Source organism: Cupressus sempervirens, chromosome 11, assembly GCF_028749045.1.
Source record: "Cupressus sempervirens isolate cs-2001-9-10 chromosome 11, ASM2874904v1, whole genome shotgun sequence".
NCBI lineage: Eukaryota > Viridiplantae > Streptophyta > Pinopsida > Cupressales > Cupressaceae > Cupressus > Cupressus sempervirens.
In genome coordinates, this window is record NC_143128.1 from 640,329,797 (window position 1) to 640,473,975 (window position 144,179).

General features: G+C 33.9%; 1 protein-coding gene across 1 annotated transcript; it reads left to right on the plus strand.

Moving 5' to 3' along the window:
• Positions 1 to 84,639: 84,639 nt before the first annotated feature.
• On the plus strand, positions 84,640 to 86,448 carry LOC149531391 (B3 domain-containing protein Os03g0120900-like). The gene has a single exon (XM_089811072.1). The coding sequence runs from the start codon at positions 84,801 to 84,803 to the stop codon at positions 86,043 to 86,045; it is 1,245 nt and encodes a 414-aa protein (XP_089667198.1). The 5' UTR covers positions 84,640 to 84,800; the 3' UTR covers positions 86,046 to 86,448.
• The last annotated feature ends 57,731 nt before the right edge of the window (positions 86,449 to 144,179 follow it).

Here is a 144,179-nt window from a genome sequence, read left to right on the forward strand (position 1 = left end):
AGGGAGATTGTTGGAAACTTACAATTGGAACAATTTTTGTTTTATCATTGATGTCAAATCTACTGATAAAACATATTGCTACCTGATCTAAATGTCATATCTATTTGATTGATGAAAATGATTTGAGAAATTGCTCATAACAATAGCACCTAGAGGAAAGGTTGAGTTATGGAAAGGAAGCTACAATGGACATTTGATTAGTTAGACTTTGATAAGAAAAAATAATTTTTTGTATAAAATATGTAAAGCTAAGTCAAGCAATAGAGTAAAAGATTAAGGAACGCTGAGTGATGCTAGTGTCAACCGAGCCATAACAAGTGCCAAGAAAATATAGCATTAAGTGAGCATTAGTATTGATTGAGCAAGATAATTGATGTTGAGCCAAAAGTTTTACAATGACCAAGTGATTAAATGATGACCGAGTGTCAAAATGTAGTGATTTCCAAGTAATAGTGTTTTGAATAAATTTGAGAAAATTGTGATTTCTAGCCGACTTAGTTGATTTCTTGTGATATGTAAACTATGTTGAAGATAAGATTGATGAGTTAGATCATTAAATTCAAGGAGATAATTAGGTATAATACCTATGATCTAATTTGATGGATGAGAAGATTCTAGAAAAGAAGGAAAATGAAATGATATAATGAACTCGATGAATCAAATTGTAAACCCTAAGATCTACGATGATCATGGAAAACATCATAGAAAGAATTACCTATTTAAGTAGGTATAGACCCTAACTTAGAGAGTATGAAAATAGAGAAAGGTGGAATAGAGATGCACAAGGGTGAACACAAATGTGTAAGAGTGAAAGTGAATAAAAAGTAGATTGCTTGCACAGATGCTACTGATATTGATAAGTGAATCAGAGTAGATGGCTTAAGTTTTGTTGAAAGGAGAGGATTGATTACTTGAAGGGTTGCCAAGAAAATCAAGAATAGAGTTGAAAATGGGGATCTTATTAGTGAATTAGCACATGAACCAAATGGTGATCTAAACCTTCAAAATGAGTTGTAATCATATAGATCAAAACTATACTACTTTCTTTCTAATAATTGTAAATAATTTGTATTGAAATCCTTTTAACAGAGCTTGACCTAACAGTCATTTGAAGGACTTAATAGTCTATGTAAATCCTATAGCAAGGTGACATTCTAAATGGAATGATCAAAGTCCTTTGATGAGGCCACTCCTAACAGGGTGTTTAAATCCTCTAACTAGATCACATTTAACAATGTGTATTGTAACCTTTAAGAGGGTTGGCTCCTAACAGAGCTCATTTCAAAAGAGTGAAAAATTGATGACACATTGCCAAATTGGGTTTCCATGTAAAATCCTAGTGTCAAACTTGTGTTGAATGCTTTATATTTTTTACATTTGGTAATGTTTACATTCAATAAAGTATGTTATGTTTAGGGTAGTAATTTGATTTATTAGTACAATAGTGACCAATCAATAATAGGAAAAGTAGAACAGTGAATGTTTTGATGTTTAATTATTCAAATGATACCTATGGAACTTGAGTAATTAATTAATCCCTCCTCTCATTTATTCTAAATATTTCTAACACAAGTTTGTTAAATTCAGAAATCATGATGGAGGTATTGTTAAAGTTGATAAGAATGTGTCCTATCCCATCACATGGATATGATCAATTACTCTTGATGGAAAGACTAATGCTTATAATGTTTAATTTGTTAAAGGTTTAAAGAATAATTGATATTTACTAATGTTGTTTGCAAAGAAGGTATCTAGGCTAAGAAGAAGAAGGTATCATTTCCCAACAAGAAGTTTATTACTACAAAGAAGTTGGAGATTGTTCATACAAATTTGAGTGACTCTACTAGGACAAGAGGATTTATGGAGAAAGGTACTTTATGATTTTTTTTGATGATTTCACTAGAATGATGTGGGTAACATTTCTTAAATAAAAATTTGAAGCATTTGAAAAGTTCAAGATGTTTAAGAATAGAGTTGAGAATGAATTTAGTGTTAAGAATAAATGTTTAAGATTAGATAGAGGTGGAGAATTTACTTCTAGAGGGTTTAACATGTTTTTTGAAATAAACGGAATTAAGAGAAAATTATCATCACCCAAGATACTTGAGCAAAATGGGATAACAGAAAGGAGAAACAAATTAGTATCAAGGTAGCAAGAGAAATGATGTATCCAAGAATTTTTGGAGAGAAGCAGTAAATACAACAATATACACCATGAATAGAGTACAAATCATAAAAGTTATGAATAAGAATCCTTATGAATTATAGTTTGGTCATACACCTTGAGTAAAGTATTTTAGAATTTTTGGAAGCAAGTGTTACATAAAAAGAGATGATGATATTGGTAAGTTTGATCCAAGAAGCGATGACATAATCTTCCTTGGTTACTCATTGAAAAGAAAATCTTAAAAATGTTTTAATCTTAGAACTAAGACAATGGTTGAGTGTGCAAATGTGAAAGTTGATGAAAAGTTTGGAATTAAGGAGAAAATGATGGATTTTGATTTTGATGAGGAAGAAAAAAATCCTAGAATTATTAGAGAAAATCTGGAAGTTTCATTTGAGACTAACAATGACTTGCAAAATGATGTACAAATTGTTGAGCAAAGAGGAGAACAAAGATTTGAACCAAGAGATGAGAGTTGAGCTATAAATTCCTACACCTAGCAAGAATTTGACAAAGAATCACCCTTCAAAGTAGATCATTGGAAGCAAAGAAAAAGGAGTAATGAAAAGAAACATAGTGAATGAGGAAATGTGTCTGATTTCTTAGGTTGAACCTAAAAGTGCAGATGAGGCATGTAAAGAGGATCATTGATTCAAGAAATGAAGGAAGAACTAGATCAAATTATAAAGAATGAAACATGCAAATTAGTTCCTATCCCTAAAGACAAGAGTGTTATAGGAACTAAATGGGTATTCAAAAACAAGACGAATAAACAAGGTGAAGTTGTGAGAAACAAAGCTAGACTAGTATGCAAAGGTTATTCACAACAAGAAGGAATAGATTATGAGGAAACACATACCCATATAGCTAGAATGGAAACAGTGAGAATTTTTTTGGTCTATGTAGCAAATAAAAAGTTCATAGTGTATCAAATGGATGTCAAATCAACCTTTTTGAATGGAGAACTCGAAGAAGAAGTATACATTGATCAACCTAAAGGATTTCCTTTGATAGAAGACAAGGATATGGTATGTAGATTGAAGAAAACTCTATATGGTCAAAAGTAAGTACCTAGAATCTGGTATTCAAGGTTGGATAAGTACTTGAAAAAGCTTGGATTTGCTAAAGATATGATAGATAGTAACATGTATTTAAGGGAAATTGAAAATTATTTGTTGATACTAGAATATTTTTTGATGATATAATATTTGGAGGTAATGATAGGCAAATGATAAGTTTGTTGAAGAAATGAAGAATGAGTTTGAGATGAGCATGATTGATTGAGATGAAGTTTTTCCTAGGTTTGCATATTATGCAAAACAATGATGGAATTTTCATATTACAAGCTAAGTATTTGAAAGAGTTTTTGAGAATATTTGGCTTGCAAATTTGTAAGCTTGTTGGTACACCAATGGTAATTGGTTACAAGTTATCTATCAAAGATGAGACACCTGTGGTTTGGTAGAAGAAGTACATATCAATGATTGGAGGTTTGCAATATCTGACTCACACTAGACTAGCTATAGAAAATGCAACTGGGATTGTAACTAGATTTCAAGCTAATCTTAAGGAGTATCATTATGAAAAAGTAAAGAGGATATTCATATAGTGTTGGTCAAATAAATAGTATTAAAAAATGAGTGTCAACACACTTAACCATTTCATCATATATGCCCAGTACACAATAGATGCTGTGCCAAGAATTTTAATAGGTTCCAAGTCATAGTTAGTGCCGAGTAGATCATAGTGTAGTATGTGCCAAGCAATACAAAATTGTTCATGTGCCAAGTAACAGAATCATTTAGATGCCAAGAAATTTAGAACAACATATGCTAAGCAATACAGGATATAATACGTGCTGAGCAAACCAGAAAATGTAGTTGATGCCGAGCAATCTAGAAATAGTATGTGCCAAGCATCAATAATACTTCATCTGCCAAGCATCATAGGATCTACATAAGAGTTTGTATTTGAAAAAACTAAGATGTGAACCATTTTTGGAGCCAAATTAGACAAAATTCCAAAGAAGAAAAAGGATAAGGACAAATCATTTACATTCCCTATGCAATCTGCATGCAACCAATCAGAAAATGGTGAAGGCATGCAACCAATAAGAAAAATGTAAAGTATGAGTGGGAATTTGAGATTCAATATGGATCATAGATCCATAACTAACCCTAAATCTTCACATTCTTTATAAGGAGAATGAATGCACCATTGTATGTGTGGATGAGAACAACATAAGGGGAGATTATAGCGAAATTTCAATGTGAAGAGAAAAGACTTAGTGGAATGGACAACATTTATACATCTAGTTGATTAGAATAGAACAAGGGACACATTTAGAGATTAGATCTAGTAGAGATTAGAAGAGGAAGAGCAGATCAAGTGCCTAAATCAAGAAATTTGAGATTGCATTCAATCAGGTCAAATGTTCTAATACTCTCTCACAATTGTATTAGAGGTTGAAATCCTATACTGATAGGTTAGCTTAACAACTAGGTAGGAGAACCTTTGGAGAAGGTTATGAAAATCCTATGTATTAGGTGGGTTTAACAACCTATTGTAAATCCTTTAACAGGGTGACACTTCATGTAAGTGTTTGTAAATCTGCTAACCAGGTCACTATTGACACAATGCAAAGCATTTAACAGGGCAAACCATCAAAAGTGGTTGAACTCATTGCCACAGTAATTTTTGTGGGTGTCATCCCCACCCTAGTTTTACCTTCTTATTCTTGAAGGGTTTCTGGGTCACCAAAACCTCTTGTGTTATGTGTTGATGCATTCTTTCATTTCATGTTTGATTTTATGTTTACATGCATATACATTACTTTCAGTTATGAGTTAATAAGGGTTTAAAAGGAAATAAGTTGGGTACTTTTGATTCACACACCCCCCCCCCTTAGAAGTACTCTTCCCATTTAAAAATTCCAACATATAGTTGAAGGGAATATCTAATTATGGGACATGGTATGATAGATCAAGTGATTTCAATTTATGTGCTTATATTAATGTAGATTGGGAAGGTAGTATGGATGATAGAAAAAAAATACTAGCGGTGGAGCATTTTTCTTAGGAGGAAGATTGGTTTCTTGGTTGAACAAGAAATAAGATTGTATTTCATAGAGTACAACTAAAGCAAAGGATGTAAAAGTAGAAAATAATTGCAATCAGGTCATGTGGATGAAGTTGATGCTGAAGGACATTGGGATATAATTTTTAGATCTTGTTATCATACCTTATGATAATACAAGTGCAATGAGTACATCTAAGAATCATGAATTACATTCTAAGACTAAGCATATAGCTATTTAATATCATGTTTTGAGAGAGAAAGTTATAGAAAAAGAAATCAGATTGGAGTATGTCAGTACTAAAGATCAGATTGCAGGCATCTTTATGAAGCCCTTTCCTAAAGATACATTTGAGTACTTGATAGGTATGCATGGGGTTATGCCCTTGCCTACTTCTGAGTAGATGATGTAGAGATTGCATCAATCCAGTGGTACATAGTACTATTGTTTGACTGGACTGAATGCTAGTGTTTCCTAAATGGGGGATCATTTGAGTTGAGAAGAATCATTTAGGAATCTTGGTAATTTTTCTTGAATAGTGTCTTTAGACACTTGAGCTGGTTGAAGACTTGAGCAGATGATTTGTTAGAGTAAATAATCATTATTTATCCTTTTTCTTAAGTTTACTTAGTTAATGCATTTATTTATTAGTTGTAGTCTAGGAGTTGTTGACAACACAGGAGTTTGTTCCTATCTAAGTCATACTTATCCTCCCACCTTGATCAAGGATATCCCACCTTTTGTGGACATATGCTTAGTTGTCATTCTTATCTCCTAGCACTTTCTAGCACTTTCTAAGCTTGTTCTAAAAGCTTCCTAGAGGCCTTTATAAACAAGCTCCCCCTTTGCATTTTTGTACAATAATTTCATTTTCTCATTGTTGCAATATAATTTCTCTTTGTTGCTTCAAGTTCTTGTTCCTTCCTTCTTCGGTTTCTCTTCAACAGGTTATTTGCATGTAGGTGATCTTGGTGCACTGTGAAGTTGGATTTCATCAACTTCTACATGGTATTAGAGCCTCCCTACTACTTCCTGGCTGAAGGATTTTTGAAGCTGTGATTCTAAGACACAAACCCTAGTTTGTTTGTGATTTTTTCTTCAATCGGGAGGACGAGCATTTTTTTTGGAGCACTTTAGGCCTAAACGGACATTGCCATTGAGTTTGGAAGGCCCATTACAGTCTTTTTTTTCCACGATGGCTATCAAGCTATCAAATTTAAGACAGTAAAATGCTGACATCAGCCTTGCATCAGCACACTTGCAAGCTCTCTAGGTCCCTTTTTGACCTACTCATAGTTTTTTGGCCATAACTTGAGCATACAGAGGTATTTTTTCGATCTGAAAGAAGTGCCAAAAATTTGGTTTCAAGATAGAGACATTGGTGTAGGTATTTTATGTTTTTGATACAGTTTTGTTGCCTATTTTTTTAGTCAAAGTTAGATGTTCTATTTTTCACTTCGGTGAGCTTATCTTGTGCATCCCATCTCCATTTTTGGAAAATGTTATATTTTTGGAAAGCTGGTTCTATCTACTTCTTAGAAATGCTATAATTTCCTTCATATTCTACCCCATACTCTTTCTATCATTTTTTTGACATTTTTTCTCTATGGTGGATATCTTGGGTGTTCCAAGTTTGAGGATCATTTTCATCGCATAGGATCTTTTATTTTGGGCTGTACTATCTTTTGTATCAACTTTTTTCCCTTTCTAATAATTGTTGATATCATTTGTAAGAATCTTTATGCAAACACATTAAGATAAAGTGCCACTCTTGCATTTTGGGTTCATGAATGTTGTTTTGAGATAGTTGTACTTGCACTATTTTATAAAGCACCATGGGGGGGGGGGGGGGGGGTTAGTTGTTGCCATTTTTGTGCCCTCTTCCTTTGTCAAGTGAGTGTCCCTTCTATGAAATTAGCCCCATGATGTGTTGGTGACACATGCCTTTATAGGTGTTTGTACCTCTTCCTCTCTCTAGCTATTCTTGGTTCTTTTTGTAAAGGATTTTGACCCACTTTCTCAATTTCCTGTCACCTCACCCTGTCTACACTAGGGGAGGGGGAGGGGTTATTCTATTGTTTCTAATGCTTCCTTGGTTTAATGGTTCCATAGTGTGAGCTATGTATTCAATATTTGATCCTATATACTAGGTGATTGCAGTAGCTGGCTACCTATGCATTTCAGTGAGATGGATCATCTAACATACAGACACTCTTGGTTCATGCCTTCTATTTCTGTGGATGTTCTTCAGATCAACATTTTATTTCTGATAGAGTTTGTGGCTTCTTCATGCTTAGTGATGCTCTTCATGATCTTCTCTTTGTTTCTATTTTCTAGGACATTCCTCTAGTTGGAGGTTTCTTCAGCCCTTCACTAGATTTTCAGCTATCTCTTTTTGGAGAGGGGTTTTTCCCACTGGGTTTTCGCCTTTTTCTCTAGTTTACAAAGATTTCATTGCATTTGTACATGGGTACCGAACATGGCCTTGTTGTTGGGACCCATTTTACATTTCATCTTAGTTGTTGTGAGCTTAAGTGCATTCCCCTAAGTTGCACTTAAGGGGGGTGTTAGAGTAAATAATTATTATTTACCCTTTTACTTAATTTTACTTAGTTAATGCATTTATTTGTTAGCTATAGTCTAGGAGTTGTTGACAACACAATATTTTGTTCCTATCTAAGTCATACTTATCCTCTCACCTTGATCGAGGATATCCCACCTTTTGTGGATGTATGCTTAGTTGTCATTCTTATCTCCTAACACTTTCTAAGCTTGTTCTACAAGCTTCCTAGAGGCCTTTATAAATATGCTCTCCCTTTGCATTTTGTAGAACAATTTTATTTTCTCATTGTTGCAATATAATTTCTCTTTGTTGCTTGAAACTCTTGTTCCTTCCTTCAGTTTCTCTTCAGTAGGTTATTTGCATGCAGGTGATCTTAGCGCACTATGAAGTTGGCTTTCATCAACTTCTACATGATTTACATAATGAAGCCTTTTTCATTGATGTCAATGGGGGATCGAATAATGCATGAAAAACATTTCCTTTGTATTATAAGGAAGAGATTGCATAGAGAAGAACCATGTATGGGGGAGAAGATCCTCTAGTGAGAAAATATTGGTGTATGAGGGAGAGATTAAGATCTCCTATGTATAAGAGAAAGAACTGTTGTTATCAATGGGAGTAACATCGTATAAGGGAGAAGCTAAGAGTTGTTTAGTGTGTGAACAACTGATGCCAATCCTAAAAGTTTCTAAATGAAGCAGTGTTCTAGAGGATTTCAGATTTGATTGATGAAGAGGATTTAAAAAGAAGAGAACAACAACATGAGTAGAGTGTTGCTTTGTATTCTTGGAACTTAGATGTTTTTCATCTATGTTTCCATCAATGCCAGAGGGGGAGATTGTTAGCATGAATGTTGATGGTATGATGGTATTATTTATGGGAGTATCCTAAGCATTGGTGAACATGTGGCATGATTGACATGTTGGATTCATGACTATGTCTGTCATTGATGACACCATAGTATGGTTTATGTGAAGAGTGGCAGAGTAGAAGATAGAGATCATGGTCATATGGACAAAAGTTTTATGTTGAGGTGAAGTGCAGTTAAGGTCATGTTCTACACTATGTCCTGATAATAAGATTAAATACATGTTGTCGACACCTATCATCCTAATCATCCTAAACTACTTATTAGGTACTATGTCTCTCTATGGCTCTCTACAACTCAAAAATATCTTCTACATGTCTTTGACTTATGTAACACATGTAGACACCTAAATCTGATTACACTACTATGTAATCTTATTTAGTCATATTCTAGGATATTATTGATTAAATATTTTATATTTAATTAATTAATCATTATCTTCTATTTAATTAATTAATTTAATTAACTATAGTCCAATTGATAAAATTAAATGATAACCCAAAATCAATTTATCAATTAAATCCTCATTCCTCTATTAAATAAAATAAATGTAAAAATATATTTTATTTGATCCCACATCGCCCTTTTATTAAATAAAACATTTAATAAATCCTCCGAAACCCCTAAACCATCCCTAAACCCTATCATTACCCCTAAACCCTATCAATAAAAATCGTGGACAAACACTTCAAATTTTGGAGCTTAAAATAAACTTCATGTGATCTTGAGTGCCTTAAAGTAAAATCTCTCTTATTTCTATCATTTCCAAAGCTTTTCATTCAATCAATTTCTTATGTTGACTCAAGTTATTTTGTAGACCACCACTGTCAAGTTGGAAAGAACATTTTATGCTAAACATAAGTGTCTTCAAGAGTAGACTACAAAACTTAAAGCTCCATTGGGAAAGAACAAAGTCTCTTTTAAACCCAAGGTAACTTACGTATTCTCTCCTCTTGTACCCTTGGGTGAACTTGAGTGTGTAATAAATAAGTGGTCTTGACATTTTATCTTTTTAGGAGGCCTTCTTGGGGATTTCATCACCTCAGGGGATGACCTCAACTCTCGTGTTCTAATAGAGTATAAATAACAGGAGGTGAATCTAAAGACACCTCTCTTGGAAGTAAAATCTTGTCACTCTTGGCTAAGCCCCAAAGAAATTTGTACCTTTGGAATGTGAAGGTGGAGATTTGGTTACTGTCTCCTCCCGACTGTGTGGCATTATTCTCTTTCATCTATGGATTTGGGCCTCACATACCTTGTGTATATCAAGGACACCCCTAGCTAACTTTTTATATCCTAGTCAAAATCTTATAAGATTGTTGGTGTATTTGATGTTCTTGAAGTGTCTTTATTATTGTTAGCCATGTGAAAAACATTTGTTGAACATACATATGTTTCAAAGTCAGCTATCAATGTCCTTTTTCCAAAAAGAGATCCATTAATTTTCTATATCAAAAATATTTTGTCCTTTGAAGAATTTGTTGTCCACTTCATCCAAAGAAATTTTTTCAAAGTCAAAATAGGGCATACTTAGCGTAGTCACTACCTCATCAGAGATTCATCCAAACTTCCACAACATTATCATCCTAGTCACATCCTTTCTTACATCATTTTCTATCTTCCATCAAGCCTTTCTTATCCTAAGCTAGCTAAGTCTTCTTAGTAATTCCCTACCCCATTTCCATATCCTTTGGAGTCAGTCTTTCCTCCTATCACAGGCTTAATCCAAATCCAAATCCAAATCTAAGCTTCCCTACTTATCCTAATTTGCATTTTCGTATTCATCCTTCATCCCCAAAACATAATGTCACAATTTTATTATGATGAGTTTGGTCATCCCACCTTTTCTCCCACTCTATCCTATTCCAATGATGATGAAGATCTGGTTAGCTATGATGGGTATATTAAAAGCCTTAGACCTTCAAACTACTCCATCATGCTTCCATGTATACCCACTAGTACTCCTTTTATACCTTTGACAAGGGAAATCCATTATTTTCTTCATCCATAACACCTTCCTATATTGTGCCCACATATTCCTCTTATAAATTAGTCATGTCTCTATCTTCCTCCACCTACATATCCCAGTCTCCACCATTTCAGAACAATGCTAACTTAGCTACATCCGTAGTCCAAACCCACCTTCTCATTATCTTCCAAAACCCTTTCCAAATCCTCCAACCAATCCTATTTATACAATGTATCACCCTAATCCTCTTACTCTTCCCAATCCCACATGTGCATCTCCAAGGAGTTTTATAAGGAAACCCAAAGAAAACCCATCTCCCACACCCATCATTCCTCTTCCATCATCCCATCACTGCCATCCCTATGTCATCCACCTCATTGATCAATCCCCTTCTATCTCCTATGTCCTATCCATCAAATCCACTTATTTTGTATTGTGAATGCTTTGTTAATCTCAATATTCCATTTTACAACTACTAAAATAGGTGATACATATTGTCCCATTGGGCGTGGAAAAATGTATTGCCTATTTTTGTAGTTGAAAAATTGAATATTAAGATTAACAAAGCATTCACAATAAAAAAATAAATTAAAACTTACGATAAGGTGAAGGGAAACATTATGGAGGAAAATAGACCAAGAATGGTAAGCTCCTCAGATGTGTATCCTATGATAATGTTGATATGTCCAAATGGATAGGGGATGTGTTATGATGTGTTCAAGATTCAAATGGTAGATGATCAAGCATGGAGATGGATGAAATATTTAGAGATGGGTGTGTGGATGGGATTTAACATGGTAAGGGTGTAAAATGGTTGTGCTATAGTGGTCAATATGGCATTATAAGTTTGCATTAAGTAATGATATGAATTGTGAGGGGAGGGAGTTTTATTTATAGGCCAAGGGGTAGTGAGATGGAGGGCCAGGATGTAAGGATGGAAGAATGGTGAGAGAGGGCTAGGATGCTTTGAAAAGGAAGCACACATATTGTTCTTGTTTGGAGCCAATCAGGGAGCGATACTTGTCACAAGAAGCATGAGTGTGAGGGGATGAGAAAAATGGATGGTGAAAGGGAGTTATGAGGGAGGAGGGATGTGTAAGAGGGATGTAAGAGGCATTTAAGGGCATTTATGGCATGTAAACTCCATTAACGCTCTTAGATAGGAATGGTAGAGGACAAGGGAGACCATTGAATTTAGCTTGGGTTAGCAAGTCTTAACCCTTGCTTAAAGTTGTGCACATGTTTAGGAGGGGGATTAGCTTAGCTTAGAAAGGAGGTTAGCAGGTAAGTGGCTTAGCTTTGATGGGATGGGTGGGTTAGTTGGCTAAGTGAGTTTAGTATGGGTGAATGGGTTGGATTAGGGGTAATGATAGGGTTTAGGGATTTGGGAGGATTTATTAAATGATTTATTTAATAAAAGGGGGATGTGGGATCAAATAAAATATTTTTTTACATTTACTTAATTTAATAGAGGAATAGGGATTTAATTGATAAATTGATTTTGGTTTATCATTTGATTTTATCAATTGGACAATAGTTCATTAAATTAATTAATTAACTAGGGGATAATGATTAATTAATTAAATATAAAATATTTAATCAATAATGTCCTAGAAGATGAATAAATAAGATTACATAGTGGTGTAATCAGATTTAGGTGTCTACACATGTGGCGTAAGTCGAAGACATGTAGAAGATATTTTTGATTTGTAGAGAGCCATACAAAGATATAGTACCTAATAAGTAGTTTATGATGATAGGATTGTATCTCCTAATAGAGATAAAATTGGGATATCCAAAGTTATACAGTGACAAAGGATAGTTTGATGATGATGTCAATGAGTGTGCAAGGTTTGGAGTCGAACGTGTGAGAAGTTGTTAAGATTGTGAGCTAACAATGTTATGTGATTGTAAAATAATTAATTATCTTATTATGGTCCTATTATAATAAATTGAGATAGCCTCAAGGAATTATCTTGAGGCCTTAAGGTCAACTCAAAGAATTATCTTGAAGACATGGTATAAAGGAATTTTTTTTTCCTTGTTTGTAAATGTGAAAGCAAGTAGAAGAGTGTGAACATGAGAAAAGTATTTGGTAAATACAAGTAATTGATCCAAGGGATTATTGGATGAAAAGTTGGTGATCTGGTATTGAGATTAGAAGAAGTAGAGCAGTCCAATTGATTGGATAGAGGAAGATGAAGTACAAGTATAGTTCAATTCTATTATTTTGCAAGGAATAATACATAGATCATTTGGACAGTGGGTCCATCTTCCTTCTACAACTCCTAATAGGGATTCAAAGTCTCTTAATAAGGATTGATATATACTGAATGTATTTCATTGACTCCTAACATGGTCCATTCTCTAGCAAGGAATATTTATATCAATACATCATTTTGTGGACACCATCCCCATCAGGGTTTTTCCTCTGATCAAGGGTTTCCCTAGTTAACATATATGGTGTTATTGTGTAAGAGTATCTTTTTATGGGTGCTGATTATATTTCTCATATGGTTAATGATTAATAAAGTTGATATTTGTGATAATAGTTGGATAACTGATTCATACCCCACTCTCATTTATATTAGTGAAATTTATATTCTAACAACACAATTGTTTGATACAGTCTACATAAATGTGCGCACATATTTGCAGACATTGGATGTCTATATAAATGAGTTGAGGAGTTGTTTGGAAGAACAAAAGAAGTTATATGGATAATGTGTTATGTCCTATAACTATTTGAAAGATATTAATGATGAATTCTTTGTATGAATGAATGTTCTCCAAACACCCATGACCAAATTGCAAAAACATGATACAAAACATTGAGAATCTTGAGGATGAGATATCAAGAGTTCATGATGCTATCAAAATCAATGAACTAAACAAGGAAAGGGTAACCAAAAGGTTCTTGTTGGAAGCATGAATGCTGATGATATTTCTATGGGGGAGTATTGTAGAAACATGATTAGATCATTATCATGATGATATGTTACATTCATGACTGTGTTTGTCATTGATGTCAACATAATAGTTTTCTGTGGTATCTGATAGAAGAACAATGGAAAGATCAAGTTGGTACAGATAGACCATTGAGTATTTTCACTAGCAAGGTTAAAAGGAGATATTACTAAGTGTCTAGTATATGTAGCTAACCTCAAAAGCATAATATATTATGTTTAGAAGAAGTTATACAAGTTTCAGTGAAGACTATTCTAGGATAAAGTTTATAGAAGCATGTTTTGGTAAACTTATTACATCTCTTAGTAGAGTTGTTATTCTGAGAAGCCAAATTTAAAGATGTGAAGAAGACATTCTAGACATGACATAGCTAAGCTTGCTCATCATAATGTTATATATACAAAAAATTATTCGAGTTACAAGGTGACAGATTAATGTTATCACTAAGTGTAACATGTTCTTAATAAGGTCTTATAATAATTAATTGAGAAGGTGTAATAGCCAACTTAGGGAATTGTTTTATGGATTTAGTATAAAGGAGGGAAATTTTCCTTTATCATGGAGAAGAAAGAGAAATGATTGTAAGTAGAACAAAGAGTAGAATGTGAAGATAAGCAGAGAAGAGAAAAGGTGAACAAAACTTTGTTGCTGAGATTTTATTGTGTGATTTGAAGTTTGATATTTGGATCTGAGGTTCATGACCTGGTCTACAAGGTCTGACAGTGATTGGTCTAGTTGACAGGATATAGGAAAGAAGTTAAAGTATAGTACAAGCAATTATTTTGCAAGGAATATTTGAGAGATCAGTTGGATAGTGAGTTTAGTGGTGTTACCCCATAAGCTATTTGGATAGTGGGTCCTTCTGTCTTCCACAAACTCCTAATAGGGTTGGCACAACTCCTAATAGGGTTGGAATCTCTTAACAAGGATTCAAAGTCTCCTAATAGGGTCCATCCTCTAACAAGGAATATTTATATTAGTACATCATCTTGTGGGCATCATTCCCACTAAGGTTTTCCCTTTGATTAAGGGTTTTCCTAGTTAACATATCTGGTGTAATTGTATATGTGCATATTATTATGGTTTCTGTTTACTTTGGTTGAATTGTTAAGATTATTTAAGGTTCATAAATGTTTTAATTATTGGATAGCTGATTCATCCCCCTCTCTCAGTTATCTTGGTGGACTATTGTTTCTAACAATTGGTATCAAAGCTTTAGATCCTTGAAGATAAAGTTTAATTTACATTATAACAAGTCTAGCCAAATGTACATCACAACCATAATTGATTAATTTACAAATGAAAGAAGGAAACTTATCTACATTGCATCTATTTTTTATTATTAAAGGTTAAAATAGTTTTTTTACAAGGAACCTATAAGCCCAATAGTTAACACAAAATACAAGTCATTAAAGTCCCAACATGAAACAATGTTGTGAGAAATTGACACCCCTAATTTATAAAAGACTAACAAAAATAGCAATTAGCTAAACAACTACAAGAAAAAAAACTAAAAAAGGATAGACAACAAAAATATAGGACACCAAAAATCTATAAGAACCTACACAATAGGCATTACACTAGATCCAATACCAACTCCTCCTTCATATCCTTAATTTTGTCAATGGCCAATTTGATATCATCTATTTTTAGCTCCATGCTCTTTGTCTTTAATTTCCTTGTGCTTGCCCTAGTCCTTTAATTTCATATTCCATGGGGAGTCTTCTACATACTTTGGGTCCTCTAAATCAAGAACCAAGAGTTTGTCTTCATTATGGTCTACATTACCCACAAGTTTGTTTAGGTATTCAATATTGGCCTCCATAATCCCTTGGTAGATTCTAGTCATGTCATTAATAATATTTTCCATTTTCTATATTCTCTCTATCCAACTCAAAATGACATCATCCTTATCATTACGCTCTTCTATTTTTTTCTTTATTAGTACCATCTTGCAATTTATTGAAAATTTCTTCCACCTTTGCATTCAGGGCTATGTAGTTAATGATTGTAACTTTAATAGCACTGGGGACTACTTTTCCATCTAAAATGCATACAAATAGATGGAATTCAGAGTTTTCAAAATACCAAGGATAAGTTTGACACCCAATTCCTTAAGATCATTTTCTAGCAACTTTACATTGACCTCATCCACATCCATAATATTGGTCATGGGAAGATTCTTTTTGTTGTTTTCCTTTTGATGACTGTAAACATCTTCAATCATCTCTATTTGGGCTGAGACATAATGAGAAATTTGCACATCATGTTCTATCATTTCAAAAAAGTCATCAAGGTGGGGATCTTCTTTATCTGATTCCTCAACATTCTCCTCTTTATTTACCTCTTTTTCCTCCTCATAGTTATCATTCTATGAGAGGCCTCTCTTCTTCTTTGAGTGAATTAAAATAGGGGACATAAAATTATTGAGGCCTATACATTTTCTTCACTAGGCTAGATGAATAATTACTTTGCCCTTCTTCTTCCATCTCCAAACTCTTTCCTTCCTCCTCACTCTCTCCTTTAGACTCCATTTCCATCTCCTTGTAATTCACATTTTCTTCTTCCTCTTAATCGATTTTGTCTCAACTTTACCCAATTTATAAATTATGTGTTTACCCTTCCCTCTGCCACTTCCTAGACTCTTAAGGCTATTTTCCTTTTTGATTATTATAGTCCTTTGGAAGGACTCTTTCATATTATCCACCATAAATTCAAAGATTAAACACATCAACCCTTCATTTAGAATGGTTTTATGTATGGATTGTCTCTACATGCCTTGATACTATGAGTCAAGGAACAAATAAAATAGAAGGGAAAGTACACACTTTTCTTATATGTAAAGTGATTGAGAAGGAATAAATGATAGTTATGATCTTTATCATAATGCCCATCTAGATTAATATATATTGAATCACAACCTTACAAACTTTTTTCCAAAAGGTTTTAATCTACGAAGTCGCATACCCCCCCCTCCCAACCACTAAAACCCCATAATACTTTTTAGGAAATCATTTAATAGCTTCTTCAAAAATTTATTTATTAAGGTAAATATGCATATCTTTAGTTTTAAGACCAGCGATTATTGTCATAATTGTAATGTTCAACTTCAAACATCTTTCTGCAAATTTAACTATCCCTGGCTCCTAGACATGAATAAATTCTTCATAATTTATGACTTAAAATTCTTCATTCTCTAAATAAATGACACGAGACCTCAATTTTCAAGTTTCTACTAGACCTTTGTTTCCTTTCTCCACTTCTCACAATTCCTTGGTTCTCTCCTCTTCAAAGCACCACCTATGATTTCAACATTGAAAATAGCCCTTTATAGAGTACCAATTAACACAAAAAATGCACCACATAGGAGAAAGGAAAAAAAAAGTAGTTGCAAATAAAATACCCTCAAAGTGTGGTAATATATCTAATTCTTGGGCTTCATTCTTACAAAAGTACCACAACGATTAAAATTCATGTCCCTTATACCACCTTTCACAATAAGAAAGATTTGGAGCATGAATAACTTTACTAAGTTTCTAGTCATGATTAATGACCACTTTTAGATTTTTGAACCCTTCCATGCCATCATTCCAATGAATGGAAGAGACATTAAAAACTACCATGTTCACTAACACATTGACAAACCCATTGGATTCTCTATACAGGTGTTAGATATAGACCTTTTCAAGATTAATAATAGTATTTTTTCGCTCTTGAATAGTTTTGTCCAAAGTACATGATAGAATAGCCTTATTGGTAATACAATTGAAAATATTATGGGAATATGCCTCAATCCATAATCATCTAGCACTATATTTCTTTGTTAGTCTTAAACCCTAGAGTAAATTCATTGCATCATCCAAATGGTTCATATGGATCCCAACCCCAGAGTAAATCCATTGCATCATACAAATGGTTCATATTGATCCCAAGAGGGAGAACAATGGCTTTAGTTAGATCAAATTTTTCATTTCTGACAATTGCACCACAACCAACCATACTAAGGTTCCCCTTGGTTTCCTTGTCCAAATTCATGCCGATCCATGGGTAGTTCTATATTTCATTATCCCATTTCTCTTTAGTTAACTCTATTGTTGATGCATAGATACATAGTTAACTAGTAATCTATAACATTTTTTTAAAAGCAATAAAAATCAATGATATATTTGTGAATGTGAAAATTTAAGGTAATTAAATTATACATCTGCAATATGTGAGTAGTGATCCTTAGTAGACTATGAGTTATATACCACTAATGTGTAAAAGAATTGTGCTTGGACACAAGAGACACTTGATTTAATAAAGCTCCTACAATGATGAAACTACATATCCTAATATGATTTAATGAAAGACAAACTATTGTTACAATGCTATAATAGTCTTAGTAGTTTACATAAATTAATTTTGAATCAAATCTGCTATAGTATCTCACATTAGTCAACAAGGAATCTCTATTGTGTGGAAGTTTATCCATATTAGTTCAACACAAATTCTAATCCAAAGGTTAAAGAAAAATCATTAGTAGATCTTTCTCTTAACCTAATATAAAAGTGTATTTAAATTATATGTGCAACACTAAGATTATAAAAAAATATCACAACACAAAGTTTACAAAACCAAAACACTATGAATCATTCAGAAATAACATTAAATAAAACCACAACCATATTGAAGTAAATAAAAGCTCAAACTAATTAAAGCTATCAAACTCCCAAAAGATCTCAAATTAATAAAATTGCAAAATAACATTTGGAGAAGATAATTTTCCCCTGGCTAGACAAGTATATGTAATGACACAAGAAGTCTAAGAATCACAATAAAACTATATTTTATGTCTAGTTTTAAAAATATTCCAAAATTCTCACTTCTTTAATATTTGTATAATATGTCTGGCCATAATCTAGAATATATGCACACAAGGACATGCTAATCAACCATTTCCAAAGATTCAATCCTATTTAGTTTAAAAAAGAGGATTTCATTTAGTATTTATGTTGAATAATTGAGTGAGACAACACAAAAATAACTATGAGGAATTATGTACCATTATTTACAGTTATTTACTTGGGTCAAAATTATTTTTCAAAATGTAGCAATTTACAATTTCCACCATTTTAAAAATCTGAATCACAATATTCAATGTGTACATATCAAACATTTAGGTATAAAATTTATTATTGAGAGGGGGGGTGCGAGGGGTGGTGGGGGGTGGGGGGTGGGGGGGGGGGGGGGGGGGGGGGGGTGGGGTTAATTAGTAATCAATAATTTAAAAATATGAACAACTTCTAAACAAATTTCAGTATTGTTACTGACAAGATTTAGTTCTACCTATGACAACATTATTGGTTAAGTGTGTATAAACATTCAATAAAAATAATTAAACATAAATACAAAATGTCAAATCCTATATTTATCTTGTGGAAATTTGATTTGGGTGCAAACCATGGTGTGAGATCTGTGCTCACAAATGTTTGTACTCTTCTGAAATATGCCATGTTAGGAGCTTGCCTAGTTAAGGGTTACAAAAACATTTTTAGATGTACCATGTTAAAAGATTTTCCTCTAGACCTATTATAGTCTTTACTTTTTTGAGAGTAACCTTGCAAAAGGATTTCAACACTCTAATCTAAGAATGCTACCATATTAAAGGGCTTACAATAGACCGATTAAGCTCACCCATTTAAGGGATTTCAACTGCCACAATAATAAGAAAGTAACAAAAATGCAAAAAATGATATGTAGTTTGCATTGAATTACTATATCATATTTGTTAAAGTTCAATAACACAATTACATACCATTATCTCTCCTCTATTATCAACTATGATCGTAACCCACTTTACCATTGCTATGCTCTAATAGCTCTGTCCACTACTTCTACTCCCCATCCTTCTCTTCCATACTTCCTTTAGTTACAACACCTAAATCATTTTCTTTCTTTCCTTAAGTATATCATCAAATCAAGAAAACTATAAACATAATCCAACGATGACAATTTCATTCTTTCATCCTTTTATTATCGTTGTAACATTGCCTTGCATTGTCTCATGTAGAAAATTTGTGAACAATTTTCTTTTTCTTAATATCCTCATATCATCTTGATATTCTTTCCAAACAATAACATATACCTTGAGTTTCCATTCCTTGTTCTAGGTCACTTTGATAAGGTATTCATTATTCTAATAAAGAGTCTGATATCTTCCACTTATAAAACATAAAGTCTCCAATATTCTGATAAGCAATCTAATCACTAAAATTGATTCCCATTTTTTGTTCAAACTATTACCCAATAAGTCTCTTACTACTATTCCATTGTTCCATGCTCTACTTGTATAGTATGCTTTCTAATGATATGGTAACAAGTTAAAACAATATACGAAATAATTTTGACATCAATGAAAAATAGTACAAATGATTATCACATGATCCATAAGTTCCTCTCTTCATCAACAACATGCATGATTAGTTATGCTAACAATCTCCCCCTTTGGCATTGATGGAAAACCATAAAGAAAAGATAAATAATATATTTTTCCAAAACTTATCTCCCCCATACAATATGATCTTTATGATTCCTTCCTCTTGTTCATTCATTTTTATTTTATCACATGCATTCTCTCCCATGTTTATCTTTATCTCATACATTTTCTCCCCTTTTTATCTCATACATTTTCTCCTCGTTTGACAACAATGAAAAATGTGTCAAACGTGTAATAAGTTATCCTCATATTATTTCTTATTCCACAATCCTATACTCATGTGGTAGACTACTCCTCCATAAGGATCTCACTCATTCTTTAGTCCATGCAAATGATTTTTCATGAAATTCTTCATGAACTGATGTCACATGCATATCTTCTAGTTGATTTACGATAGGGGTAGGACCCCTAACCTATTTATCAAGTACTCAAAATTTTCCTTTGGTGATGGTTTTGTAAATATATAGAAACATGTTCCTTCGTAGGGATATACTCCAATTTGACCTCTTTATTTTATACCTATAGTGATTGCTATATGTTTTTTCTTAATGCATTACTAGATTCTTTGATATATTGATAGAACTATTATTTTTACAATGTTTAACAAAAGGTTCTACAACTATTTATCATATTCCTTCTAGTATCTTCTTTATCCATATAACTTTTTGAAAATTGATTACCACTACAACATATTCAACTTCTGTAGTTGATTGTGAAGTACAATTTTGTTTCTTACTAGTCCATGACACCAATCTATATCCTAAGAAAAATGCTCTCCTACTTGTAGTTTTTATGTCATCAATATTTCCTTCCTAATCTTCAATTGTATACACTTTAAGATCAAAATATCCTTTTCTTTTATACCAAAAACCATATGCTTTTTATTGCTGTCATATGTGACTCTTAAGATTTAGATAAAAATTGCACCACAATTGCCACTACATGAGTTATATTCGGTCTACTATGATCAACACACTACAAATTTCTAATCATTGATCTATATAATGTTTCATTCACTTCCTTAGATTCATCTTGTTTGGATAACTTCAAACTAGTAACCATCGGTGTACCAATAATCCTAGATACTTCCATTCCAAATGTCTTCAATATTTCTTTTATATATTTTTATTAGGTTATGCAAATTCCATGCTTCAGCTTTTGTACTTGGAGACCAATGATTTTTTTATCTCTCCAATCATAGACATCTCAAATTCATTCCTTATTTCTTTATCAAATGACTTACTCAATGCATCATCTCCTCCAAATATTTTATCATCCACAAAGATTTCAAAAATTAACTATAGTTTTAAGATACAAATTGCAGTTATCACTAGTTCTTACAAATCTTATTTTGATTAAGAGTGCAATATTTCATACCATGCTCTCAGAGCTTGTTTCAAACCATATAATCCTTTGTGTAACTTGAAAACTAGATATTTGTCTTGTTCAAAAATAAAACCTTTAGGCTATTCAATATATACTTCCTCTTCTAGTATTCCATTCATAAATACTTATTTTACATCCATTTGATAAACTTTAAAACCTTTGTAAGATACACATGCTAGTTGCATTCTATCTCCTTCCAACCTAGCAACCAGTGCAAATATTTATCTATAGTCTATTCCTTCCTTCTATGCATAACCTTTACAAACTAATCTAGCTTGTTTCTTATAACTTATGGATACTTTCATTTAGCTTGTTTCTAAACACCCACTTTGTTCCTATAACATTTTCATCTTTAAACCTAGAAATTAATGACCAAGTCTTGTTTCTCTCAATTTGTTCCAGTTCTTCCTTTAGTGCTCATTTCTAGTCTTTGTTTCTTAATGCATCTTTTACCATCTTTGGCTCCATCTTACTAGACATTGTGTATTCCTTGCTCTAAATTGACTTCTAGTTAATGCTCCTTCACTTTTGTCTCCAATTATGTTTGATAGGATTTAATTGATTTGTAAATGTCTTGGTGTAACAAGTTCCATATTCTAATTTTGCTCCTTGTTTTTTACTAGTTGTGATGTTGTCAGTTGACATTCTGGTCTTGGCTGAGTGTTACCAATTCCTAATATGGTCTATTCAAATTCTATCTTCTCAAGTTCAAAATATATTAAGTCATTGTATTCTTTAGGTTTCTTACTGCTGTTTTCTTCATTCAATTAAGAGAACTCATCTATCTTCACATTAGTGCTTTTAACCATCTTATTGGTCTTCAAATTAAAAAATTTGTACGCTTTTCTTCTACTTGAGTAACATAGAAATATTCTTTAGCTCTTTTATTATCAAACTTTCCACTTCCCTCTTGGTATAGAATTTTCTTCTAAAGATCCCATAATAACTAACATTAGGTGTTTGTCCATACTAGATTTCAAAAGTTATCTTATTTATTTATTAATGAGTTGTACTCGGTTAAGCATATAAACTATTGTAATGATGGTTTCTCTCAAAAACTTGTGTGATACTTTATTATAACTTAATAATGTTCTTACACATTCTAGTATTGAATTGCTTCTTCTTTCTACAATACCATTATGTTGGGGTGTTCTTGGGTATGTGTAGGATCATGGTGTGCCAAAAAGTGGTGATCTGAAAAATATGTAGTTCTGAAGTGCCTCGAAGCATTTCAAAATCTATTCCAACCTTTTCCCCACCCATCCTGATAATAAATGAAAACAATTAATACCTTTATAATTCCTATTATATCTTTTGATACCAACCCTATATGGTCAACTTTAAAACATCCCAAAAATGTGTTTTTGGACTATTCTTATGTATTTTTTACTTCAAACATGTAGTTGATGACTTTTTATCCCCAAAATTTGATGAAATTAAAAGGGTTTCTTAAGAATTTTCTTAGCTTTCTATAAATGTAAGGTTTATCAAATTACAAGTTTAGTAAGTAATTATTACTTATTTTTTAATGGAGTTACATATAAAGTGTTGATTGACACACTGCTTGAAAAACAATTATAACTTTCAAACGGTACAACATTTTTGAAATCCAAAAGATGCATCACATTCTATGCTTCTTCTACTATAAGGAAAAAAAGAAAAATTAAATTTTGTAGAGTTTTGAATTTGTTAAGTGGGTTAGACACTAGAGTTTTTTAATTCCAAAAATACTAAAGTAGAAAATTAATAATTAATTATTTATTTAGAATAAAAACACCCCAAAATAATAAAATAAAAAATAGTTGCAAAAATGATGAAAAAAGCAAGAATTTCAAGATTAGCAAATAAAATAGGAAGTTACAAAAATGAAACTCAAGCAAGTACAAAAGATACCCTCAAAAAGAGAACCCCTACTAAAGCATCCATTTAGATTCCATGGAACCAAACAACAAGACTAAGAGGAAGATAGATGATCCCCTGTATTTTGATCAACAATAGATTTGATGTACTTGCAAAGGAAAAATTGAAGAGAAACACTTTTGGTGCCATGGTCAAATTACATGAAGAAAGAGATAGGAAGATCACTACACAGTACAAAAATAAATGTCTAAACACCAAAGAAGATGATGGCTAGCAAAAAGTACTATCATACAAAAAGAGAAAGAAAAATTCAGCCTAGAATGTGATAAACAAAAGAATGTAGATGAAAGAACACATTAATAGGAAAAAGAATCTATTTGAAAAAATAAGATATATAAAGGACAAGCATGAAAGTTAGATTTGATATTGTTGTCACTGAGGTTTGCACCCTTGTCCAAAGCCTATGCATGAGGACAACCTAGTGAAACATGGAAACAACCTCCAAGCTGTGAGACTTGAACTATCAGGTTGAGTCTCTGGAGAAGGCCGACTTCCTCTTACTATCAAGGCACACCTAACTATTCTTAGAAAGGAAAAGGGAGAAGGAATGCATGGAAAGCAAATCTACCTATTCTAATCTAGGAAGGCAATGCAAAAAAATAGAGTGTTCAGACGAAACTCTGCCCATATATGCACTATTGAACTAGAATGAAACTAAGGATATACACATTTAGACTTGCTTTAATCTAATAATCACATGTAGATCAGAAAACCAAGATGAATGACACAAGGAAAGAGAGATTCACTTATATTATCATTCATAGGCCAAGGAGATACAATCATGCAGATCATATATCTCTACAAAACATTAGTAAAAGGCAAAGAGTTCTTGCACTTTCATACCAATGGCTGAAAGAGATAAGGTAGAAAATCATGTAGTTCAGAGGCACAGGGGAATTTACACTGAGAATCTATAGAGCAATAACAGAGAAAATAGAGAAAGGTCGATCCCCACAAAATTTTACAAAATTTTCCTTTATAGTTCAGGCATAACTGAGATGTCCTCTCCTTGCAATTACTCCTGTGTTGAAGTCCCATAGAGAGTGATCAAGGAGAAAGTTTGATTTGGGTACAGATCCAGACACAATGATATCTGATCCTCTGTGTCAAATAATACCTTGAGAAGATAGAAATGGCACCATTAAGCCACTCTGACCAGGTAGATGGATTGGATCGGAGGTGGAGTGTTCTTCCTTGTCTTGCATTCATTTTGGGTTGGTTGGGATTGATTACAGAGATCAGATTCGCAAGATAATCCTGGTTTTCCATCATTTTGGCTCATGAATCAACAAGTCAATGATTCAAATTGAAATTGCATGTAGGATGAACCACGTGGGCCAATAATTTATTTCCTTTCTACTACCTTGCAAGGTCTTCCCAAGTTGACCACCTCTTTCATCACTAACCATGCCATCTTTTAAAAAAAATCTTGATCGCAATGTTATACTAATCACCGACCACTAACCTTCAATGCCTTAACTAATACCCTGGCTAGACCTCGTGATCCTAACTGGAACCAACCGATAGTTTCATAACACTCAGCTCCACCTTGCCACATGTCACTGAGGTGCTATGTCACTATGGGTAATATCCTCACAGCTTTCCATAGCGAGATAGCACCCACCATTGATTTTCTAAGATCTGGCGATGAGCAAGATGGATCCAACCTATTAGTATACCAACCAATAAGAAATTAGCCACGTGCCAACCTGTCTGACAAGACCTCATAGTTTCATCTTACGGGAAAGCGCCGATCATTGATCTCCATGAGATCAATGATTATGGAAGATCCTCATAATACTGTGCTTGCCTCCTCAAAATTTTGGGCCCATGAAACACTTGGCAACCACCTGGCACAACTTGGCATCTTCATCTTGGCGTGACCTGGCCCCACTGATCCACATGGCACAATGGTGCTATGTTGCTATGGGTAATATCCTTGTAGCTTTCCATAGCGAGATAACGCCCACCGTGGATTTTCCTTAGATTTATGGTGATAAAAAAATTACACGACTACACACCGAGTTGGCTGAGTGGACCAACGAAATACCACTATTGTACTATGACCCACTTGACAAATGCCATCAAGGATGAGCCATTATATTACTTTGGAGAAGGGTAGGCTCATGATGTCATCTGTGCCACACATTGTCGAGGTGCTATGTCACTATGGGTAACCTCCAAGCAATTTCCCATAGTGAGATGGTGCCCACCATGGATCCAAACTGATCTAACGATTGTGAAGACTCGCTATATTATTGCGCGTTGCCCTTAAAACTTCCGGGCCCACAAACCAACTCAACACACTCAACATTTGACTTAGCCCAAACTGGTACCATCCCTGTAGTTTCATAACACTTGGCCCCACCTTGCCACATGTCATCGAGGTGCTATGTCGCTATGGGTAATATCCTCGCAGCTTTCCATAGCGAGATAGCGCCCACCATTGATCTAGATTGATCCAAGGGTGAGGAAATCTTCGTGCATTTGAAAGGGGTGTGGGTCTAGGATGATGCTGACATCAAAAGATCTGCATAGCTGGAGACGAATCAAAATCTTCCTTCAATCACAGTCACTTTCCCACATTTCCTGAGGTCCCACCATGTTCTTTTACTAGCCGGGCGCTATGTCGCTAATGGCGAGAAGAAAAAATTTCTTGATAGTGCCATAGCGCCCTCCGATGTTGTCAGTTTTCTACCCTCGTGATAACCTTGGTCTTGCAAATTGTAGACCCACCTCCCACATGGCAAAAAGGTGCACTTCCCATAGCGAGATAGTGCCAATCGTAGATATCTTTTGATCTGATGATGGGGAAGCTGCGAGCTTGCAAAAATAAACCTAGGAAATAAGAAATATCATAGGGTTCAATCATTTAATTTTTTTGATATTCCTGAGATGTTTAAAATAACATTAAATCGAGAAGTGACCGTTGGGAAGACAAGTATTTAAAATTCAAATATTTGGTGGGGGGCACAATATGTAAAATTTTTGGCGACTCATAGGGGATGCTAGCCTGCTATGCGTAAGACCAGTGGCCTGAAGAATCTATTGGGCTACAGAGTCATAAAAAAAAATGTAGATTCTAAGCACTGTGAAACACTAACCCTACCTCTGAGAGGAAAACCCTGAAACCCTTGTCTTCGCAATTGGAACCAGAGACAAAACCTTCTTTCTGCAACCACAAAACTTTGAGAAAACTGGCCATCTCATAGAGAGATAGCTATGCTCGTACACTTCCTGGAAAATAGGGAACTAACAGGATACAAAAATACTCTAACTACGCACAGAACCTCAACCCCTATTAGAAACATGGCTTGAGATAGATCCCATTGACTGGGATGGGCAAAATTTCACCACCAGGCTTACTTAATTGGAAAGCATTGGCCTTCTTGCAACTGGCAATCAGATAGGGACCACTCCATAATGCATCAAACTTTGAGTGTCTTCCTGGTTTTGCCCTATCTACATCCCATTTCAGAACCAAATCTCCCTCTCGGAAGATTTTGACCCTAGCCTTCTTGTCAAAACTCTTTTTTACTTGCTGCTGGTGTGTCTCTAGGGTCTTCATGGCTTTACTTCTCTTCTCTTCCAGCTCCATCAGCTCTGCCATTCTTACTATCATGGAATCATTTTCAATCAATTTCAGCTGATGAGCTAGCTCTAGGGATGGGAACTCCAATGAAATTGGAAGCCTTGCTTCTCTTCCATAGACTAACACAAATGGTGAATTCCCTATTGACCTTTTAGGCATTATTGTGTCAGCCCACAATGCAGTCTTTAGTTTTTTATGCCAACACCTCTGGTTATCTTCTATTGTCCTTTTCATGATCCTGATCAGGTTCTTGTTGGAGGACTCAGCCAAACCATTACCCTAAGGATAGTAATTTGAGGATGTGCTCAAATAGGTATTATGATCCACTTCCCATGCACAAATTTGAGCTCCAACAAAAGACTTTGCATTATCTGAAAGAATGGTTGAAGGGGCACCAAACCTAGTCACAATTCCATCAAGGAACTCAACAACTGAAGATTCAGTGGCATCCTTCAATGCAACTACCTTTGTTCATCTGGTGAAGTAATCTATAGTAGCTAAAATCCATTTGTGACCTGAATTAGAAGGAGGATTGATAGGGCCTATGAAATCCAATCCCCATTGGGAAAAAGGCTGGTCCACCTAAATGGGATGAAGGAAAAGAGCTGCAAGCTTCTGTTTACCCGAGAAGAAAGAACATTTCTCACACTTCCTCACATACCTATGATAATCATGAAATAGGGACAACTAATAATAACCAGCCCTCATGATCTTCATTGCAGTTGTCCTTGCTGATAAATGACCACCATCAGGACCATCATGAAGTTCTTTGATCATTCTTTCAGCCTAGTCTGTATCAAGGCATCTTAATAGGGCTCCATTAAAATCTTTTCTAAAGAGGAGACCATCAACTATGACATAAGGAATTGACTGTAATCTATACTGTCTCCTTTTAGTTCTATCTAATCCTTGAGGGTGTCCATTGCCTAATAAGAAATTCATCATATCATCCATCCAACTCCTTGGGTCACTATTTCTTACCTCTGGTTGCTTTGTTAGTATCATAGCAGCTTCCTCATCAGGTTCTTGAGATGATAACATCTGTTTACACAACCCCCTCCTTCTTACTAGCTTGGTAATTTGAATGTCAATATCATATTCCATCACTTTAGTAATCCAGCTAGCTCTTTTCCCACTAATATCTTTTCTCAAAAGGAAATCCTTCACACTGGCATGGGGTACTAGCAAATGAATCTTATTATGAGATAGGAGGTGTCTAAATTTGTTTAAAGCTCTGATGACTGCAAGGGCTTGCTTCTCTACATAGCTATATTTATCTTCATATTCTTTAAGCCCTTCACTAAAGAAAGCTATGGGCTACTCGTCACCTTTATCATTTCTTTGAGTTAGGACAGTAGAAATGCTTGACTCACCACCTAGGGTATAAAGGATGAAATATTTCTCAAAGTTTGGACTCATGAGAGTAGGGGCTGAGGCTATGGCTGTCTTGATCTCTTCAAAACTTTCCTTCCCTTCCTTAGTCCATGTAAAGACCATACCTTTCTTGAGCATAGCTGTAAGAGGTTTCACCATGGTAGCAAGATTAGGGATAAATCTTCTCACAAAATTTATCCTACCTAAGAAACTTTGCAGCCCTTTCTTGTGTTTAGGAAGAGGAAGGGCAAGTATTACTTTTGTTCTCTTTGGATCAATGGTTAAGCCATCCTTAGATACAATATGCCCTTATGATTTTCCTTGGTTAGTAGCAAAGACACACTTGCTTGGGTTAAGGGAAACCCCAAACTCTCTGCATCTTAAGAATACCTATCTTAGATGATCAAAATGATCTTCTACATCCTTTGAATACATAGTGATATCAACAAGGTAAACTAAGACAAACTTGTCAATCAATCCTTTGAAGGCCATCTCCATTGCCTTCTGAAATGTAGCACCTGCATTGGTTAGCCCAAATGGCATCTTACAATAAGCATAGGTACCCCATTTAGTGGTAAATGTAGTCTTGTATCTATCAAACTCTTTAACTAGCACTTGATTGTAGCCAGAAAATCCATCAAGAAATGAAAATCTCTTTGAACCACTGACCTTGGACAAAATCTACTCCATAGAAGGGAGAGGATGGTGATCTTTAAGGGAAGCTTGGTTAAGGTCCCTAAAGTCCACACACAATCTAATTTCTCTATTCTTCTTCCTAATAGGGACGAGGTTTTCTACTCATGATGAGTGTTTGATGGGAAAAATTATATTGGCCTCAATCAACTTGGATAGCTCTTTTCTCATTAGGGGTTCAATCTTGGGATTCACTAGCCTTTGCTTTTGTCTTACTAGTTTTTCATTATCAACTAAATCTATAGTATGCTGAAATAACCTTGGGTGAAAACCCTTTAAATCATCATATGTCCAGGCCAATATATCATTATATTCTTGACATAGATGAATAAAACTCTCCTGCTCAATTTTAGAACATACCTTACCCATGTTCAAGGATTTTCCATTAGCAACCATGACTGGAATATGATCATCTTCATCAATAGCTAGGTTCATGTCTCTGCCTCTTGCTTGGTCATCAGGATTGAAAACACTCTCTAAGGTAATGAGACCCTTAGTCAATTTGTTAGAACTGAGATTAATGATCTAATCACCATACTGATCCTACAGTCTTAACTAGTTTTTACCGAAAAATTCTACTTCATTCTACAAGAAGTTGACAATTTGCTCATTAGATTAAAACACCTACCAATAGATTTTGTTATCAAGGATAACAGGCCTTACTACCACTCTGATTTGTTGCTTCTTCTTTTCCTCAAGATTCCCTGGCACATCATAAGATGCACCTATTGCTGCAAGTCTATCAGCATATTTGTTTTTCTTTCTAGGGATGCTTTGAATATTAAATGCATTGAAACCTTCAAGCAAATCCCATACCCTATGTTTATTAGACTTGAGAAAACCATTCTTGGTGATATTATGATTTCTCACTTGATTGGACACCAACTCACTATCTCCATAAACTCTTAAAGCATGAATTCCTCTTTTTTGAGAAAGTAGGAGACCTTGAATGAAGGATTCGTACTCAGCCACATTATTAGTGCAACTGAACTGGAGCCTAAAGGAGAAATAGTACCTTACTTGTGCAGGAAAAATTAACATCACACCAGCCCCTGATCCATTTTTATTCCTTGATCCATCAAAGTACATACTCCATATCCCACTCATATCTTCTTTAGTCTCCACAAGATTGGGAACTAGAGCATCTTTCTCCAATATACAATATGTATTGAGACTTGTCTCAAGGGTTTCTGGCATAAGATCAAATTGATATGTATTAGCCCACTCATCTAAGAAAAAATTAGGTATCTCTGCTAGGGAAGTGGTGGGCTCATTTGCTATGTCATTCTCATCCATCTCTAGGATAAGGTAATTAATGTTGATAGAATTAGGGGTGTAAGATTCAGTATGATGGACAGCTTGAGGCTCTGCTCTGATTGAAGCGTTGGCTCCATATCTCATCTTGAAAGACATATATGACCAATCAGAAGATATGAAACCACCTATTTGGGTAGTGAAGTCTCTTGACAGACAGATGGCAAAATATGGCTTGACCTCAGCAATAGAGATATCTTGGGTTACAGTACAACTAGGGCATGCATGTAAGGCCATCTCCTCATTCTTAAGGATCCCTACAGTCTTAATAGTAATACCATCCAATTTTAATACATCCCTAATAATTATCAAACTTTCCACTTCCCTCTTGGTATAGAACTTGCTTCTAAAGATCCCATAATAACTAACATTAGGTGTTCATCCATACTAGATTTCAAAATTTATCTTATTTATTCATTAATGAGTTGTACTCGGTTAAGCATATAAACTATTGTAATGATGGTTTCTCTCAAAAACTTGTGTGATACTTTATTATAACTTAATAATGTTCTTACACATTCTAGTATGGAATTGATTCTTCTTTCTACAATACCTTTATGTTGGGGTGTTCTTGGGTATGTGTAGGATCATGGTGTGCCAAAAAGTGGTGATCTAAAAAATATTTAGTTCTGAAGTGCCTCAAAGCATTTCAAAATCTATTCCAACTTTTTCCCCACCCATCCTGATAATAAATGAAAACAATTAATACCTTTATAATTCCTATTATATCTTTTTATACCAACCCTATATGGTCAACTTTAAAACATCCCAAAAATGTGTTTTTGGACTATTCTTATGTATTTTTTACTTCAAACATGTAGTTGATGACTTTTTTTCACCAAAATTTGATGAAATTACAAGGGTTTCTTAAGAGTGTTCTTAGCTTTCTATAAATGTAAGGTTTATCAAATTACAAGTTTAGTAAGTAATTATTACTTATTTTTTAATGGAGTTACATATAAAGTGTTGATTGACACACTGCTTGAAAAACAATTATAACTTTCAAACAGTACAACATTTTTGAAATCCAAAAGATGCATCACATTCTATGCTTCTTCTACTATAAGGAAAAAAAGAAAAATTAAATTTTGTAGAGTTTTGAATTTGTTAAGTGGGTTAGACATGTGAGTTTTTTTATTCCAAAAATACTAAAGTAGAAAATTAATAATTAATAATTTATTTAGAATAAAAACACCCCAAAATAATAAAATAAAAAATAGCTGCAAAAATGATGAAAAAAGCAAGAATTTCAAGATTAGCAAATAAAATAGGAAGTTACAAAAATGAAACTCAAGCAAGTACAAAAGATACCCTCAAAAAGAGAACCCCTACTAAAGCATTCATTTAGATTCCATGGAACCAAACGAAAAGACTAAGAGGAAGATAGATGATCCCCTGTATTTTGATCAACAATAGATTTGATGTACTTGCAAAGGAAAAATTGAAGAGAAACACTTTTGGTGCCATGGTCAAATTACATGAAGAAAGAGATAGGAAGATCACTACACAGTACAAAAATAAATGTCTGAACACCAAAGAAGATGATGGTTGGCAAAAAGTACTATCATACAAAAAGAGAAAGAAAAATTCAACCCAAAATGTGATAAACAAAAGAATGTAGATGAAAGAAGACATTAATAGGCAAAAGCATCTATTTGAAAAAATAAGATATACAAAGGAAAATCATGAAAGTTAGATTTGATATTGTTGTCACTGAGGTTTGCACCTTTGTCCAAAGCCTATGCATGAGGACAACCTAGTGAAACATGGAAACAACCTCCAAGCTGTGGAACTTGAACTGTTAGGTTGAGTTTTCGAAGAAGACTAGATTCCTCTTACTATCAGGGTGTACCTAACTATTATTAGAAAGGAAAAGGGAGAAGGAATGCATGGAAAGCAAATCTACCTATTCTAATCTAGGGAGGTGATGCACTGAAATAGAGTGTTCAGATGAAACTCTACCCATATATGCACTATTGAACCAAAATGAAACTAAGGATATACACATTCCAACTTGCTTTAATCTAATAATCACATGTATATCAAAAAACCAAGATGAATGACATAAGGAAAGAGAGATTCACTTATATTATCATTCATAGGCCAAGGAGATACAGTCATGCAGATCATAGATCTCAACAAAACATCAGTAAGAGCCAAAGAGTTCTTGCACTTCCATACCAATGGCTGAAAGAGAAGAGGCAAAAAATCATTTAGTTCAGAGGCACAGGGGAATTTACACTGAGAATCTATAGAGCAATAATAGAGAAAATAGAGAAAGGTCGATCCTCACAAAATTTTACAAAATTTTCCTTTATAGTTTAGGCATAACTGAGATGTCCTCTCCTTGCAATTACTCCACAACCACTATATTGAGGTCCCATAGAGAGTGATGAAGGAGAAAGTCTGATTTGGGTACAGATCCAGACGTAATGATATCTAATCCTCTATGTCAAATAATGCCTTGAGAAGACAGAAATGATGCCATTAAGCCACTTTGACTAGGTAGATGGATTGGATCAGAGGTGGAGTGTTCTTCCTTGTCTCACATTCATTCTGGGTTGTTTGGGATTGATTACAAAGATCAGAATCACAAAATAATCCTAGTTTTCCATCATTTTTGCTCGTGAATTAGCAAGTCCATGAGTCAAACTAAAATTGCAAGCAGGATGAGCCACGTGGACCAATAATTTCTTTCCTTTCTACCACCTCGCAAGGTCTTCCTGAGTCGACCACCTCTTTCATCACTAATCATGCCATCTTTAAAAAATCTTGATTGCAATGTTATACTAACCGCCGGTCACTAACTGTCAATGCCTTAACTACTCATACCCTGGCCAGACCCCGTAATCCTAACTAGCACCAACCTATTTTTTCATAACACTCAGCCCCACCCTGCCATGTGTCATTGAGGTGCTATGTCGATATGGGTAATATCCTCGCAGCTTTCCATAGCAAGACAATGCCCACCATTGATTTTTTGAGATCTGGTGGTGAGCAAGATGGATCCGACCTATCAGTATACCAAGCAATAAGAAATTGGTCATGTGCCAACCTATCTGACAAGTCCTTGTAGTTTCATCTTATGGGAAAATGCCAATCGTTGATCTCCACGAGATCAACAATCATGGAAGATTCTCATAATACTACGCTTGTGTCCTCAAAATTTCAGGCCCACGAAACACTTGGCAACCACTTGGCAAAACCTGGCATCTTCATCTTGGTGTGACCTAGCCCCACTGATCCACATGGCACAATGGCGCTATGTTGCTATGGGTAATAACCTTGCAGCTTTCCATAGCGAGATAGTGCCCACCGTGAATTTTCCTTAGATCTATGGTGATCAAAAAATAATGCGACTGCACACCGAGTTGGCTGAGTGGACCAATGAAATACCACTATTGTACTATGACCCACCAGACAACTACCACTAAGGATGAGCCGTAATATTACTTTGGAGAATGACGAGCTCATGATGTCATCTGTGCCATGTGTTGCTGAGGCGCTATGTCACTATGGGCAACCTTTGAGAAATTTCCCATAGTGAGATAGTGCCCACCGTGGATCCAGACTAATTTGACGATCATGAAGACTTGTCATATTACTGCACTTTGCCCTTAAAACTTCTGGGCCCATGAACCAACTCAACACACCTGGCATTCGACTCGGCCCAAACTGGTACCATCCCTATGGTTTCATAACACTCGACCCCACCCTACCATGTGTCGTCGAGGTGCTATGTCACTATGGGTAATATCCTTGTAGCTTTCCATAGCGAGATAGTGCCCATCATTGATCCAGATTGATCCAAGGGCGAGGAAATCTTCATGCATTTGAAAGGGGCATGGGTCTAGGTTGATGGTGACATCAAAAGATCTGCATAGCTAGCGATGAATCAAAATCCCCCTTCAATAGTAGTCACTTTCCCACATTGCCTGAGGTTCCACCATGTTCTTTTACCAGCCGAGTGCTATGTCGCTAACGACAAGAAGAACAAATTTCTTGATAGTTCCATAGTGCTCTCTGGTGTCATCACTTTTCCGCTCTCACAATAACCTCGATCTTGCAAATTGTAGACCCACCTGCCACGTGGTGAAAAGGTGCTATGTTGCTATGGCAAAGGATCGTGCAACTTCTCATAGTGAGATAGTGCCAACCATAGATATCTTTTGATCTGATGATGGGGAAGCTACGAGCCTGCAAAAATAAACCTAGGAAATAAGGAATATCATAAGGTTCAATCATTTTATTTTTTTGATATTCTTGGGATGTTTAAAATAACATTAAACTGGGAAGTGACCGTTGGGTGGGCAAGTATTTAAAATTCAAATATTTGGCGGGGGGCACAATATGTAACAAATATCTTCAACAATAATAATTAGCAAGGATTGCATCCACGAGATACCTAAACCTATCAAAATATCATAAGCTAATTGCATTCCACTAGGGAAAAATCAAAAGCAAGAACCAGTAGGAAATGAAGCTAGGGTTTCCAAGAAAAACCAAAAACTTTACTATTACCACAAAAAAGAATAAAAGAAAAAACAAAGAAAATAGTAAAAGGATTGTCTCCTAAGATGATCCTACATAAAGAAAATTACGTGAGGAAAGACATAGATACAAATTCATTGACATCCAAGGTAACAAAAATTGATTGCAATGATTTTTGCAATATTCTAATTATTAGCAATAGGTACATAGAAGAAAAGTGGGAGGAATGTTTATAACTCAAAATATATGTGTGCTAGAGTAGGCCAAGTAAGTATTTAGTAAATCTAATAAAGAAATTAGAGAAGATATACAAGCAACAGGTAAGTATCATAACATCCTCAAAGTCAACAATTTATTTACATTTCAAAAATAGAGAAATAAGGAATAAAATAGTTTCAATATCAAACTATTTTTATAAAGGATATGTAGTTAAATTCCAAGCTTGGGTGCCTAACTGGAATGAGGAAAATGAACTTTTAACACCTCCTTGGTTTGAATGCAAAAAATCTACCAGTAGAGATTAAACATTTATATACTCTTGTGAAACTAAAAAAATCACTTGGTAAACTGATAGGCATCATATTTAGATTATGATAATAGGTTAGTGGTGTTGAATTTTGAATAGATGTAGAATCAGATCTAAAGAAACTGAAATAAAAAAAGATCATTACAAATAGATCCATCTATGATTTAGAATTCACAAGATATGAAGGAAATATTAAAGATATTATTAAACCCAACCTAAGCATAGATTCCAACATTTTGAATTTAAAAGAAACAATAAAAAGGATCAACACCAAGGAAAATAAGAAGGAAGAAGAAAAAGTAAGGAAAAATGTCATAGGACAATATACTCAACTAGCAAGGAAAACATCAGAAGGGCAGAGCATAGAACAAGAGAGATAGGAATGTTTGACTAAATAATAAAATAGAGATAAAGAGATACATAAGGGTTTATCAACAATAATAGCTCTAAAGGAATGCAAAATATGTCAAAAGGAAAATAATATATTGAAAGAAACAAAAAGAAGCATTCAAGAATGACACAAAATGAATCATGACATTAATCTTGTATAGACAGATATCAAAGACCAGATTACATTAGGAGAATAATACCATTTGGAACATGAATCTAGGGAACTACAAGCAAATCAAGATGGAAAAGAAGAGGAGTGTAATAGTAAAGAAATAGATAATGTAGAGAATTTGGATAACTACTTGAAAAATAACTTAGGGGCAGAAAGATCAAGAGAGATCAGTAGTTAGAATTTTAGGGATGGAAAGAATAATGTAAATAATGGAAATATCAATAATCAATCAAAAACGACAATTGAGATCATAGAGAAGGAACTTATGAAATTAGAAGAAATACTAGTGGAAGGAGAAATATTACTCCCCGCATCAGATTTAGAACATTGGAGCAATATAACAATAAAAAATAAAGAAAAGAAAAGAAGCTATAAATTTTGGTAGACACCAATAGGTGGGAAAGACATATTTAGCATAAAAACTAATGAAGATTCAAATAAACTAGAGGGATATTTGGTACCTCTAGAAGTAGAATCTCTCCTAGAAGATTAGGAAAAAAGAAAAAAATTAGAAGATCACATAGAAATAGAGCAGAATGGTGATATGTAGAATTGGGAAGAGTTTGGTTTATTAAATGTAATACCCATAACATAGGAAAATGATAGCATGGAGAATGAAATTGAGATAGATGCAGAAGATTTTGAAGTAGTAGAATAGATTTTCAAAGATTTAATAAATGAGGTTGCAGATAGAAAATAGATTACAATAGAGATCAATGATCAAACAATCATAAACAATCTTGGTATTTCCATTAATTAGGAAGGTTTCAGAACTCCAAAATGTGCAAAAGAAAATCAAAGAGAGGAAGAAAATAATTAAAGGAACTAAGATAAGTACATGGTCAAGCTAAGCAATTGATAAAAGATATTTGAAGTTCTCAAAATCGGGAAGGAGAAGATCCTTCCCAATGATCAATGAGGATGATTGCTTGGAATGCTAGGGGCTTGAATGCCCCTAGAAAATAATGGTTGCTAAAATGAAACCTTAGCCTATTTGAATCAGACATAAGTTTGATACCATAAACCAAGATAAATATTGAAGAAGAGGATAAATTAAAGAAAAAACTAGGCAAATGGAAAGTAGAAATGAAAGAATTAGATGAAGCATTAAGAGGTATGAAAAGCATATGGATTACATGAACAATATACATCAAATTAGTAGCGTCCAATAGTAATTGGATGGGGAGCAAGGTATCCATCAATAAACATAACCTCCAACTCATACTTATTAATGCATACAAACCAATCCAAACAATAGATAAGCATAAAGTATGGGATGAAATCACTATATTCATGAGATTGTATCCTAACACTAACATGGTCATAGGTGGTGAATTCAATGCAATACTAGACCTCAAAGAAAATTTTGGAGGATCTCAAACAATTTCTAGGTCAATAATAGAATTCAGGGAATGGGTCAGAGTCAATAAATTGTTAGAAATACCTACCAACAATGGAATGTTTACATGGAATAATAGAAGGAAAGATTTCAGTTATATAGAAGAAAAACTAGATAGGTTCTTCTTTAAAGGAGAATTAGCAGAATTGGAGTTATCAATCACAACCACTATACAACTAGTAGCATGATCAAACCATTATCTAGTAAAAATTGAGTTTATTGAACCTAAGAAACCTAATATGAATCTATTTAAATGTGAAAAAATGTGGTTCTTAGACAAAACATTCATGGACAACATCAAACAATGATGAGAAGAAGGTAAGTTCATAGGATTTAAGATGTACTATTTAGTTTCAAAATGTAAAATGATAAAAGAAAAAATATTAAAATGGAAGAAAATACATTACAACAATATATTCAAAGGAATGCTGGATAATGAAGAAGAACTCAAAAATTTAAATTATGAAGTAATCAAATATGATATGGACAATAAGAAATTTAATAAAGAAAAAGACTTGCAAGCCAAACAAGAGGATATTTTAGCAAAAGAAGAGGTCTTTTAGAGGTAAAAATCTAGGGAGAAATGGCTTGTAGAGGGAGACATAAACACAAAATTATTTCATAATAGCACTATTCATAATAGAGTTGTAAATAATATTACTCAAATTAAAGATAGGGATGGTAATGTGACTAATAATCCAACAAACATAACTGAAACCTTTGTTACATATTATGAAAACCTACTAAATAACTATGACTTCTCTAATTTAACTGCACAAGAGAAAGTATTAGAAAATATACCTAAAGTAGTCACAGAAGTTGATAACACAAATCTTAATAAACCTTTTGCTAAAGAAGAAATCAAATTAGCACTCTTCAAACTTAGTCTAGAAAAATCCCTAGGGCCATATGGTTTTCAAGCCTTTTTCTTTCAAAAATGTTGGGATATCCTAGGGGAAGAATTATGGAGGGCAATTGAGCTAGCTAGGAATGGTGGATCAATTTTGATGGAAATCAATCACACTTTTCTAGCCTTAATTCCAAAAAAATCAACAGCTGAATAACCCTCCAACTTTTATCCCATAGTATTATGTAAAACAATATATAAATTTACTGAAAGGCATTAGCAAACTGGATCCAAATTTTACTCCCAAGGATTATCTCTAAGGTTTGTACCAGGAAGATCAATCTTGGATGGGAATTTCATTATACATGAATCTATTCATTTAGCCATTAGCAATAAGGAAGCCTATATGTTTATGAAACTGGACATACAACAAGCTTATGATGTAGTGGATTGGAGGTTCTTATGCAAATGTTTAGAAGCATTCAAATTTTCCTGACAATGGATAAACAAAATCTTTAATTGTATATCTACCCCAAAAATATCTCTATTAATAAATGGAACCCTAGAAGGATTCTTCAATATAACTAGGGAAATTTGATAAGAAGACCCCATCTCACCCTTTCTATTCATTATTATGGCAAAAGCCTTTGGTAGATCAATCCAAAAAGCTCAAATTGAAGGCACAATTAAAGGAATTATGGTAGTAGAAATGTATCAAACATTACCCATCAATAGTTTACTGATGATACTATTCTCATTGGATTAAGCACTAAGGAAGAAACTAAAGCTTTAAAAAAAATTATATCGGATTATACTACAACACGAGGTCAAAAAGTGAATGTAACAAGTCAAAAATTGTCTTTATTAATACATCAAGAGATATGGAAGAATATATCAACAACCAAATGAGATACAAGAAAAGTAACTTCCCATGTAAATATTTAGGGATCTATCTAGAGAAATGGGTTAGAAATAAAAAATATGAGATAACATTCTTGAAAGAATTGATAAACAAATAGAGACATGGAAGGGAAAATGGATGACCAAAGCTGGAAGAGTAACTCAAATAAAATCCATTCTTACAACTATCCCCACTTACCCTCTCTCTTGCTTCCCTCTACCCAAAGTGATTAATAAAAAGTTGGAAGGAAAATTTAGAAATTTCTTATAGAGTGGAACAAAAGAAAAAAAGAAACAAGCACTAATAAAATGGGATAGGATGTGCTGACCAAAGAATCAAGGTGGTTTGGGCATAAAAAACCTTAATTGGCAAAATGAGGCACCAAGAGCAAAACTAGTATGGTGTATGTATAATGAAAAAGATAAGAAATGGGAAAAAAAATTATACAACAAATATTTAAATCTGGAAGACCCTTCCTCTCTTTTTAGAGTCCGTAAGCCCCCAATTGGTTTATAAATATGGAATTTTATGATGAGGTGGTGGCCTTTAATTAGTGAGTACCTTACCTAGGATCTAGGTAGAAGAGAAGAGGCAATTTTCTGGGAAGATTCTTGGGATGGTCTATCTCTAATCAACAACTTAGGAATATCTAAAAACAACATAAATGATTTAACCAACTTATGGGGTGTGAAGGTATCAAACTTTAAAACTTTGGTAAGGATTAATGGGGAAGAATTATGGGCCTGGAAATCAATAGATAATGAAAATATACCTTCAGGAGAAAAAACCATTCTTCAAAACATATTCAAAGAGAGAATAGTGAATAATAAAAACTGAGTAGATAAAATCATATGGGGAGCATCCAAAGATGAACAATACAAAGTAAAGTTAGGATACAATCTCATCATTAATTCGTAGAGATGGGAAAACATGAATACCCCCTTGCATTCTTGTTGGGATGTGGCTTGTTTGCCTACGGTAGGAATTTTCCTTTGGGAAGCAATCCAAAATTGGATCTTAACAACTAATAGATTTACCAAAATGGGATTTGAAGGTTCCTCCAAATGTAGCCTTTGCAAGGCCAACTCTAAAACCATGGAGCATATTCTCTTTAGTTGCCCCTTTGCACAAGAATGCTGGTATTGGAGCAAGAATAAATTGGACTAGACTTCTCCACTTCTCTTGGAATTATAGGGCCACATATGGGGATGACCAACTAAGAATAAACTTAATATCTATGATAAAATCTAGAATATAACACCAAAAATCCTTATGTGGGAGATATAGAAGGAAAGAAATAGGCGTATATTCCAAAACATAGAATCCAGCATGTCATCCTTTATAAATAAAGTAGAAGCATCAATCGCTGAAGTTATGAATTGTCACCTTCAGAAAACATTAAAAATAGAAGGGACCTTCTCGGAATGGGATGGGATTATGAAGAACAATTGGCAACACTTGATTAGTCCCCCCTTCATATATGCTAAAAATGATAGTTTAGCCAAGAAAGATTGCAAATGGGTAGCACTCCTAAAAGGATGGAAGACTTTAAAATTTGATGAAGCTTCTAGAGGGAATCCAAGGAAAGCAAGAATAGGATGTATAGTGAAATTGGAAACTGGAGATTGGATAATAAAAATAGCCAAACCATTGGGCACTGTAACAAATAATATAGTAGAACTAGAAGTACTAGTGGAAGGTTTAAAACTAAGTTAAAAAAACAAGATCACTAAATTAATAATTAAAGGAGATTCAAAAATTATTTTTAATGTAATTAGAAAATGTCAGACTCCAAACTAGGTGATGAATGTGAAACTTGAGAATGTTTTTTGTCTAATAGATCAATTTGAAGAAATTAAAATCCAATACATTTATTGTGAAGGAAATGTAGAAGCAGATAAGCTAGCTAATAAAGGAGGAGAGGGTGAAGAATTTACGCTTATAACACCTTAGAATAACAAAGTTAGGATAAGAAGTATATATTAAACTACTGATACAAGGAGAAAGGCTTAGATTGAAAGAAGGATTGCATGTTAGCCTGATACTTTTATTAGGAACCATTATTACAATTACTCTTAGTTAGAAAAGTACATTTAATATCATTAAGTAGTATGGTTCATATGTAAAGCCATTTCCAAAAATGTTGAATCATGATTATTTTTAAAGTTAGTGAGTTGGTATTAATCATTATTTAATACCTTGATGCAACCATCGCTTATTTAAGGATTTTCATTCTTTACATCTTTAAGGTTTTTTTAGTATTTTGTTAGTCGATCAATTAGGATGGAGTTTTCGTGAGGACTATGCCATTTAGAGGTTCAATAAAAGAAGAGAGGTGGAATAGGATCTTAAACCCAGTAGATGATGTATCTAGGTTTGTTATCTCTTGGGCAATTGGGGAAAATGTGTTGAAATATGACTACACTTGGCGTACAAATAGTTCTGTCATTGAATCCTTCATATGTTGCATGGCTAGGGCCAGTATAGTGGAATGGGAAGTTATTAGGTTATGTTATAACAACTTCAATCCAACCTGGCTTGTGGGTTTGGAGAACACAATACTTAGCATGGATGAGAAGCTACGTATCCCACTTCTTGAGGTGTATACGGCCAGGAGAAATTATGAAAGTTAATGCTGCTAGGAGACCTTTAATGTATATTAGGGATAATATTTAGTTCTATAACACACGATGTAAAATGGAGGCTTGTATTAATTTATTTATTAGATGGCGAGTAATTAGAGAGGATCCCAACAAGGAGTAGCTCATAAATTTTTTGCAAGCATTCGAAGCTTATGTTGAGCCAGATATCAATTTCAAGGACCTGGATAAGTTGGATTTCATTCTTCCCAATTACATAAAATCCAACAAAGATCTCTCAACCTATGTATTTCCACCATGTTCACAAGTTGATGATGTGGACAAAGCTAGTGACATTTTGATGGTATGTTGGAAGAAGGAAATGGATGTTGAGTGCTAAACTCTATTATTTTATGTTTTAGGTTTTCTTGGGCCTACTTTGCCCTTTTCTAGTCTTTAGCAGGTTTGAGATACATCATGTAAATAGCCTACTGGCTGTAGTGTTGTATGGCTGGCTCCTACCTTAAAAATGACCATTTTGTTTCCTTTTTGGGTTTATTAGGAGGTGGCCCCTCAATGTAGTGTAGTAACAATTATGTACATATTTCATATATTAATAGAATCTTGTTAAAAATGCTTTGATAACATGGAAATCTTGGTTGGATGATCTACTGGTTAAGCTTTAAACTTGTATTTACCAAATTTATTCTACTAAGGGAGAGCTATAGGAAGGAAGCTGTATGCATTTGGAGAAGCATCATTTGGTTTTCAGTTTGCACATATTTACAATTTTTTAATATCTTTGCAACTAAATTTGGGAAAATGGACATTTGCAATCAATAGCTGACAACACTATTAATTAACATATGTCCCAAAGAGGAGATATTGTAGATAATTTTAGTCACCTATAATATTATCCCCCTAAAAACTTATGATAATCCAATAATCTAATCTTTTAAGCCCTAAATAAACCAGTAGAAGTGTAGTGCCTACCCTAGTTCAAATTTTTGCTATCATTGTCAAACTCTTTTAGGGCTAGTTTTATGTTGATGATTATTAGTAACATTATTTTGAGATTACTAGATATTGTTTCAAATTTAGTTGATATATGATGAGATTACTTGGTACTTTATATTTCATGTTTGCATGATAATTATTTAGTGTTTTCAGATATTGATGATGAATAGATAGATGGTTTATTATCATATGTGTTTTCTTATGGATACTTACCCCATACTGCATGTGTATGGTGTGCATGTTTTTTTTCTTTATGTATGGCATTTTTGATGTGGTTAAGGAAGGGAGTCGTAGTCACCTACTAGTTGGGATCTACATGATGCACCAGTTCCTACCATTGCCTGTTTAGCTTATAATATATTGTATATGTACATGCATGGATTTTATGTAGGTACCGGATATCGACTTCCCTGAATTGCTAGGATGAGCGTACCCTATCCCATTATCTCAATGGTAAGAGAGGGGAGATAAATTCTCAAGTCCAAATTCGAAACCTTTAAGCCATTTTTCCTAATTGAAAATCAGGACAAGTATCTGAGTCGAGTTCCCTCTGAATGTGTCAAATGATGTAATTTGTGATATTAACCCTTTTTTTTGAGTTGGTATGTGTTTTTCTATGATGGGTTTTCATATTTTACTTTGGAGGTCTTTGATGAATTTTCTATTAATTAAGTCTAATTAAAAGATTTAATTAATGAGATAATTTAATGGAAAATTAATATGATATTTTAATATTTTATTTTATTTAATTAATTGGGAAAATTAATATGATATTATGATATTTTAATTTTATTTAATGGGAAATTAATTAAATAAATAGAATTAAAAAAAGAAATTAAAAAAAAAGAGAGAAATTAAAAATAAAAGTCATAAGTCTACCTAGGAGTATGTGCACCTCTTTTATGCATGTGTGTCTACAAAACAAGAGTTAGTGCACAAATTAAGCACATGGTGTCTACAACTTTATCATTCTTGTGCTCATCTAGAAGGTTGGAAAAGGCTTGTGCTTAGTTGTCAATGCTTATGTTATCTTCTGGTTGTTTCTAGAGACATTCTAGGTGCTTCTTGAGAGGTCCTTATATACAAGCACTCCTTGTAGCTTGGTGTGCATTTTGGTGGAACCACAAACGTTGGAGAAGGAAGTGACTTTTCTTTGCAGATTCTGAGGAGTAGCGAATTAGCATCAATGTCCAGGTAGACACTCGTGATTTTTGCATATTTTATTTCGCTTCTTTTACTTCCTGTCTTCATCATGTCTTCTGAATGCTTTCCGAGGAATTCTTGAGATGAATGTATTCAGTTGTATGCATTCCTGTTGTGAATATTTAGTTTTCTATTTGGAAAAAAACCACAACATGTGTATAGCCCTCTTCAGTAGATTAAGGAAATAAAAGGCCAATTGGGAAGGGTTTAAATGTTTATGGCAAATTATAAATAAAATAATTTATATTCTTTCAAAGGAAATGATCATCATATAAAAAATGTTTATATCAAAAAACATTTGTATTAAAAAAAATGTTTAAAGAATTAAAAAAATAAAAAAATAAAAAATTAGTGGGGTGGGGAGGGATGAACCCATACCCCCACCCCTTTTCATTAGTATGAAGTCGGTGGCTCTGCTTCCGTAGGCACTGCGACTGCAAGCTTGCACGCCATTGCCATATAAAACAATGACGACTATATTGTGCGGACTGTGGGTGCAAAGTATATTATACTTTGTTTATTTTATATTGATGTTGGTAAAAGTATATGTTATGAAACAAATTTTATAATTTTATTTTTATATAATGTTATTATAATTTATTAATATTAAATAGTAATAATTTTTAAATATTAATTATTATATATATTATATTAATGAAATTTTATTCAATTAATTATTCAAGTTAATAAAATTATAAATAAATGATATAGTTTTATATTTAGAAAAATTAGTTTAATTAAGGTTAATGAGAATGTTATAATTGAAATATTTAAGTTATCCAATTATTTTTGGTTTCTCGAAGTTGTAAATTGAGTTATTTGAAAGCGATATATGATTTAAAAGAATAATCCTTCCTAGAGTATTATAGAAAAAAATGATTTTAAAATATGGAAAGGGGAAGGAGGGGGGGGGTTCATATTCAAAATAGTGTATATGTAAAATATTCTTTGAACACTTTAGAAAATTGTTTCAAAAAATGTTGTGGGGGCAAAACTTTGATCTATTGAAACAAATACATGTGCTAGTTAAAATGAAAATGGACAATGTCCCTTCACTTGATGTCTAACTCTGAAATGGAAACTAAAACCCCACTTTAAACTCTACTATGTGATTTTAACAAACCAAAACACGTGCTTGCATTATGTATTTTATTTATGCTATCTATTTTGGGCTTTTTGGGTTGGCTAGATTGTTGACTAGTTATAGGACGTCTACTAGAGGCTTAGGGGTTATGAGATGTGATGTCATGCTGATGTTATTTGATCTTGATCTTTTTAAACCCAACCATGGTAAACGATGGCATGCTTTATGATGTGTGTGGTTTACTGATTGTTATTGCTTCCAGTCTTCCTATGTAAGCTGTGATATATGTATGTGTACTTGACTTAACCACTTTTGAGTCACCGATCAATTATATTTGGATTACTTTCCATTTTCCTTGATGGGACTGAAGTGCTTGTTTGATCTTGATGATGTCATGTTGTGACATGTTTGACTTGACCATTTTGGAAGTCTTTGATCAATATTATTTTGGGATACTTTTCGGTTACTTATTGAGAATCGATGGGTATTGTGATTTACTTTGAGATATTTTTCGGTTGCTCGTTGAGAACCAATGGATATTGTGATTTATCATATGATGCTTTCCAATCGCTTGTATAGGACTGAGGTGATTATGAGATTTTGTGATTTCATGAGCTTAGGGTAGGTTATCTATATGTAGTGTCGAGAAGTGGCTTGCAATGGGGGCCGGGGCCCTAAGTGGTTGCCAGGGTAACTCATTGTAAGTTATTTAATAAGTGAAAAAATTACACTAAATATTGACTTAAATGAACCTAATAAGAGTTAATTGTATGTTCTCACCCATGCCTTGAGTGCTAGTACAGACTAGGATGGGAGTAGAGAGAATGCTTGGTTGCAACCTTGCATTCCGTAGTATGCCTTATCAGTACGAGAGGATACTAGTGGCCGCATAGGGATCACTAGGGGGCCAAGGTCTATTGAGAGGCTTCCAGGGTAACTCTAACATGATTCGTGTGATGAGACTTTCTTGCTTACATAGTAGGTTTCCTACATGTCTTGTGTGCCTCTAGGTATAGATGTCGGTCTATGTTGGAACCTTTGAGCTAGTATACTTTTAGGATTTCTTAGACTTAGAGAGTACTTGTGTTATGTGATTTGATAACTTGTTTGGGACTTGAGACTATCTACTCAATGTGGTGGGAGTGGGCCATTTAGGTCCCATATAGTTGGGTGGTAGTGCTTTTTCACTCTTATTGTCTGAGATCCGTCTGACACACCATGGCTGGAGCATTCTTTGTTGGTATATACCTTCATTCTATTCTTGGATCATTATGATGGATGTTATTTATTGACACGTATCCTTATATTGATGATTAATATGTGATATATGATGTTATCTACTTGTAGGATCATCTTATGCTTTATTCTTGCATGTTAGATTTCTTTATGCATATGATGTAGCATGTTAGATTTCTTTATGCATATGTAGTAGCATGTTTTAGGAGTGACATTCCTACTATGATAATATTGATGATCTCTTCAGTGACTTGGGATGTTATGCGTAGAGGGATGGCTAGGGTCCATGATGGTCTAATGATGCTATTGATGGTTGGGAGGAACCACACACTTAGCTAATTATGTTTTATAATGTATGGTTATCTTTTATGATGATGGATGTCTCATGTATGGTATATGGTTTCATTTACTTTATTGCACTTGCATCATGGATTAGAATAGGATGATGTACTTTATTTTCACATATGTATATTCTTTTAAGCCTTTCATACCCTATGACATGTATAGTGGATGATTGAGCATTCTAAAAATTAATTTGCTAAGAGACATTTGGAACAAATGTATATTGCTTTAAGGACATTGGACTTTTCATTATTCTTTCATATTGATGTGGTATTTGATAGACTTAGTATTAGTTAATTTAAATGTGATTCAACATCATAGGATCCTTAAGGAATGTAACTTGTTATGTATGTTTATGTATACTTTCAGTTGAACGATGTTATTGCTTCCACTACTATGTGTTTGATGTGAATGGTTTAACTTTCATGTTTCAAAAAAAAAATGCTACCAAACTTAGTGAAACTTTAGGTTAATTCTTTTGGATCCCTTGGCAGGGTATTACAAGAAGAACTAACATTAATGATTATTCAGAATAGGCATAGAAGAAGATATGTTACCATGAATTAGATTTAGAGGTAGCTAAGAATCGAGAAATTAGTAAGATTTTCATTTACTTTCAATATTAACTAAATAGTCTTGAAAATGTTTCTCTTCTATCTTGATATTATAACTAACCCAAATATAAGTTGGTTAGAATATTTGCATTAAAAAATAAAATAATTTTAGGGCTTAAATAAATATTAACTTGAGTTAAGAAGCAATAAATATGGATAAAAAGATGCGATTCTAATATCTAAACATTTTTAGATCTACATATGTAGTTCTTACAAAGTTGGTTAGTTAATGAATGTCTAGTTATATTTACTAATTACTCAATCTCCCTTTTTATGTTTTAACTAATACCCAAAGGGAAGTGCCGAGTTTTGTCATGTAGATCATCAAACCTAACCCAAATTGGATTATTTGAAGTTTGGAGTTGAAAGAATCCTGTATTAGCTTGAACAATCAGTCTCACTTTCCTGCTTAAGAAAGTATAATGATGTTAAACATGTATAAACACTGAAAGATAAGCTTACAAAGATTTGTACTTGGGTATGCTCCTTTTAAATTGTATAATATAAGACTTCAGTCCTAGGCAAGGTTGGAGGTTTTCTTACTTCGTTCTTTCCTACTAGTGCCCATTTGAACAAAGAAACTTGAAATGATTTTATTCTTTTACTCCTTTATATAATGCAAAGGCTTCAACGGTTTATTGATAAAAAAAACAAAAAAACCCCAAACTATGTGTCACATCCAGGCATGAGTCTAATTCTTCTATCTAGAATATTATTTAAAAATATTATCATTTGATTTTGATTAAGGTGGTCAGACATACATCTACTTATTTTTTTCCTAAATTTTTGTACTATTGCATTAAAATTCAAATTTTTTACCAATCAATTTTTACTTTTTTTAGATAAGGCCTAGTATTTTAGAACCTAAATTCAATTTCCTAGAGATTATCTTGTCTCAAATTTTTGATATAAAGTTTATAACAAGTAGAAAATTGCACGTCAAGTTGACATAACCCTGATTTGCTAATTTTTTATTGCCACTTAAGAGCATAGTTTGGTTGACCATGATCTTGCACATACCCTCTTGGTGTTGTCATTTTCCTTTTAAATTCATTTTCTCAGGGTATTCATTGAAGTATTTAGATATGAATTCACATCCTATATTTGATCTAAGATACTTTAAATGTTCTTCCTATTTTTGTCTCCATTCTTGCCTTATATATCCTGTACATGTCAAATACTTATATTTTTGCCTTTAGTAAAGTTATTTCATCCTTGAATAATCAACATCGAATAATATAAATTATTTGTCTTCATGATACCTTTTAGGGCCTATGGGTTCACAAAGATATGAGTGTACTAAATCCGAAATATGCTAGGTTGAATATTCTTTACTTGAAAAAATTGAAGTCATCTTTCCAAACTGACACTCTTTACTTACAACATTTTCTGGTTTGTTTACTATTAACATTCCTCTTACACTCTTCTTTTTGCTTACTTTCTCTAGATTATCAAAATTTACATGCCACAATCTCTTATTCCATAACTATCTTTCTTCAATTTTAGCAATTAAGAATGACCTAGTGTGGTATAAACTTGAAAAATTTCCTTTTTTTCTTCTACTGGTAGTGACTAGTTTTCTATTCTTTTCCAATAGTTTACACTTTTGATTTCTAAAATTAAATTTAAAAATATTTTTTTTCTATTGAGAGACATTTAAAATATTATACTTATAACCATTTACCCAATACAATGTTAGAATTACAAGTAGGAAAGGTAAATTCTGCGGGGGGGGGGGGGGGGGGGGGGTGGGGGTGGTGGTGAATCAATAGTTAAAACATGAACCCATAAAACTTTTCACCACTCATCCATCTCATTCATTCAATAGATAAACTAAAATATTATGTAAATCACATACATCTAAATCATGTAAACATATAATCAATCACACATTTGACACAAAATATGATTACCCAGATACACTCCAAAAAGAAGGTAAAACTGGGGTGGGGATGACACCCAAAATTCTTCACTACAATAGCAACAAAGTGTAGCCAATTAAGGTTACAATGGTTTTACCATGAATCATGATCTGCCTTGTGAAAGGCCTTCCCTATTAAAGGCTTACAAGGACTGTTAAGTCCCACCTTGTTAGAGGATTTCAACACCCTGTTAGAAGTGTTCTTAGTTAGAGAACTTCTGAGCATTCACTTGGAGTTTCACCCTATTAAAGGATTTACAACAGTCTGTTAGCACTACTTCACTTAGGAGATTTAACTAAAATCACCTATTAGGATGTTTCAGTAGAGATCTTGCGATTGGCTCTAGTTTCATGATTAAAGATCAAATCCATACAATGTTATACTCAATCCTTCCTAATTTGATGTGCCAATTGTTGTATCCTTCTGTTCATGTTCTCCTCCAACTAATTCTGCAATTCACTCTCTATAACTTCTAAGTCTCCATGAATGCTCTATTTTTGCATGCAAACTTCTCTATTCTTCTCCTTCAATCCCTTAGACACTCATATGAAGTTTAGGGTTTCATCCTCCTCAAAAAGACTAGAAGACTTAGGGTTAGGTATGAATCTACAATTGAAATTCATCCTTTTTTCCACTTAATCCTTCCTATTTTCTAATTGGCTGCATGTAATTACATAGGGAATTTGCATACAGATTCATCCTTATCTTCAAAAGATCATTTTCTTTCTTTTGGTTGGCTGAAAAATGGTTTACATAGTTGTTTGTGCAATCACAAACAAGTACAGTCCAATTTGTGTTACTTGACACTTGAAGTTACTGATGCTCAGTACATACTATAATTCTGATTCTAACTCAGCACCTAAAATGCTCGACATCTACTATTTACTTGGCACTCGAATCACTTGGCATGGTCTATTTGCTCAACATTTGAGTGACTCAGCACGAGTGACCCGACACTGATGGCAACTCGACATGGTCTTGTATTTACATATTATACGTGGCATGTATTACTAGTTTGACATGAACTTAGTAAATGACTTAAGTGTGTTGACACTCAATTGTCAAAATCAATCTGAGATCAACAATCTCCCCCTTTGACATGAGTGTCAAAAACACTTAATGGTACATAATTATCTAATCTTCTTGAGTTTAATATATTCACAACTTGACTTATATACAAAACTTCAAAATTGCAAAATTTTGTAATAGACTATATACCTCAGAATTTTTGTAACTCCCCTTGACTTAATATGCTTGCTTTGTATCCAAAATCTATTCTCCTTTTTGAGTAGATTTGTCTCTTGCTGATACTCTTTGACTTCAAATGTGTTGATACTCTTTATCTGATATGCTCTATTTCTATTCTTTCTTTGTTTATTCTATTTGCCCCCTCTTCCATTATTCTACTTATTCTTCCCTTTTCTTCTTATTTCTGCTCTCGTACTCTCCCCCTTTGGTTTATCTCCTCCTTACTCTTTTCTTTCTTTTATCTCCCCCTTTTTGACACTTATGTCAAAGGTTCTATATAATTATGGTGTATTTGTCCAAAAAATATATATGGACTTCCATGATTATTTTCAGAGAAACATCCTAATTGTCACATGCAACATCCAATGACTTTATTTGGATTGCTATCTCTGTTGCAAGGTGAACTAGTCCATCTGATGTAGAAAGATTAGGATCTTTCTTCAACAAAGTTTATGAATATCCTAGTTCTTTATGGAGTATCTCCATATGGGGGGTAAGGGAGGCTTGGATATTAGTCAACTTGGCTCTTATATTAGCCTCTTCTACTGTTAACACAGCTAGTTGACTTTGTGATTAAAGCAATGAGTGAAAATGCTTCTCACTTTGAGTTGGGTTTTGAGGTAGTTGCATACCTGATACTTTTAAATTTCTCTCTAGACTCATAATTCTATGGCTTGTTTCTTGAGTGAAGAGTGTGGGATCACATAGTTTGGTAACAATGAGAATATGTTCTCAAGTACCTTCTTCACTTTCTCAATTTTTGTAGCCAATTTAACTTGTGTCAGTGCTATGTCACTAGATATATTTTCATTTTCTTTCCCTTGAAATTTCCGTTTGGACCATTCCAAAAGTTTGGCATTAGTGTCCTAGTCTTCATTGTTTACATGTTCCACAATTTTTGATAACTGTTCCAATAGTGGCTTTGATTCTTTAGGTGTCAGCAAGCTAAATGCATCTACAAAGATGCCTTTGATTTCTTGTAATGCTTTCCTTTGTCTATACTCATTTCTAAATATTTCCTAATTCTTCTTCTTTTCCAAGGCTTGTTGCATTATGCCTATGTATTGTAATGTTATGGTTGCATAATCATACTTAGGTATCACTATTTCTTCATCTAGAGTTACATATCCATAGTGAATTACCTTAGCAACCTTGGAGGAACTTGAGCCTGGTGGTAAGATCTATAGTGGTACAACTTTAGTGCTCAGCTTCTAAAGGACTTTTGTAGGGGTGCTTGATGTTGGTAATGTTACCAATGCTTGAATTTCCTCATGTTCCTTTTCCTTTGGTATGTCCTTACTTTCTTCAGATCTGCTATGATCAATTACAATGATTTGAGTTGCACCTTGTGGTTGTGCTATAGGTATAGATGTGTCTTTTTTCCTATTTTATCTATTGTGGTTTCCTTTTCCTCTTCTTTTGTAGTCTATTGATGTTCAAGAAAATCAACTTATCCCTTGTAATGTTAGCTATTTCCTTCTGAAGTTCATCAATGCTAACAAATACTAGATTTTCACACAATTTGACTTGTAGTGTGGATTGGTCAAGAATCTTCTTTAGGTCTTCTGTAGTTAAAGGATTGATGTTCTGAGTAGAGACATCAAAGACATCCTTAATATTTATAGTTTCTATAGGCATGCTCGTGTCATGTGGAGGGCTATATTAGGCATTTGTGTGTCTTACACACTCTATTCTTCTTGCTGCTTTTCAGCTATAGCCATGTCATCTTTTTCCTTTTGTGTCTCCTCCACAACAATATAATTGTATTTTTAAGTTTCTTCCTCCTTGTCCCCATCTTCATCTCCATTATTTCTGCCTTCAAATGGATCTTTTTCTTGTTCTTTAATAGTTGTCAACCCATAGATCAATTTCCACATTTAAGTGGATTACTTGACAACATCTTCAATATTGTTTTGAAGGATGCTAAATGCCCTATATTTTGGTGCAAGCTATCCACCATATTTCTTATTTTCTTTGATAATTTGTCCTTTTGTTAATTCTAGCATCACCTGGGCTAGTGTGGATTCTCTAATTTGTTTCTCTAGGTTTAAAAAATAATGCCACTTATTTTCAACAATAGTATACAAATCCTTAGGCATTGTATTATCTAATTCAAGTGGAGTGTTCTTGAATTTAGACATCATTGCATATATTGATTCTTCAATCAAATTTTGTTCTTCTCTACCAAGTTTCCCAAAATCAATATTTTTCAAACTTGTCAAATTTTCATTATTCTTAACATTCTCATAGATATTTTCAAGTTCAGATTTTAGTGTGTGACTTACCACTATAAACTGGCTTGTATCTTCAAATTTTGTCCTTTTGTCATCAGTCTCTGGCTGTGCAATGTATTTTCTTTATTGTTTCTTCCATACTCGGCCCTTTTGTTTAGTAGCCTTTGTCTTTTCTTTGGCTTGCTCTTTGGCCTGTTGTGTAGTGGCCCTTGTGCTTGCCTTGGTTTTTGGTGCTGTTGGCTTTGCTGGGCTAGGCTTAGCAATCTTCTTTTCCTTTGTATTTGCCACAGGCTATGTCTTTGCCTTTCTTTTCTTAGGTTCTATTTGAATTGGCGCTTCTTTGGTTTGCTCTTCCTTGGCACCTTCCTCTTCAATGTCCTCATCCATGCCTTGGATCAAAGAAAGAGGTTCTTGGTCTTGTTCTTATTCTTCCTCTTCCATATTCTTCTTCCTCTTCACCTGCACCTTCTCTAGATTTGGCCTTTAATTTTCTCACCAATTTTTCTTTCTTCTTCATTGTGGAAGCTATCTTTAATTCCATTTTAACTTTGGATTTCATAACATCATAATTACCAAATATCTTGGCACTTTTATCAATCTCTTTTGCTAGGAGTGTAGTGATGGTAGCTGAGGCTTCATCAACATTGATCTCATATCCTAAGGGTCTTAGCCATCCTAGGTACATCAACATGTATGTATGTGTAATCAATATCTAGAAGAAAACATATGTCATTTTAGTATTGTTCAACTAAAGAGATAGGTATCCTCATCCTCTACTTCATAGACTTCTTGAAATCTTCAAAATAGATTGTCATAACTATTTCAAAGTTCTCACCCATCTGCTCAATAGATTCATTGATTTGTACAACCACTAATTTGTTAGTCTTCCAACCTATTTTACCAAAATATGGGAATTCATTTTGTACATAGACAAATATGCACACAAGTATTGATCCAAATTTGCATTGTGCACTTTTTTTCTTCCTAACTGCTGCAAGATTTTCCATTATTTGTTGTAATTGAAGCTCTACAAGATCATAAGTATGAGCTTTCTTGACACTTTTGTAGCCAACATCAACTATAATGTAGGATACACTATTTATCCTACTTGACTAATAAAAATTATGAGAAATAACCCTAATTACAAAGTCAAGTAGTGGGTCTATGATGGTTTCTATTGTCATTCCACATTTATTCCATTTTGCACCTGTGTTCTTCTCAATTACCTCTTTTGAGTCACTTCGTAGGGTCTTTGGTTGATCTAGGGTTGGAAAATCAGTCACCTTATGAACAATTATTTTTGAAATCTTAATTGGTCTTCCTTCCAACCATAGACATCCATCATGTATCCTGCTTAATCGTATCTTGATCCATTCCATTTTGTACACTGTGAAAATCTAGGGGACGAGTCAAACCCTTTCTTTCAAAAATCTTAAATTCTTCCTTCAAAACACCATTTTCACACAACTTATCATAAGCTTACTTTATTTTTGTATCACCTGTACCTCCTACTTTGCAGTTGTAACATTTTCTTACATCTTGGACCATTATGACCTTAGGTGGAATCATGGATAACGTGCTTGATAGGTCTTGTTTATAAGAAATGTCTAGGATGGCTTTAAAATTTACTTGTTTGACCTCACTACTGACTAATTGGACATCAAAAACTTCTTTCTCCTTCACATTCTTTAAACTGGAAGCTATTTTGTCAAACTAGGGTTTAACAAGTTTTAAACTACATAGCTCAGCTTATGAAGAATACCTCAAAAATTTGATTAACTAGTGCTTGATCATCGCAAGGACCTTTGCAAAAACTTTGAAGTGGATTGTGAATCACTTCTTCACTCTACTTGGTCTTTCTTGAATTTGTAATGACAAAAAATAGGTGAAAATTGACAATATATCCTTCAAAACTTCACATTTAATGGTTGGTGCTTGTACAACTATGAACTTGACATCAATACGATTTCTATTCACTAGGCATCTATAGAGATTTCCCTTACTCGGTAGTTGCTACAGACTCAGCTCTAACTGTCTTTGACTAGCAGCTTGACACTCACTAGTATTTTACTTGACATTCATTGAAATCTTTCCATGCTCAACAACAACAGGAAAACTTAAAGATATAACCTTGAACTTTTCACGACATCTTGCATCTTTATTCATGCTAATATAATCTTTTTAGTGCTATTTTATTTTTGGAACTGATGTATGATATAGTACTTAAATATTAGTCCCACTTACCTCTTGTTTGCTTAATTTGATGAGGTGTGACCACTTGACCCTTTGGGTGAAGTGATCCCTTCTCCATTTGATGTACTGCCACCATCTTTCTTCTTCCATGTCTTGTTTATCTCATTCCTAATGTGTTCTATATTTGCCTTGCCTTTACCTTTATCAAATTCACAACTTGGTGCCTTGGACCTAGTTGGACAATGTTTACCAATGTGACTAGTTTTCAAAATAGTTGAAACATGTAGTTTGACTCAACCACCTCTTGTAATTACCACTAAAGTGAGTCTTAATGTAGTTTTTAGGTACATGTCCATATTCCTAACAATAGTGACAGCTATATCTTGTATTGTAATCCCAATTATAAGAGTTTTCATACCTTCTTACCTTTGCTGGTTTGTTTGATGACCACATGGACTTGGATCTGCATTCAAATGCTCCATGTCCATACTTCTGACAATTGTAGTAGTATCCTTCAAATTTTGGTGCATGCATGGTTTTAGTTTTGTATTCATGTGCTTGATGACCTTTTTTGTTGCACTTATGATAGTAGACTATGTCCTCAGGCTTAGCATTCTGATTTGTATTCTTGCTCTTGCACACATTAGCAGTATGTCCTTTCTTACTACAACTATTCAAAGTAGGTTTGGAGTTCTTACCTTTATTATTTCTTTCTTCAACAGCTTTTGATGGGGTCAAGCCAAATAATAGAATGGACAAAATAGGAAAGGGGAAAATTTTATTAACTATGTAAATATGCTAATACATTCAGTACAGAGAAAATAGACTTCAAAACATGCCCTAAGGGCTTACAATACTATAAATCTAGAGATAATTTCTCTTTTTAGTACCTCCTCTCAAACTCCACTCCGAACTGCCTTTTACAATGCTAGAAATATTCTTAAATAGACCTCGAAGAGTTAAGGATTAGGAATAAATTCTAGAAAGTGCTAGTTGGCATCCACTGACCAAATAGAAGGCTCCAGAAGTCGCATTAGAAGTCGGCACAAAATTAGAAGAATCCAAAAATGGTAACCGAACTTTCGAGAGGCATAACGTTTGAACCGTAGCTCTGATTGACGAACCGTTTATATTTCCAGAAAGCTCTCAAAGCGCTCTATAGTCTTATGGACTAGCTTCGCTTATGCCCCATTTTTTGGCCCTGTTCAAGGTCATTTAATGCCCCTAACCTAACTTTGAAGCATTCTTAGGAGGTCTCTAGAAATTGAAAAACTGCGATAACTTTCAAACTGTGGGGCCTTTTGACCTGATTCTTTTTTTGGAATGCTCTAAATTACAATGAAAATAATCTGACCAATTTAATCCTTATATTTCACCAAAATGATGGCTCAATTATATACTCCTATTTTTTAGCATTTACACGTATCCCAAGGTGATTAACAACTCTAACCCAGAACATTAATAGTAGAACTGTGAGAGTTGGAACCTTTATTTGACCCAAATGGGTATCCAGAAATGAAAACACATAAAATAGAAACTAAGTCTAAGTAATTTTTTTTTTTGGTGACACAGGATTGCCCTTATACCTCTGGATGCTCCTGCATCAAACACCCAGGGTAGATTGAAAAGTGACCCTGTCACTTTATGAATGGTAGAGGAAATTCCAAATGGGAAACCTTAGTTGTTGATATCCAAGTTGAGTCCTCTATCGGCCATCCTTTCCACTTGACCAGATACTCTTCATACTACCTATTTCTGGTACTCCTACCACATGACTATCCAGAATCTCCTCTATCTCCTCCTTCTTAGAAGTAGGAATTGGACATGACTCTAACATCAGCTCCTCATCTGCACCATCATCATGATACGCTGTTAAGTCTGCAATGTTGAAAATAGGAGAAATGTGAATTCCATCTGGCAACTCTACTTCATATGCATTTCCTGAGTCATGTTTCTTCAAAATTTTGTAGGGCCCAAATTTCTTCATCTTCAGCTTGTTGTAAGTATCGGCTAGAAATATCTCCTTTCTTAAGTGTACCATGACTAGATCCCCTACTTGGAATTTTTAATGTCTTCTCCTTTGATCAGCCCTAGCTTTATACTCTTGATTCATCTTGGTAATGTGTGCCTGGACCTTCTCATGTAGATGCTTGACATGTTCAACAAATTCTTCAGCTTCAACACTTGTCCTCTCCCCTTGCTCTATCTTCCTCAATTTTGGTGTAGTCCTTGGGCTACTTCCATATACAATTTGGAATGGTGATCTACCAATACTCTTGTTTATAGAGTTATTGTAAGCAAACTCTGCTTGTGGTAGAATCAAATCCCACCCCTTGGGCTTATCTCCAATTGAACATCTCAGTAAATTGCTCAAACTTCTATTTATCACTGCAGTCTATCCATCAGTCTGTGGGTGATATATAGAACTGAACTTCAAGTCTATTCTCAACTTCTTCCACAATGTTCTCCAGAAATACCCCACAAATTTAGTGTCTCTATCAGAAACTATACTCTTTGGGAGACCATGTAGTCTTACCACCTCTCTGAAAAACAATTCTGCAATATGGATAGCATCATGAGTTTCATGGCATGGAATAAAATGTGCCATTTTGGAGAACCTATCAACCACCACAAATACTGAGTCATTACCCCTTTGTGTCCTCGGCAATCCAAGAACAAAATCCATACTTATATCCTCCCATGGCTTTGATGGAACATGCAATGGCTGATATAGTCCAGTATTGTGACTAAATCTTTTGGCCACTTGAAAAATCCTTTAGCCACTTGACAAACATGGCAATTCTGTACAAACTTCTTCACATCCTATAACATTTGAGGCCAAAAATAATGTTCTTTGAGAATGGCAATGGTCTTATCTCGACCAAAATGTCCTGCCATCCCTCCACTTTGTTTCTCCTTAATTAGATTTTCCCTTATGGAACTCCTTGGAATACACAATTGACTACCCTTGAACAACATACCATCTTGAATCAGATAGTCTAACCACTTAGTTCTGTCTATAGCAACAGGCTCTTTACAAGCTTTCCACACTTCAGCAAAATCAGGATCCTTAGGGTACATATTCTTGAGTTCACAAACCCAACTACTTCAACCTGCATTACTGTAAGAAACAACTGTCTCCTACTTAGTGCATCTACAACCCTATTAGATTTTCCACTTCTATGCTTCAACACAAATGTATAGCTCTGCAAGAACTCTACCCACTTCATATGCCTTTGATTCAATTTACCTTGGCTATTTAGGTACTGTAATGCCTAATGATTAGTATACAAAACAAATTCCTTTGGCAATAAATAATGCCTCCATTTCTTTAAGGCCTAAACTATTGCATAGAACTCTTGATCATAAACAGAATACTTCTTTTTTGCATCATTCAATTTTTCACCAAAATATGCAATAGGCTTACCTTCTTGGCTCAATATAGCTCCAATAACACTACCACTAGCATCACAATCCACCTGGAACACCTTTCTAAAATTTGGAAGTGCCAACACAGGTTGTTCTGTCACCTTCTTCTTTAGCAATTCAAAACTTCTCGTAGCTGCCACTGTCCATTTGAACTCTTTTCTATCCCCTGTTATTGTGTTAGTTAGGGGTGCACATATGCCACTAAAATTCTTAATGAACTTTCTATAAGAACTAACCAGACCATGAAATGATCTTACCTCAGTAGAAAATCTTGGAGTAGGCCATTCCAATATGGCTTTTACCTTCTTTGGATCCATTTTAAGACCTTTAGGTGATATAAAAAACCCCAAGTAGACTAATTCCTTTTTAGCAAAGGTATACTTCTTCAGATTAATTAACAATTTCTCTTCCCTCAACCTCTCAAGAACACTACGAATATGCAATAAATGTTCTTCCAAAGTCTTGCTGAAAATTAAAATATCATCCAAATAAACAATAACAAATTTTCCCAAGAACTTCTTAAGTACCTCATTCATAAGCTACATGAAGGTGCTTGGGGCATTTGTCAATCCGAAGGGCATGACTAACCTCTCATAAAGACCCTCCTTGGTCTTGAAGGTGGTTTTCCATTCATCTCCTTCTCGTATCCATATCTGGTGATAGCCACTCTTGAGATCTATCTTTGTGAAGTATTGAGATCCACTCAAGTAGTCCATAAGATCATCCATTCTTGGCAAAGGAAACTGATACTTGATGGTTATCCTATTTATAGCTTGAGAGTCTGTACACATCCTCCACTCTCCATCCTTCTTTGGTACTAGTACTGCAGGTACTGCACATGGACTCAGGCTCTCTCAGATCAACCCCTTCCTCAATAGCTCCTAAACCTGTCAATTAGCTCCTCAGTTTCAGTAGGAGTCATCCTGTGAGCAACCTTGTTAGGAAAACTAGCTCTTGGGATTCAATCTATCTGATGACTGATTTGCCTTATCGGTGGAAATCCTTCTAGAACATTATCAGAGATGATATCTCCAAACCCACCTAGTAAATTTGAAACTTCAAGTGGTATTTCACTACTACCTTCTTTATCTTTCCTAGGAATCAAAGCATAGCACATACGCTGATGTTTCATGCCATCTAAAAACTTCCTTCCATCAACAAGAAAAATCCTAGCACTACTACATACATTTTTGCCTTCCTTTTTCATGGGCTTCAATGTGAACTCCATCCTTTGTTAGAGAGTATGTGTTTGCATGACCATCATGTATTGCATGCCTATCAAATTGCCATGGTCTACCCAACAATAGATGGCAAACATCCATTGGAATAACATCATAGAGAACTTCATCATGGTAACTCTCAATTTTGAACTTCACTAAACATTGTTCACTTACCAGGACCTTATGATCATCTTTCACCCAAGCAATCCGATAGGGCTGGGGGTGTTTCTCCCTCTTGAGCTTCAACTTAGAGACCATCTCCTCTGATATCAAGTTATTAGTGCTACCACCATCAATGATCACATCACAACATTTATCCTCACAATTTCACTTGGTATAGAGTAAACTCCTCCTTTGTCCTGGTTCAATCTCACCACTTAGTAGGACCCTTTCATTTACTAAAGTCTCTCCTCTTTTTGCATCCTCTGAATGTGATGATTGTGCATCCTCATCCACATGAGCAACCCTAGCTTGACCCTTAGTTCTTCTATTTGTCCTTCCTTATTGAGGGCATTCAAAGGCATGATGACCTTCTTCATTGCAATGGAAATAGGTACCACAGAAACCTCCTCTTCTTGAACCTTTTCCACTTCCTCTACCTCTTCCTCTCTGATCTCCAAAGTTTTGATCACAGGAGCAGTTGAAATCCTTGTTCCTTTGGTTCCGGCTAGTACCCACATCTTCATTTTTCCTTTGGGTCTCATTTTGACCTCCAGATGACCTACCACTACCCCTTCCTCCTTGACCATGCCCTCTTTGTCTCCCTTCAGACCTTTTATTTAGCTTCTCTTCAACTTGTAGGGAAAACTGGTATGCCTCCTCAACACTGGTCATTCTTACCAGACATAATTCCTCCTAGATGCTAGGTCGCAACCCACTGATATAACGAGAAACCTTCTCCTTATTTGCTTCTGCATGCCCTGCTCTAATCAAAAGTTAATAAAACTCCTCTATATATTCTTAGACTAATTTTCCTGCTTTCTTTAACCCGTGCATCTTTTTAAACAAATCAAGCTTGTAGTCAACAAGAATGAATTGCTTCTTTACTTTGTCCACCATGCGATCCCACCTTGCGATCTTCTCCTTTCCTCTTCTATTTCTTTCCAATTGAACCTCTTGCCACTAGATTTTGGCATGTCCTTTCAGTTTGACCTTTGCAAACTTAACCCTATTTGGATCCTTGATATCCTCATACTCAAAGTACTCTTCTAGTTCATTGATCCAGTCAATCAACTCATCTGGTTTCAGATTTCCTAAAAATACACTCACATCAATTGTAGGTCTTTTCCCAAACTTAGTAATGGCCCTAAAAAGCCTCTCCTCTGCCTGATTCAGAGCTTCCTTGTCAACTTCCCCTTCTGGTCCAATTTCTTCTTCTTCATTGTCATCCTCATTTTCGTCACCTGCAGTAACATTTGTTCCTCTACGGAGCTCCTCCTGAAATGCTTGTACCTACCTTTGGAGGGCTCTAACCTCCTCAAGATTAATAGCTTTGGCCCTTCCACCATTCTCTCTTCATGGAGGCATCTTCTTAATTCAAACCCACAACCACACAGTCCTAGTGCAAACTACCTCACAGTCAGCGCTCTGTCTACACACTCAGGAAAACCTGCTCTGATACCACTTGATGGGATTAAGCCAAATAACAGAATGGACACAATAGGAAAGGGGAAATTTTTATTAACTATGTAAATATGCTAATATATTCAGTACAGAGAAAATAGATTTCAAAACATGCCCTAAGGGCTTACAATAGTATAAATCTAGAGATAATTTCTCTTTTTAGTACCTCCTCTCAAACTCCACTCCAAACTACCTTTTACAATGCCATAAATGTTCTTAAATAGACCCCGAAGGGTTAAGGATTAGGAATACATTCCAGAAAGTGCTAGTTTGCATCCACCAACCAAATAGAAGGCTCCATTAGTTGCATTAGAAGTTGGTACAAAATTAGAAGAATCCAGAAACGGTAACCAAACTTCTGGGAGGCATAACATTTGAATCATAGCTCTGATTGACGAACCATTTACATTTTTGGAAAGCTCTCAAAGTGCTCTATAGCCCTTTGGACCAGCTTCACTCATCCCCCATTTTTTGGCCCTATTTGAGGTCATTTAATGCCCCTAACCTGACTTTGAAGCATTCTTAGGAGGTCTGCAAAAACTGAAAAACTGTGACAACTTTCAAACCGTGAGGCCTTTTGACCTGATTCTTTTTCTAGAATACTCTAAATTACAATGAAAATCATCCGACCAATTTACACCTTCTAGTCCACCAAAATGATGGCTCAATTACATACTCCTATTTTTTCAGCTTTTATACGTATCCCAAGGTGATTAAAAACTCTAACCTAGAACACTAATAGTGGAACTGTGATATTTGGAACCTTTATTTGACCTATCCAGAAATGAAATCACATGAAACTGAAACTAAGTCTAAGTACATTTTTTTTTGGTAACACAGGATTGCCCTTATACCTTTGGATGCTCCTGCATCAGACACCGAGGGTAGATTGAAAAGTGACCTTGTCACTTTATGAATGGTAGAGGAAATCCCAAATGGGAAACCTTAGCTGCTGATATCCAAGTTGAGTCCTCTATTGGCTTTGAATGATTCTCCTTCTTCAATGCTTGTGTATCCTAATCCTACTACATCATTGTTGGATCTAGGGGATTTTAGCAATTGCTTAAAGTACTTGATGGCTTCATTTGGCTTGTTGAAACTTTTAGCAATTTCTCTCTCTCTCTCTCTCTCTCTCTCTCTCTCTCTCTCTCTCTCTCTCTCAGAAATTGTTCAAAGTACTTGATGGCTTCATTTGGATTGTTAAAACTTTTAGAAATCTCTCTCTCTCTCTCTCTCTCTCTCTCTCTCTCTCTTTAGATCATTTTTTAATTTTTCATTCTGCAACTTTAATGTAGTTATCTCAATGTCCTTGACATTCAACTCATGCTAAGCATTCATCATTTGACTCAAGGTATCCATTTGCATGTTTGAGATAGCTCTATTGACTTTTCTTCCAATCTGTTTGCCAAAATTCTTTTATCTTCTTCAATCACGGCCTTGTCTTCTATAACTTTCTTCTTCTTTTCAGTCACTTCACATAGCGGTATAGCTTGTGATTCTTGCTCCAACTTGAGATTTTCAATTTCTTCGTCTTGTGCTCTATTCTTTTCCATTAGATCTACAATTGCTGCATCAAATTCACTAGAGTTACCATATGCAAATAACTTTTTAGTGTTGATCTCTTTGTATTGTGTGTCATTTTCTGCTATAGCAATCTCTTTCCTTCTCTTCAAGGAACTCTTCAAGCATCTCTAGCTTTATTTAGTTGATGTAGTATGAGATGTAATCAATCTCCTGGTTCTCAATGGTCTTTCCCAACTTGTAAACTTCCATTTCAAGATCTTTCCTATAAGCTATAAATCTTCTCCTTTTGAGAACTATGTTCTAATACCAATTGTTGGAATTACAAGTAGGAAAGGTAAACTTCTTTGGGGGGGGGGGTGTGAATCAACAATTAAAACATCATCCATCTCATGCATTCAATAGATAACCATAAATATCATGTAAAGCACATACATCTAAATCATGTAAAGATATAAGAAATCACACATTTGACACCAGATATGATTTCCCAGAAACCCTCCAAAGAGAAGGTAAAACTAGGGTGGGGATGACACCCACAATTCTTGACTACTGCAACAACAAAGTGTAGCCAATTAAGGTTAAAATGTTTGACCATGAATCATGATCTACTCTATAAAATGTTTGCCCTATTAAAGGCTTACAAGGACTGTTAAGTCCCACCTTGTTAAAGGATTTCAACACCTTATTAGAAGTGTGCCTGGTTAGAGGACTTCTAAACATTCACTTGGAATGTTACCCTGTTAAAGGATTTACAATAGTATATTAGGACTACTCCACCTAGGAGATTTAACTAAAATCACCTGTTAGGATGTTTCAACATAGATCTTGTGATTGGCTCTGGTTGCTTGATTAAAGATCAAATCTATACAATGTTCTTCTTGATCCTTCCTGATGTGATGTGACAATTTCTGTATCCTTCTATTCTTGTTCTCCTTCAACCAATTATGCAATTCACTCTATATAACTTCTAAGTCTCCATGAATGCTCTATTTTCACATGCAAACTTCTCTATTCTTCTCCTTCAATCCCTTACACACTCATATGATGTTTAGGGTTTCATCCTCCTTAAGAAGACTAGAAGACTTAGGGTTAGGTATGAATCTACGACTGAGATTCATCCTTTTTTCTGCTTAATCCTTCCTATTTTTTGATTGACTACATGTAATTACATAGGGAATCCACAAATAGATTCATCCTTATCTTCAAAAGATCATTTTCTTTCCTTTGGTTGACTGAAAAATGGTTTAAATAGTTGTTTGTGCAATCATAAACAAGTATGTCAAATCTATGTTACTCAGCACTTGAAGTTAGTGATGCTCAACACATACTATAATTTTGATTCTGATTTGGTATCTGAACTTCTCAACATCTACTATTTAGTTGGCACTTGAATCAATCGACATGGTCTATCTGCTCAACACTTGAGTGACTCAGCACATGAGTCACTCAACACTCATTGCAACTTGGCATGGTCTTGTATTTACATATTATACTCAACATGTATTATTAGTTTGGTATGAACTTAGTAAATTAATTAAGTGTGTTGACACTCAATTGTCAAAACCAATATGAGATCAACATAAAATTCATCACTAGTAATGTCATTGGTTAGATTAATTGTACCTTTTCCTTTGATTAGGAAAGGTGATCTATTTCCAAACCTAACTGAACCTCCATCACACTACTCCCTTATCAAGAATTATCCTTATCTCTCATCATATGGTGAGAGAAACTATTACCAATGGTCCAATTTCTATTTCTATTTATACTTGAGATTAATGCCTTATAATCTTTGATATAATTTTTGTCTATAGTAGGCTCTTCTTTTATGACAACAAAGATTATTTCCTCATCATTTTTATCTCCATCCATATCATATCATTCTCTCTGTCCTTAGCTATGTAACATGCTTTCTTGACTTTGTGTCCAAAGTGTTTTTACATTTTGTATTTCTTTACCTTGTCTTCATTTTGCTCTTTCCTTGGTTTTTTGGGGCACCTATATGCAAAATGATTGATTTTCCTACAATTCCAACATGCAAGAGGAAGACTTTTTGCAATCAAAGCTTCTAGCTCATCTTTCAATTCTTTTTCTTTTGATACTAGGCCTTCATACTCATAATTATCAATAGATTTACCTTTCTTGTGTTTTCCATCACTTAATGAAGCTTGAAAAGAAATTTCACTAGTTGGTTGGCTATTGTCATAATTAATTAGCTAAAAAACTATTAGTCTATATTGATAAGAGAATCAATAGTAATCTTGCTATTTTCAATTGATCTTAACTCTTGTATAGAAAAAAAAAACTAACTGCATATTTGTTAGGCAAGGTTCTCAATATAATACTTACAACTTCACTTTATTCAATTTTTCCTTTTGCTCCTTTGATAGCTGCATTGATCTCTTTAACTTTTTTTCCATACTCAACAATGGTCTCGTTATCATGCATCTTCATGGCATCTAACTTTCCTTTTAGTCCTTCCACTTTTTCTTATAGAACTTGTTCATCTCCACCATGCACTTTTAATAGTTTTTCCCACATCCACTTGGTTATTGGTAAATTCCAAATATCAACATACTTAGAGTTCTTCAAAGAACTAGCAAGCTCTATCATTATAGTTCTTTGGATGATATTCTCCTTTTTTTGTGCCCCATCAAGTGGACCAATCAGCTCCACATATTCTATGGTAAGGTAGTCTTCTGCACTTTCTAAAATTCCTAATAAGTTTAGTTTCATTCTTCTTGCCTTGATTCCAAATTCATCCTCATACTTAATAAACTTTGATTCATCCCTCCTATACATCTTGAGATCTTTTCCTAAGAAGTTAAGATTCCAAGTTAAGGAACTAAGATTTTATACCAATTGTAGGTATAGGATTGATTATTGGGTGTGGGGAATAAGTAATTTCCAATTTAAACAACTTAATAACTTTCAATATTTTTATCAAGATAAGATTTAGTCCTATGTATAAAAAAATTATCAGTTAATTTGTATAAATACATTCATTCACAATAATAAAACATTCATACAATGTCAAATCTACTATTTATCTCATAGAAAATTTATTTGGATGAAAACCACATGGTGTGAGATCATTGCTGACAAATATTTATACTCTTATGAAATGTACTCTATTAGGAGATTTCCAGGTCAAGGGTTATGAAAACACAGTTAGGTATACCTTGTTAAAGGATTTTTTTGTAGAGATGTTAGAGTCTTTACTCTTTTGAGAGTAACCTTGTTTAAGGATTTCAACAAGTTCTAATCTAAAAATACTACACTGTTAAAGGATTTACAATTGACCAATTTAGGTAACCCTTTTAAGGGATTTTAGCTACCATAATGGTAAGAAAGTAACAAAAAAAAAATAAAATTTAGTTTGTATTGACTTTCTATATATGATCCTTTAAATTTATATAACACAACTACATATCATTATCTCTCCTCTGTTATCAATTATGATTGTAACCCACTTTACTACTACTATGCTTTGATAGCTCTATCCTCTACTTCTACTCTTCATCATTCTCTACCATACTTCCTTCAGTCATGATACCTAAATTCTCTTCTTTATTTCCTTATTTAGACCATCTAATCATGAAAGCCCTAAACCTAGATCTGATAATCACAATTCCATCATTTCATCCTTTTATTGTTGGTTTAATGATATCTTGTGTTCTCTCATTTAACTTTTTAAAAAATAATCTTATTGTTCTTAATATCCTCATTCCGTCCCAATTTTCTTTCCAAACACTAATGAGTATGTGCAAGATCATGGTCAACCAAACTATACCCTTAAGTGGCAATGAAAAATTAGAAAATCAGGGTTATGTCAATTTGATGTGAAATTTTCAACTTGTTATGAACTTTATATAAAAAATTTGAGAGAAAAGGATCTCTAGGAAATTCGATTTAGTTTCTAAACTACTAGGCCTTATTTGAAAAATTTAAAAATGATTGGTTAAACATTTTAATTTTAATGCAATAGTACCAAATGTTTAGGATAAAAATAAGAAGTAGATGTATGTTTGATCACCTTAATCAAAATAAAATGACAATATTTTTTAATAATATTCTATAGATAAGAAGAAGACTCATGCCTGAATGTGACACCTATTTTTGTGTATTTTTATTCTAAATAAATAATTAATTATGATTGTTCTACGATAGTATTTTTAGAATAAAAAAATATCGTGTCTGGCCACCTTAACTAATTCAAAACTCTATAAAATTTAATTTTTCTTTTTTTCCTTATATTAAAAGAAGCATAGAATGTGATACATCTTTTGGATTTGAAAAATGTTATATTGTTTGAAAGTTATAGTTATTTTTCAATCAGTGTGTCAATCAACACTTTATACATAACTCCATTAGAAAATAAGTAATAACTACTTAGAGAATTCATAATTTGACAAAAATTACATTTATGGAAAGCTAACAACATTCTTAAGTGACCCTTTTCATTTCATCAAATTTGGGTGGAAAAAAAGTTGTCAGATACATGTTTGAAGTAAAAAATACACATGAATAGGTCAAAAACACGTTTTTTAGGATGTTTTTAAAGTTGACCATGCAGGGTTGGTATCAAAAGATATACCAGGCTTTATAAAGGTATTAATTTTTTGGTTTGGTATTAGGATGGGTGGGAAAAAGTTTGAATAAACTTGGAGGTTTTTCATAACTATGTCTTTTAGATAGCCACTTTTTGGCACACCAAGCCCTAACATAGAACTTGACTCTCCATTCCTTGTTCCACATACTTCAATAAGATATTCATTATTCTGATAAGGTCTCTAAACTCTTCCACTAATATATCATAAAGTCTCTGATATTTTGATAAGCGATCCAATCACTAAAGCTACTTCACATTGTTTGTTCAAACTATAACTTGTTAAGTCTCTTACTATCATTCCAATGTGCCCTTCTCTAATTCCTTGTATAATATTCTCTCTAATTTCAAGACAACAAAATGGGTTTGTTCTAGGCAAGTATATTTTGGATTCTATCATTATGATACATGAAAATATCCATTCCCTTGCAAATTCCAAGAAAGAGGGGTTCTTATTAAAGCTTGATTTATCCAAATCTTTCGATAGGGTAGATTGGGAGTTTTTGACATATGGGTTGGAAGCTTTTGGGTTTAATACAAGATTTTTGAAATTGGTCCTTATGTTAGTTTCCTCTGTTAGTTTTTCTGTTCTTGTCAATGGTTCTCTGACCCCTTTCTTTCAGGCTTCTTGTGGCTTAATACAAGGGGACCCGCTATCTCCTATCCTATTCATTCTCATAGCTAAATGTTTAGGTAGATATGTGGAAATAATGGTTCTGAAGGGGGACTTTGTGGGTCTAAGACCTTCTTCTATGAATTTAACTTGCTCTCATTAGCAGTTTGTTGATGACTCACTTGTGATCGGAGAAGCCTCTATCAAAAATGATAGAAACATCAAGAAGGCTCTTGAAGATTATGGGTAGGCTATTGGGAAAATTATTAACTGGAACAAAAGCTTGATTTACTTTATTAATGTTAATGAGAATAGACAAAACAAAATCAAAAGAATCATTGGTTGTGAGGTTGGCAGCCTTCTAAGATCTTACCTTGGTTTTCCTCTTTGTCTTGATCCTCTTGAGTCCTTCTAGAGTTCATTGATGAAAAAAATCCACTCAAAGTTAGCTAGTTTGAAAGGTTACCTCCTTAGCCATGCTATTAAGATTACTATTCTCAAATCCACTTTACAGAATATGCCTCTGTATGCTTTGAGTGTTTTCAAGATTCCTAGGAAATATGCTTTGGAGATAAAAAAAATTCAAAAACATTTCTTATGGACGGGTATGGAAAATAATAAAATAATGGCTTTGATTGCTTGGGATAAAGTTTGCATGCCAATAAAAAAAGGAGGACTTGGACTAGGAAATATCAAGAATATGAATGATTCTTTACATTCCAAGCTAATATAGAGAAGGTATAATGAGGAGGGTGAATGGAAAGATATATGGAATGATAAATATAATAGGGAGGATCAAGGGTTTAGTCTCTTCTTGTGTAGTGAGGTCACTTAAGGAGGATATGTGATTTGGAAGCATGCTTAGAAAAACAAGCAGTTGATCAAAAAAGGGGTTAGATGGAAGGTTGGTAACATTAAGACTATTCATTTTTGGGAGGACATTTGGATTCTTGATCATTCCTTGAATTTTGATCATAGGTGGAATGGGTATATGGATCAATGCAAGAAGTTTTTTGGTAATTCTATTGCTGATTATTGGGAAGAGCATAAATGGGTGAACCTTAACAGAGTGGATGAGAACCTTAATGGACTTAACAAAATTTTGAATGTTGTCTTTTTATTTCAAGAGGAGGATACTTTAAGATGGAAGTATAATCCTAATGGTTTGTTCTTTGTTTCCTCTCTGTATGGCAATGCTTTCAAACACTATTAGGTTCCTTGTTGCGCTAAAGCTTGGTTTAAAGGCTTGACCCCTAAAGTTATTATTTTACAGGATAGAATTCTCACCACTAACAATTTAATGATGAAAGATATGTGTCTTGTCAATAGGTGTTAACTTTTTAAGGAAGAGGAAGAGTTAGTTAACCATTTGACTATTCACTACTCTTATACTAGAAGGTTATGGGAAAGTTTCTATGGTATGCTAGATTTGGACTAGGTTTTTCCCCTCAATATTCAAGATTTTTTCCTAGCTTGGAAGTCTCCTTCCCATAATAGTTTGATTATGAAGTTATGGGAGTTCATCCTCCCATTTGTTTATTGGGGTTTGTGGAAGGAAATAATAGATAGGGTGTTAAGAGGTAAGGAGACTAATTCTATTTAGTTATTTCATAAGATTAAGCATTTGGTGATTGAGAATATTTTGATTTTAGAGAAAGGTCATGAACCTCATAATGAATGAGAAGGTAAAGTGATTCATAATTGGAATTTGGAAGGGTTAAGCATCTCTCAGAATGCTATTAATCTTAGGAATTTGGCTAGGTAGGACTGTCCACCATAGGACTGGTGTAAGATTAATTTTGATGGGGCCTCAAAGGGTAACCCAGGGATTGCAGGTTGTGGTGTCATTATCAAAAATATGAATGGGGATACTTTCCAGGTATTATGGCTATTCCTATTGGGGAACAAACCAACCTTGTTACAGAAGCTAGTGTAGCTCTCCATGGTCTTAGTTTTTCCAAGAGTTTGAATTTGATGAAAATTTGGATTGAGGGGGACTCCCTTAATATTATTAATTATCTTAATAAAATTAATAATCCCTCTTGGACCTTCCATAATATTATATGCAAGGCTCTTAATCTTACTAATTCTTTTGAGGATTGTGTTATCACTCACAACTATAGAGAAATGAACCAAGTTGCTGATTGGGCTACGAATGTGACATGCAAAAGTCATGCAAAGATAATTTGGAATCATGGTGACAACATCCCTATCAATGAGTTAGCCTTGATAGAATATGAAAAGGTTAGAAGTTTGCAAAAAATCTTTAATAATGATGAACACGACATTTAGGAATAATTTTGACTTGGGCAGGAATGGAGAGTTGCGGGATATGATTAGTTTTGAAGTGACTATTCATTCATTGCCACATGGTTTGTGGGTCTTTATACATGACAAAAACCTTTGTTTTGATATTGACACCAAGTTTTCCTTATTGACTATTTCTGCAACAACTCGGAGAATCTGTTATAGTTTGAGGAAAATGGGAGGTAGAAGAAAGAGGATCAAGCCTGCAACCTGCAAGGAATGGAATAAGAAGATGGATATTTGGGATATTTTGGAATAGGGGAATTTCATGGGCTTCATGGAGAAGTTAAAGGGTAGGAATCCTTCCATTAATCACCAATTTATTAAGACTTGGAAGGATGGTAGTATTCTGGTGGGTAATTAGCAAATGGATGTCATAGAGGACATTATAGTGGAAGCTATTGGTCTTGATATGGAGGGTATCAATTTTTATAGGGATAGGAAACTATTAGATAGTGATGTTGAAGAATTCGCAAAGATAACTAAGGAGTGTAATAGGTTGGTTTAAATTGCCAATGGCTATTTTAGCCTTGGCTCCATTTCTCGTCCTTGGAGGTTTATCATGTTTGTATTGATTTAATACTTAACCTTGGATGGACATTTTACTAAGGTTTTTGGGCATGATTTTATGTTGTTTAACCATTTTAGGCATAGGGTTAGACGTAATCTCCCTTCTACCTAACATAGTCATTGGGTAACACCATTTTGGCTACATAGAACAATCCTAAGGGTGACCATGTCTATCATGAAGGCTTGATGGTTCTGATTATAAATCTCCTAAAAGCCAAGAAAGTGGATAGACCCCATTTTAGTAAGAAAATTTTGGAGTGTGAAACTGAGGGGAGTGAAGAAGATGAGGGCAACGATGAGGAAATAGAGGAGGAAGATGATGAGATGGAGGTTAAGAAGAGGAATAAGCTTTCTCCCAAGAGATCATCTATGAAGAAAATGAAAACTAAGGAGGTGGATTTTGAGATGGACACAAAATCTGATCAGGAGGAGTTAGAGGAGTGTACAGGGAAGAAAACCACTGGTAATTATGGTATTGCTACCAGAAATAAAGGGAAGAAAAATAATACAGTCTCAAACATTCCTTATAATGATGAACCTTTGATCAAGAGGATGGAATGGAAATGTAAGAATCTACTTTCTCAAGGGAGGGCTAATGACAAAACTTTTAAGGAGGCAAATTCTCAAAGAGACAATATGGAAAGGGATGAGGATTACTGAGCTCATAATAAGGACTATGAGGAACAGGGGTATTGGAAGGGTATGATTGGTAGTCTAGGATTGATAAAAAGGGATATTAGTAGGATGCAAGACATTAGGAGAGAGTTTGATCAGTTAAGCAGGACTAGAGGTGAGAGAACTCTCGATCAACATCTTGATAGATTTTTTGAACTGATTGGCAATGCAGAAGAGGTTAAGAATTTGATGAAGACAATCCCACCCTTGGAAGCCAATAACAGAGCTATGGAACAAAAGATGAAGGATTTGCAAAAAAGGCTAGATGGTATCCAGATAACATAGTGGTCAACACTAAGAAGGTGGTTAAGAAACTTGCTGATTAGAGTTGCTCCATCTTGAAGACTATGGCAGACAAAATTAACACTCTGTTGGACAAAATGGAACTGGGGAGAATCCAAGGTTTAAAGGACTTGAAAGAGGAACATGGCCCCAACAAATGTACCAGGGCTAATTCCAAGAAGACTGAGGTCATGGAAGCCAAATAAATGGATGATCTGAAGGCCTCAGTGGTTAACATGAATATCCTTGTAGATTAGGCTACTGCTATACTGAAGACCCTATAATGATCTTTTTGTTGGATTTTTGCTTTCTTTTTGCCGTCTTTTGCTATTTTTTTATTAAGACTTATGGTCTTGGTTAGTTCTATTTTTTGGTGTTGATGCATAGTACTTCTAGGCTTCTTTGATCTTGTTGTTAGCTACTTTGTAAAAGGTTTTGAGTCCTCTAAAACCTATTTTTACTTAATCAAAACAAATTAAAAGAATATGCCAAATAACTTTGACATCAATGAAAAACAATATAACTAATTATCATGCAATCCATAGGTTCCTCTATTCACCAATAACTTGTATGATCAATTATGCCAAAAAAACATAGAACTTGTTATTAAATAAAGTTATTCCACATCTAATCCATTCTTCCAAGTATGCAAGTGTAGCTCCTTCTCTCTAGCTTCTACAATTCCTCCTGTCTAGGATGGTCCCCAAAACCCATTTCAGGTTTTTTTTTTCTTATAATATTTCTCTAGCTTTGTTGTACAAAGGAGGTGATTATATTTTCTTCTTCCAAGATAATGAAGGCACATTTCTTTCATGTTGCTCCCTTAGGGTTTAGTTTACTCTCCCTTTTAAAACCACTCCTCTTGCCCTTATCTTCAATATTTGCACCAATTTTAAACAATAGTAAATAAATAAATGAAAGACTTCCTTCTCTTTTCCCCAAGTTATTTTGAAGAACACCTAAAGATCACATATTTCATTTTGAGATGCTAATATGAATTAAATTAATTAAGAACATTAAATATCATTGGTTTGTTCCAAAAGTAGTAAGAACATAAACTCTTTAACATCTCTTGTTATCTGCCACACAATAGATAATATTAATTGCAATAATGTTTATTTTGTTTCTTCTATTAGTTACTCAAGGTCATTCATCATAAACACATGGTCCATTAACTAATTGATCTTACAAGACAAATTATTTCAATAATACATAATATCAAATTGATTCATACATTCATAAATTGAAGTATTGAAATCACTATTAGAGATAAAGCTCATAAATCTATTATGAAATACAACTAATTTGTGTGTTCTTATCCATATCATCTATACCCACAATTGCCAAGGAGTTAGCCTACTCTACCTTAATTACACCCTCACCTTCAATCCTGCAACCACTCAATCACACTCAACATCATAGAAATAGACCACTACTCATTTATAACCATAATCAGTGAAACTAACATATCACATCCTATTACACCATAACCATTATATATGCACATAATTTCAAGTAAAAATCATTAGATGATGTCATAATTCAACAATAGTAGAAGGCATCATCAACTTATTGTCGATTTACTCATCTAGCATATAATAATCATTATGCATATACACTCTTGCAATAGTCATCATCAATATACAAAATACTAGGATGCATCATTAAAGCATTAAATACTCAAAGTCACATATGTGATCAATACATCGACTAGACAAGGTCTAAATAAAAAGAAAGCCCATGAAGACCAAAGAACCAAAATCTCATAGTCGAACAACATATCGACTCAAAGTCTGGGTCAAACAACATATTGACCAAAGGTCTAAGTTGATCAACATATTAACTCAACATCTAGTTCATGTAGACCAATTCGCATATGATGCTAGTCAAGGCCCACTAACCAAGTCGACAAGGTCTAAAGTACTAAAGACTTCCTACAAAATAGAAGTTGCACAAGGTGAGTCGTGACATATTCTTAGACTAGTTGAAATCTAAATGTTAATGTTTTTATACCTACTATGAAAATGAAGCAATCCTGATTGTAGTAAGTCTACCTAATCATTTTATTAGATATTATCATTTAAACCTGACTTTAATAAATCTCGTTTAGTTTCTTCACCTTATTATTATTAGTAATTGACTCTACATAGAGTTTTACCAAATGCCTTCCACTACTTCGTCGATAGTACTTTGATTCTCCATCTTTTAATATATAAGAAAATAAGAAACCATTATTCATCAAAGACTAATATACATTTCTATCGTTATCAAGAATGTTTAATTGTATTTTCTTTAATGAAACATTAGTCAAAAGATTGACGAAAAACAATGTAGTTTGAATATTTTTAAAACGTCACATTGTATCAAATCAAAGAGAGACGTTTTGGAATTGGTTTCATCTTTGGATTTCTAAGTTCCACTGCAATATTTTTTTGTCATAATTTTATAGAGAACATGAAACGTCACAATTAGTTACAAAATGGTTGACGAGTGATGCAAAGTTCAGCACATGCAGGATACATTTGGTAAATGAGTTTGACGCAAGAGATGAAAAATCAATACTCGTTTGGTTTACATGGCGTTCGTTCAATACTGATGGCGTTGCTTAGACGTGAAAATATTTCAAAATCATTGTCATTGAACGTGAGGTTGATTTATGAACATTTTCCATGAAACAGATATTTTAATATGACACATGGATTCAAAATTAAGTGCTGACTGACGTGTTGTGATAAGAATATGCTTTCCATGCATTTAAAAGGGCAACAAACATATATAAGGCTTATAATGGACAAGTATTGATGTAATGGGGTGTTGCCATTTGATCATGAACATACGATGGTGAAATCTACATTTCAATAAGTGTATTGGTTCAATATTATAAGGGATTATATTCTTAGCTACAAAATAGATAAGTTTTAGTCTTTATATTTAGTCAAAAGGTCAATTCTTAGAGATGAGGTCACATTTGTATCTTAAATATACATGGTAGATCTTTGTAAGTGAAGAAGTTCTAAAATTATAAGAGATAGAGGTCAAGCTCCTGCTATTTACAAATTTGACAAGGAAAATGTTTATAATTCTTAAGGTTCAATCAATAAATCTTTTATTTGTACTCTAAATAACTAATCTATAAATATAAAATAGGAAATTATATGAAAGTCAAAAGTTAATTTATTTGAAACATGTCTCTAACGTTTCCCTATTACAATTTCATTATTATATCATTAAGTATCAATAAAATAAATGAGTCAACTTTCATTTATTCATTTAGTCACAAGGTCAAAAAAATAGTACAATTAGATAGTCACGAGCCTACTGTAGAGCACATACATGGCTTGAATTAAGGTGGGAGACAACCAAGAAAATCTAGAGCACATATTTAAACAAGCAATCCAAGGTAGATAATGGAAATATTGAGTCAATTCCAAGAAATAATTGACCCAAATCTCTAGTTGACCACCTTGAAGATTCCAAAGGTGGTAACACCCAAATGAGATATTACAAGTTAATACATTACAACTAAATATGATTAAAACAAAAGTGATCTAAAAAATATAAGCTATGTTTTCTCACTAGTCATCTAGAAAAGGAAGACAAGAAAGAACAAAAGGGCAATACAAAACTTTAGAATTTAAATTATTTGATAATATAGTGGATGGATTTTAAAATTGGATATCAAATCCAAACCATCATTTTTTTTTTCTTAAAAGGGGAAGAAGTTTTAATAAATTCTTATTGTAAAATAAGAATATAACAATTTAGGGATTGAAACTAAAAAAGTTGGATAGAAGAATATGTGTCATTTATATCTAAGTTCAGTGAACATGCACAACTTGTATAACACTCAAGATGTGTTTGTACAATTGTGCTACATCTAAGCATGTATATAGTTTATATTCAATTTAAACCTCACATTTCTACCATTCTTGAGGTATATTATTCCTCAACTTTATACATTAATTTGGTACAAATATAACTTAGACAATTTATCTAGCATAATGTCTCATCAAATGGTTCATATATATGTTCACACTAATCATATTTTTCTAGATAATTTTATGGAGACAAACCCTTGTCTTAAAGAAATTTTAGTTAATTTTTTATTAAAGATTCTACTACATGTGGTTTATCTAAAAAGAGGCTCATTTGATATGTGATTCATTTGTTAGAAAAACGAGAATTTCCAGATACTTGTATCTATCCCTATTTAATAGTAAACCACACTTTTCATCAACCATTTAGTTATAGAGTTTCTTCATCATACCCAAAAACTAAATTTAGATCCTCTTCCTCCTCCATCATTAATCACATGATACATTTTAAATTATTGTTATATTTGTAGATTTTTTTTTTTGGATTGGTAAACAACCAAAGTATAGATTAATTATTATTTTTCGTAATTAATTATTTATGTGTTAAGAGAATTCAAACCCAAGACCTCCCACATGAGAGGCTCACAAGTTACTGTTGTGTTGGAGGCTCTTGCCTTATATTTGTATATTATAATTAAAAAAAGGAAAGAATTACTTATCTCTACTCTAGAGTTTACATAATTTTCTCCTTATTGTGCTACTAAAATGTAGATCATAATAAGGATATGTACATTAAAATAGACATCATCAATCCAAAATAGACTATGTGTACACTATAATAATTGAGGGCACAAATGAATAAAATAATGCAAAACTATACAATAGAATTATAACACTATATTTTTGAGATGTGCTCCTAGATGAGAAGTTGTAATGATAAAAAACCATGTTGGTTTCCTATCTTGGAAAATTTATTTATTGAACTATATTTTTGTATGTACAAATATTTTTAAATTTTATTTAGATGAGGATGTTTATATAGGTTTACTTCAATCAGAATGGAGAATGGAGTATTGATATTGTATCATGAGATGAATTATTATTATTTCTTTTCCTGTGGGAGTAAATTCATTTGAGGTAAGTGTAAAAATAGGAAATGATAAAGTTGATAAGTAAGGTCATTTGAGGTAAGTGTAAAAGTAAGAAATGATAAAGTTGATAACAAGATGGTGTGTTCTTAAATTGCATGAAGATGTGTGATATGTGCTAGTAGATATTTAAGTAAGAATAAGTACATGGATAAGATCAAATGATAACATATGTAGGTTAAAATAAATTTATATTTCATATAGTTGGTATGATCCACACTAGTTAAGGTTTAAATTGAGGACAAATACATGAGAAGGCACATGAGCTTAAATGGATAGTTGTGATATTATCAAATCTGAATGAATGTTGGACATAAAAATTGTAATTTTAAATTGGATTTCAATAATGAAGTAAAAATATTATTTTACTATATCAAAATGAGCAAAAATAAGATGTGATTGCACTAACAAGATTAATTGTTTAGAAAGTTTAACTAATATATTTAGTAACTAATGATGAGAGCTATTTTTGTTGACTAAATACTATTTAATTAATTAAATAAATTCTAATTAATTAATTAGTTTTAAACTATCACATGAGAAATAATATAAAATAGATTTGATACATGAGAAATAAATTAAAATAAATTTAATATGTGTATACTTTATTATTTCCTTGAGATGGAATCAATACCACAAGAACTATTATAATATTCTAAAGAAACCCAAAATCAGATAACAAGTGCTCAAAATTTTTGATCTCTAGTTAATTTAATGAGGTATAATGCTTGGAATATTACAAAATAGAAATGCAACATGTATGTTGCAAATCTAAAAGTAGGTGTTCTTAATTTGGCATCTACCATTAAGAGATCTGGTCGATTTCTATCGATAAATACAAAATTAATTAAACTACAATATTGCTTCACATAAATTACAGTTTATGTGGAGAAAATGTTTTGGCAAGAAATCTATTAAAAGCATAGAATTTTTTTCTTAATATTGAAATTATGATTATCATACAATTTTCCTGTTATTCTCCAATAGAACTTCAAATTGGAAACACCTAAGTGTCCAAAACAAAAAACTTATTACATCTAATTTTGTATCATATTCTTATAAATTTATTTTATATTTCTATCTTTTAGCACCAATTTATAGTGACCAAACCAAAGAGAAAACCTAAAACTTCTCTTCTCTCTCTCTCTCTCACACACACACGTATATATATATATATATATATATATATATATATATATATATATATATATATATATATATATATATATATAGCATGAAATCTATTAAAAATATTGAATTCTTTTCTTAGGATTGAAAATTAAGATTATAATATAATTTTCTTATTATTCTCCTATTGAATTTCAAATTGGATTAACCTATGTGTACATAAGAAAAAACTCAATTTATGTAATTTTGTATCATATTTATATATTTATTTATATATTTCTATCTTTTAGCACCAAATTATAGAAGATCAAACCAAAGAGGAAACCAAAGAGGAAAGCTTTTTGTTCTCATTTTTGAAATACATCTATCTATCCATCTATCTATCTACACACACACACACACACACACACACACACACACACACACACACACACACACACACACTTGAAAATAATTTCCAATAACATCCTAGGTGAGCTTGGATACATTTAAAATAGTATAGGATATAAAATACAGATGAAACATAAATCATAGTAATTTTCCACTTGACTTTATGCATCATAAATGCATCCATAAGAGTGACCAATGAGGAAAAATTGAATCTATTACATAAGAATTACAAGAAAAATAATATCATTGGAGTGTTATGCTAGGGTTTCAGTAGTAGACAGTGAAGGAGAGGGATATATTGGTGGAGATGATGCTAATGGGGAGCTATTTGGGCTTCTTATTTGCTTATTTTAGGTGAAGTAGTGTTCTTGTTTGCTAGATTTAGGGGCTTTCTTGGTTTTCCTTTTCTTTTGGTTCTTAGGGCATGTGCTCTATTTCCTTTAGAGTGGTCTCAAAAATATTTCTTTGTTCTTTGGGCCTTCTGTCTAGTTTGTGGTTCAAGGGTTTTGGGTTGTTTCTATGTGCCTTATTGTTGTTGTTATGGAGAGTGTTGAGAGTGGCTCCTCTGCTTTTTATAGTAGTATTTTGGAGAATTTTTATTTCTTTGGTGTGGTAGGTGTCTCTTATCTACAAACCCTTGTGCTTTTTGATCTTCTTCTCTTGCCCCTAGTGGTGTGTGGCGTTCTCTCCACTTTAGCTACCCCTTTGTGGTAGGGATTTCCCTCCATGCCTCAGTGGTGGTTGAGGTTATTATTTCTCTATTTCTCATTTTTTCTACTTCTTCTTTAGTTGGAAGCCCCTTTTGAGGTGGAGGCACAAGTTATGGAGGTGGTTCATTATTAGTGGAAAGATGTATTTAATGGCTATATGAGGTCCTCTTTCTCTTTTGTTTGTGTGTTGAGAGGCTGGACTAGGTTTCCTTTTTCCTAAGTTGTTTTGGCCTCATTTGGCTTTGTTCTCTAGCTCAATGTTCTCTTGGGTGATTTTGGTTCCTCATCTTCATGACTTGGGGTTTTGGCCTTTCTCTAGATCCTCTTCTAATTCTTCTACCCTCTTAGGTTATGCGAATCTTGGTGTGCTAGTGTTTCCCAACTCTTTTACCATTGGTAGTTTTGGTTCTTGATGCTTTTAGCTATGGTGTTGGTCTTGCATTGGATTCTCCACCTTCTTCTCGACACTTCTTCATTTTCATGTCTAATGGATTAGTTTCTCCATTGTTGTCCTATTTATGGCTTCTTTGTTCCTTTGAATCCTTGTCTTTGTGTTAGGCATTCATAGGTCCTTCTCTTATTATATTGTGCTTTTCCTTTCTATGTTTTGGGTTTTTGGGTCTCTACATATATGTTGTGTGTGTGAGCACCCGCTTGCACATGTGTGCACACACATGTGTGTGTGTAGTTTTTTGGTGGTTTTCTTTCTAGGTATCCCGATGTCAAATCTCCTTCCACTTCTTCATGTTATGATGTATTATTTACTATTTCTCCCATCTTTTCCAGTATTTCTTCCCTCTCATGTGGTGTGTTGGTTTGATCCATGGATGTTTCATGTTCTGGCTTGAGGTTTTTGGGTGCCTTCTCTTCCCAAAAATACTTTTGTGATTTTCATTGGTTCCTTCTTCCTCCAATACTCTTTCATCTCTTTTCTTAGTGGTTTCTTTTTTCTTAGCTCATTTTTTAAGGAGGTTTTCTTAGCTTGGTGGAGTTGTGGTTCCATTTAAAATCTTTTTGTTTTCACTTCTTGTGAATTCCTCTCCACTTTTATTTTCTAAGATGTGATGTTATTTTCTTGATGAGTTCAAGCCCTCTTCCACTCTACCTAATCATATTTAACAAGGAAAATATCATACTAAAGATCCAATTAAGGTTCAAAGTTATGGAATCAAATATTAAGTTATAGGGAGGCATCTAATGTAGTTTCAAAGCATTGGAATATATTGATAACTAGCTTTTATCCTTTAACCCTTTTCTAGAAAATAAGAGGACAATGTTGAGATTATTAATCTTTTAACAATAAAATATTTTCTTTATTTTCAAATAATCAATAGAGAAAAATCCATAATATAAATTTCATTGAATTGGTCATTGCCTAAAATGGGTTGCATCATAAAATATCAAATTTGTGGTTTATATTATTATACTACTTGCAACTGAGAAATTTCTTAATGTGGTCTTTGTATAATATAATATGATTCTATTATATTTAGAATAATTTAGCTCATCCATTAGTGAAAGTTAATGAAGGTTTCATATGATTGTATTCTTAAGTTGTAATATTCTAGATATTGTAGGTTGAAAATATTTAAATATAGATTATATCCTCAATTTATGAAAAAAATTGGTGATAGTTTGTTGTTCTTATGTAATTTTTATTGGCCATCCATTAAATATACCAAATTTTATTTTCCTTGTAAACCATTGTAATTCTCACCAGTTAGGTCACAAGAGATGAAATAAGTTGTACAACTACAATGTGTAGAGAAAATAACCTACTCAATTATTTGACATCAACACAACTAGATTATAGTTTTCCAACCAATTATTTGACATCTTTCTTTTAGCACCATCTAGTGTCTAGTCTAACCATCATGTCATTTTTCTCACTATCAAACTTTTTGTTTTGTTTCATAGATGTTATCTAATGTAGCCTTTGATATATAGAACAATATGAAGGAGGTCTAAGGTAGTCCTAAAGCAACATAATGAGAAAATGTGAGAAATGTTGAAGATCTATTTTTTGATATTTTTATATAATATAGTCATTTGAGTTTTTGGAGGCTTTAAAAGTGAAATTTGGGTTCAAAACTATCATATATTTCTTAACTCAATTCATCATAGGAATGGTTCTATAGGATTTAAAGTAGATCTTTTGAGGACCTTTCTTATAGTATAAGCAGTTTCAAATTCCAACAAATGTGAAAAATGTTATGCTGAGAACCCAAGTTGGGATCACTAAGTGCCAAAGTGGCATGATTTAACTAGATTCACAAGCTCTTGAACACTTCAAGAATTTGACTTTTAAAGAGTGCTCACTTTGGCAAGTGCCACATGCTAACACTATAAAGTTTCTAAAGGCTAAATGAAAATAAAAAATAAAATAGAACTTTTTAATGTGCCATAAGTCATTAGTGTATACCTTCAACCAATCTTTAAGTGAAGCACATCCAAAATCTCCAAATAGTGTGCTACATGTAAAACTTGTTGTTCTGTTGATTAATGAAACAATGATTCCTACATCCTTCAGTCCAAAGAACCACTTTTTTCTAGAGTATCTCAAGATATATTCAACCTATTAAGCATTTTGGACCAATATAAGCACCAAAGAGGACTAGTATTCTAAGTGGGCTTAGAAATTTAACCCATCATGATGGAAAGAAAGTTGAAAGACACACATTTTATGGCTTCAGAAGTAGAGTAACAATTTCAATAAATTCATGAAAAATAAATTATAATAACTATCATGATGCTACTTACATATAATACAAATTTAAAGGCCTTTTAATTGCACTTTTTCTAGATTGGAAACTTTCTTGATTATATATAATGTTTCAACAATGCACCAACATCCCTCATGGGGTTCATGACATGGATTATCCACCTTCATGTGGATTCTATAAGTGTAGTGGTTGTATTGATAATTAAAAGTTTGATCTTTTATGGCACAACACCAATCACACTTGTAATAAGTGGTATTAGAGCCTTTCCATAGGTTTAAATCTCCTCTGTGAGTGGCAAGAGCTTGTAATGAATGACACTAAGGGTTTTTTTGACAATCTGACAGTATCACTCATGGGTTTCACGATATAGTTTAACCACCTCCTAGAATCTATAAGTATAGTGGTTTTATTATGCATTGGCAGGTTGATCTCTTGGTACAATGAAAATCACACTCATAACATATAAGCCTAAAGAGGAGAGATGAGGCCAAAAAAAACTCCATTTTTTGGTAGTTTTTTATGTTATAGAAATTTTTATTTCGAAGGCCCACATAGTAGAATTTTTGTTTTAATCTATCATATATCCCTTATCTCAATTTTTTGATTAGATAGTGTTAAAGATTTAAGTCAAATCTCTTGAATTAATTTTGAATGATGGAAGATGTTTGGAATTTTGAGTGATGATCATTAAGTTATATACCCCTTCCAAGTTGGGATTACTAAGTTCTAAAGTGGTGGAATTTCTACTAGATTCATAAACTCTTTTCTTCAATGATTTTACTTTCAAATAGTTATCATAGTTGTAGATGCCACATTCTAACACTACGAAGGTTATAAAGGTTTACTAAACATCAAAATTTAATAATATTGCTAGTGTACCACATGTCAATATTGTGCATCTCGACCCAACTTTAATAAAAAGGATGCTCTAGAATACCCCACTAGTGTGTCATGTGTCCAATCTATGGTCATTTTGGTGAATGAATCTACTAGGTCCACATTCTTTAAGAGAAAAGAAACTAGTTTTAGAAAATAATATTAATGAAAATATAACATAACTACTTTTTCCTACCTCAAAGGACCAATCATTATGAATGGGGCTAGAAATTAATTTTTTGAAGATGGTGAGGAAGTTAAAAAAATGCATAGGTGACACCCATGTTGTGCACATGGAAGGAAAGTAATGATATCGAGGTTGACATGATTTGTAACAACTATATGATGATGCTTCTACATGGTACAAATACAACTTGACCTTTCAATTAAAGTAACACCCTACTAGGAAACCTAAGAGAAATTAACCTAAATGTAACACTAAGTTTACTGAATTTTTTTCTTCTTAAAAGTTATATGCAATATTATTGAATATCAATGTTGAATAAATATATTGTAATACATCACACACACATAAATAAATATAATTATAGTTTGCATGTCTCAATGGTTCCTTAAAATTTGAATGACATTTATGAAAGTTTTGATAATTAGATTTAATCTTAAATACAATGTCAATAACCATAATGAATCTCATATACATGATCTCATAAACAAATACATAAGCACAACTGATACAATGAAGTATATTCAAATACGCAACATCAACTGCACATGTTGTAGGGTATTTAATGGTAAATCAAATACAATACATTATAATACATTGTCCTATATGTATCTGAAGATAAAAATACATAATATATGAAAATATAGGTACATAGATTGAATAGAAAGACTTGAAGAGATACGAATAAGAATAGTACAACTACAGTAATGGAATGCCTAACACCAGTACAAGTCTATGTGGATCCCAATGGCACAAGAGTCACTAACTCCCAACCTCGTGGAAATCTAATTGGAACCATTCCGAATGTGTTGGGGAGATAATGTAAAATTCATACATGGATCTCAAACCACAAAAATAATTCCTAGGCAAGAGATCCTAAAAGCTCTCTACCTCAAGAGCACCACAAACTACGAATAAGAAAAGATAACAAATGTTAAATAACAACAATCTACTAATACCAACACTAAATACCAAAATCAACAACTACCAATAAAGAGTGACCATTGAATCAATACCAACTTCCAAATCAAATACCAATAAGGACTAGAACAACAACCAACAAATAAATAACAAACACCAATAAACACCAAACACCAAAAATAAATAACATCCACTAAACACCAAACACCAAAAATAAATAACATCCACTAGAAAAAAAAAAATGCAAAATCTATAAATTTTTTTTTTTCACAAACTTAAATAATAATAATTTAAAAACATACTACAAACATTTCCTAACAAAGTTGGTCATTTAGAATTTCATTTTAACCAATAATTAGAATTCATAACTAAAAATTACAACTACTCTTAACAATCCACCATAAAATCTACTACAAAATCATCTATTATTATATAATAACGTGCCAAATGACCTTGCATTAGGAATCCAATACTTCATTTAGATTGTCAACATAACAATATTAAACTAATAATAATAGACTATATTTAATAGATAATTGTCACCACCAATCTTTGAGAATATAATACAACATTGCTCCAACATTGAATCTAAATAAGTTATCTATACTCTCCTTCACTAACTAATAATAAAAAGTATTGGAATGAACAATTTGTGCTAGAAACATTCACGTTCATAGAATTAAACTAATAGAAATGGATATGCCATAATGGCACTTCAAATTTGTATATTCCTTTTCAAAGGAAAATAATACTAGCTATAATCTTATACATAAGATTTTTAAATCGACAGATGCATCAGGACAACATCTGTATCTGCCTTTAAAGCATAATAATAATAATAATAAAATTCTTCAATATTCAGAAAACAAATGACAATGAAGAGCCGGCTAAATAATTCCAAAAGGCAGTTGACAAAAACAAATAAAACGCTTGCTTGCATAGCAGGCTTTGTGGTGAGGAAGTGGATAAGGTGGAAAAGTCCACGAACAGAGCATAGAATTTAGGCCAACACAGTGGTTGGTGACAAGACGCATGGGAGACCCTATAAAATCTAGGCGGGGTAATCAATCCAAGAGTTGGCCAAACAGTTTTAAGCACTTCCAAATGATGCTTAATAAACAAAAACATAATGCCTTCAGTCTTAATCCGCTGAGTAAGTCAGTCGGGCCTTCTCGATTTCAACCACAGCCGCCTGCCTTGACCGGAAATTAACATAAACGTGCTCCAAAATCTCATTTTCAAGAATATTTTCAGCGAAATAAAAGCAGGTGAGCTCAGGCATTTAATCATGATCATCAGCTTCATGCAAGAACTAACAAAAGAAATGCTTATGCAGAACTATGACCAACGACACCTCATTTCTCCAACCCCGCCGACGATGGGTTTCAATGATATCGCTAGAGCAAACACCGTTGAGAATAACACGAGATCCACAGCTACAGGAGAGGAGAAATCCCTGTGCTCTCCTGTAGCGGGGAGATTTCTGTGGTTTCCTGTCGTTACAGGGGAGAGGAAATTCTTGTCTTCTCCTAACACTATGGGAGAGGGGGAATCCCTGCATTCTCCTGGCGTTACAGGAGAGAGGGAATCCCTCCACTCTCCTAGCGTTACAGGAGAGAGGAAATTTTTGTCCTCTTCTGACACTACAAGAGAGAAGGAATCTCTAAGCTCTCCTAATATTACAGAAGAGAGAAAATTCTTATCCTCTCCTGATATTACAGGAGAGAGGGAATTCCTAAGCTCTCCTGAAATTACAGGAGAGAGGGAATCCCTAGGCTCTCCTGGAGTTACAGGAGAGAGGGAATCCCTCTCCTCTCCTGGCGCTACAGGAGAGGGGAAATCGAGGAGATTACATATGTTTGATAAGGTGGTCACTCCTAGCGATGTGGGGAAGCTGAATCGGCTTGTGATTCCAAAACATCACGCACAGAAATACTTTCCGCTCGATGAGAATGAAAAGGACAGAGGATTGCTGCTGACGTTCGAAGACAAGAGGGGAAAAGAATGGCGGTTTCGTTACTCGTATTGGACCAGCAGCCAGAGCTACGTGTTCACCAAGGGATGGAATGGCTTCGTTCGTGAAATGGGTCTCCATGCAGGGGACGTCGTTTCTTTTCATACAACCGCCGACTCCCCAAACATGCAACGGCATTTTTACATCAGCTGGCAGCGGCGCGGCTCAAAAGCGCCGCTTTTGTGCGGTGGCCAAGCTCAGATCTTCCGTCCCTCTCCTTTCTTGATGTCTTCTTTGCAGAACAATGACGGCGCCGCCGTATTTTCTATGCCGACTAATGGCGGCGCCGCCGTGTCGTCTTTGTTTGCCAATGGCGGCGCCGCCATGTCTTCTTACGCGTCTTTCCGGCTGGAGCAAACTCAGGGCCTGTTACCCTCAGTAGCTGGTCATCCAGCAGCTGGTGGAGAGCGTAACACAGCGTTTGTACAAGTTAAGCCCGGTCAACGACCGGCAGGCGATGAGTCATATCCCGCACAGAAAATGAGTAAAAGAGTGAGGCTCTTTGGTGTCACTCTGTGAATTTTGGAAAAGAAATGCAGAGATAGCGCGTGAGATAATAGTTCACCAATGGGTTGTAATTTCTACCTCAGTTTTTATTTTCTATAAAAGTTTCATTTGTTTGATAGAAAAAAAGATTGTGGGAAAGTTGTGGGATCGGATTTTAAGAGATCTCACCCTTGGTTCTGCTTGTAGGATAATCTAGTTTGCTTTTCCCTGGTTCAATAGCTTGGTCTATATTCACAGGGGCAATTTCATTATATTATTCACATAATTTTACTGCCCTTGGAATCTTCAATCTTCTCATTTGGGGCTGGTTTTGATCTCTTTTGAATTAGCATCTGTATTGAAATTAGGTTGGATTAAGAAATATTTTGTAGGCTTAAGCAACTATTCCTTTGTAAATTGATAAGACTTTCTTCAATTGCTCACTTCTTCTCTAAGTTCTTATCATCTCTTGCTTCGACAAATTCTTGAAATTTTAGATATCTTCCATCATCTCTTGTTTCTACAAATTCTTGAAATTATAGATCTTTCTTGAATCAGCTATAATACCAAATATGAGAAAAATACAATATTGTAAGACCAAACTAATTACTCTACTAATTGAAGAGATTCCAAGAGCTTCCAAAAGCCTTTTGATCAAATAATCAAGGATCAAATTAATAGATAATTAATCAATTACCACTGCCTCATTATATAAAGATTTTAGATACAACTAGCTTTATCCTGCAAATCTTGCACTATCAATTTTATAATAAAAACTTATATCTTGTAAATTTAATATCAAATTTAAAATACAAATATTATATAGATAACTTATAATAGGCAAAGTACATAGTGACTACATTGGATTCTTCTTTAGCTTCTTTTTACAATAGTTGTAAGCAAACCTTTTGATCTATTTTTATTTTCAAATCTTCAGTCTCTCAACTTGAAGGTTGTTTTCCCCCTTTTTGACAAATGAGGTGACGTTTGTATTCACATTTGGTTGGATTAAATAATACTTTGTCCATTCAACATGGGCAGCTTCCTCTTTGCAAACTGAAAAGACTTTTTTTAGTGCACTTATTGACACCTAACATTCTTGTATACATAAAACTTTTTTGGACCTACTTCAACACCAAATGAAAGAAATAAAATATTGTAAAATAACGAAATCATTCTATTGTATCAAAACATTACAAGAACTTCTTCATCAAGAATCAAACTAAACTATAATGAATCAATTATAACTACTTCGTTATATCATTTTTTTTATATGTCTACTTTTATCAAAAAAAATCTTACATTATTAGTTTTTGATTAAAAAATTAAAACTTTGAAAAAGCTAATATTAAAACTAGAAACCAAAATTCCAACAATTAGCGGGATCTAATTTTAATATTCCTAACCCTTAATCCTGCTTATGTGATACTATAGATTTGTTTGATTTGTTTTCTTTTTTAAGTTTGATTGTTTCATTTCTCCTCAATCTATTCCATAGTTACTAGTGAAGTACATAGTGACTACATTGGATTCTTGAAATATCTATCTATAATATCTGCTTTGACACTTTCTACACTATTAAAACATCATCGACTGCTAGAAAAATTGAAGTTATTAACCCATATTGTTTCCTGCATAGCTTCTTTTCATCAATGTTTCCATCACTAGAAGGATAGAAATATATAAATTATTGTTTGGTTAAATAAAAAAGCTTCAACAATATTTCTCATACATTAATTTTAGTGTGAAGTCTTTCCTATACCACATATATGATCGAAGGCAAGACAACCCTATAGATTAGAGGGGAGTTTAGTTCAAACCATCCTACAGACCAACCCGCTGCACTTGCATTTAGTACAAGATCATCTATTGGGGATAAGGGTACACTAGGACTGACAAGCAAATAGCATATGAGGACCAACTCCAGTTGGGCTCAAGCATACCACGTATATGAGTTTTGCAAGAGTAGTTTTGTATCTTGGAGTTCAGATATTTATAAAAGGCATATGGTTGCAAAAATTGTAGAGCTCTACAAGCTCTTGTGATCATAGAAGCCTAGTACATTTCTCCTAGTTTTTCTTCTCTTTGACTTTTCTTTTTTATTTGGTTGAATCAACAAAAGGTAGTTAAACAAAATTAGAATAGTCGTACAATTGAACAAATTGCAAATTTACATTATACATAGACTAATATTATAATAATAGGACTCAAAGGTGTTTTTAAATAGTAATAGTATGCATATGTATTTTTTTTCAATTGGTAGATGTATACAAATATCAAAATTGTAATATTTAAATGTATTCAATATTTAGTTTAGTGATTGAACTCTATACTTTATTTAGATGTTATTATTAGTTTTAGTTTTCTTATAGAATATCTTAGTCTTATAGGGAAATGTTATCTTATATAAGTAGTTTATTATATTAATATAAAACATATAAATACATAGAAAGTTATAGTTGGTGGTATACAGAGATTTAATTACTGTTAGTTTGTATCATTCTTTGCAGTTTCTCTAATGAGAAGAGATTCTCATTGTCAACCAAACAAGAATTGAGATCTTCCACATTTGGCTTCAAGATCCCACTCTTAAAAAATAAACAAGCCCTTATACATAGTACGTATTCTATCCAAACTATCATCCCTACAATTTATAGCTTTGTATCTGCTCCATGTGTGAAGCTCATCAAATCGATCTATCTTCATGTGCAACATTTTTCTTATTATTATTTGCTCAATTTTCTTCATCAACCATTAACAAACTTAACACTTACTTTTATTGACCTTTCCCTATCATAACATTTCCATTAATGAAAACTCCTATCAAATTACCTCATCGACCTTTCCAACAATCTACCCCTTTTGCGTTGATGGTAACATTGTGAAAAAATGGTTAAGTATAAGATCTCCAAAACTTCAAAACTTTAAACATTTAAAAACTGGACAATCAAAACATTTGTGGAATATAATGATCCACATAATATCAATACATACAATTCATAAAATATTATGTACCTCACTAACATTGTACCCCCCCTTTGACTATATTGTGTATATACGCATGGTCTCACTTACAGTATAACTACTGTTCAAAAAACCATTTTTCATTGACTTCTCTCCCCCTATGACATCAATGAAAAAGGTGAGGCACAATTATTTTATGTATGTCAAAATTTTGGTTCACAAGCTCTTCTCCTCATGGTAAAAAATGGGTACAATATGAGAAATTTCTTCTTAGAGTTTATGACTCCACATTCCAAGTCTTTTTCACAGAGTATACTACATGAATGATTGTATATATACCATATGCAACTACTTCTTCTCCATTAAAATCTATTAGTACAAAGTTTTCATATGATCTCTTTGCATCTAATAATGTATTCAATTGTTTGAAGCATGTCAATCTTGGTCATCAAGTTATCTTTAATTAAATTAATCTTGCCAAGATTTTGCTCCCATCTATCTCCAAAATATCCAAGGTGTTAAAGGTTTCTCTTACTCTTTTTTCAACCTCCATGATATTCAAATCTTGCTGTTTTGATTCTCCATCAATCTATTCTAACTTTGATTCATCCTCTTTAATACATTATGTTACATCATCAACAAATTGATGTACCCTTGTGCATAGAACATATAATTTATTTTCTTTTGCTATGCATTCTCTTATGTCCTTTGTGCATGTATCTATAACTTGCAAATCATTTCTATTATTGTCACATATTTGATGGAATAATCTAGTGTAATGTCCCCAATTTCGATCGTCCATATCGAAGACAACTCTTCACACTTATATTATATCTCCTTAATTGTTCTCTTAGGATTTTGGAACCATTTACTTAAAACTTTTATTTGAATTTTTTTTTTCCCTTTTAAAAGCTTGATATTGATTAATAAATTTGAATGTCTCTAATAAGAGTACATAGATATTTTGGTATGGTTCTAGATGTTACAACTATTAAAAAAAAGAAATTTCAATGAAACAAAGGTGGCTTTGAATATATTTTCTTTTCTTAAGCTAGTTTAGATAATGGTTGATGTAAATTAGAGTCGATCTAATAAGGATGATGTTGATCTCTATATTGATCACAATGCAGTGAGAAATGGTCTTATTAGACAACTATGTTTCATATATTTCTTTGTTTAATAGTCTAAGACTCAACCTATATTGGAAATCAATAGAAAAGTCCTTGATCAAATATTGGATTATTGACTAGCTTGTTGATTATAACTCTTCACCTGACAGAACTTATTATAGATGATTATCTAGTTCTTAAGTCACAGTTAAAGCTGCAAGTAATTCAATTCCATTGTGCCTTATTACCATTCTCTATTAACTCCTTGTGATATAGTCTATGATTGTTGGCTGGGCCATTTCTGATTTCTAGTTTGTTTAATATGTAGATGCTAGATATCTTATTGATGTCTAATTATATTTATCTAAACTCCTCTTGTATATAAACTTCTATATACTTTGTACAACATATTTGTCGACTGTAATGCTACATAGGTATTAAATGTATATGTTGTCTATTTTTTATTCTATGTCACTTGTTGATTGCAATGATCTATTTCTCTAAGTTTGATGCTTTCTATCTTTATCTAGATGACTAAGGTTTGATTATTAGACTAAAAATATTAAATAGTCAAAATTAACTTATTTTTCCTTAATTTCTTTCATCTTTACCTTCTTCTATCTCATATACTCAACATTTAATATTATATCTATTCCCTTACTATCTATTTCTTCCCAAACTGTTAGTGATCTTTTCTAGAATGTTGATTGATTCTTTGCTCCTTCTCCTTAATTCTTTATTATTCCTTAGAAAAGAGATGGTGTTATCTAATATGAATGCTTCAACTGATGGGGGAAAATTGATATATATATTTAGCAATATGATGGGGATGAAGATCTCAAACTACTAAGAGGATACTGATTGAAGCTTCTACATTAGTTCTACATCTTTGTGTTGTCTTTCTTAGTTGTTAATGATTATTGTTGTAAATAAATAAGAAAGAAAAGATAAGTTTTTTGAATGATCTTTGGTGAAGATAGATTGAATACCCTCTTATACTTGTAAATGTACACGATGCATCCAAGAGACATATCCACTATAACCGTTCTAATCAAGATGCACCCTTCCATAACTTATTCATTTGTTTATGCAAATCACATTCTTTATTGTTTAGTAATTGCCTTTCCCTTATCTGATAACGACTATTGGCATTTTGCAGGTTCTTTATTTCCTTATGCTACCACCATTGTTATGTAAAGGGCAACCTTATTTGTAAGCCACGTCGTAGACTAGGTATGGCTTAGCATCTTTTCAACTATCCATTAATATAATATATTAGGATTCATGTGCTGCTCTATTCAATGAACTCGGTGTATGAGTTGTATATAGTCATTCTTTCTCTTTCAAAACTTCATAATTTATATTATTTCAATTGCATTATATATCATATTGTAATATAATAATATTATATTATAATTAAATCATAAATTGCTATTATAATTAAATAATTGACATGTGATATTATATCAATAATTAACTAAAAATTATTATTATTTTAATTTATATATTTACTATTTATTAATTATATTTTCTTTTATTATTATTATTATTTAAATTATCAAATTCTATTTTTCAAAGTCTATCAGTGCCTTCAATTTTGTTGCTTATTCAAGAGTTGTAAATTGATCATCAAATTCAATAATGACTCTTTCCAAGTTCCCTATCATGTCAGTTCCTTGTAACTGAATAAGTCTAGGTAAGACTTTCTACAATCTATCCAAAGTCTTCTAAAGTAATACCTTGTGTTTTCCTAACTTTTAAAAAATTTTCTCTTTTGCCTTGGCATGAGAAAATAATGATAATTACATGATGCTATCCCCATCCTTGTCATCCTTTATCAACTCAGTGATGTTTTCTAGTATACAATAACTTGCCAACAATGTTTGTATTGATGGTGTAGGTGTAGTTGCAATATTTTTCCCTTTGTCCAGTTGTCCTATGCTCAACTATAAAAGTCTAAATTGTCTCTTGTGTTTGATGGGACTCAAAATTGCATTCAAGTTTTGAGTACCATTCCAAAATTTTGAGTCATTTTGAGCCCTGTAAACACATTTTCATGCTTGTGTACCCAATTGTCGTTTTGAGGCCTAAAAGGTGTTTTATGTTTCTAACACCTTGTATTTAGTATGGCTATGCATCCACTAATGATAAACTACCCTTGCGAGTCATTCTGTGAAGTTTCATTTTGAGTAGTGTTCAATTCAACATTTTTGCCTAAGTGTCAAACATTGGTAGAAAGCCTAGTTTGCATTTGACTACTTTGCACCCGGTAATGTTTCATGACTCATTTCTTTGAGAGTATTTAGTATGCATATCAGAGAACCTATGTTTCAATTTTCAAGTCATTTTGATATGTTTTGAATATATTTTAAATCTCCCAAATTTGGTTACTCATCTTTGTCATGATGATGCATATTTCTCAGAATTCTGGGAGATCCTGTTTGATTGATTATAACTTTGACCTAGTTGACCGAATCAAAAAATTCTTTTTGAATAGTATTCTAGAGGTCATTCACTTGCTACATTCTAGATTTGAGCTTATGAAAAATCCATTCAATGAGTTTTCAAACGCGATTCCAAATGCAACTTGTAAAATTTTACTGGTGTCAAAGAATGCAGATTGATCAGTACCCCTGTTCAAGATGCCATAAATCTGAACCCATGATAGATGAGATTGAATAGATTGTACCACTTCATTCTACTCCAAAAAATACTTTAAGTGTGCCAGTTTTTAAGTCCTGACGAATCCACTTGCACACTTTCCTAGGTCCATTCCATTTGCGAAAACCACAGTTCTACTGATGTTTCTAGTTTTGCAATTCTGAGTACCTCACTTTGCATGCTTTCTGAATGTGCCCTATTATGAGCTCAGATCACAGATTTATATTCCCTTCATGATTGTGAACTAATGCCCCAGTTTTCAAGCCCTTAAGTTTGTATTTGACTTGGTTTTGAAATCAAAACCAAATGCACTTTTCTATTTTTTGATATGTTGTTTGTAGATAGTTTTAAAGTTATGCTACTTCGATGGTCAATATCTTTTAACCCCAAAATTTTCATGAGACGAGATCTGACATCATACAAGAATGCAAAACAAAGTATCAACATGTTAGTTTTCAATGTTCGGTTACCTGTTTCAGTCAGTTCTTAAAGCCAACCGACATGCCCTCTTATCAGAAAATCATAGTTTGTGAAAATAGGGTAAGTGAGTTTTAAATGGTGATTCAATGCTCAAATTTGAATCTAGTCAGTGCCAAAGTCTAAGTGGATCAATTCGAGGTGTCAGTTGTTTTAGTTCAATTTTTTTTAGCCGGACCCACTTGGGGGTCTCGCTGACTTCGCTAGACTAATTTTTTTTGAGGGAACACAATATTCTTAAAGAGCTTTAATGTTTTAAATCTTTTAAAACTTTTTCAATGTATGTATGACATGATTTGAAAGGGCAACATTAAGAAATCAAAACATAATGAATAAAAGGGGAAAATGCATCTCGAAGCAATAAATCAAATGGTGCCAATGAGGAATCTCCTAGGCATCATGTTGTACTACAATTGGTTATAATAAAAATATAGTAGTGGAGAAGTCTTCTCCAATCTCTTTGGAGTGATCTAATGCATGTGCCTAGACAAATGGCGGAAGGGGAACCTTTCGAGGTGCATAAAGACGTTTGTAACTAAGGAGGAGTGGTGTTGGGAAGAACAATAGTCTACGGCTGAGGAAGAATGTAGAGATCCACATTGGAAGGAAGATGGATATGCCACAAATTAGAACCATGCTTAATGATTTAGTTTTTAGTTCTGTTTCATCATTTCTAGAATCCTCTTTTCCACTACAAATTGTGTTGAAGCCAAGGGATTTCTCAATGTCTAGTAACTCTTTTTTAAGAGATATTTATTAACGCTCTATATATTATCCACACATCTGAGCTACATGTGCATCACACAAGAATTACTTAGCTATCGGTATTAACATTTCAGCTTTATAACTTCATTGAATTTTAACGCAATGAAGAAGAATAATGCTTTGAATCACATCGGAGTATTGTTTGTAGTGCTCTTGTTCTTAGAACCTTGTGTGGGTAGTGCATTTACTATGTGGTCAGGGCCTGGATGTCATGACAAGGGTGCCCGTTTCAGCAATTATGGGTATTTGTAATGAGGAAATGACATTGCCACACTTTATCCCACATCAACTGGGAAGTGAAATATTTATTATTTTTTATGCACAAACACACTATTGGTGAAATGCCTTAAAGGACACTTACCTTTTGAATGAAAAGCTCATCTGGAGGGGCCTGCCATGGCTAGGTTAGCAGTAGGGTCAATGTTGTTTTGACCAACCGAGAGCAAGCAAGTTCCATGTGGCATCTTTGGGAGTCCATTGTATGATCGAAGGAGGAAAAGGTACGAGCTACGATGTTACGAAGTTGCTGTAAGACCGGGGAGACAAACAAAGAGGCATACGATGTTACGATAATCTACCTTGATCGTGAGATCGGAGATGCTATGAAATATACTTCTGACAATAAGATTGGTGTAAGATCAGGAAGGCTAAAATTTGATGCTGAGATGTTACGATATAAGGTAATTTTCAAAGCTACGATAATAAGACATTGTTGTGAGTTTGGGGGATGAAATATTGGGCCTTGAGATGCTACGAGGCATATGATCGTAAGAAGATAAATTTAAGGTTGAGATGCTACGATTTGATGTAACATCGCGACATCGTATGATCAGAACATAAATTTTTTGAATTTCAAGTGTTGCATATGAAGATGTGGAGCCTGCTTGGGTGGGATGGAAAATGGAAAGTTGACACATGGTGCCTGGGGGTTGGAGAGGTAAAATAGAAATAAAATGAAATGTTAAAAATATAATAAATATGATATTCCTAGCTGAGCTCGCATTCAAGAGTTGAAAGGTTTAAATTAAATCTGAGATGTTATATAGTTCAACTATATAGTATTTTGGTTTTTCAAATTTAATGTCTTAGTTCATGCCTTGGGGCTTGGTTTTTCAACTGCACTCTAGAGGCATTGTTTTTATCCAAAATATAGAGTATTAAATACCGACAGAACTAGGAGAATCCAAATTTCTCATTTTTGCATTTAGATTTTGCATAGAGCTTCATTGGCAGGATCTATTGGAAGATTTATGATTTTGGGGCATCCTCAATTTTTATGAAGATTTGATGTTTCAGAGGGGAATAAGATCAGATTTTTATTAGATTTGCATGAGATCAAATTCACTAAGAAACTATAAAGAAAGACTTGAATGATTTATGGGCAGTTGTAAGTGATATGTTTTGTCGGTAGAGGCAGTTGTATTTTCATGGAAAGGGTAGAAAAAGACAAAGAAAAATTAAATTGAGAGCTCATGCATCTTATTTGATATCAATTATTTCTTTAGAGGATGTTTTTCTCATTTCTTTAAATAGATATATCATATATTCTGAAGGCAACATTAATGAGATTTTGATTGTCGGTAGATGGAGAAGAGACAACTTCAATAGAAATAGGATGATGAGTCTTAGGTGGACACATGTCAATATCAAAATATGATCTAGGAGCTTTCTTCTTCTCTATAAATCTCTCTTCATTTCTCATTGTAAGGGTTCCAATTTTTACTGTGAGACCACAAGGGTTCCGGTTCCATTTTCTAAAACTGAGAAACCACAAGGTTGGTTCCAGTTCTAGTCTAGTTATTGTGAGACCATATTTTCAGTATTTTCTCGATTCTAAACAATATGTTCTAGTTTCTTTTGAAGTATCCATAAGATACAATCATTCATTGCATATTCTCTGAGTTTTGACATATAGATGATATATTGGCTTCAATGAGATTAATACAAAAGCTTCACTTTCTTAGTTTCAATCTAATTCTCATCTCCTTCCTTTGTTGTTTGCAATGTTTTGTGTTTAAGAACAAAGAGCTTAGACCCTTTTGCAATCCCTTAAGGTTGTATGTTTGGATAGATTTTCCATTGGAACAAAGAGCCATCTAAATGCTTATTTACATTGACAGGGTTGCAGGTTTCACCAGGAGGATATTCAATAAGTATGAGAGTTCTTATGAAAATAGATGTATATTTGCAAGGTAGATAGATAGATCAGATATCTTAGTATTTTAGGTATCCATGTGTATGTTTTGATTTAGTTTATGTGCAATGGATAAGGGACTGACCGGCTTGGAGATTACATGTTCTTGTTGTTGCATACCTGGGTTATGTTGATTCAACCATTAATCAAATATCTTTTCCATGTATGTGTAAGAACTAAAAAGAAGTTTCCCTCAGTTTATCAGATTCACATGTCGTGTTATTAGCTATTTCATGTTCATGAATGTTTGCATAAACATAGAAGATTTAAGGGTTTTATCTATTATATAGATTCAATTATATGTCTTTACATTGGTACCATATAAAGAATCTAAGGTCCAACAATCTAGGTTTTGTAGAGCCCGAAGAAGAAGAAGGAGAGTATAGCCTTATAGTTGGCCCTAATGTCTGAATAGGTGCATTGACCATGGGAATTAGCTACCCCTAGGTGTATGTGTTCTTATCATTGGATTATTCAAAAACTGTTAATTCAGAAGCCAACAATGTTGTCAGTTTTGTCCTCTATTTAGTTTGAGGATTCTTCTCTACACTTATAGTTAAGTCAACTTATGTTGGAAATGAAGACCACTCTTCATTTTTCACAAATAATATTGTGTCCATAATTGTTTCATTCTCTAATTGAATATTCTACTCATTTTGATCTAGTTCCATCTTAGTATCATCTTCTTAGCGTTGACATTTTTGTTCATCTTTTTCCTCATCCTTATAATTGTCATCATTGTTGATATCTATTGAGCTATAGTTTTGCATGATGTTGAACGAAAGAGATCCTTTTGAATCTCTGTCTTGAAAAGTTGATCAATGACGAACTCCATGGTTCCAAATGACTATTTTTCAACCTATTGGGTAACTCAATTGAAGATAAATGTGTATGTTCATGAGGCCTTTTTTGGTTCCAACCAATTTGCACACCTGTTGTCAAAATGTAACCACAAAGAGATATATTTTTTGTATTTTTTATTTTGTGACGAATGTAATTTATCAATGTAACTATATGAATTCCTATTTTAACTAAGTGTTTAAAAAGAAAATAACAAAGATGAAGAAACAAGAGATTTTAAGCAAATTTCTGAAAGGGAAATTCGTAATCGACATAAGCCAAAGTAACAACAAGAAAATGAATTGAATTATCAAAAACATTTGGTAGGAAACCAATAAAATTAGGGGCAGTGCTTCCTTAATTCCACTAATACAATTGTTGATGGGAACTTCAATAATAACCAAAGGATGTTTCATGTTTCATCAAATCGCGAGGCTCCGAAAAGTGCGCTCACACAAGACAAAATGTTATGTAATAATAGATGATCCTTTCTCCAATTTGTCATAATACATAATTCATTAACACAAAGTAAACACCACAACTAAAAGATTACACAATAATAACAACCTGATGAAGGTGTTAATCTCATTATGGTTTTGACAAGGTGGTGACAAAACACTTAGTCATTATCTAGCAAAGAATAGTGCAAGATGAGTGCATAGTGTATGCCAAGCATAAGCCTCCAGACAATACATACTAAGTAATATGACAGTTAGTGCTAAGCACTAGTAAGTTCTAAGTAGTTAGTGTGTGTCAAGTCACTCAAGTGTCAAGCAAACAAAAGGAGCCAAGAAAAAAATGTGTGCTAAGTGATTCAAGTGCTGAGCAAGAGTAAGTGATGAGCCATTTAGAAGCCGAGTATCAACATAAAGAGCATAGTGAAGGCCGAGCATCAGAGTCTATTGATGCTAAGTTATCAATATTTGACATGGATGTTTGTTATGGCACAAACTTCTATGTAAACCATTTTTGGCTGACATGAACATAAAATTTTGATATGAAGAGATATAGATAAAGTCATGTCATGCATCCCTATGCAATAGATGCAACCAATCAGAAAAAGAGAAGCATTAGGCATCAATAAAAATCAATTAGAATTGTGGATTCTTAGCTAAGATCATTTCCAGATGCTTACTTAAAGAGGTAAACCCAAAGAGGGAGTACGCATGCGAAGGAGGATACTAAGGAGAGTATCTTGAGCAAAAGAGGCATGGAGAAGATGAATATTTTAATAAGTAACATAGCATAATCAATTAAGGAGAATAGATTAGTTGTGAAGAAAAGCAATGAAAGGTCAAAGAAGATATATTAGATCAAGAGGATCAAGATACAGACTATAAAGAGGAGATCTAACATCTTGTAGAAAGGTGCTAACCAAAGGATCAGGTACTGAATCATTTTGACATGTGATACAAGGTAAATCTCCTAACAATATAATACTAATAGACTTTTTTAAATCTCCTATCAGAGTGCTTACTTAATTGTGAGTTTAAATCCGGTAGTCAAGGTGAGACCTAATAGTCTTTGTAAGGATTTAATAGGGCAAACCTCTTACAGGGTAGATCATAGTTTGTGATCAAAACTTTGTAGCCATAATTGGCCACACTTTACTATTGTAGTAGTGAAGAGTTGCGGGTTTCATCCCCACCCTAGTTTTACCTTCTCATTGGAGGGTTTTTGGTAACTGTTGACACAAAAGTTTGCACCCTTTCCCGAGGAACTACTTCTCAGGTGACCTTGTGTAACATGGAAACAACCTCCAAGTGTGGGACTTGCACTTTGAGGCTGAATCTCCAGAGAAGGTCAGTTTCCTTACTATTAGGATGCACCTACACTACCACTTTGATGAATGCCTCCAAAGGCTGATGGCACTAAGAATAACACCCAAATTCTTAGTGAATAAGATTGCAATTGGCTAATGAGTGGACTCATGTAGCTGAATCTTCTTGTCCCATCAAGCATCCAAAAAATTGTTGACATAATAGTCTGCATCCTTGCCTAAGGAACTACTTCTTAAGTGACCTTGTGTAACATGGAAACAACCTCCAAGTGTGCAACTTGCACTCTGAGGTTGAATCTCCAGAGAAAGTTGGTTTCCTTATTATCATGATGCACCTACACTACCACTTTGAAGGAAAAGGGGGAAGGAGAACATAAAGAAAATGCATAAAGGGAAAGGGGGGTGATGTAGCAAGATAGAATATAAGGTTACAACTCTACCTGTAGATTCACTACACATCAAAAAACCACAAAACTACACTAATCTTAACTCTATTCTACCTTCTAAGAAACCACATGCAGGTTTAGAACTCATTGAAGTGTTGCAAGGAAAAGAATCTCACTATACAACAACTGCTAACAGACTTAACACAACACATAGATCCAAGAAAATAGAAAATAAACATTCATTGTAAGGAAAACACATGCACTAGATAGAAAAATGACAAGAATAGATAAGAAAATGGGAAATTTCATTAATGGAAGGCAAGATTACAGAGCCTAATGTTGCTACAAAAAATGTAGATAGAGAAGAACCCAGAAAAATTATTTATAACTACCTTTTAAAGAGTTTAGGCATAACTCAAATCTAAACTATGAAATTCAAACCCTAACCCAAGGTGGAGTGAACTTGTAGAGAGTAGCAATAAATGAATATTTGAACTACATCTAATCATGAAATACAATATGCTATAGAAGTGATAGGAAGGGAAAAACAAATGCACCCAGCCGTGAGAAATCAAATTCCATGAGATTTGATCATTACAATCATTAATGAGGCATGGAGAAACATAGATGTAGTGCAAACAAGGCCAAAGAATGCTGCTCAAAATTAAAGAACAATCCTTGTAACGTGTCATGACCACAATAAATAAATCCACACCATTATCAAAAAATGTGGGATGGGATAACATGCAATGTTAACTTGCCGTAAAAATTATAGAGTTGACCCGCATTGAATAATTTTGATTTTCCCCAAAAAGATAACCATCGATGTAGATCTTCATTTTGGAATGAATGACTCAGATGCTACAAAATTATCCTTAATAGATGAATAAAACCCAATCATAGATGCATATCTTCTTCATTCTCCAACAAATGGCTATGATGCACTTCAAAATATCTCAATATGTTCCAAAATATAATGACCATCATATCTTCACAAGAGGCCCAAGCAATGATGCAAAAATATGACTGTAGACACCTAAAAACCTTTAGAAAATAAAGTATTTTTATTTTCTGAAAAAGTCCTGATGACATCATCATTTATTAATTAATTAATTAATTTTTATGCCATTAAATCCCTTTATCTTAATTAAAAATATTTAATTAAGGAATCCCTCCCAAAAATGTTTAAATCTTATTTAAACATTATTTCCTTATTTATTAATTATTTAATTAATAAATTGACCAAAAATCCTAAAATAAATAAAAAATTTATTTTTTGCCCAAAACTTGGCCAATTTCCTTATGACCAATAACCTCTTCCAAAATCTTCTAATCCTTCTTTAGTTTCGATTAAAGGCTAATCCCATCATTTCCTACCCCTAATCCCAACTCAAAATATTTAATTAAGATTAAATATTAATCCTCATGTTTATTAAAAAAGTTTTAATAAATATCTCCTCAACCCAAACCCTTGAAATAAATAAAACTTTATTTATTTCCTAAAAATCTAATTTATCCTCATCCTAAGAAGTTCTAGACTCTTCTAGAAAGTCTTCATCCTCATCCTAGGAAATTCTAGACTATTCTAGAAAGTCTTTATCCTCATCCAAAGTCTAGACTCTTCTAGAAGATGTCTTTAAACCTAATCCTAATCCCCTCCTAACCTTGTCACATTCCCTAAACATGGGTTAAAACTTACTAACCCAAGCCAAAGTTAACAAATATCTCCTCCTTCACCCACCCTCATTAAATGCCATCCACTTGCCTATCCCTAAGCTAATCCTAAACCATCCTAATCCATCCTCTAATCATTTGCACAAGCCTAAACAAGCTTAAAACCTTCCTAATCAAGTCCAAGTCGAAATTGCTCTCATCACCCTCAAAATATCTCAACCATAAAACTTTATGAAGTCCACTAGGTCATAAATGACTCTTACAAGCCCTTTTATTGCTCTTACAAGTCATTATGAGGGTTTTTATGAAGATTTTATCCCTTGAGACTCCTTTTTTGACTCATCCTTCCCCTTTCCTCCATCCTCTCACCATGTGACATGTGTCACTCCTTGATTGGCTATAAGGAAGCACAATACATGTGCTCTCTTCTCACGCAATCTGAGCCCTCCATGAGCTTTTTTCCATCCTTGCATCTTAGCCCTCAATCCCTCAAGCCTCTTGCCTATAAATTGGATCCTTCCCCTTTGCAAAATAACACAATCCATGAAGTAAAGTTATAATGCTATTTTGAGAGCCAAATCCATATTAAAGCCATCTATCCACACCAAAAATCCACAATCATCCATTGAAGCCTTTGGAAGCATATTGAGCATACATCCTATCCATTTAGATAAAGCTACTCAACAAGAGAGCTTCTTATTGAGAGAGTCCATTAATGGTTCATATTCTCAATTGAGAGCTCATCTTAGTCTATCTTGAAGTTTATGAATTTTGTTTAGTTTGTAGAAGCTTTATTTAAATTTGGTTTCTATTAGCATACTAACATTGCTCATATACAATGACCACCATCTGATTAAAGCAACTTAGCACAAGAAAGATCCACCGCATGGCATGAAGCTATTGGTTGGCAGATTTTTTGAATGTTTGATTGAAGAGGCAACTGTGATTTTGTGATTTCACAAAAGCAAGAAAAGTCACTCCCTAAAATAGCAAAAATGGTTAACGTGCAATGTTAATCTTGGCAGAAAATGCATGTGAACATGCAACTCAACACATGAAGAAAATTGAGCCAACTTAGTCAATGAATAGATTGATCTAGCTCGGCCAATGAAGGAACTAAGCCAACTCGACTCATGAAGTGATCGAGTTAACACGAGATGTTAACTCAACCAAAAAGTGTGTTAATCCACATCAAAGAATCCAACCCATTCAAGATATTTCTGATCGGTTATCAGTGATGGGCTAAATGGGGAGCAAAAATGGCCAATAATAACCAAAATCTTATGTGTTATGTGTTGATTTACATTATTCTTTGGATGTGATGCATGATTACTTATTTCAGTCTACGTATTAAGTTATGAGATAGATGAATGGTGAATTTTTTTTTATGTTAAAAGTTTTAAGTGTTGATTCACTGCCCCCTCCTCTCCCCCATCCCCTTCTCAAAACTAATTTTCCAATTTTTATTTCCAAAAATTGGTATCAGAGCCTTGTTCTCTAGAAAGTAAACTTTGATAGCTTTGGAGGTAAGATCTTGAAGATGGAAGTCTACAAATTGGGAAAGACTATTGAGAACTAGAAGATTGAAAAATGGAAATGTTCATGCACTTATGTATCATTCGAACATGTTTCTTTACTACTTCATGTTTCCATTTCTACATTCATATAACCATTGTTTTCAATTGGCATTTCATTTTTAATATTATTAGAAATTTGAATCTCATTTTCATTTTTTATTTGTATTTCTTTTGTGGCTTGTGTTAGTGTTTTGAAATGTCATAGTTTCAAATCACCCCAATGAGAATAAAATACATCTAGGGGTAGCTACTTCCCATCTGCAACATATCATTTTAGACACTGGGGCAACTACAAGGCTAGACCCTCCTACTTTAGGCTCTGCAAGACCTAGGTGGGTGGACCTATTAGATTCTTCATATGGTACCAGTATTCAAAGCATAGACTGAATCTAAACAAAACAGACTAAACCCTTATATCTTCTGTACTTATGCAAAGATCATAGACATGATCTAAGAAATTGATAGCTAAGTAAGTGCATCCTTTTAGCTCTTAAAATGGAAAGGGAAATGGATGATTATAATTTTTGATTTCATAAATCCCCAAAATATGCATCAGTAAGAACAAGTTGATCTGATAGCTAACTAGTGCCTTATCTATTGGGAAATTCCATGAATCACACACATACAACTATGATACCATTGACATATTCCATACATCAAGAGATTAGATCTATCTTATGACTTTGTGAATTATACATCAGTGTTCATAAAGACCTCATTTTCATGAAGTATCCTTCTCAAATAACCAACAACCTTGTCAAATACATCAAACATTTACTTGGCCCTTTGGTCCAATAACAAAACAATCAGACATACAACCTTAGATGGATGCAAATGGGTCTAAGTTCTTTGTTCCTAAACCTTAAAACATTGTAGATTATAGAGATAGGAGATGAGAAACAAAATGAAACTAAGAAGATTCTTGTTCATTGCATTCATTGCTTTGAAACTATATATTCAAGATGCATGTAAACAACTCAAGAAACCACTGAATAGATCATAACTATCTATATTGGCTTAACTATTGCTATTCATACAAGAGGAATATGCTCAAGAATATTGTATCACAGTAATGAAAAAAATCAAAACTGGAACCCTTGTCTCACAATACTGAGAAAACTCAACATTGGAACCTGTACAAAGGATCAAAAAGAGAAAGATATGGGAAAGGAATGAAATTTTAGATTTGATTTGGAAGTGACATGTGTCCACTTGAATCTTCATTCCTTTTCATTGCAAAACTTTTCTCATCTTTCTATAGCTAAAATCTAATACAATTCTCATCATTTTTTTGTAACAAACTTGAAATATCTCTTCTTCAATGATGAAAACTCTTACTTTGCCAAAATATCTAAAATCTTGATAATATCTTCATCAAACTGACTTGGAAGTGAGAAAAACCACCCCTAACTACATTCATACTACCTCTTATGCTCGTCTAGTTCACCATTTCACTAAAAATCAAACCTGAACTGCCTTAACTGAATGAAACTAAAAAATGGATACTTGAGACAAATCATTGAATAAATTGGATCAATGGCTTCCTGTGTGAAAAAAAACTCAAAAAATGTAAAGTTTGTTCTTTCTTGATTCTGGTGATATGTAATAGTGCTATATTTGCTTACTGGAAATGCCCAAAATCTCAAAATGAATTTCAGGTCCCTGACATGGCTTTTAAACTACATTTGCCTTTTAAACTTTATGCAAAATATAAAATTTCCTAAGGTCAAAACTTTAGGATTTATCATCAAGTTTATTTAAAAGGCCTTTTTGCATGTGATTTTTTGGAAGAAATAATAAAATATTTAAATTTCTGCATTTTTGGACTTTTCCTCATTTTCTATTTGGGTCAACTAGGTTTGACTGACTAGACACGTGTCACCACCAGATTGGTCTATCTCTACATATTTTTTTGATACCCACCACCTGGGTGCCATGTGTCACACTATTATTAGTCCCTATCCTACCATGTCTTTCTACTTTCTCTACCATGTAGCAACCTTTAATTGGGTTGCCATGTCGCTATCCTAGTTAGCACGGTGCCACATCATCTCGACATAGCTATGACACGACAAGTGGTACCTCTCATCACATCATAACCTATTCAACAACACCACATCATCTTGCCACATCATCGGCCTTGCCACGTGGCAACTGGTCACTATGTCACTATCCCCATTAGCACCTTGCCACATCATTGCGACATAGCAACCTTGTGCCACGTGTCATTTTTTGCCACACCATTGCTTCATTTTGCATGCCACATTCAGAGTGCCCTACCATGTGTCACTATTAGATTTGTCCATGGGTCCACATCGTCAATGCCACATCATCTGTTGAGTCATTCAAAATTACCTTGCCATCTGCCAAACTGGTTGGGCCCCACGCACAAGAGCTTACCTCTAAAAGGCATTGTCTTTCAAGACATTATAGAATGTGTGTGGAGATATATTTGAAAACTTTAAAAATTCACCCTAGCATGACTATGGGACTAAACTTGTGAATTTTTTCTTCTTTCCTATGATAGCTCAGCAGGCACAAGCTTAACTATGCATGTCACGACTACTTCAGTAGCAATTCAACCTTCCAAGAGTGATCAATCATGAGGAAACTATTGAGGAAACAACTTAACCATGGTATATAAAAAAAATGAGTTATCCTACTCCCTAACTAAGACGTCAATATGCCTGAAGGCAATTTGTTACTATTACTCCTCACGTTGATAGAATATTAATGGTACTCTACTCCTCTGGATTGCTCTATATTTTTGTGGACTGCATGGGAGGAGAAACATTTTTTCTGACTGGCGTTCTTTTTACGCATGCATCTAAGTCCTCACATGTTCTCCATACTACACTTGAAGAAGTGAAGGCTTTCGCTCAAGATCATGTGGTGATGGCATCAGTTGGAGGATTACTCCTTATACTTCAATTCTGCCTCAACTATTTTTGTTTAATCCACTAAATAGAAGAGGCATTCAAATTCTTGAGAGGGAGCACTCTCCTCAAGAGAATTTTTTTTAGTGATATGCAATGACCATTGCGATGTCTTCCTTGGCAATAGATTTGAGATTTTCTATAGTTCTTCGATGCACATCACATTTTTTCTTTCCAAACATCACGGGTTTTGCTCATGAGGCAAAGAAAAAAGTGTAGACTAATGGCTAATGGTGGAAACATATCAAAACTTCTCACATCCCCAATTATTCTTGAAATGTCAAAAATGAGATAGACCTGAGAGCAAAATGTCACATGTGCTTTGTCTAAACACAAAAGTTTTGTTGCATGCAAACATTGAAAAGATATGAACACCTGCTTTACCCAAGCTTTTTTCCCAAAGAGGCCATCAGTGACTCTAACTAGAAAGGTGTTATAAAGATGGAAAATTTCAAAAGGAGGTGTCTCATAGCAGAGATGGTTTCTTTCTTCATATTTGAGTTTATCTACTTATCCCAATTTGTCTCCAACAATGAAAAATCCACATGAAAATGTTATTCCTCTTCAATGTCATTCATGTATCAAACCCATTAGAAGATCCTCATAATAATTCTGTACCAGCTTCACACAACAATGTCAAATACAACAAGCTCCAAGCTTCACAATGATCGCACACATGCTGTATGGTTTTGTGCAAAATCTATTTGGCCTTGCCAGTGATAGGCATTATATGTCTCTAGACTGACCACCACAAAAATCTCTCAAATTCATATAAAGATTCTTCGAGAGGATTTTATTTTAATCATATGTTAATTCTGTAAATTTAGGTACATACTTCCTTACATAAGTTTCTCCTAGTTAATTAGTGGTTTAGTGAAGTTTAGTCGGGCCCCAAAGTGGGTCCGGCTAAAAAAATTTCAAACCAAAACACCTGATCCTTTAAATTGATCCATTCATCGTCAAAAACTTATTCAAAACAAATTTGACCATTGGAAACAATTTTAGAACTCATTTTACATCTTTCTGCAATTCATCAATTTCTTGCCAAGGGGTCATTTGATTGACCTTAAAAACTGACCAAAACACTTGACCGAGCACTTAAATTAGACACATTGACTCTCTATTCCATATTGTTGCACCTTGCCAAATCTTGTATCATGACGATCATTCAGTCAAAAGATATTGACTATCAAATTTGCCTTCTCAAAATTGCCTACAAGTAAACATTTCAGAAAACAATAAAATGCATTTGGATTTGGCTTTGAAAATAGGTCAAACTAACACTTGGGGGCACAAAAACTGAGGGATTGGTTCACTATCATGAGGAGAATGTGAATCTAGGACTTAGGCTCATGAAAAATAATTAGGAAAATTTGGTTAATGGTCAAAGTGGGCTACTCAGATTTGCAGGACTGGAAAGAATGGAAGAAAAGTGATTTTTTGCAAACAGAATGGACTTGGGAAAGTGTGCAAACGGATTCATCATGACATGAAAATTGGCACACTTAAAGAATTTTTAGAGTAGAGTACAATGGTACAATCCATTTGATCTCACCTATCAAGGATTCAAAGTTATGGCATGCCAAACAGGGGTACCAATCAATCTGTATTCAACAATAAATCTTTATAAATTGCATTTGGAATCACATTCAAAAATTGATCAAATGAATTTTTCATAAGCTCAAATTAGAAACACAAAAAGTATTTGACCTATAGAATGCAATTCAAAACAAATTTTCTCATTTTGGTCAATTGGGTCAAAGTTATGACAAGTCAAACAAGGCCTTCCAGAATTCTGAACAATCTACATCAAGATGACCAATAAACCATCGACTTTGAGGGATTCAAAACTTAGTCAAAACATATCAAAATGACTTGAAATATGAAACATAGCTTCTTTGATAGGTATAAAAAATACTTCCAAAGTGGTGAGTCATGAAACATAACTGGGTGCAAGATATTGAATTGCAAACTAGGCCTCCTATCGCTGTTTGACACTTAGCAAAAAATGCAGATTTGGACATTGCTCAAAACAAAACTTCACAAAATGACTCTGAATGGAAATTTATCTTCATGGGATGCATAGACATACTAAATGCAAGGTATTGGAAACATTAGACACCTATTAGGCCTCAAAAGATGACCAAGTACATATGCATTAAATGCACTTAAAAGGGCTCAAGAGCTTGGAATGGTACTCAAATTGGGAAGGCATTTGTGAGTCCCAACAACTTGTATTTCCATTGGAGTTTGGTGTGCATGATCATTTGACAATATAATCTCATGAAGAAAACTTAAATCATTTAAACCATAAATGATTCTACAGAATCACCAATTTTAATATGACGAATAAAATTAAGGGTTTGGAGACATACCTATACTAAATATTGGATTAGAATGAGCACCTAAATCTCCTTGTATTGGGTTCTCTTCTTCAACCTCTTCATCCATCATGGTATCCTCAATGTCCTTCTCTTCTAAAACAATATTTGAAATTGGAGACCCAACATTTATCAATCTCTAATTCTTTTTCCTCTCTCTCATTGACATTGTGCTTTGTTCTCTTTGTTTGTTGCAATCTCCTCATCCGTCAAAACTTTCATTTTCTTATTTATGTTGGCAATTTGACTAAGTATATAAGTTGAAGTTTTCATTTATGGAAACATATATATTGTGTAAAGAGAGAATAATGTGAAGATGAAAGTACAATAATTAGAATTAGAAAACTAGGTGACTATACCAAGATGGTGTACAAAAAGGGGCGTATAAGTGGACACTTTTTTTCTTCTGAAATTAGGTAAACCTAAATTTGGACGAGACATTTGAGGACCATCCACTAAAAATGACAATATGTGTAAAATATATTAATTGGAGTACTCTAAACCTACTTTCCAAACTACTAGAGTTTTTACAAAATTGATAAGATTAGGTGGGTCAAACCCTATGCACATGAAAAAATAGTTCTTGGCTTTCTTAGAAAACATAACATAGTTGTTTTCATGTGAAACACAAAAGAAATAATTATATTTAACATTTTTCATATCCATTTTGGTAGGATGATAATTAAGAGTCATATTTAGAATTTGTGTTTTTTTTTTTGTAATTTTATGATGAGTATTTTTTTTGTTATGAATTATTGAATAGACTACATCTTGAAATTTTGGTACTTGTTCATGTGCTGAGTATAACTTGCATCAAAATAATTGAAAATAGAATTTTTTTTATGAAATGTGTATATAAACAAGTGTAGAATAGTAATATGTAATTTATTTTGAAATTGGTTAAGTATATCAAAAGTTATTAAAAAAATGGTAGATATATCTCTATGAGGAATGTCAAGGCATTGGTAAAAGTAATTAAAGTTTACAATGTTAATGTTGTCCAAAAGAAAAAATTATATGGCTAGAAAGCTAAGAATACATGTAAGATCATAGTGGTGATTTTAGAGATACTCACTTCACCATTAGTGTACCTGATGAAGACAAAGATGATAATTCATCTTAGACGATGAAAAAATGTCTAAAGAAAACAAATGGAAAGAAAATAACCTCCCAAGCCTTTGGGTAGTTTCCCTAGGCTATCACCAAGCCATAACCTGATTGGGTATTTTGGATTACTACTACACAAGGTTAGATATAGGGAGTGAGTGAGGGAGAGAGAGATCGGGTTATGTATTATACTAAAAAAGTGTTTATCATATCCCCCAATTCTTTTTTCCATCCCATTCTTCCTCTCTCTCTCTCTCTACCCATCACTCCCTCTAAGAACCCAATCAAGTTTTGAATTACTACTACACAAGGCTAGATTGAGGGAGGGAGTGAGGGAAAGAGAGAGAGAGATCAAGTTATGTATTATACTAAACAAGTGTCTGTCATATCCCCCAATCCTTGTTTCCATCCCATCCTCCCTCTCTCTCTCTCTCTCTCTCTCCATTACTCCCTCTCTCTCATTTTCTCTCTTTATCCTATCCTTGTCTCTCTTTCTCCTATCCCCTTCTCTCTCTCACTCTTTATATCATATCCCCTAATGTCTATCTTCTTCCTCTCTCTCTCTCTCTCTCTCACACACACACACACACACACACACACACACACACACACACACACACACACCCTCTCTCTCTTTCTCTTATCCCCTTCTCTCTCACTATTTCTATCCTATCCCCTAATCTCCCCTAATCTCTCTCTCTCTCTCTCACACACACACACACACACACACACTCTCTCTCTCTCTCTCTCTCTCTCTCTCTCTCTCTCTCTCTCTTTATCCCTCTCTCTATCATCCCCCTCTCTCTCCTATCCTCCTCTCTATTTCTCCTATCCCCTTTTCTCTCTCACTCTTTCTATCACATCTTATAGTTATTCAATCCATCCCATCCTCTCTCTCTCATTATCTCTTTGTCCTCCACCCTCTCTTTCTCCTATTCCACTCTCTCTCTCTCTCCCCCCCTCTCTCTATCACATCCCTAATCTCTCTCTCTCTCTGTCTCTCCCTCCCTCCCTCCCTCTCTCACTATTTCTATCATATCCCCTAATCTCTCTCTCTCTCTCTCTCTCTCTCATATCCCCCCTCTCTCTTTCTCCTATCCCCTTCTCTCTCATTCTTTCTATCATATTCCCCCTCTCTCTAACTCTCTCTCTCTCTCTCTCTCTCTCTCTCTCTCTCTCTCATATCCTCCCCCTCTCTCTCTCATATCCCCCTCTCTCTTTCTCCTATCCCCTTCTCTCTCACACTCTTTCTATGATATCCTCTAATTCTTCTCTCAATCCCATCCTCTCTCTATCTCTCTCTCTCTCACCATCTCTCTCTCAATCTTCCTATCATATCCACTAATATCTCTCTCTCTCATTCTCTCCATCTCTCTCACTCTTTCTATCATATCCCTAATCTCTCTCTCTCTCTCTCCTATCCCTCTCTCTCTCCTATCCTCTTCTCTGACACTCTTTCTATCATATCCTCCAATTCTTCTCTCTCTCTCTCTCTCTCTCTCTCTCTCTCTCTCTCTCTCTCTCTCTCTCTCTCTCTCTCTCTCTCTCCCTCTCTCGTCCCTCTCTCCTATTCCCTTCTCTCTCTCACTCTTTCTATCATATGCTCCAATTCTTCTTCTTCTCTCTCTCTCTCTCTCTCCATCTCTCTCACTATTTATATCATATCCCCTAATCTTTCTCTTTCTCAGTCTCATATCTCCTGTCTATCTCTCTCCTATTCTCTCTCTCTCTCTCTCTCTCACACACACACACACCCTCATTCCATCTCCCTCTCTTATTCCCTCCCCCTCTTTGTGTCCCCTTCTCTCTCTTTATCCTATCCTCATCCTCTCTCTCTCTCTCTCTCTCTCTCTCTCTCTCTCTCTCATTCTCTCCATCACTCCCTCCCTCCTTCAATCTACCTTTGTGTAGTAGTAATATAGAACCCAACATAGTTATAGAAAACATGATCAAGTTATTTTTTCATATAGACAATGCAGTTAGAACTCAATAACTCAATTGGGTTACTGAAAACTATTAATAAAACAACATGTCAATGGTTATTATCTTGTTTTAGTGTGGTCCACCAGATTCTGCTATTATTTCACATGTATATCTGTACCAGGTATGCAAGTGTAAGGTTTTTTGTGCTTGGAAATGCTAAATTTTATATTTTTCATGTGTCAACATCTTATTTTATGTTAGTATCTTGTGATTGAGCATAAAATTATCATGAATTTTTTTTTAGTTTTGTATTTAATTGTTTGTAGGGTATTTTGCATCTACAATCATGGGAAAGAACAAGAGAGGAATGATTGAAAAATGAAAGGCACCAAAGGCAAAAACTAGGGAGCATATGAGGAGATTATGTGAAGGTACATCATCAAATCCTCCAATGTAAGTGATAAAAATCTACCTATTGATATTGATGTCATAAACACACCTAATTTGACAAACAAAAATGTTCAACCTACCCTAATTGAAATGATTATGAAAAATAAACTTACTTCACTTGATGCCCCTAATGTGACATCTCAATTTGAAATGAAAATATAGAGCATGCATGTACATCAACATCTCCCATAATAATTCATAGAAAATCAAAGTTTTTAATTGACATCAATACAAATATTTTGAAGCCAATTCATGATAAAATGTGAGAAATAAATTGTAGGAGAATAATTCAGAAGATTTGGAATAACTATTTTAAAAATTTAAATCAAAGTGGAAGATACCAAATTTTTATTGAAATGGTCAAAAATCTGAAATTTAGAGAGACAATGATAATTTTGGGGTTAAGAACATTCAAAAATAGGAGTGAAAGAAGCATTGTTAGAAATATTTTTGAAGCATACCAGTCCATTGGTTCAAAAGCACATAATAAAGATGCTAATACAAGTTGACAGGTCCTCGCATCAACCATAATAGGAAAGGAAATGGAAAAAAATCGTATGGTAAGCAAAACAAGTAAATCATTGAGGATTAGTAGAACAACGTTACTCAAAGCCTTAGTGAGGCGACAAAAAATTGAGAATTCTAATGAGACTTCTTTTTGGTCATTCCAAGGTAGACTCCCACATAAGGATAAAGTTATTGTTGATGCACTAAGAACATTAACAGAAAATTTTTGGCATAACAACACAAGGGCTTCATCAAGCCAAAATAATGTAGTCAAAAGACAAATTGGAAAAATAAACTGTGAGACACATGCAAAATATTTTTTGGATACAACCCAAACACAATTTTATGAAATGTTTCTTCAAAGATTTCCTCAAATTAAAATCAGCCAAAGGTTTTTTGAGATGAAAAAACCATTCTATGTTAAGATATATCATACACACACTACATGTTGTTGTAGGGTTAATGTTGAGTTTTCTATGCATTATGATGTTTATCGTTATATATGTTGAAATTTGCATCCTAAAAAAATATTGCAGGAATGTGGTTTAAAATTACCTCCTAAGTCATTGGGAGAATTTACTACAAGTGTACTATGTAAACAAGATGATGGGTGCATTTATTATAAGACCATGTGCTTGAAAGGTTTTTTCCCTCAATGTGGTGGCTTGAAAAAGTTCCATAGATGCCTACATCTAGATGGCACACATGAAATTGATAAGACACTAGTTTCTCTTGGAAAGTACAAGTCAGTTATGAATGGTGTTAAAGATGGAAAAGAATTCAACAAGTGTGAATTAGTGAAAACTCATGTATGTGTAGCTGATTTTATGAAATTGTTTCAAGAGAAAATAATTTATGACTACATAGGTCATACACATAGAGCTAGATGGTTAGATGAGCAATTCAAGTTGTGTAAGGACACTTTTCCCTTGGGTACAATTATGTCAGTTGTTAACTTCACTGAAAACTATACACGAAAACCTTAAAATGAAGTGCAACCAATATTTTACAACTCTATAAGTGTCAATTTTTAGAGACATAGCATTTATTCATGCACATGATAGCACAAAGGATGACATAAAAGTATTAAGAGAGTATTACTTCTATATCAGTGATGATCAAACTCATTCATTAGAGTTTGTGCAATGATGTTTTAGAGTTTTCTATGACAATTTGAGGGAAAGAGATGAAAGATATAACCAAAACATTATATGGTCAGACAATTACACCACACAATTCAAGAATGCAAGGATGTTCTATTGGTTGAGTAGGATGCATGTGACAAGTAGAGTGCAACATTTTTGGAATTTCACTAAGGTGGGACATGGAAAGGGAGAGCATGTGTGAAAAGAGCCCTTTGTAGAGAGGAATTAAAGTATGAAGGTGGAACAATATTAAAAAATGCTAAAACAATTTTCCAATGGTGCAATTATACTATGGGACCATGTAATACATGTAAGTCTATGGTTTCTAGATATTTTTGGTTGATACGTGAACCTAACATTGAAAATTTACAAGATTATTGTACACTTACATGATCAAGTGAGATGCATTCATTTTGAAGTTCAAATGCATCGTCACTAGCTATTCATACTAGAAAGAATGCATGCTTTTTCTCTTAGTATATTCATCATTTATGGGATGAATGCCAATCAAAATAATGGGTTGACCATTGGTCTTGTAGACCTTTGCATCCAATTGATTCATATCAAATTACTACAACACTATAACTCAACTAGGTTGAAGCATCAACAAATTTTGAGAATGTATCTTCATCTACCTAGTTCAACCATGTACTAAGTTATCAATTTAATACTTGGTTAAAATAGATTACTTTGAAATTTTCCATTAACTTATCCTTCTATATAATGTAGGTCATGCATATGCAGTTATTGCATATGAGAATAACAATGAAGGAACATATTACTTTCTATGATAGTGTGTTGAGTCCAAAAAGAACTTGATAGCTACAATAATTGATGGTGAGGATATTGAGCACCTAATAGGATCCATCATTGTGATAGGCACATGGTTTAAAAGGTAGTATATTGTCATGTCCCGTTTTCAAATAATTAAAAAATAATAATCTTTGCTAAGGCAGGCAGGCCCAAGAAAATGAAGTTTCGGAAAAAGGGGGTTAATCTTTGGAAACCGTTGGACTAATAAATGAAAATTATTATTAAAATATGTTTCATTAACCTCTCTTGGACGTGAGTTACAGTTATGCCCTCTTTTAAGGGGTTTGGAGGCATTTTGGGTGGATTCCAGAACTTGATTTTTGCTCATTCTTTGTTATTCTTTAGAGGCTGCCAAACCTATGGAGAAGGAGACCCAAGAACGGGAGTTTGCAGGTTTCCAGGGAGACCCAAGAATGAGAGTTTATAGGTTTCTAGGAAGGCTAAAGATGGGAGTTTGAAGCCATTCCATGTGCATGCTCATATAGAGTTTGCCTTTGTGCTGAATAGTGCAGATTTGTGGTTTTTTGAGTGTGTTTTTTGGTATGAATTTGGTGTTTTCAGTTGAGTATTTCATATCAGTTTGGGTTGCTGCTGTATTTTAGACTTTAATCTGTTAAAATAGAGCTGAATATATGTATTGGGACGTGATTAAACTTCTGAGATAGATTATTAGTGTTTTGTGGTGTTTTCAGGCATTTTTGTGTTAATTTCGGGAGCTCGATGAGCATAGTTTTTGTCCTACATTTGAGAACTGTTGTGTAAAGGCTATACGGATCTGGAAATGTCATTTTGTAGGCTGTTATGCTGCTGAAATTCCTATAAAAATTTCCACTTTCAGATTTATTAATAATAGGTGAAGCTGTGAAGCTTTTGGCACAATTTCTGGCATACCCGATTTGGGGTTTCTTGAGAAATTTGGTGGATCTTTGGGATATTAGTTGTTTGATTTTAAATATCTGATTTGAGGCTTGAAATATCATGTAAAATCAGAAAAGGGACATTTCATATATTTTTTTCCCCTACCATAAAGATCTCTTTAAGTCAATTTATCATGTAATGTATTAATTTTGACTTTATAATTAAATGTAGGTAACCTATCAAGAATTCTACCACATGGTTATTTGAGGATTTTGAGACACAAAGACATATTCTTCATTACTCTAAACTTATCATTGCGACAAGTATTCAATTGATACGATATCATCGTAGGCCTCTTAACAAGAAGTTGTGGTAAGTATGTGAATCTGATTATGAGGCAATACTTGATACAATAAGGGTTAGAGCTGATCCAAAAGGTTTGCTTGATTGATTGTGTGCTAAATAGCTGAATTATTCTACATATGGTAGAATAATTTTGAAAATTATGTATATATGTTATGTGAAATGTTGCAACTTCACAGTGATGTACATATGTAGATGCAAAATTTTGTATATAAATCTGATAAGAGATGTCACATGTGCACATTTAGATGCAAGATTTTGTATATAAAATCAATAAGACATGTAACATGTGCATATTTATATGGCATATTTTGTATAAAAATCCAATAAGAGATGTCACATGTGCATATTTAGATGCTAAATTTAGTATATAAAAAAGAGAAGACATGTAACATGTGCATATTTAGATGCCATATTTTGTATAAATATCTGATAAGAGATGTCAAACATATGCATATTTAGATGCTATATTTTCTATATAGAACTGATAAGAGATGTAAATATTGTACATTATTGTTGTAAATTTGTTATAAATTTGTCTCTTGAACTCTTTTTTGTGGGTTTGATGATATCCTTAAAAAAAATCAATTATCTTCAACATATATGGATTTAGCTGGTTGTCCTCTTGCATTTTCTCCCAAATTTTCATAAACACCAAGAAAATAAATTATAGATTTGGAAACCCATTTGGCTTCTCTACAACATATGAAAATATTGGATAGGGTTATTTTGGATTGTTTCCTTGTTGTCACACTATGTCACCCCTTTTAGGCTTAAAATAGCCCTCTGATTGGCACAAGGCATGATGATGATGAAGTCATTAGGAGGTCAATAGGGTCTAAAAAGAGTTAGGGTTAGGTTTTTATCATAGTTAAGGTTTGTAGTTAAGTTTGAGATGATAGGAAGGTCATTTGTTGGTGAAAAGTTGCAAAAAAATGTAAAAGTTGCATTGTGCAACTTTGCAACTTTTAAAAGTTTCTTGAGAAACTTTTTGCAAGAAAGTTGCAAAGCATTGAAGAGGAATCCTAAAGGGTGACTAACCACCCAACCACGCTATATAAAGAATGAGAAGAGAAAATTTGCATAATAGTAAAAAAAGTTGTTAAAATTTTGCAAAAGTGCAATTTTAAAATTTTTTTTTAGAGGTAACATTTTGATTTTGTGTTAATATTAAAAAAAGGAATTACATAAGATTTCCATATGCATAGTTTGGCCAAAGTCATTACAAACTTATATCTACCCAACCCACTACCATACATTAATGTTTAAACATAGAAACAAGCATAAACACCCTACCAAATAACACCAACAACCCAAACCCACAAAACCATCAAAAAGGAAACATTCAGGTGCCCAAGGAACTGGCACTATCCACCTCCACCAGCCACATGTTATAATCCTTGAACCATTGAGCCACCTCCTCCCTTGTGAAGTTTGGAGTGGTCTGATCATCCTGCACTGACCTTGGCCTTAGCTTCCCAAGTGAAATGTCACCTTGGCAACACTTGCTGCCACTTGCTCCTACCTCTTCTATTAAGAGATGTCCACCCACATGTCTTTCACTATGGATTCTCCCACTTCCTTATGGTTTTTCCTCACAATCTGATGTCACAGGGGTTATCTTGGAGCAATCACACTATTATGCAGTGTTGCCTTCATAAATCCATGCCTATTCTTAGTTGACACCCATATCTTTGTTTGTAGGAAATCCACTACCTTCTTCCATCCTTTCTCTACCTATGGGATGTGCAACCCTTCTAGGCTTGCCGAAGACCAAAAAATTAGGAGTTGTATAGAAGCCTCCCGACCTCCAATTAGTCTCTATGGCTCCTGTCCCATCTCTAACCCCACTCCTAGAATGGCTCATTCCAATATCTCTTCCATCCCCTACATCCATTTTGGGTTGACACAAGTTGCCACAACCCTTTTGACTTCCTCATTTGATTCAATCACAACCATTGCTAGTGCCATGAAGAGTGAAGTCACATCCAAATTGGAGTGTCTCTTCCAGTGAGAGTCCAGGTACTCCACTCTGAACATTTGTTGAATGTCATCCAAATATTCTAGATAATCAAACATGAAAATGTTCTTCAAGCACCAGACTATAATCTTCCCTTCATAAGTTTTCATCTCAAGTGCAAAATTTTCCTCCATTTTCATCTCTCTTGCTTAAAACCCTATGAAGGGCCTTTTATTTCCTCAAATTCACACAGTTTGAAAAATATGGAAGAAAACTCTCACTGGGGTGCCAATAAATTATTATAAACTTTGACACGCATTGGAGATTATAATCTCATGAATACCATAATTTCATGAATGCCATTGGGGGAATAGATTCATGATTATAGTTGTACTGCCTAAATAATCCACAAAAATTCTTTATTTGGCCTCTTAATTTTTTCTTCCTCTTTTAGTTTAATTCAAGAGGTTTAAGGTCTTCATAAATCTCATTTTGAATCCCAAAGCTGCATTCATGCCCATATTGGCTAGCTTTTCTACCACCTTATTTGCTTCTCTATACACATGGGAAACCTTAAAGTCTTCAAACTCCATTAACAATCTTCTAATCTGATGTATGTATTTGTCAAGATTCCACCCACACTTCCAACTTCACCTTCTTTATTCCATTAGAGATTATCTTTGAGTCTCCTTCAAGATGCACTCTTCAGATACCCAATTTAATCCCTAATACTATACATACTTCATAAATCTTTTGGCCCCTATTTTATCAAGATTTTGGGCTAACATGTAATAATTAATTATAAACCTAAAGCGGTAAAAATACTTGTATAAAAGAGCTTAGGGTTAGGGATTGTTTCATTATGTGTGATGCAAAAATTTCTTCTTGCAGTGGTATTGAGCTGTAAGGGATTACAAATTGTAATTAGGTTGTAATCACTAGATCATAATAATATTGGACCTACTATTTGGTGGACGTAGCCTAGGGATTGGGTGAGCAATGTTAAATCTTGGTGTCTTGTGTTCTCTTTTGTGTGATCTATTATTTTATGATATTGTTTATATTTGCATGTAATTGTTATTAATGTCTGTGGTTTATCTTAACATAGCCTGATCAAAGTTTATATTAACCCATCCTTCCTCTGGCAGTATCCAATACACCTCATCCCTTTCTAGTTTAGCAATAGCCCTAACAAGCCCATTAACAGGCCTACAAAAGTGCAATTTCTTGCAAAAGTTGTTAAGAATGCACAACCAAATCCTCTTCCTCATCTCCATATCCATGCATTCAAACATGCCACATGCCTCATAGGCCTAATACCCTACATTTTAAAAGCAATCCTATCATAGGTGTACTCCTAGACCTTGTCACTTTCAACACTATCATGAAATGGATCTAACTAGAGGAATATGCATACCATTTGACTCTATGATACCTCTGGATATGAAAGCCCCCAATTTGGACCCAAAAACCCCAAAAATATAGGTCTTTCTCAATGTCTAACCTCCCAACACCATTCCTAAAAAAGGAAAGTTGTTACACCATCCTTAGACTATTTTAAGATGGAATCCATCATAAAAAGATCCCATCCAATGGCTAAATCTTCTATTGCTACACACATGGCTCCATTTCATGACCCCAAAAGCACTCCAAAACACCGTCAAACTCTTCCAAACACTCTCCACCTAAAAAATCTGATTGTTTCCTGCATTCACATTGTTATAATGTTATAATACAATGTTAGGATTGATGCAAAGGGTCTAGGCCTCTAGCACTTAACCACTCCTAATTAAGGATCCAATCCTTGAACCATTCAATGGTTCTTGTTTTCAAAACTATAACCAGTCCTTCTTGACATTACCTAACACCTCTAGTCATAACTATAACCAATAAAAATTCACTATCTTCAAATAGGACTAATTAGGTCTATTTTCTTTAGGTCTATTAACAGTTGTAATAGGGCATTAAAGCACCACCAAAATAATTAGAAATGTTGCAACAGTCCGTACAATAGGTACACACATGTGGAATATGATTGGAACCTTCTAACCTTCCAAAATATTTTTGCCATGCTTGTTGGGAGATTTTTTGAGGATTGGTTTGATGATGATATGCTACATTCATGACTGAGTTTGTCATTGATGTCAACATAGATGTTTGATGTCTTCTATGGTATTGGCTAGAAGAAGAGTTGAAAGATTAAATTGGTATGGATGATGAGTTGAGCATGATAACTACTTGAGGTTATGGGAGATACTTCTAAGTATCTAGTATATGCAGTTAATGTCGCAAGTAGAAAAACTGAACGTAGAAGAAGTTATGTAAGTTTTGGTGATGTCTATTCTTAGATAGAGTTTACAGAGGCATTTTTTGGTAAACTTGTTATATCTCTTAGAAAAGTTGATAGCTTGATGATCAAGGTTGAGGACATGAAGAAGATGTTGGTGATGATATGGCTAAGCTCGCTCATCATAATATTGTGTGTATGGAAAGTTATTCAAGTTGTAAAGTAGGAGATTTGTGTTATTGCTAAGTGTAACATGTTCTTTATGTTGTCCTATAATAATTAATTGAGAAGGACTAATAGCCAACTCAGGGAAATGTTATATGGACTCAATATAAAGGAAGGACATTTTACTTTATCATGACATGTGTGGATATGATTGAATGATCGATAATAAGTAGCAGAGAGTGTGGAATGTGAAGTTGCACAGAGCAATACAGAAGTGAAGGAAACTTCATTGTCAAGGTTTTGATAAGTGATCTAAGGTTTGGTATTTAGATCTAAGGTTCATGACCTAGTCTATAAGGTCTGATAGTGATTGGTCTAGTTGATAGGATAAAGGAAAGAAGAAGGTACTAGTAAATTACTTGTTTGAGCAATGAGCTCTTCTTGTAGTTGAAGTTGCATGTTTGGGCAGTGGCCTCTTCTTGCATACATTGTACCACAACTTCTGAAAAGGTTGGCACAACTCCTAATAGGATTGGAATCTTCTAACAGGGATTCAAAGTCTCCTAATAAGGACTCATTGTACTAAATGTTTTAATAGACTCCTAACAGGGTCCATCCACTAAAGAAAGAATATTTATATTAGTACATCATCTTGTGGTAATCATTCCCACCAAGGTTTTCCCTCTAATCAAGGGTTTTCCTAGTCAACATATCTAGTGTAATTATCTATATTCATCTTTGTATGGTTGTTATTTACTTTGGTTGAATTGTTAAGTTTTTTTAAAGAAGATAAGTATTTTAATTATTGGATAAATGATTCACCCCCCCTCCATCTTTCACTTATCTTGGTGGACTATTGTTTCTAACAATTGGTATCTGAGCTTTAGGTCCTTGAAGAATAAGTTTAATAGCTTTGGGAGATCCATGGTGAACATGTTTAGGAAAGATAGTCTAAAGTTTGATGGAAAAACTATGACAGCTAGAAGGAAAAGATGAAGACACATTTGTTGTGTATGGGTTTGGGATATTAGATTTTGACAAAATTAGAGAAGACAATCATTGAAGAAAATGATTTGGAGAGTTGCTCCGAGGTAGAAAGAGATCTTTTCATGTGTGACATGAGTGCTAGAGAAGCACTATTGATTGCACTTCCTAAGATTGAGTACAATCAAGTAAAATCACTTCCTACTTCACATTTTATTTGGAAAGTTTTGCAAAATAGTTTTGAAGGTGATGCACATACTAAGAAATTGAGGCTACAAAATTGGATTTGTGTGTTTCAAGATGCTAAGATGATGGAAGATGACTTTGTAAAAACATATATAGGTAGGATATCAAAAATTACTGCAAGTATTAAAGCTCAAGGAGAAAACAAAGAGGATGATGAGGTTAAATGGAATATATTAAAGACTCTAACACCACAATTCAAGTCAGCAGTTTAGATGATACAGTTGTTGATATCTTGAACCAAAGATTTCACTAAGGAGACATTACTTGGAAGACTTGAAGTAGTTGAAAATGAACTTAGACAGTCTAGAGAATTGGCTAGAATAGAGACAGCTTTTAGTGCTTTGAATATTCAACCTAACCTATCAAGAAGCACAAGTGCTAAAGGATATTTTGCTAGCACTAGCAGATTTGAAGAAGATAGGAAGATTGATGAAGCAATAGCCCTTCTGATAAGAAGATAAAAAGGAGGTAAGAAAATATTTAAGTGTTGGACTTGTGATGAATATGGTCATTATGCATCTAAGTGTCCTAAAAGGGAGAAAAACTATAAGGGAAATCATAAGCCTAGAAAAGATAAAGATTGTTTGTATGCAAATGAAGATTATGATTCTAACGAACAAGCATTAAGTGCTAGTGATGATGAAATTTGATTTGGAGCAATCAAAGAAGAAAGTCTAGAGAAAATGGCTTTGGTACCACAGGTTGAGAAGAAATCTAATTAAATAATTGATAGCGGTTGTTCATATCATATGACTGGTGATATGAACAAGTTTTTTGACTTCAAAAGTCAGGATGAAAGAATTGTCAGAGTTGGAAATAATGCAACATGCCAAGTAAAAGGTATTGGATCTATAACTCTTGATGGTAAAACTAATACTGAGGATGTATACTTTGTTGATGGTTTAAAGCTCAATCTTTTGAGTGTTGGACAACTAGTAGATAAAGGTTATCAGTTGTAGTTCATGGAAAAGATATGCATGATCAAAGATAAAGATGGAAAGGTAATTGGAACATGAACTAGATCTAGAGGCAATGTATTTCATTTGAATTCTACTAAAACAACATGTTTAATTGCAAAGGTAGATGATAGTTGGTTATGGAATAAGAGATTATGTTGCATAAACTTTGATAGTATTGTGAGGACTAGTAGAGTGTTTGTTGTTAGAGATTTTCCAAAGATTGTAAAGCCTACTCACATAATTTGCAAGAAGTGTGTTTTGGAAAAGCATAAAAAAACTTCTTTTCCCAGCAAGAAGTTTACTACTATAGCGAAGTTGGAGATTGTACACATAGATCTTAGTAGTCCTAAAAAGACAAGAGGATTCTATGGGGAATGTATTTTATGTTTCTAGTTGATGATTTTTCTAGAATGATGTGGGTTGCATTTCTTAAAGAGAAATCTGAAGCATTTGACAAGTTTAAGATATTCAAGAATATAGTTGAGAATGAATTTGGTGTAAAATTAAATGTTTAAGATCAAATAGAGGAGGAGAATTTACTTTGAATGACTTTAACATGTTTTGTGAGGAAAATGGAATTAAGAGACAACTATCAGCTCCGAGAACCCCTGAACGAAATGGGGTTGCAAAGAGAAGAATCAAGTCTATTACAGAAGTAGCTAGAGCTATGTTCGCAGAGAATGATGTATCCAAGACATGTTGGAGAGAACCTCTGAAAACAATAGCCTACACTATGAACAAAGTGTAAGTCAGGAATGACACAAACAAGACACCTTATGAATTGTGGTTTGGTCACTTACCTACAGTTAAGTACTTTAGAATATTTAGAAGTAAGTGTTATATAAAGAGTGATGATGACATTGGTAAGTTTGCTGCTAGAAGTGATGAAGGTATGTTTCTTGGTTATTAATTGAAAAGCAGGGCTTATAGATGTTATAATAAGAGAACTAAGACTATTATGGAAAGTGCAAATGTAAGAATTGACGAGAAGTCCACAATACAAGAGAGAATACTTGATTAAAATTTAGATGATGATGTTGTTACTAAGACAAGGAATGATGAAATATTTCTTGAGACTAACAATGATTTGTAGAATGAAGGAGAGCCAAGGAAGGAATAAAGCTTGGAACCTTCAGTAGAGCCAAGAGTTGAGATAACAACTCCTACTTAGGAAAGAACATGATAAAGAATCACCCATCTGAAAAGATAATCAGAAGCAAAGACAAAAGTGTGATGACAAGAAGCAGAGTTAATGAAGATATATGCTTGATATCTCAAGTTGAGCCAAAGAATGCAGATGAAGCATGTAAAGATGACTATTGGAAGCAAGCTATGAAAGAGGAATTGGATCAAATAATAAAGAATGGGATATGGTAAGTGGTCCCTAGACCAGTAGATAAGAATGTGATAGGAACCAAATGGTTATTCAGGAACAAAATGAAAGAGCAAGGAGAAGTTGTGAGAAACAAAGAAAGACTAGTATGTAAAGGTTACTCACAATAAGAAGGAATAGACTATGAGGAGACTTTTGCTCTAGTGGCTAGAATACAATCTGTAAGGTTATTCTTAGCCTATGCAACACAAAAGAAATTTAAAGTATATCAGATGGATATCAAGTCAACATTTCTGAATGGAGAACTTGAAGAAGAGGTATACATTGAGTAGCCTAAAGGATGTCCTTTGATAGATGACAAGGCTATAGTATGCAGACTAATGAAAGCATTGTATGGATTGAAGCAAGCACCCAAAACTTGGTATGCAATGTTGGACAAGCATTTGAAAAAGCTTGGATATAGAAAAGGTATGGGAGATGGTAATTTGTATTGGAAATAAACTGATGATGGTTTGATGATTTTGGTAATAGTTGTTGATGATATCATATTTGGAGGAAATGGTGAATAAAATAAGAAGTTTGCAGAAGAAATGAAGAAGGAATTTGAAATGAGTATGATAGGAGAGATGAAATATTTCCTAGGATTGTAGATAGTATAGAATAAAGAAGGAATCTTTATTTCTCAGACTAAGTACTTGAAGGATTTATTGAATAGGTTTAGTTTGGAAACATGTAAACTTGGTTGAACACTTGTGGTAACTGGACACAAGTCATCGAAAAAGGATGAGACACCTACTGTTGAGCAGAAGAAGTACAGATCTATGATTGGAGGTTTGCAATATCCGACTCACACAAGGCCAGATATAGCAAAAGTAGTTGGAATTGTCGCAAGATTCCAGACTGATCCCAAAGAAGTACATTGTGTAGTAGTGAAAAAGATATTTAGATATCTAAAAGGAACTTCATAATTTGGTTAATGTTATGATAGATCTAATGGCTTTACTCTAAGTATTTATACTGATGTAGATTGGGTAGGCAATATGGATGACAGAAGGAGAACTAGTGGAGGAGATTTCTTTCTTGGAGGAATATTGGTTTCTTGGTTAAGCAAGAAGCAATATGTTGTAGGAGAAAATAATTGCAATCAAGTTATTTGGATAAAATAGATGCTGAAGGATATGAGGATAGAGATCATTGAACCTATTGTTATTCATTGTGACAACACAAGCACGATAAACTTGTCTAAGAATCTAGTATTTCATTCAAGGAAAAAACACATTTTTATTAAGTATCATATATTAAGAGGAAAAATTTGTAGAAAAGGAAATCAGATTGGAGTATGTGAGCACAAAAGAGCAGATTGCAGATATATTGACTAAGCCTCTTCCTAAAGAGACTTTTGAGTATTTGGAAGGTATGCTTGGGGTTATGCTCCTTCCTACATCAAAGTAAGAAGATGCAAGAGAGCATCAGTCTAGGGTAACTGTGCACCATTGTTTGTCTAGACTAGATGCTAATGCTTCCTGTATAGGGGAGTATCTATGATGGACAGAGTCATGTAGAACTCTTATTTGTAAGAATTTGGTATAGCTCTGATACCATGTAAGAATTTTCCTTAGGGAAATATTCACCCAAGATCATAGAACTCAAACACAAGCACAACTGTAGACCAAAAAGGAGTATGATCAATATATCAGAGTTTTTCCTCATACATTGCTCTATATTGCATATGATGAATGTACACACTAGGAGACACTATATATAAAAGCCTCTCAGGAAGCATCTAGAATATCTCTAAAAAGAACCAAGAGATAAGATAAGAATGACAACTAAGAAAATGTCTTATCCATCATTCTAGATGAGAGGATAAGAATGAAAATGTGTATCTCAAGTAGAGATGTGTAGACACCATGTGCTTAATTAGTGTGCTTATAACTCCTATGTTGTAGACACCATGTGCATAAAAGAGGTGCAAACTTCTCTGTTGTCAACATGACAACTCACAAGAGTGCACATACTCCTAGGTGACTAAAAAATAAATATTAAAATAATGCATTAACTAAGTAAACTTAAGTAAGTGTAAATAGTGAATACTTATTTACACCAACACCCCCCCTTAAGTGAAACTTAGGGGAATGACCTTAAGCTTAAAAACACTAGGATGAAATGCATAATGGGTCCCGACTATGAGGCCATGTTAGGTACCCATGTACATAATGAAATGCAATCTCTCATAAAGTGGAGAAAGAGGGAAAACATCATGGGAAAAACCCTCCCCCAAAAAGAGAGATGAAAAAACTAGATGCATGGATGGATGGAGTAATCAAGACCCCCTCCATTATGACATACATCAAGTATATAAAAGAGAGAAAGTGGAAGGACAAAACCCCTTAAGAGGAAAAAGTCCCCCCCATAAAAGAGAAGAAGAAGGAGACAAGGTAGTCCCTCCCCCCCCCCCCTAAAAGTAGTGTGCTGACTAGTGAGAAATGCTCCAATGTAGAAACTGATCCATGGCTGTTGAATGATGTTCCTTCCCTTTGGAAGAAATAATGGTAGAAGTACTAGTGAGATGCTTCCCCTGGGTGTGGAAAGAATCTTGATGATGAAGGTGTCCCTAAAACTTGTTCAAGTGTCCTTGTGTTGATACTAATGGTAGCTCCTTCCAAAACTATTGAGAAGAGATGTAGATCAAGCAAGGATGCATATAGAACCTATCTCAAGAAACTAATAGTCTCCTCAAATGACAAAGAGACCTTCAACAATTGTTGTACATAAGGATCCACAATCACATTAGCCTATAAAGACTGATCATGTAGAGAATGGACATGAGGGTCAGAGTGAGCCCTCGCAAAAATTGTAGAAGGATCATCCTCAACAAAAAGAAGCGATAGATCATCAAAGAATTCTCCCAAGTTGGCTATGTATGACTCCATGAATAAACCTAAAATGTCTAGTAAGAAATCATCACCTGAGGCTGGAACTAGAAGACAAAGTGTACCTTACTATGGTGAAGTACATGAATCTATCACTGCAGCAATAGATGAAGAATTTGCCTCAAAGAGATGATGAATATCATCAAGGATGTCTCCCACATCTTTAATGTGAGACTCCATGAACAAGCTTGCAATGGTGGGAAGGAAGTCATTGGATGAAGATAAAGTAGGAAGACATAAATGGTCCTGCTACATTGAATCCAAAGTATCCACGGTTGAAACTAGATTAGTAGAATCAATAGGAGCATCTGGAGGTGTGATCTCATATAGAGAGGATACAGCTACAACTGGAGGTAAAATATCTTTTGGGAAATCAGGAATATGTGGATCTCCATACGTCTCCCAAAGATGAATCTAATATACATATGGATCAGATGACTTAATGTCGTCAAGTGAATCCATAACCTCCATATCCATAAATAGAAAGAGAGTATTCCAAATTAGGGCACTTATGTTTACATTGTAGGTAAGTCCTCTCACATATGGTAGTGCATTATGTTGACTGAGCTATGGGATAACCAATTGACTCCATTCTTGATAGTTGTTTGGTGTCAAGATAATTAAATCTTTCTCTTCCATGATGAACTAATCAATGTAACTCCCAAAGATGCAAAAAAATAATCAAAGAAATCTTGCCCTAAGATATGATTTAGGCACTTTATAGGTAGTGCATGTATAATAGCCAATTTAGGGCCTATTTATGAAAGTAGTATTTCTATCCATAGAACTATAATATGATTATAGCTCTAGAAAGTAGACCAAAAAAATGCACTTTAAAAAAAAAAAGAACTTGATTTGGAGTCCAGATGGGCACGTACTAAGCATTTTGAGTGGCAAAATTTAGGATTTGTGAGTTGAAGAAAAATTCAGGAATAGAGATGTTGAACTTCCTACACCAATGTGTAGATCACAAAATACTACCCCAAAACAAAAAAAGAATTCTCACAAAAAGGAATCCATATGAGGGAGATATCGCTGTTTGAAAATCACATCTACTATTATTTTTCTTGAAATGCCGTCGCACCTCCAAAAAATGAATGGCTCTAGATTTTCCCTTAGATGTCCAATTTGGATAAAACAAAATCTGATTTGGAGGTTTTTTAACCTTCTGAATGTGATGCAAATATCTTATTTACACCAGCAAACACCAATCTTCACCTGCAAAAAATCTCTCCTATGGTCCTATGGCCAATTTTTTTTTGAAAAATAATGCAAATCCAAAAAAATAGTAGAGATGCAGATGAAAAAATGCAGATTTGAAAATTAAATGTACAAATCTGAAATGATCATACTAATTTTGCAAATCAAGCCTTCTGGTTGGCAATTTGTAAAAAAATGTTGCCTCATGATCGACTTTGGCCTAAGGTAGGTAGCTTTATAGCTGATTTTCATCGAATCAACATTCTGAATGCAATGGCGAGGTCAGATCTGGCTCGAGATGCTCCCAATGACTATGATACTCTAGATTTGGGCTGAGGTGTTGAAGCAAGAGGATGGTCTCAAATGACTATGTGAAGAGAAATTCTCCAAGAGCTCTGATACCATGTAAGAATTTTCCTTAGGGAAATATTCACCCAAGATCATAGAACTCGAACACAAGCACAATCATAGACCAAAAAGGTGTATGATCAATATATTAGAGTATTTTCTCATACATTGCTCTGTATTTTATATGATGAATGTACACACTAGGAGAGCCTATATATAAAGGTCTCTCAAGAAGCATCTAGAATGTCTCTAGAAAGAACCAAAAGATAAGACAAGCATGACAACTAAGAAAAAATCTTATCCATCATTCTAGATGAGAGGATAAGAATGACAAGGTGTATCTCAAGTAGAGATGTGTAGACACCATGTGCTTAATTAGTGTGTTAACTCCTATGTTGTAGACACCATGTGCATAAAAGAGGTGCAAACTTCTGAGTTGTCAACATGACAACTCATAAGAGTGCACGTAGTCCTAGGTGACTAAAAAAAAAATATTAAAATAATGCATTAACCTAAGTAAACTTAAATAAGTGTAAATAGTGAATACTTATTTACACCAACATTGCTGATGTTGTTTTGATTAGTGTCTTTTGACACTCGAGCTGAATAAGTATCAATTGTTGTAGAGTTTGATGTAGAGATGTTGGTTGTTGAAACCTTTGACATTGATGTCAATGGGGAAGAGTTTGGCATGAAAAATATAACACTATGGGGGAGAAGTATTGCATTATATATTATGATAAAGAAGAAAAGCTTCACAGTATGTAGAATAACAGTTTGGTATAGAGCATATTGAGCTATATCAATGGGGTAGTATGATTGATGAAGAGGATTTGAAGACTGTTTGTCCTTTGTTGGTACTCTTGGAACTAGACTTTTTTCATCTATGTTGCCATCAATGCCAAAGGGGAGATTGTTAGATGATTTTAAGAAGATTGGTTTGATGATGATATGTTACATTCGTGACTAAGTTTGTCATTGATGTCAACGTAGCATGTTTGATGTCTTCTATGGTATCTGGCAGAAGAACAATGGAAAGATCAAGTTGGTATAGACAACTAGTTGAGCATGATAACCACCCAAGGTTATGGAAGATACTTCTAAGTATCTGATATGCAGTCAACATTAGAAATAGAAAGGATAAGTATAGAAGAAGTTATGTAAGTTTTGGTGATGTTTGTTCTGAGATAGAGTTTATAGAGGCATGTTTTGGTAAACTTGTTATATCTCTTAACATAGTTGATATCTTGATGATCAAGGTTGAGGACATGAAGAAGACATGTTGGTGATGATGTGGCTAAGCTCACTCATCATAATATTGCATGTATGGAAAGTTTTTCGAGTTACAAGGAAGAAGATTTGTCTTATTGCTAAGTGTAATGTGTTCTTTATGTGGTCCTATAATAATTAATTGAGAAGGTCTAACAACTAACTTAGGGAATTTTTTTATGGACTCAGTATAAAGGAAGGACATTTTCCCTTTATCATGACATGTGTGGATATGATTGAATGGTCAGAAATAAGGAACAAAGACTATGGAATGTGAAGTTGAGCAGAGTAGTGTAGAAGTGAAGGAAAATTCATTACCAAGGTTTTTCTAAGTGATCCAAGGTTCACGACCTAGTCTACAAGGTCTGATAGTGATTGGTCTAGTTGAGAGTATATAGGAAAGAAGAAGATACTAGTAAATTACTTGTTTGAGGAGTGAGCTTTTCTTATAGTTGAAATTGCATGTTTGGACAGTGGGCTCTTCTTGCATACATTATACCACAACTCCTAATAGGGTTGGCACAACTCCTAATAGGATTGGAATTTCTGAACAGGGATTCAAAGTCTCCTAACAAAGGCTCATTTTACTAAATGATGTAATAGACTCCTAATAGGGTCCATTCTCTAAACAAGGAATATTGATATTAGTACATCATCTTGTGGGCATCATTTCCACTGGGGTTTTCCCTCTAATCAAGGGTTTCCCTAGTCAACATTTCTAGTGTAATTGTCTATGTACATCTTTGTATGGTTTTTTTTTACTTTGGTTGAGTGGTTAAGTTTTTTTAAAGAAGACAAGTGTTTTAATTATTGGATAACCGATTCACCTTCCCCCACATATCCTTTCAGTTATCTTGGTGGACTATTTTTTTCTAACAATGCTCATATAGCTAAGCATGGGTTGTTACAACTTCCCAAACATCCATTTGTAACTTTTTACAAAAAATGCTTTTGAGCAATTTTTGCTCTTGACATCTTTTGGTCAAATGGGTCCATCTAGGGCTATTCTAGGACCCTAGTTAAGATTCCTAGGACCTATTAAGTAACCTAATACCTTAGTTGCCAATCCCTAATTTTTTAAAGAAATTGAGCAACTTTTGGCTCATTGAGAAACTTTTTACTAACTTAGGACCTAATGAGTGATTTTGGTTTTTCTTAGCAATCCACGATTTCTTCATTAGCTTAGGTTAGTCAGGTTTAGGCTAGGACCTATTCCAAATATAAGAGGAGTAATTAAGAGGAGAGGGGTGAATTAGTTACAACAAAAATAAATCCTAGATCTCTTTGATGCTAATACAAATCAAAACACAAATACTACTCAAATTGAATTATTGTTGAAACTCGATTAACACAGAGGCACTTGGTTAACACTAACAAGTTACTAACACTTGGAAAGTACATAAATAGCAACTATAACTTGGTAAATATTGAACATGTAGATCTTAAGATGTTAAGTGTGATTAACCTCAATTAACTTAGTTTCATATACATAAAATAAATGAACACAAGTGACACCAAGATTTAATGTGGAAATCCAATTTGGGAAAACCACCAATTCCAACTAGTTACTATTTTTCACTCTTCTGAAGTGAGCCCTATAAGGAGTCAACCTTCTTAAAGGTTACAAAATACATAGTTAGGTGTGACCCTATTAGAGGATTTAATCACCTTGTTAGGAGTGGCCTTGTTAGAGGTCTTTAGACACTTCAATTTAGAAATTCCACCTTGCTAGAGAATTTACAAAATAGTTGTTAATTCAACTCTATTAGGAGATTTGATTCACTTCTACAATGGTTAGAGAGTAAAAATGATATGACCTGATTGCTAATGTAACTATATTGCTGATTTCAAATCTTAATTTTAGCTCAATTAATTGATCCTTCCTGATCAAATTAATCTTTGCCACCTAGCAAGGATATTCTTCTTATCCTTCCAACTCACTTCCTCTAAGAATCTTCTTATCTTCCACACATTCTTACACATTCAACCCTCAATTTGACCTTATAATTATATCATATGCATTGTCAATTTGGCTTGAATACAACTTTAAACAATCACTTAAGTCGGCTAGAACCAATAAACAAATCCATTAAACTCAATATGCTAAAACAAGAAAATCCTTTGTTAGCTTACCTTTCTCAATAGACACTAACTTAGAAATGATTTTCCCCTGTTAACCAAGTGAGCTTGATTAACACTACAACTTCACAAAAATCCTTTGGTAACCAAGTGAGCTCGAATAACACTGGTTTCATCCAATTTTCCTTTAACCAAATGAGATTGGTTAACATTGAAATTCTATGACCTTCTCTTTGGAACTTGAGTGAACTTGGTAAACTTTAGAATGCTTGGTAGACATTGGAAATCATCTTCATCACCCAAGTGAGCTTGACATAACTAACTAGTAAAGATATGATAATTTATGTAACATCAAAGACAATATACAATTGATCAATTGTTTTCAACAATCTCTTTCTTTTGCATTAACAACAACACAACATGTCATAATATAGTGAAACTTTTAGAGAAAAATAAAAGTAAGGCTAATATCAACATTTTTGGAAAGCTTATGTCTAGTAGACATGAGTGTTCCGATTGGTCTTGAATCCTCCATTCCAAACTTCTTCAGTATCTCTTTGATATACTTAGACTGAGTAATGTAGATACCATATTTCTTCTGTTGAATCTATAAGCCAAAAAAGAATTTGATTTCTCCAAACATTGGCATCTCAATTTTCTTACTCATTTCCTTTGAAAAGATTTTCACAAATCATCCTTTCCAGTAAATAATTGATACCAAACTCTAGGATCTTTTTTAAGACCATATAATTCTTTGTGCAGTTTACAAACTATATCTTTTTTTCTAGGATCTACAAAACCTTTAGGTTCCTCTATGTAGACTTCTTCTAGAATTCCATTCAAGAATACAGATTTCACATCCATATGATACACTTTAAATCCTTTATGTGCAACATAAGAAAGTAGAGTCCTAACACCTTCTAATCTTGCAACAGGATCAAAATTTTCACCATAGTCAATGCCTTTCTCTTGAGAATAACCTTTTCATACTAACCTTGCTTTGTTTCTCGAAACTTCTCCATCTTCATTCAACTTATTTCTGAATATGCACTTTGTGCCAACTACATTCTTATCCTTGGGTCTAGGAACAAGAGTCCAAGTCTTATTCCTTTCTATTTTTTCTATTTCTTCATTCATTTCTTCAATCCAACTTTCATTATCCAAAGAAGCTTTAACAATTCCAGGTTCAAATTCAGTAAGAAAACATGTAACTTTCAATTTTTTCATTGTCATTGTACCTTCTGACTTGTCTCTAATGATTTTCTCAGGTGCATGGTGCCTTCTAACATATCTTTCAAGTACATGTACTTTGGATTTAGAGCTTTTTTCACTTGCCTCACCATGATCTTCTACATCATGCTCAGGCCCATTGTCTATGACTTGGGTCCTTCAGACTTGGGTTGCACTAGTTACAACTTGGTAGCTTCTGACTGCACCTCGGGTCCTTCAGACTATGACTCAAGTTGCACTAGTTGCAACTCAGGTTCTTCTGGAGATTTTGGGGACTCAGGAGGTGAAGTCTATTGAATTCCAATTAGATTAGGCAATATATTAGGTTCTCACATGTGCACTTTCTATGATCTTATGAGTAGTTAAATTCAAACATTTGTATGCTTGAGTTTTGCTAGAGTATCCTAGGAATATGCCTTAATCACTTTTGACATCAAATTTACCTTTCTTAGTCTCCTTTAAGATATAACATTTCCTACCAAATACTTTAAAATAACTTACATTGGGTTTATAGCCATACTGTAGTTAATAAAGAGTCTTATTTGAGTCTTTCTTCAATTGTACTCTATTTAAGGTATGAATTATTATACTGATTGCTTCCTTCTAGCATTTGATTGCAACATTCTTCTCTATCATCAAGGATCTTGGATAATCCATGATTGATCTGTTCCTTCTTTCTTCTATATCATTCTATTGAGGTGTACTAGGGATAATACTTGTCTTTTGATTCATCTTTCAATGCAGAATTCATTGAATTCATTAGAAATGAATTCACCACCTCTATCTAACCTTAAGCATTTCAATTTCTTTCTTATGGATTTCTCAACTTTGGCTAGATAACACTTAAATATTTGAAAATATTCAAACTTATCTTTTAGATACATTACTATCATCATCCTAGAATAAGAGGAGAACTGAGGTGCCTAGCTATAAGGCCTTCCAAGTTAGGGCCAAATACAACAACAATTACAATAATAATTTTGCAAGATCCAACAAGATCCAACTTGCAAACCCAATCCCAACTAGTCGAGATCTACAACTAGATAAGAACACCAAGAAGAGTCCACACTTGTACCCTCAAGTCCACCAAGCTATCCTTTGGTTCTCAAGCTATAACTACTAGCTCTTCAAAGTTCACATCTACCCTTCATCCTCTTCCCAGACTGGATGATCATACCTAAGACTCCATAAAACCCCCTACTTATAACCAACTAAGCCACAAGTTAGCCTAGTTCATTGTGAATTAAATTAAATCCCTTACATTAAATACATTTTGAGCCATAAGTTGGCTACACCAAAAATTAAATACCAAGAATCAGCTCATAGACAACTTGACACCTACAAGAACCAAGCCGAGCTTTAGAAAGGCCAAGTCAAGCATTAGTAAATTCCCAAGCATTGTCGAGTTCCTAGAAGACACTAAGCTCCAACAATGACTAAGCACCAAGCTTATCCACCAAGCCCATTTAGTCAAGCCTTCAACTGAGAAACACTATAGAGATGATTGACCAACCTCATTTCAACCATAGTGTCCCTCTGACGGTATCACCTACATTGAATGGAAGTGTCCCTAAGGGTCTCTAAGCTCCATCGGGTTGTGATTTTTGATTAGGCATTTCTCTGAGCTCGTGTGAGGTATTGAAAAACTATTAGATGCTACAAGATTCTACTATTTAGGTCTACAAACACCTATCTCAATTTTTAGAGATTCAATGTTTTTTTGGATTTGGCATCTGTATCTCACCTATTGCCAATAGTTGCAATGTTCCTCACTTAAAATGAGCAAGGTTGTGTATATTTCAAACTATTGGTCCTAAGATCAAATTGTCTACTTTGTTAGCCTAGGTTGGAAAGGTTTAGAATAGGACCTACCTCATTTCAGCCACAACATACCTCTAACTGTATCAACTACACTAAATGAAAGCATCACTAAGGGTCTCTAAGCATCATTGGGTTGTGATATTTGATCAGACATTTCTCTGAGCTCATTTGAGGTATTGAAAAACTACCAGGTAGTATAGGATCACATTATCTAGGGCTACAACAAACTATCTCAATTTTTAGAGATTCAACTTTTTTTGGATTTGGCATCCGTATCTCTCTTATTGCCAAAAGTTGCAATGTTGCTCAATTAAAATGAGAAAGGTTGTGTATATTTCAAGATGGTGGTGGCTGGGTTGGCTTGCGACATGGAGATTTCAACTTGGGTGGATGATGGTATGTTTGGGTCTGTTGGATGATATGGATTGGCTGGAGGCTCTTCTTTTGGCATATATTGAGGATAATTTGGATCATAAGAGCCTATGGGTGGTGGCAGCTGCCCAAACAATGGGTGAGATGGATCTGATAATGGAGGGGGTCTTCCAAAGTCAAAGGTTCCTACATTGTCCCTTCGAAAATTAGCCATGATTATCTCTTTGTTCTTGTCTATAATGGCGTTTACCAATACTGCATTTCCTAGTTGGTTCATGAAAGCTTCAATGTCAGTAGATGATGGCATAGCTTTCTCTGGGATGAAGGATGGCTGAGTGCTCAAGGGGGGTGAGGCTGTTCAATCCAAATGATAGGGCTCCATTGTTTCTTTCTTCTTGGCTAAGCAAGTGACGGGTGGCATGAAAAATGCTCCTAGGGATGAGATGCAACAAATGCTGGTGGATGCAAAAGGGAGGAAGGCTTTTCTATGCAAATGATTTCCTAGGTTGGGGCAAAGCTATATGAAAAATCCTAAGGAGGATTGGTTTGAGGATTCTAACTTTAAAGATATGTTGCCAAAGCACAAAAGGTCTGCTTTCCTATGTGAAAGCTTGGTGGTGATTGTGTCAACTTAAGGATAGACTGATGATCCTTTAGGAAGAACATGAGATTGACCACTTGTGGATCCCAACCTTTAGCTCAAGGTGATGAGGGATAACAAGTGGCAAAGCTAGATTACCCTAGACAAAGATTTGTCAAAGGGATAACCTTGGTGAGATTGGTGCTTTTGAAAGATTTTAGGAATGGCAAACTTTTAGCAAGGTGACAACAATTTTTGAAGGCTTGGATGTGAAGATTTTGGATTATTGGCTAGATGGTTTGGTCCTAAATGAGATGGATGAGCTAATAATACTTAAGGGGATAACCTAAGATGGCTGACTTTTCTACAAATATGACTCTAAAGTGAAAATTATCCAAGAAGGTGTGGAGAAACAAGGGTGTCTAATCATAGAAATCATGCCTAGTTGGTAAGGCATAAGCAGGATTAACTCCTAGATGTTGGCTAAATTTGACGATGCACTCGAACTAGGCCTCTTGAAGTGCTTCGTTGATAGCTTTATCCTCTGCTTTGTGGAGTTTGGCAATTCGAGGACTTGGTGTTAGTTCTTTTCTCTGGTTGAAAGTTCTTGGTATGCCTGAGATGGTTTGAGTTTAACTTTGTGGAACTTCTGTTTGGGTTTGGGTTGCTTTGACATCAATTCTTGAATCTGCTTGGCTTTGAGAGACCTCAGTTATTTTTCTTCAACTTGTTCAACTTTTGGAATAGGTAGTGACTATGCTAAGTATACCCTAAGCTAGGATTGACCAAGTTTGGCAAACATTCATTCAAAAAATAAAAAATAAAGCAATAGATAGGAACAACCAGATAGAAGTTTTTGATTCTTAGAATGTGATACTTGCGCTGAGGAGTGTGTATGTTTTACAAATGTTTTGATTAGTCACTTCAAACACATTAACACTCTAGATGGTTGTCTACAAGGCTGAAAGTTGGTTTAGCTAGGGAGTCCTCAATATACCCAAAGGTATGTGAGGCCAAAATCTATAGATGAAACCAACAAGATGTCACACAGCCGAGAGGAGCGATAACCCACTTCTCCTCTTTCACTTCTCAAGGGTATAAAGTTCCTTGAGGCTTAGCCCGAGTGACAAAAATCTTGATTCCAAGAGAGGTGTCTTTGGATTCACCTCCCGATTTTTATACTCCACTGGAACGCTGGAGTTGAGGTCGTCCAAGGGGTGATGAAATCCCCAAGCAGGCCTCCCAAATAGAAACAAGGTTTTGGATCCTAATCTTATGCACCCAAGATGGCCTCAAAAGACGACAAGGGGAGAGAAGACTTGGATGACCTTGGGCTAAAAAAAAAAACACGCTTGTTCTTTTACCAACTGACTCTTATGTGTGCTAATCTAGACTTTGCAAGCACTCATGTTTAAGAGACAATGTTCAATTCCAACTTGAAGCACCAACGAAAGTAAATCGATTGAAGAATGCAAACAAGAAGAAGAGTTAGGGTCAACAAAAGCAAACTCACGTGCCCGGAGGCCCTCCACGTCAAGTATCGATTAATTTCCTTTAAAGCATTCAAAAGTTGGTGTGATTTTGTTTTAAGCCCAAAGCAAAGATGTGTGAGACTCGATTTGTCAAGCGCGCGCCCAGAGGCCCTCCACATCAATAGTTGTTCAATTTTAGTGCCCAAACTTGAAGTGTGATCGATTTAATCTAGAGTTTTGGTCATTTAAATTTTTTGATAAAGTTAAAGAAAACGTTCAAAGATCAAGTGAGTGAGTTAGATTGTGGAACATTTAACACCTTTTTCAAGTAGACCCATCCCCATAAATGGCGCTGAGATTGCAACCAATGGTTGAATTGATGGGTGATTAGAAAAGAGGTGAGTCCAAGGAACTACTAAAATTGATTTTTTCAAATTTGTATTTAACTTAACAAAGTTTCTTAAATGTCCAAAAATCAAACTTTACCTAAATTGCATGTGGAAAAGAGATTTGTTTTGTTCAATTTTAGAAGCTCCAAATGAAGTGTTTGATATTGCAATGGTTAATTGATCCTTGGCATTCAAGATTGGATTTGTTATTTTAATCATGCATTCAAGGAAAATTTTATTTTAATCCATGGCATTCAAGAGTGTGTTTAGCAACATGCATTCAAAGACAAGTGATTAAACATTCAAGATTTTTACCTTTGAGCATTCAAGATTGAGATTTTGTGTGTTGTTTTAAGAACTTTGAAGTGCTTTGTTTTAACCTTAGATCATTCAAGATTGTTTTGGACTCAAAAGTGAAAATGACTCTTTGGACTTTGGTTTTCATTCAAGATTTTGTGTTCTAGTTTGCATATTTTAAGCCCAAAAATGATATTCCTAGATTGTTTTGATGCATGAAAAACCTAAGAAACATTCAAGATTTTGCAACAAGACATTTGTTTGGAACAAATAACAAAGATTTTAGGAAAATTTTTGGCAACCATTTAGGATTCTTAGTTTTCATGAGATTTTTAAAAGAACTTCAAAATATTTGCAAATGAGGTTCATTTTATCCTTGATTGATGCTTTGAGTTTGACTTAGATTTTAGTGTGCACTTAGTCTTGATTTTGAACCTTTTGAAATGGAAACTTGAAGTTCTTTTTAAATTCCCAAAAATGAAGTGTTCCTAACTTTGCATCAATGCATCTAAAACCTTGATGTTGTAAGGATGCAAATGATTGGATTGGTTTAGTTTCACTTGTTAAAATATTTTTTTTTTTTTTTTTTTTTTTGCAAATTTTTAGTTTTTGATGGATTTAAGTATGATTTAGGGGTTCATTTTAAGCACTAAAAAGAAGTGTGTATGATTTTGCTTCCTTAAAAAAAAATTGCCAAGATCTCCCAAAAGAAGAAGAAGAAGAAGTAGATGGAATAAGAAGAATATAGACAAGAGGAGGAAGAAGAATTCCAAGTGCTTTGTCCACCTATAAGCTTGAAAAATCTGCAAACACTATGAGATTGACTATGAGTTCCTTTGTCTTCTTCATGCTCATGTGGACCTACAAAACCAATTTATACAATCCTACCAATCACAAAAACAAGCAAAATTAGCCAAAATTAGAAAATGACATACAAAACTTGACTAAAAAAGCTAATGAAGATGACCCATGCGGGGTCCCACCGGGCATGCCAAAATGTATATGAGCAATGTTAGTATGCTAATAGAAACCAAATTTAAATAAAGCTTCTACAAACTAAACAAAATTCATAAACTTCAAGATAGACTAAGATGAACTCTCAATTGAGAATATGAGCCATTAATGGACTCTCTCAATGAGAAGCTCTCTTGTTGAGTGACTTTGTCTAAATAGATAAGATGTATGCTCAAGCTTATGCTTCAAAAAGGGCTTCAAATGGAGTTGGAATTTGGGTGTGAGTGTATGGTTTTGATGTAAAATGGCTTCTTAAAATGGAATTATGACTTTACTTCATGGATTGTGTTATTTTACAAAGGGGAAGGATCCAATTTATAGGCAAGAGGCTTGAGGGATTGAGGGCTAAGATGAAAGGATGGGAAAAAGCTCATGGAGGGCTTAGAATGCATGAGAGGAGAGCACATGGATTGTGCTTCCTTACAGCCAATCAAGGAGTGACACATGTCACATGGTGAGAGGATGGAGGAAAGGGGAAGGATGAGTCAACAAAGGAGGCTCAAGGGATAAAATCTTCATAAAGACCCTCATAATGACTTGTAAGAGAAATAAAAGGGCTTGGAAGAGTCATTTATGGCCTAGTGGGCTTCATAAAGTTTTATGGTTGAGATATTTTGAGGGAGATGAGAGTAATTTCGACTTGGGCTTGATTAGGAGGGTTTTAAGCTTGCTTAGGCTTGTGGAAATGATTAGAGGATGGATTAGGATGGTTTAGGATTAGCTTAGGGATAGGCAAGTGGATGACATTTAATGAGGGTGGGTGAAGGAGGAGATATTTGTTAACTTTGGCTTGGGTTAGTAAGTTTTAACCCATGTTCAGGGAATGCGACAAGGTTAGGAGGGGATTAGGATTAGGTTTAAAGACATCTTCTAGAAGAGTCTAGACTTTGGATGAGGATAAAGACTTTCTAGAATAGTCTAGAATTTCCTAGGATGAGGATGAAGACTTTCTAGAAGAGTCTAGAACTTCTTAGGATGAGGATAAATTAGATTTTTAGGAAATAAATAAATTTTTATTTATTTCAAGGGTTTGGGTTGAGGAGATATTTATTAAAACTTTTTTAATAAACATGAGGATTAATATTTAATTTTAATTAAATATTTTGAGTTGGGATTAGAGGTAGGAAATGATGGGATTAGCCTTTAATTAAAATTAAAGAAGGATTAGAAGATTTTGGAAGAGGTTAGTGGTCTTAAGGAAATTGGCCAAGTTTTGGGCAAAAAATAATTTTTTTATTTATTTTGGGTTTTTTGGTCAATTTATTAATTAAATAATTAATAAATAAGGAAATAATGTTTAAATAAGATTTAAACATTTTTGGGAGGGATTCTTTAATTAAATATTTTTAATTAAGATAAAGGGATTTAATGGCATAAAAATAAATAAATAAAATAAAAAAATAAATAATTAATAAATGATGATGTCATAAATTTTTTTTCAAAAACTAAAAATACTTTATTTTCTAAAGGTTTTTAGGTGTCTACAGTATAGGATCACATTATCTAGGGCTACAACAAACTATCTCAATTTTTAGAGATTCAACTTTTTTTGGATTTGGCATCCGTATCTCTCTTATTGCCAAAAGTTGTAATGTTGCTCAATTAAAATGAGCAAGGTTGTGTATATTTCAAGATGTTGGTCCTAGGATCAAATCATCTACTTCGTTAACTCTTGTTGGTTTGGTTTAGGCTAGGGCAAACCTCATTTCAGCCACAATGTCCATCCGACAGTGTTAACCACACTGAATGGAAGTGTCCCTAAGGGTCTTTGAGCACTATCGGGTTGCGATCATTGACACAAATACAAAAATCATGACATACTTTTAATTTTCATGTCTTATTATATCAAAATAAGTGACATATGATTACATGTTATAATGAATTTGATAAACATGTTACATTTTCTATATAAAATAATGAACGTTCTTGTGTTTGATTAATTGCAAGAAAGTAAGCTGAAATACAAGTTTGTGTGCACACAATTAACAAGTTGGATGGAAATCCAAGTTTAATGTATATCAAAATGAATAATATATTATGTCATATCAAGAATATAGTTACAAAAAGATTTTATGTCTCATTGGTACAATACAAAAGTTGAATACCCAACAAATGTCAAATGCACAACACAATACAAATATTGAATATATATAATACAAAACTCAAATATATGTCAATGTCATGTGATGACTGCAACTGCATATGTATATCACTATCAATATCTATGACTATGCAGGATCATCAAAATTAAGCCTCTTTGATGCAGTTTGTGGATCACCAAGTGTCTGCAAAAATATCTTAAATCTATAAGTAATATGAAAATAACTAGAAATTTGGTTCTAAATTATGGATAGTTAAGTTGTTCATTACCTCATCCCTTTATTCTATTGTTGGATTGAATGATAATAGTAATGGGCTCCTTCATCAATGGGTGGGACTCCTAACAAAATGATGAGGTAGAGTGATGATGTGAGATACAACTACTGATGAATCACTACTCACAGGAGGCACAACCATTGATGAACTAGTGTTGGTATGAGACACAACCTATATGGTAAGCGATAAAATGTTAGCATTATAGAGTGGCATTAGGGATTCTAAATAGAGTTAAAAAAAAAAAATGTACTGTAGCCTGAGCTAGATGTCCCATGCTAGTAGGAGGTACAACCACTGATGAATCAATACTAGTATGAGGCACAACCTATATGGTAAGTGATTAAATTTTAGCATTATAGAGTGGCATTAGGGATTCCAAATAGAGTAAGAAAATTAAAAACATATTGTATCTAGAGATATATCTCCCATGCTAGCAAGAGGTAAAACCATTGATGAATCAACATTGGTATGAGGCATAACCTATATGGTAAGCGATAAAATATTAGAATTGTAGAGTAGGAATTAGGGATTCCAAATATAGTAAAAAAAATGTACTACAACTTGAGCTAGATCTCCCATCCTAGTAGGAGGTACAACCACTAATGAATTAGTGCTAGTATGAGGCACAACATGTATGATAAGTGATAAAATGTTAGCATTATAGAGTGAAATTAGGGATTCCAAATTGAGTAAACAAACAAAAAACATATTTTAGCCTAAGCTAGATCTCCCATGCTAGCAGCAGGCACAACCACTGATGAATCAATGTTGGTATGAGGCACAACATGTATGGTAAGCTATACAATGTTAGAATTGTAGAGTAGGCATTAGGGATTTCTATCACACACACAAGAAATCCAAATTGAGATCACAAGAGGGCTTCAACTAAGACTACACACACATACCTATAGCCTCTATTGTGTTTGAACCTATCTTTGATGCTCAAGACTCCTAAAAAAATGAAATGGGAAAGGATTTGCACGAAGTCCCAAAGAGTGTTGTAATAGATAAAAGATAAATAACACATGTTAATAAGACAAATTGTTGATAATAACTATAAAACTAAAAAAAAGAAATATGTACTTGAGTTTGTAAATGTAATTGTTTAATATGTATATAAAAAAAATGCATACTATAACCTAAAATTTATAAGAAGGAAAATATGAAAATTTACCTCTTCCATTGCCTCAACATTGACAGTCTCAGGTGCATTCATCAACTCTACATAACTAAATTGTTTCTACATATATACAACAAACAAGTCAACATGTATTCAGGAATATTGAGTACATGTATATACATTCATTCATAATAAATTTCAAAATATAAACCTGACTTGTATTCAATACCTTTCTTTTTTTGTCTTGGTGTTCTTGTTGATCTCCTTCCCTTTCCTCAAGCCCTTGAGCTATGTGGAGTACCCTAAAGAAGAAACACATATAACATAAGAGAGATCAATAAGACATATCATGAGTTCAACTCAAATTGTAAACTTGATATGTCTACAAGATATAACACCACATAGCTCTCAAAGCCAAAGTTAATGGTAGAAAGCGTAGTATCATCAGTTTGAAATTTTTTAGCCTCGACAGGCCCTATCAAATAGTAAAGAGTATTGTTATAAATATGAGATAATGTTGTAAATTGAAAGAAGGCACAATAAAAATAAGAAGATCATAGGAGGGAAAGAAGAAATAGAAGGACTTGAAGGATGATCTTGGAAGGATAGTTGAAAGATAGGAAAAATTGGGGCTTAAAAAGACTACAAGGCCTAAACTGAAAAAAAAGAGACTGAGAAGGAAAAGAGAGATGCGAATGAACTTTTGGAACCTTGTCAAGAAATAAAAGTGGAGATTCATGATATCCACACTCCTACAAGACACTCTATGTGATATGTAGGTTCTTTGATGCAAATAGGTATATGGAGGATGAACTCATGAGGTTCATTAGATGGAGTTTGGGTTTTCTAGGAGCAAGATATGTAGATGAGAATTGGATGGATTTGATAAATCTAGGAGAGTTTCAATGATGGTAGGAGATGGAAAGGTATTATTGTACTTTTGAGAAAACCAATTAAGAAACAATATTTCAAAGCTAATGTATTATTGTACTTTTAAGAATATTTAAAAAACTTTACCTTTGGTGTCCTTGCTCCTAGCCTCACACCTCTAGCATAATGAGTACTATGTGGTGTTCTCGTACTACTTGTTGCCCCCTTCATTGCATATTTTTTGAACATATCAATCTAAAAATGCTCTATAAAATAAATTTTTTAATTTACTTTTACGATATTTAGGTGATTAAATAATATCATGTCAAAAATCATGAAGTTTATTAGATGGGGTTTGGGTAAAGCTAGGAGCAAGAGATGTGGATGGAAATTGGATGGATTTGATGAATGAGAGGGTTTTAATGATGGTAGGAGATGGAAGAGGACCTATAAGAAGGTTTTTAGTGTCATACCAATTAAGAAACAATATTTCAAAGCTAGTGTATTATTTTACTTTTAAAAATATTTGAAAAACTTTACCTTGGGTGTTATTTCTCCTAGCCTCACGCCTCTAACAAAATGAGTACTTTGTATTGTTCTCATACTTCTTGTTGCACCCTACATTTTCACATATAAATCTAGAGTGATCTATGATTTTTTTCTTTACTTTTGCAATATTTAGGTGATTAAATAATATCTTGTCAAAACTCAAACAAACAAACCTGTGTATCTTGTCCACCGAAGACCATTGCCATCAAATCATCTGTGAGTATGAAATCCCAAAATCCATATGAATAAAAAGTATAACTAAAATGTACACATGGATGATATGAAAATCCATCTTGAGACACCTCCATATCTATCCCATCACACATGTGCTAACAGCTAAAAGAAAAATGTTGATTGGGCCTCGAAGATTGTAATGATGTATGTGATGACAATGTAGGTGGAACAAGTGAGGATGACACTGGTGGTGTAGGTGACATAAGTAGAGATGACACTAGTGGTGTAGGTGACACAAGTGGAGATGACATTGGTGGTGTGAGTGATGCAGATGGAGCTGTCATAGGTTGTGATGACCGAGGTACCATAGGTGATGATGATGGAGCTATCACATGTTGTGATGACCCTAGTGCCATATGTGATGATGATGGAGTTGTCACATGTTGTGATGACCCTAAAAGTGCATCTAATGATGCTCAAGGTACCATAGGTGAAGGAAAACCACCTAACTATGAGCCATGCTCAATGATAACATCTGTCAATGATGTAGCCACATGAAGAGTTTATAAATCAATAGAATCCTTTAAAATTGATGGGAGCAGAACATGAGGCATGGTTTTTAATGATGTACATATCCTCTTATGTTGTGGTACCACCCTATGAGCCCCATGTCTATCTTGTGAAAAGCCTCTTCCTCTACCCTAGAACTGATGGATGTCAAAGTAATTTGTCTTCTTGCCAAGGATGAACTCACAATATAGCTTTCTCAAAAATTATAGAGGCGCCTCATAATAATGAGGTAGTAGGGAGTTTCCATATATAGGATCAGTGAAAAGAGAACATATAGTACCTTTCTTTATGTCTTTATCTTTCACTTGCTAATATGATAACCCAACAACATAAAATGCATGACACCTATCCCTCTGTGTACCCCATTTCATAATCTCCCTAGACACCTCATTTGCATTTTGGGCCATTTGTTCAAGTGTATTCACTAGAGCTGAGTGGTGAGAAAGTGTAGATGACAACAACCTATTGACCATTTGGGTAATGTTAGCGTAAGAATTTGGCTTAGGCCAGAATTCACCCAAGAAATAAAGAACTCAACACAAGCACACAGTAGACCAAAATAGACAGAGTATGATTAGAATGATGATGTTCATTCAATATGCTAGCTTACTATTCAGAAGCATATTCATACATACTAGGAGTGCCTGCATATATAGGCCT

Coding starts and splice junctions, on each gene's coding strand:
- LOC149531391 (XM_089811072.1), top strand. CDS start 84,801: ATGATCATCAGCTTCATGCAAGAACTAACAAAAGAAATGCTTATGCAG.